The sequence below is a fragment of the Mirounga leonina genome, unplaced genomic scaffold (assembly GCF_011800145.1).
Source record: "Mirounga leonina isolate KUSES-001 unplaced genomic scaffold, KU_Mleo_1.0 Mir_165, whole genome shotgun sequence".
NCBI classification, from domain to species: Eukaryota; Metazoa; Chordata; class Mammalia; order Carnivora; family Phocidae; genus Mirounga; species Mirounga leonina.
This window is the reverse complement of record NW_023270415.1, coordinates 38,654,046-38,786,552: the sequence shown is the minus strand read 5'-3', so window position 1 is coordinate 38,786,552 and position 132,507 is coordinate 38,654,046. Positions and strand designations below refer to the sequence as shown.

The window sequence follows — 132,507 nt, the reverse complement described above, 5'->3', positions numbered from 1 at the left end:
AAACTTACAAAACTGAAAAATAACCAAACTACTCTCATAAATATATATGTATTAAAATATCAAAAATTAAAACTCAAGTTCCTACTCATTCAATTGCTTTTAATTTCCATAATTAACCTCATGTCTTTGTATATGTTGTGTGAAAGATGAATAGAGCAAAATGCAGAACGCTTATACTTTAACAAGAATTCAGAAATCATTTATTTTTTGAAATATTTTTCTTCATTTTCTAGTTATTAGATAATCAAATTACTATTATAAAATAGAAAATTTTGTAAAGTATAGAAAGGTGTTAAAAAATAGAAAAAGAAAAATATGCTCCAGAATCATACTGATGATTGAAACTTTGGTACATTTGTCCTAGTTTTTTTTTTCCATGAAAAGTTTTCCTTTAAATAGTTGAGACATTACTGTAAATATAATTTTTCATTTCACTGAGTAGTATATCATCAGCCTTTATCATTTCATAGAAAACTCTTAGGGAACACCATTTTTTAAATGACTGCACAATATTCCTTCATAAAGATGGTTTGGTTTACATACCCACTCCCCTAGGAGTATTTTAGTTCTTCTAGTTTGGGGGCTTTTTTTAAAAATTACAGATAACACTGGGATACACATCTTTGGACATAAATCTTAAACCAGATCTTGGACTATTTCCTTAGAAGTAGAATTATTAGGGTCTAACTGGCAAAGAATCATTACTAATGATGTCATTTTTATTGGTGGATATTTTTCCCATGCTCCAAGGCACTTTTTTGGGTTAACATCTTACACCAGCCCTGATTTATAATAAATTCATCTTTTGAGTGGTCTCACTGGGACATTCTTCGACCTATCCCATGCTGATTTCTAAAACACTTAATGATGTCTAGTTTTCTGGATCAATTGATTCTCCAATAAAAATTTAAAGCACCATGCTTAGAATTTCTTGGGCCCTTAAGCCACAGAACATATTTTTCTTTTGAGATAGTTTTTACTTGCTGGTTTACATTCCATATCTGACAACATAATTCTAATGTGGGCTACCACTAATGTCTTGTTACCAAAAAGCACATAATAATATTCAGACAGAATAGGGAATATAGTCAATTAAATTATAATACACTTACTGTGGTGAACATTTCATAACATATATAATTGTTAAATTACTATGTTGTACACCTGAAACTAATTTAATATATGTCAACTATACTTCAATTAAAAATAAAAAATTTTAAAAACAATAATATTCAGAAATTCTCAGTGCTCAACTTTATTTGTCCATAGGAAGTCAAATTCGGTGACAACATACATATAACTGGCAGTGGAGCCAAATAGAAAAAGAAAGAGTTAATAATTACAAATTTATCATTTATTGGAATATGTGAACAAATACCCAAGCCATTTTAATTTATTGAAAATTCAAATTTTTAAGGGACTTTTTAGACCTTCCTTAAAGCATTTCTCTTGCTTCAGGAAGTAGCATATAGGGAATAGTACCAGAGTTCTCATTCTCCCAATTAATTATTGGCATTACTGAAATTTACACTAGAAATTGCACGGTTTACATTGCACATAGATTGCAATGATATTTTGCACCATATCCACTATATTATTGACAGTAAAAACTATATATACTAGAGCAGATAAACCAAACCCTAGAGAACATTACTTTTTATTCATGTCAAAAGGAGAACAACAGGGCGCCTGGGTGGCTCAGTCGTTAAGCGTCTGCCTTCGGCTCAGATCATGATCCCAGGGTCCTGGGATCAAGTCCCACATCGGGCTCCCTGCTCGGCAAGAAGCCTGCTTCTCCCTCTCCCACTCCCCCTGCTTGTGTTCCTGCTCTCGCTATCTCTCTCTCTGTCAAATAAATAAATAAAATCTTCAAAAAAAAAAAAGGAGAACAACAAAAAAGAAATATTTGAAGTGTTATACTCTGGAGCCAGACAACCAACCAGCACATTGGCAAGCAAAGCTGAAATGCTACGCTAACTTTTCAAGGTCTTCGAGGGGAGGATTTAGATAAGTAGAGTACCAAGGACAATGCCTGGCACATGGGAGAGGCACTGATAAATGTTAGTTGTTAACTCTTATAAATTTCTTTCATTGGTTGCTAAGATGATTTGAACAATGTGTGTATTTCAACAGTTTTGAATTGAGCTTTTAATATGCCTTAATGCATTAAAAGCATAGAAGAACACCATATATGTCTTATTTCCCATCATTATTCAATTAGAATGGAATGTTTTCTTCTTCTGTAATGGATACTCTTACCCAGTTTATAATTTTTTTCAAACCAGTCTACTTAGCCTCCAAGTTGAGTAACAACCCAAATCTATTTCCATCTGCCTTGCTTGAATCTGAAATTCTGACTTGGACTACAGCTTTATTTATCCTCAGAACATGGTCCTGTAGTCCTGTCTCTCTAGTCTGAAGATCTGCACTCTCTCTGCTCAAACCCTAAACATTGTCATGTCCTCAAAGTGGTCCCGAAATTCCTAAACTCTTGACATTATCTTCTGGTATTTATCCTCTACATTCTGAGTATAATTAACAAAAGGGCCATCCATATCCTATGTCAATAGAGATGAATCTGTTCTTCAGTTGAATTACTGAAATTTGAAGTTGAGAAAAATTCTAAAGCAGTGCATCATGCTCAGCAAGGAAGTTTGCATAGATCTATTAGTGATGTCTGCCATGGGCATTGGCAGGAGTGACCACCCATACAGTGTAAACTTACCATTATTGCTCTAAGAATTTTTAATCTAAGGCAATCCCTTAAGAGAGCTAGCAGAAACATTTTCTCATATTTTTATCTATAAATCGCCTTTAACAAATTGAGTCTCAATGCAATCTATAAAAAAACAAGGTTTTGTTATACTTAGAAATTTAAAATTAGTGCAAAGTAAAAAGTGATGAATATGCTTAGTAGCACATAGTACTTATGCCTATCAATTCTTTTAGAGAAGAAATTCTTTAGAGAAGAAATTATTTTTAATGGACAGTATACTAACCTGTACTTAAAAGAAAATCTCCACCTAATTAAATATATATTCCCAAAGTCTCCAATCCAATGAACATTCTTATTATTTGAAACCATTGTTTTAATGGGTTGCTTAAACAATTATGCAGAATGGTCAGCATGTTTTCTGACATATCTCCATGGATTACCCATCCCCCAGGAAGTCTCAAGATGAGGAAGCATTATACTTTAGGAGACCTAACATAATTAGGGTTGTAAAACTAAGGGCAAAAGATTTAAGAGTTCAAAGTATAAACTGCCCTTCTGAAATTGGTTCTTGAGATTAGAAATAAGGCAAACTGTATGTATGATCTTTCCCATATTCTAGACCACATTTTGAGTAGATAATGCTCAAAACAGTGAATGTAATGGAAATACCTATATCATATTTATCAATAGAGCAATTTCTGAACCTGTTGACCCACTTCAGGTACAAGATAAGAAAAGTAGTTCATCTCCCACCTCGATTTTCATGGGTCAGGGGATCACTGCCCAAAAGCAACCAGCTGAAAGCAGAGAGCTCAGCAACTTATCCATAAGTCCAGAAAAATAAAGAACCCCATCACAAGAATACACCTTTTATTCCTGTCACCCCAGAATAATCATCAGCTAAGGAGACTAAGGTGGGAAATAATGGAAGACAATTCCTTTCCAATCTTAAATTTTGAAAAATCTCTTTCCTTTGTTTGATTAATGTAATCAAATTAAAAATCAAAAGGAATGGATGGATGCAAAAATGTAGAGGCAGAAGCTGCATAATAAAGCAAAAAAAAAAAAAAATGGGGGCCAAAGAATGTCAAAGACAAATCTTTCTAGTATTTGGGTCTATGGTGATACCATTATTACAATAGGGATAAAGACACTGAGAATCTCAGAATGCACTACAAGAAGGTGATGATGCAGCCATGGGAAATAGTATGGAGAACTGAAATAAGGGATTAGAGATGGAACACCATCAAATAGAAGGAAAAAAGAAAGATGAGGGCTTAGAAAAGCATGGAATTTAGCAATCAGAAAGTTGGTGAATGCCTTTCAGGAGAGAAGTTTTATTACAGTAATAGGTACAGACACCAAATTGCAGCTATCTGAAGAATGAATGGATGGTAAGAAAATACGAGCTACTTTTTCAAGAAGTATAAGCAAATAGGATGCAGAGGAAGTTTGAGGTTCTTTGAGGTAGAAATCTCTAATCACTTTTATAAATGGAAAAAAGACAAAGTAGAGAGGGGGAGAAAAGTGAAAATGAGACATGCATGATGATACCAGATGGAGCAAGTCTGGAAAAAGTCAGGAAGCAAAACGATGAGGGGCACAGATCACAGGATCATCCTCTAAAAGGACAAATGTATATTCCTCAGACAGGAATGGGCAGAGAGATATAGAGAAAAGGGAGAAAGTCCAAGACAGAGAAAAAGGAAACTTAGTGAGTTTTTGTGAAACTGCCTCAAATTAACTGGAATAATAGGTAAGGTGATATTGCCAGATCTAGCAAATTAAAATACAGGATACCTAGTTAAATGTGAATTTCAGATAAACAAGGAATGATTTTTATTTTTTTTAAATATAGATATGCTCCATGCAATATTTGGAACAGACTTATACAAGAAATAAATGTATCTGTTGTTTGTCAGAAATTGCGATTTGTGCATGGGACATACTTACACTAAAATGTCATTTATCTGAAACACAAATTTAAATGGGGATCCAGTGTTTTATCCAGCAATTCTAAATTCAGGTTATCTGCTGTGAGTAAAAATATTAATCGGTATATCAAATAGACACAGAAGTTTTTTGGTTTTTGTTTTTTTCACAAATATGAGTTCCCAAAAATACCTTTTAAAAGTAATGTAAAGGAAACCATATTATGTTTATGTTAAAACCTGCTCTACTATTTTTTCCCTAGACCCTGTTATTTTGGGTATTTTTTAATATTTTATTTATTTGTCAGAGAGAGAGTGTGAGCATGAGTGTAGGGAGAGGCAGAGGGAGAAGCTGGCTTCCTGCGAGCAGGGAGCCCGATGTGGGGCTCCATCCCAGGACTCTTGGATCATGACCTGAGCTAAAGGCAAGATGCTTAACCGACTGAGCTACCCAGGTGCCCCTAGACCCTGTTATTTTGACCTAGAGAACTGGGTTGGAAATGCCAGGACAGGGCTCAGATCATGTCCTGCCACCAGCCTTTCAGGTGACTGGCCACCACATTATCAATGAAGAGGCTGGAGTAGCAGGGAGATGGGATCTGAATTCCCGTTCTGCCGCTTCTTGGCTGTGTCATCGTTAGCAAGCTTGACTGACAGAAGGACCCAATAAAATAATTTACCTAAAAGGCTAAGCACAAAGGTCGTCACAGACCAAGCAGCTGATAAACACTAGACATCGGTGTAGCTGCAGAAGTAGTAGTGGTTCGCTTTATTCTCAGCATGTGTCAATTGTATATAGTAAATAGTATTGTTAAAACTATTTTCAATAATATTGACAATCAATATTAGGTCAATTTCAGGCCAGTAAATCAAATATGCTTATTTAAACATTAAAAATATGTTTATAACAAACATAAACAATAGAGCTTCTCCTATAGCTTACATGGTTAATGGAATGTCCTGCGCTAACTCTGAAGCAACAGCGTCACCTAGTGGTTGTCAAGTCAAAAATAAACACTTGGGGCGCCTGGATGGCTCAGTCGTTAAGCGTCTGCCTTCGGCTCAGGTCATGATCCCAGGGTCCTGGGATCGAGCCCCGCATCGGGCTCTCTGTTCAGCGGGAAGCCTGCTTCTCCTTCTCCCACTCCCCCTGCTTGTGTTCCCTCTCTCGCTGTGTCTCTCTCTGTCAAATGAATAAATAAAATCTTAAAAAAAAAAAAAGAACACCTAGGTAAAGACTGTTAAGGGCTTGTATCTGCAAAGAACTTCCCAAATTTATCTCAGTGATGACTACTGATGCTAGTTAATATTTTCTGTAACATGATACATCATTTCTTCTCATTTTGTCTAATTAAAATGATGTGTGCGCTACCATCAAGAGAGTTTTGGGGGCGCCTGGTGGCTCAGTCGTTAAGCGTATGCCTTCCGCTCAGGTCATGATCCCAGGGTCCTGCTCTGCGGGAGGCCTGCTTCTCCCTCTCCCACTCCCCCTGCTTGTGTTCCCTCTCTCTCTCTGTGTCTCTCTCTGTCAAATAAATTAATAAAATTTAAAAAAAAGAGCGAGTTTTGGCTATTTGCTGCTTTTACCTACTTCATCTGACAGTCTAATATACTTTGTTAAAGAATTTAACTGCCCAGGATACTTGAATTATGAAATGATTCAAATGGATTTTGGACTTCTCATAGCTTCTTCTAACTCTTACTACCTGAAACCTTCGCAGAAGGGGAAGGAGAAGTGCAGAGAGCTGGAAATTTGAAGTTTGAGGCTTACTTAATTACCAGCTTCAATTTTTCCCCCTTCTATTTAGGTTAGAGGTTTCTCTTTTCTTTCTCATGCAGTCAAGAGGATCTATGCTTTTCTTTGGGAAAAGAAAAGATACGATTTTCCCAAAAGTCAAACTCAGATATAAATAGACTACTGCAAATTTTGTTTCTGTATTAATTGGGACTAATGTCTACTCCAGATACATTCTACCGCTTCTGTCCTGAGGGCCTCTCAAAGAGATGAGAGATTTATAGCTCACAAGGTTATACATGTGAGTAAAATGTTTAAAAATAATGAATAGTGTAGGGTTTTTTTTTTTTCACTTCCAGAAATGTCAAGAGACATTAAGTTAAGAATTCTAAGTAATTGGGGGGGGGGGTGGATTTTACTCTATTTATTCTATTCCTTCTATGAGAATATTACAGAAGTTCCAAACCAAAATCTTAGTGGTTAGGAGATGATGAAGTAAACTTAGCATTTAAATTGGTAATATATCAATTCAAATATGACTTGAGAGTTATTAGTCAATGGCTGTTAGAAATTCTTCCTGTGTTTGTGAGAAATATATATAGTTTGAACATCCATTAGGAACCAGTCCTTTTAAAGAACCAATCTTTTTTTAGCTGTATTTTTTTAAATCCCCAGACAATGATTCTCAATCATCAAAATATTTGTGTCTCTCAGACCTTTCTCAGTCCTTTCTTCCCCCATATTCTGCTTCATCCAGAATCTTTCATAAATATTTCATGGCTGACATTGTTTCACAATGTTCCTAGACTGGTAGGAATTTTGATTTTCTCTTTTTCTCCTGAAAGGAATGAGTAAGGATAGGCACATGGATAATTTATTAGAAAGCGCATGCCAGTGTCTCAAAAGTCCCCCTAAACATGAGGAAGAATATATCTCTTGCAATATTTCCTTCCATCTCCTCTAGTTGCTCCTTCTTCTCTGGAGGCTTATTTTCAGAATGTAGGGACTAAGCCCTTCATGACCAGAGGTAGACAGCTAAGACGACACAATTGTACATTGTAGAAATCCCAGGTACAGAGCCAGACCACTGAATCCTCTTAGGACCTCCAACTCCTGCACACCTGGGAAACCTGTTCAATAATTTATGGTATGTCTGTTTGTGGGGCATGAATGACTGCTCTTAGAAAAGGTAAACTTGAAGTAACAGGTAATACTGCACAGTCCCTTTGAACTCATCCATGTGAGTCAGGTGAGGAAAGGAATGACATGTTGTTCCTTGAGCATAGTGCTTATCGGAATATGTCTGAGAAAATCAAGTAACAGTACAATGATAGCTGGGTCATAATATGTCTATTCGTAAAATGGGAAGACTGTTTTCAATCATGATCATTTGCTATCTGAAAAAATACAGAGTTCTCATTCAGGTTTGGCTGTCTTATTTAAGAGCATCATACACTTCAAATTTGGTTTCTCAATTCCCTCATTAGAAGTGAGAATGAGCCAGTATTTTATGCAAGTGAAAAATAGGCAAAGATACTTGCCCTTTGCTGCCAAGTCTTTCTGTACCATTTTTGTAAATAATAACAAAGGGGCCACCTAAATTCAATCCATGCAAGGACAATTATATATATGTATATAGATAGATAGATATAGACATAGACGTAGATATGTATCTGCTTTGCTTTAGTAATAACTTAATGTTAAGTAACTACTCTACTTCCTAATCTACTTCTTAAGAAACCTAGAAGAATTTCCTAATACACCAACCAACTATAAAGGCTTTGGGAAGCCACTCTGAAAAATAATGGGTTTAACTCTTTGAGCAAGAATTAAAAAGAAAAGTTTGTGCTATGACCAACAGACTTGATTAAAACCAATTAAGTTATAAAGCTAGTAATCTCCAAAATATATTCCTGACCAACATTCCACCCCTAGAGGTGGTCATACTTTGAAGAGCAAGAAAAAAAAACAGAAACTGAGACTTTCAGAGAATTGAGAATTATAGTCGTTGAAAAGAATTAAACTAAGTTAAATATGAAAATTAATTCCAGATTCATGGCAAACAAATTAAATCCATTCTTCTTATTGCCTTGGTCTTCTACATCTGCTATCTGATCTATTTGGAATAAGCAAATGTTTCTGAGAACTCAAAGTTGGAATATCATCTTTAAGGGTGTTAGAGAAGAGAAGAGATAAAAGAGGGAAGGACAGTGACAGGGGCTGGAAGGCAATAATTACATTTAAGGGTCTAAAGAATAGCACAAAGAATGGCCTTGTGTAGCAACAAGTAAGTTAAAATGATATGTTATAGGAAGTCTGGCTCTCTGGAAGACTCTATGGGCAAGGCATCGGTATATTTAAAAAAACATTGAACTAAGCAGGAAGCTAAGAGTTTAGGCATTTCCACTGATATACTGAGTGATTTTGGACAAGTTGCTTTACATTTTTGGATTTCAGGAACATATTTATTTCAAAAGTGAGATGATATCAGGTTATGTGTCCCTCCCCCACATTATCTGAGGGCAAATCAGCCTACTGCCTTCCACACTGCCTCTGCAGAGACCAACTTTTTTGTTGCTTTTTCTCTTCACATTTCTTCTTCTCCCCTTTTGGGCTTATCCTGCTTTCTATTTTGCAAGAGTCAACCTGATGCATCTTAACTAGGCTGAAAGAAATGATCCGTAGGGTTTCAAAAGGATCCAAAAAACACACAATTTAAATACAATCAGGCAAGACCATGGAGGCATCTTACAAACCCAAGGCATTCTCCACCAACTTAGAAATATTCCCAATATACTTCAGTTCTAATGAACACTGAGCAGCATTCTTGGCTAGAATTGTCAAACCTTAATTTGTCAGTAATCACCAGCTTCAGAAATGCATAGCCTTTCCTAGAATCATGGGACTAGAAAGATCAACATTCTGTTTAGATTGAGGCTTCATAGGAATATATCATCAGCCTGCTAAACATAGGCAGTGACTGATTCCTTTATACAATACTTCCCATCCCGTGGATGTTCTGTCAACAAACACAAAATAGGCCCATTTACCATGCCTGGCAACATCTTTACTGGTTCTGCCCTCCTACCACCTACACAAGCACTCTGACACTCTGGTTTCTCCACGTCAAGCCACTGTGCTTTGCTTAGATGTTTCTGAAATTCAGCAAGACATGTTCAACCAGAACTGATTCTGGGATATACGCCCTGGAAAATTTATGAGTACTAAGCTAATGGGAATACCCTTAGCACTATAACAATCATAGTAGAGTGGAAAAGTACTTTTCTAACAGTAAGTAATTCCTTTCGTGAAATGAGAAGTTCGGAATCAGCAGTAAGATACCTGGTGTCTATGACATGAAAGATTCTCTCAGTTTCTCTAAATAACGCTTTTAAAACATAATGTATCATATGATCTCACTGATATGAGGAATTCTTAATCTCAGGAAACAAACTGAGGGTTGCTGGAGTGGGGGTGGGTGGGAGGGATGGGGTGGCTGGGTGATAGACATTGGGGAGGGTATGTGCTATAGTGAGCGCTGTGAATTGTGTAATAAGACTGTTGAATCACAGACCTGTACCTCTGAAACAAATAATACATTATATGTTAAAAAAAAAAAAGAAAGAAAGAAGAAGATAGCAGGAAGGGAAAAATGAAGGGGGGCGGGATCAGAGGGGGAGACGAACCATGAGAGACTATGGACTCTGAGAAACAAACTGAGGGTTCTAGAGGGGAGGGGGTCGGAGGGAGGGGTAAGCCTGGTGATGGGTATTAAAGAGGGCACGTACTGAATGGAGCACTGGGTGTGACACGCAAACAATGAACCATGGAACACTACATCAAAAACTAATGATGTAATGAATGGTGACTAACATAACATCATAAAAAAAAAACATAATGTATCAGAATTCTGGTTCACAATACAAAGCCTTGTATGAACATAAATACACATATCATATTGTGAGTAGATCCACTTGGTTAGATAAATAACCCCTGGAAATGCTTAGATTGAAACAATTTGATTCCATGACTATTTCTATCAGGAAGGCAATACTTTTTTATTGCTGTGTATTTCTAAAATACATCCAGAGGAAAAAAAAATAACTAAGATCAGTTTCTTTTTTCTTAATAAGTAATTCTGTCCTAAAAGGACTTTTCAGTTCAGAAATTTTTATTACAATACACTCTAACAAAATTATATAGAGTAATAGATAAAAATTGCATACACCTAATTCTCTAAAAAAGTGACACAAAGCTCCAGCATGATGACGAGGAAGTTTTTATTAGATCAAAGGAAGACCATAGTAGCAATGCCAGATCCTTCTCTGATCTTGGGTTCCTACCCAGCGGTGGAAAAGAATCAAAACAAGGAAGACAGACAACACACACACACACACACACACACACACACACTCTTCCCTGTGTCATGTATTACTGGCCTCTTGACTTGAAATCAGGAATCTAACGGCTACCTACTGACTCCATCTTTTTCTTCTCAGTTTTGGGATTTAAAATAATCCACACTAAGCTGCAAATTGGAACACAGTGATTCAAAGTGCCAAAGTCTTAATCCTTGAGAAGAAAATTAAAAAAAAGAAGAAAGAAGAAAAGAATCACAGCCAGAGCCAGACCTTATTAAGTGGTTCCCTTCAAATACTGCTTCTTCTGACTTTTAAACAGGCTCCTCAGGTGAGCCCTTGGCCCTCTCCTACTAAAAGAGCCTTCTCCACCTGTCCTTGTATCTCTGCTACCTGAGACTGTGATGTGGAAAGAACAGAGCTGTCTACTTATTGGAATCCTATCCAGGGTTAGTCTAAATGAGGAATGAGATTTATAGAACAGCAATAAAAGCATCACCATTTTATTTCCTTGAAAACAAAATCCTCAGATGATACAAAGATATAATTGTTTCATGATCAAAATCCGTGCTTTTGATTGTATTTTTCCTCTCCACCATTCTGGTGTACGGTTCCACCAGTGTCCAGTAAGCATCCTGAATTGATCATGTCTAAAATCAAACTTATTTTTCACCAAATCCAATCCCTCTACCTGAATCCCTTATCTCGTTACTTGGCACCAACCTTGTCACAGATAACCAAGACAGAAAGCTCAGAGGTATCAGTCTCCACCATCTACTTCATTCTCTGACTTTCAGTCAGTCAGTTCTGTCTCCAAAATAAAGATCTTCTGAATCTCTCACATTTTCCATTTCTACTGCCATTACCTCAATTCCCACTGAGTGTACTCACACAGACTATTACTATAAACTCCCATCTGGTCTTTACCCCACCCCCGTGTTGGCTTTTGCCCCTAATTTCTCTTCCATTCTGCTGTCAACCCCTTCCATCACTCCCCATCCATTCGTATGCAGTACACGTAAAGCATAAGCTTCTCAAAATTCAAGTTTTCCACAACATGGAGTACTAACATTGAACACTTACTGGGTTGCCTGGCTGAGTACTTTCCATTTGTTAATTCAGTTGATCCTCATAACAACCCCTTGAGAAAGGAACTCTTATTATTCTAGGACTCTGAACAAGGGGTTCAGAAACACACAGAGGTTAAGAAACTTGCCTACAGTTCCACTGTAGTAGGAGGAGCCTGAGCAAAATGTGCCAGGCAGCTGGCAGGAAGCCATATTCCAATTGGAGGGAACTGCTCATAAAAGGCCCAACGTCGAAGCAGCATAGACGTTCCACTTCAGGGCACTGAAAGGAAGATGACTGGAGAGGAGTAAACTTGAGAACAGAATAGTGAGAGGTAAGACCAGGGAAGAGGTAGGGAAGGCTAAAGCAGAAAGTGCCTACGAGGCATAGTAAGGAGTTGCTACTTCATCTAGAACTTAGCTGGCAGCCACTGGATGTTTCCAAGCATGGTTTGGTTCTTAGCAGATCATTCATAATAGACAGAAACTGGAAAAAAGCCCAAGGTGAGGAATGAGTGAACAAACAGTACTAAACTTATATTATGGGATACTATTCAGCAATAAAAAGGGACAAACTCATGAACTATATACACAACATGGATGGATCTCAAAACAATCACGCTGAGTGAAAAAAGTCTCACGGAAATTGTACGACTCCTTTTATATACGCTAAATCTATGGTGGAAAAAAATCAGAACAATGGTTCCTCTGGGGGTTGAGGCACGAATTTACTAAAAAATAGGGTTGCTAGATAAAATACAGGATTCTCAGTTAAATTTGAATTTCAAATAAACAACAAAGTCTTTTTTAGTATAAGTATGTCCTATGCACTATTTGAGACATTATTAAAATAAAAATGTGCTCGTTGTAATTAAGAAAACAATCCCATTTACAGTTGTACCAAAAATAATAAAATACCTGGAAATAAACTTAGCCAAGGAAGTGAAAGACCTGTACTACAAAAACTATAAAACATTGATGAAATACACTGAAGATGACACAAATGGAAAGAAGAGTCCATGTTCATGGATTGGGAGAACAAATATTGTTAAAATGGCCTTACTACCTAAAGCAACCTACAGATTTAATGCAATCCCTATCAAAATACCAACAATGTCTTTCAAAACAGAACTAGAACAAATAATCCTAAAATTTGTACGGCATCACAAAAGACCCCAAATAGCCAAAGCAATCTTAAAAAAGAAGAACAAAACTGGAGGACTCTCAATCCCAGATCTCAAGATATCCTACAAAGCTGTAGCAAGTAAAACAGTATGGTACCTGCACAAAAATAGATGCATAGATCAATGGAACATAATAGAGAGCCCATAAAAAAAGCCACGATATGGTCAATTAATCTATGACAAGGGAGGCAAGAATGTATAATGAGAAAAAGATAATCTCTTTAACAAATGGTGTTGGGAAAACTAGACAGCTAATTGTTTTAAAAAATTAAACTGGACCACTTTCTTACACTATACACAAAAATAAACTCAAAAATGGATTGAAGACCTATATGTGAGACCTGAAACTACAAAATTCCTAGAAGAAAACATAGGCAATAATCTCTTTGACATCAGTCATAGAAACACTTTTCCAGATATGTCTCCTTTGGTAAGGGAAACAAAAATAAAATTGAACTATTGACAGTACACCAAAATCAAAAGATTTTGCAGTGAAGGAAACCATCAACAAAACAAAAAGACAACACAGCAAATGAGAGAAGATATTTTTAGATGATATATCCAATAAGGGGTAATATCCAAAATCTATAAAGAATTTATACAACTCAAGACCAAAAAAACACAAATAATCCAATTAAAAATGAGCAAAAGACATAAACAGTTATTTTTCCACAGAAGACATACAGATGGTCAAGAGACACATGAAAAGATGCTCAACATCACTAATCATCGGGAAAATGTAAATCAAAACCATAATGAGATATCACCTCACTCCTGTCACAATGGCTAAAATTAAAAACACAACAAACAACAAACATGCGTTGGCGAGGATGTGGAGAAAAGGAACCTTCACGCACTGTTGGTAGGAATGCAAACTGGTGCAGCCTCTGTGGAAGACAGTATGGGGGTTCCTCAAGAAGTTAAAAATAGAACTACCTTATGATCCAGTAATTCTATTACCTGGGTATTTACTCAAAGAAAACAAAGACACAATTCAAAAAGGTATATGTACCCCTACGTTTATAGCAGCATTATTTACAATAGCCAAAATAGAGAAGCAACCCAAGTGTCCATCGATAGATGAATGGATAAAGAAGAAGTGGTGTGTATACACACACACACACACACACACACAGTGGAATATTAGCCATAAAAAAGAATGAAATCTTCCCATTTGCAACAACATGGATGCATCTACAGGGCATAATGTTAAGTGAAATAAGTCAATCAGAGAAAGACAAATACTATATTATTTCAATCATGGGTGGAATTTACGAAACAAAATAAACAAAGAAAAAAAGAGACAAACAAAAAAACAGACTCTTAAATATAGAGAACAAACTAGTGGTTGCCAGAGGAGAGGTGGGTAGGGGCATGGGTGATGGGGATTAAGAGTACAGTTACCATGATAAGCACTGCATAATATATAATTGTTGAGTCACTATATTGTATACCTGAAACTAATATAACACTGCATGTTAATTAGACTGGAATTAAGGAAATCAATAAAAATTTAAAATAAATAAAAATGTATTCTGATATGTCATTTGCAAATATCTTCTCCCATTCTGTCGGTTGTCTTTTGGTTTTGTTGACTGTTTCCTTTGCTGTGCAAAAGCTTTTTATCTTGATGAAGTCCCAATAGTTCATTTTTGCCCTTGTTTCCCTTGCCTTTAGCGATGTTAAATTAAAAAAAAAAATGTAAAAAAAAAAGTATTCATTGTTTCGCTGAAATTCAGATTTAACTGGGTGTCTTGTATTTTTATTTGTGGAATCTGGCGACCCTACAGGAGAGAATTTTCTGGGGTGGTGGTAATGCTGAATATCTCAATAAAGGTATATAAATGCATTCGCCAAAGTCATGTAACTTTGTGCATGAAAACACATGCATGTAAATTTTACCTCAGGGGAAAAAAAGAAACAAGTATTGAACTCTAATTAGTTACATGCACACTGAAATATTAGAAGAAAAATACGCTGATGTCTCCAACTTCAAATTACATGAGAAAAAAAATGGTAAAATGGATTTATGCCTGAATAGAGGGATGAATAGATATGTAATAAAAGGAAATATAGTAAAATGTGAATTGTAGAATCTAGGTGACGGGCATATGAATGTTCACTGTAAAATTCTCCCAACTTTTCTGTATGTTTGAGAATTTTTATAATAAAATGTTAAGGGGAAAAGCCCTGCCCAGCTCTCATGGATTTACATTAGAGTGGAATAAGACAGACAATAAAGAAAATTGGTAAGTCAATTATGGAGTGAAATAGAAAGTGACGATGCACAGGGGAAGCTGAAGGTAAGGGGTTTAGTTATGCTGGGGTCAAACTCACAATTAAATACGCGGCCAGGAAGTACTCCCTGCAGGATGGGAGGGGATGTTGTTGTGTTCAGAACAGACTGAACCTCTGTAAGACCTTATCTATTCCTAGCTTTAAAGAGTGTCTTCCCATTGAAGGTATCAAGAAACATGTGTTGGATAAGCAATTATAAACATAAAATGGAAGACTTCCGATGGAACATGGATATTTTAGTCTCCTAAGTACTTTTTTTTTTAAGCCAATATTACTTACTTGATGAGACATTTGAAGTGGTAAGCTTTAAAACCTTTTAAATGCCCTTCTTTTCTTCTATTTGGAAAGATAAAATTAAATGCAACCCCTGATTTACATGAGAAAGAAATTAAAGTTTAATTCAATTGATTGGAAGCTTTTTCTAATTTTACCAGGAGAGTGGTGGCTATTTATGATCCATTTCCCCTGCATCCAGCTCCCCCATCCTCCAAAACACTCCTTTTTCCTCTCTCCAAATTGTTATCAACTATTTAAGGGAATAAAACGCAGATTTCCCATAAAATGGCCCTTGTGAACATCCTGCCCCACACAGCCCCGGCCCCATGCTGTCTGCCTGCAAGCTGCAATTCAGGCTCGTCCTCACCTTGAGGCTGCAGGGATGCTGATGAGCCCCACCTCTCTTTGTGAGGCCCAGACAACAGCCCTTGATATGTCTGATCTTTCACTCCCCTTGGGCGGCCTGACTTGACAACATTATAAATCCTTTGTTTTCTCTGCCTACCTTCTAAAGCATCCTCCCTCTTTCAGCTCTTGTAGCTCACTCATCCACCACCAGCCCAGGTGTTTACTAATGTTGTTGCCCTATTAGCCATCCTCACTCACTCCAACCCTGTATGCAGAAACAGGGCATGCATCCTGCCTTCTACCTCAGGTGAATGTTCTGCCCCTTAGGATACCCACTCTAGCAGGATGAGGGTTATTTAAAAGTCCCCTCATCAATCCTGGGGTGTCACAGCTGGTCTAAGTGTCTCAAAGTCCCTTCTCAACTGCAGGTCAGGAGACTCCACGTGATTCAGAGTCCTGTGGCCTGCAGAAAGCTCCCCAAGTTCCAGGACTGGGTTTGCAGATTTAACTGCCTGGGAACTTTCTTGGCACCAAGAAGTAAACCATTCTTTTTAACAAGTGCAACTGACTTCCAGCTATTTATTTTCTCACAGCTACAGTGTGGGAAACCTAGACAATAAGGAACATGCAAAGAGGTATTTTATGGAGAAATACCAATGAGAGTTCCAATGGTTATTTTAGAGTTTTTAGAAGCTTTATCAGGCAAAAAAACCCTAAATCTCCCTTCATCTAAAACTTTCTCAGTGGGGCACCTGGATGGCTCAGTCGCCTAAGCCTCTGCCTTCAGCTCAGGTCATGGTCCTGGGGTCCGGGAATTGAGGCTTGCATCGGGCTCTCTGCTCAGCGGGGTGTCTGCTTGTTCCTCTCCCTCTGCCCCTCACTCCTGCTCATGCGCTCTCTCTCTCTCTGCTCTCTCTCAAATAAATAAAATCTTTAAAAAAAAAAGAATATCCTTTAAAAAATAATAAAAATAAAACTTTATCAGTAATCACCACTAATAAACATTAACATAAAGAAACAATTTTTTTTAACCAAGAAGGTTAAAAAAAAGGCAAATATCACAAATATCATTAATGGCTTATTGCTTTGATTATACAAAAATAGTATCAGTACTTAACTAGATTTATTGATTCTTTGCCCACAGGAACAGGATTCAACAAGCACCATTCTGAACAGTTGTTGGAAATATTGAGTAATTAATACTGTGAGAAAAATCCACATTGGATTGTGTAGACAAAGGGGATCCACAAATACAAATAACCAGAGATTATGCTTGAATTATTCATAGTAACTAGACACATAAAGAAATTCACTAATAGAATAGGAATAGAATAGAATAGGAATAGAATAGAATGGGAAGAAATTAGTAACTAGGGACAAATAGAATTCATTAATAACCCTAAAATAATATATATATTCTTCTGTTTGAAACTACTTCCCAATAACTGATGATATGAGTTTATGAAAAACAGTAAAAGAGACTTAATTTCTCTTTCCTTACGCTCCTATATCCTTCTGAGGCAAATGTGAGTAAGCCAAAAAAAATTACAGAGAGCACCCACAAAAGAGGCAAAAAAGGGAAAAAAATGAATCCAAATAATCCATAAAAAGTCAATGTTTCAGCTGCTTCAACTTCACCTGAATAAATAGAGGGTGGTTGTAATTGTTAGGAGTAAAAATATTTTGCAGTGTTTCAGAATCTAATAGTGTCTCAGATGGATTACAGATTGGCAAGAAGAGACCACAAACTTGCATGCACATACACACTCACATATGTGGGGAATAAGATTAACTGAATTTCTGATTTAATTAACCAATGATTCAGAACATGGGGTGGCCCCACAGGGTAGAAGCAGGTGCATCCTTCCCCAGGCTGGTTGCCATGGTGACACTTGATACATGACCATGCATCCAATCACACTAAATTTTCTGACATCAGAGTCATGATTTTTCTTTAGCACACCATTAGTTATTTGGTACTTTTAGCATCATCCTGAACTTTCTGCCTTCCAAACACTCAACTGATTCTGATTCATTATATTCTATCTGTAGAGCTCATGTCCTCACTTGCTTCAGATCTCTGATCAAGTATTACCTTATCAGACCCAGACCACCCTCTATAAAAAGTATTCCCATCATTCTCTATCTCCCGAATCTTATTTTACTTCTCTTCAAAGTTTATATATCACCATATTGTCTATTTTTCCTCGTTTGCCTCCCCTGCCTCGTTAGAATATAAGCTTCCTGAGAGCAGGGGCCCTGCCAGTTTGTTCTGCTATATTCCTAGGACAAAAACACAGTGCCTGGTAGATAGTAGGGCCACAATAAATATGTGTTTACTACACGGGAAGAAAACAATTTGTGAAAAAGAACAATTTGGGGGTCCTGGGAGGCTCAGTCGGTTAAGCATCTGCCTTCAGCTCAGGTCATGATCCCGGGGTCCTGAGATCGAGCCCCATGTCGGGCTCCCTGTTCAGCCGAGAGTCTGCTTCTCCCTCTGCCCCTCCCCCTGCACGTGTGCTCTCTCTTGTGTTCTCTCTCAAATAAACTTTAAAAAAAAGAAGAAGAAGAAGAGAGTCAGTCCTATTTTAGAAATGTTGAAGTGGGGGAGCTTGGAAACATGAGCTACAGCTTAAGAGACTGGGGAGCTACCCACCCAGGTGTGATAAATGAAACTGGTGGGAGTAGATGAGTTCCTTCAGGTAAAGAAAAAGTGTTAAGAGAAGAAAATGGTACTGAACAGAGAGTCTCATAGAACCCTTGGTTTTGAAAGAAGCTATAGAAGAGAATTCAGTTAGGGCGCCTGGGTGGCTCAGGTCATGATCCCAGGGTCCTGGGATCGAGTCCCACATCGGACTCCCTGCTCAGCAGGAAGCCTGCTTCTCCCTCTCCCACTCCCCCTGCTTGTGTTCCTGCTCTCACTGTCTCTCTCTCTCTCTGTCAAATAAATAAATAAAATCTTTTAAAAAAATAAAAAATTAAAAAGAAGAGAATTCAGTTTAAAGTATGGGGAAGAGGCACCAAAGAAATAAAGAGTGAACCTAAGGCATATGGTTCCAAGAGGCAGAAAACAGTCAACTGAGCTCTGAGCTCAAACTTGCAGGGAAGACCAGCCAGATGAGGAGCAGGTGGATTGGTAGGAAGTCACTGATGACCTCCAAAATATCAGTTTTGGAAAAGGGGGCAGAAACCAGGTCTCAGGACCATGAGATAGAAGTAGATGAGGTGAAAAAGTATAGAGTTAACATTCTTTTTTCATGTCACCTGAGGTTCAAGGGTACTTAAAATATTTGTTGAACAAATGAGTACATAGATGAATAAACGGATACAATGTTCTCCCCAGAACTAGAATGGCACATAAACTGTGGCTGAGGTCAAGAGATTAAAATGGTAAACAAAACACTCTTGAACAGCACATGTTGCATAAAAATATTTCCCTAATCAAAATCAATTTTCCGAGTGGTTTTCCCTCAATAAGCATACATGGTTTATTGCTGTGACTCATTTTTAATGAGCTCCTATGACTTTCATTTGTACTTTGTTTTTTATTTTTGTTTAAAATGCATTCTTGATTAATGGAGCCTTTAGAAATTTTCTTGAGGCCCCATCTCTGTCTCAGTGGGGTCTGACTCCTGTATTCTTTGGGACTTACGGCCTTTCAGCTGTGCTCCATTGATTTAGCTTTCCAGGTATGCTAGAGGCAAGTCTGATACATAAAGGAGTATATCCTGAAGTGAACTAACAAAAGGTAACATAAATAATAAAATAAACGGAAAATGAGAATCCACTCAGCTTTCCACCAGAAGTACTCACAAATATTTATGTGAAGAAACATATTTCTAGTGGGGTTTAAACATAAAATTATGATTAAATTTCTTGCTTTTCTGAACCTAGAGCAAATTTCTCCTCGTCAGTACCTCTGGTTCTCAAATGAGAGCATGGCTCGAAATCACCTGGAAAATCTGTTAAAACACAGACTGCTGAGCCATACTCCCCCAGTTTCTGATGTAGTAGGTTTGGGGTAAGGCCAGATAATCTGTACTTTGAACAAGTTCGCAAGTGATGTGGCTGCTGGACAGAACCACACATACAAAGACCACTGGTCTATGCGACCTATATCATAAATTTTCATAACTTCTTTCTCTACTTTTCTGTTGTCCTTCAGAGAAAATGAGTCAAATTCTCATTTCAGCGCTACTGCCCTGGCTTCCGTAAGTTTCTCTTGTGAAAAACAAAAATAAAGAAAGAACAAAACTTTAAAAGTAGAAACAAAGTGATGTTAGGAGTAAACAAGCCTGAGTTTCCAGGCTTCTACTCAGCTTTAAGTGGAATAAAGGTTTTATCTTAGTCAGTAAGACATTAGTGCCTCTTAAAAAATAAGAGCTCAGCTGAAATCATACAAATGTGATACAACTGTCTCGCACTAAAAGGTAATTCTCTTTCACTTGCAAAACATGCATAAAATAAATACTTGTCCCCATCAAAGTCTCTTAATACTTATCCAGAAAAGGAGGGTGGTGGTCATAAAATGACAGGAAAAAATAACACTCACTTGCCACACAGATCTTTATTTTTCCATTCTTTATTTTGTTTTTAAGTCAAAGAACAGCATACCTAGAGTCTAAACAAGCTAAAGGTAGGTTATAGTGCTTAAATTGGGATCTTTACAAGTAAATTATTTTTCTTCCTTTGCTTAATGTACCGGGAAAGGGAAGAGACACAGCACGGTATCATAAGTAGGGCATAATCTGACTCTGTGTGCAGAGCTGATGGGGCAAGTCATGTGAGGCTCTAAGTGAGCTGCTCACCAGCTCTACGCTTGAGCAATTCCAAAGAGGTTAGGGCCACGCTGATTAAAACATTTGTAAGAACAAATTAATATTCGAAGAGGTACCAGCTGTAGATTTCTGCTTATCTTCCAGTTCTAAAAGGTAAAGATTAAAAATAAAATTAAAGCAGTACTCAATAAATATTTTTGAATAAAATAAACATTAACTTTCTCCGAGATTTCACAACATTAATTTCTAAAGGGCACACTACTCTATTTATGCTTGATTTGCTCTTTTCCCACACACAAATTAACTAGCTAAGAAAGGCATATTCAAAACTATTAACTAGCTAAGAGAACAAATTAACTAGCTAAGAAAGGCATATTCAAAACTAAACAAATGGGTACCTGAGTGGTTCAATCAGTTGAGTATCCGACTGTTGGTTTCAGTTCAGGTCATGATCTCAGGGTCCTGAGATCCAGCTCCACGTCGTTGGGCTCAGTGCAGAGTCTGCTTGAGAGTCTCTCTCTCCCTTTCCCTCTCTGTCCCTCCTCCCGTTCTCTCTCTCCCTAAAATAAATAAATCTTTTTTTTAAAGATTTGTATTTATTTATTTGTCAGAGAGAGAGAAAGAGAGAGAGCACAAGCAGGGGGAGCAGCAGAGGGAGAGGGAGAAGCAGGCTCCTCACTGAGCTAGGAGCCGGATGCGGGACTCAATCCCAGGACCCTGGGATCATGACCTGAGCCGAAGGCAGATGCTTAACAACTGAGCCACCCAGGCACCCCAAAAATAAATAAATCTTTAAAAAAATAAACAAAATTCAAACGATAAAGGATTATCTATGCTTTTATCCAAATATATTATACTGTCTAGCCATAATGTGTTTAGGATGAAGATAAAAAACAATACAGAATCCACACAAACCTGATTTCTGTCCTACAGGGATGTTAAATTGATCAATCAGCAGACATTTATTGAATTCCCCAATGAATATCTTGGTTTGGCCCATCCAGCATCCATTTCCCATGGAAATTAATATTCTCTGCTCAGTATGCATAATGTTCATTAAGACTGGCTGGATTTCAGACAATTTGCCCAATACATGACTTAAGTTTTTGTACTTCAAATCTCTGTTTTTCATTCTCAATACACAAAATAGGCAGTCAAAAACCCTGTTAGCCAACTTAGTATACATGTCTTCACCACTAATGCTGGAAATAATGGCAACTTCAAAAGCTTACCATCTGTATGCTTTATAAACAACTTCTGAAGTCAACATAGCTCTCAAAGAATCCAAAACAGTCACACAACTAGTAGTTTAACTCATTGACAATGCTACTTACTTTTATCATGGACTCACTGGGCTGTCATCATCACAAACCACAGTGAGAGATTTCATTACTGTTTGGTCCACTCTTCCACAAATGAACTGTGAGGGCCCATTTAAACGTTCAAACACCAAGGCACAGTTATTAATCCATCCTTGAGAGAGTAATAGCCTTTCAACCTTGGTGGGGAAGTCAAAGTCATATGTCACATCACCTTCTCATCTACCTCCAACCATGACTATGAAGTACTCAGAGGATACATGGCACTATCTGATGATAAAATATTTGGGATTAAGGTGGAAAATGGTACAGAATCTCTACAAATCTGACTTTATTCCTAAAAGGAAGTTCAGTTGATCAATCAGCAAACATTTACTGAAATCTCCAATCAGCATCTTGTTTTTGCCTGTCCAGCATCTATTTCCCATTCTGCTGGCACAAAAGCCCATCTTTTCCCTTTTGGGAAACATCCCTTCACTGATTTCAGTGTTTATGTTATGGAAGAGAGAGGATAACTGATTCCACTCCCTGGCTTAAGACTTAGCCATATAACTCAAATCCGGCACATAACCCAAGACAGTCCAATAATGAACATCAGCCCTAGGGCTTTCCCTGGATCTACTAAGAGAAGGAAGCTCTACCTCTATTGACAGAGAGCGTAGTGTAGGGTGCAATGAGTGCAAAACCAAACAAAGGAAAGCAGAGACAATACACATAGAAGGACAGATTCCTGATGATAAATTTGGGTTACCTGACTGAGCATGACTAAGTATTCAGCCAGACCCATTCCTATTATTACTTGTCATTAGTTAGTTAGTTAGTGCATAAGTTGGGTTTCTTTAACTTGCAACCAAAAGTTCTAAAAAATTATAAGCAACCTAAACTTGAACCACATTAAGCAAAGTACCAAGGATACAAAGATATATAACAATCTCTGCCTCACAGAATCTTTTCAGTATCTAGTTGGAAAGCTAATACATAAACACAAAAAATAACTAGAAACATAAGGCTCAACACCATGATAGGTTCTATATTATTCAGAGAAGGGAGACACCACCATAGGCTGCACATTAAGCAAAATTTCATGGTATAAGAAAATGGTGAGCTGGGTTTTGAAGGATGACTAGGTTGTGACTGCCTGGAAAGGACACAAAAGGACATCCAAAAACAGTGAGCTGTGAGAGCAGAAGTTCAGGAATGTGCATACTGTATTGGGGAAACTATACAATATAAGCAATAAACAGACCATAAAATGTTGAATCATGGACTATCAACAATAAGTGAATACATTAGTCCAGGGGTAACAATTCATAAAGTTCTCCAATGATATACAAATTATGTACAGTATTTTAAATCTATATGAGATCATAGTGATCAACTGGATTATAGTGGCTAAGTGTTGAAATTGTGCTCAAAAGCTAAATGTGTTTTTTCCCCTTTGCATATGGGTCCAACCAGCTACCCCTGCTTACTACCGTAGCACATTTCATCCACAACTAAGGGCTATCAAAATAAACCATGCTAATACACTTCACTTAGTGTTATTTAAGAAACTAGAACAAAGAATAGAGCCATCAACTAGGATGAGGTTATAGAAAGACAAACATAAACCAAGGAGACAAGTGGGGCCATACAGTTAATTTGATTTGCTTTGTCCAGTTTCTCCATGAGGTAAAAAGTTTACAGTAGAAACTATTAAAAGACATTTTCTATTTCCACTGTGGTTTTAGCCATTTCCCTTGTGTCAGTAAGAAACTATATGGGCAAGGTTCGCATTGGCTCTTGTTGCAGGCAGGAATGCAAAGGGTCTGTATCCCTCTTTCCCCTTCTTGGGGGTATCAAAGTCTAGTTAATTAAAATAAAATGTTTTGTTTCAGTTTTGTACTGAATATGAATCTTTGCTTATAATTATTCTATAATTTAATAATTACTATTTCTGATATCTCTCAGTACTCTGAATTGTTTGCTGGAAATTTTACTAAGAAAAATGAACTTGGGGCACCTGGGTGGCTCAGTTGGTTAAGCGACTGCCTTCGGTTCAGGTCATGATCCTGGAGTCCCGGGATCAAGTCCCGCATCGGGTTCCCTGCTCGGCAGGGAGTCTGCTTCTCCCTCTGACCCTCCTCCCTCTCATGCTCTCTGTCTCTCATTCTCTCTGTCTCAAATAAATAAGTAAAATCTTTAAAAAAAAAAATGAACTCAACATAATTCCTTGGGAACATACTTTTCCATCTAGAGTCACTGGATGCAGCAATGTGTTTTCATAAAGAAAAAAAAAAGTCTCAAATACCTGACCTGTTGATATCCATTTAAATTTCTATGCCCATTTGTGGCATCATCACAATGGTTTCTACCAGTACACTTGTCCATTTGACATGAGCATGTTACAAAAGAATAACGACACACCCTCTTATAGAGGACCTCTCTTCATAAGCCTCAATTAACATAACTTCAAGATTCTGTGGAAGATAATTACTGGTTTGCTTGTTGTTTACAGATAGAAATTGAAACATCTGAAAGTTCCTTTTTGTCAAGCTGAAGATAGAAAAGGAAAAGGAATTGGTCTATAATTAGGCATGCTTTTATTCTGAAGTATCTTTGTAGCAAAAGGCTTTAATATGTGAAAATATACTACAGTCTAATTTTTCACCCTTTACTATTTATAGTGAAATGCATTATTTCCTAAAGCAAATGGAATATATGATTACATCCTCTCCGTATTTTAGGAAAAAGTAGTTTTGCCCTTTCCCTTTAAGTTTAAAAACATGTATTTACTAAGTTTTATATTTTTTGAATGGTGGAATTGAGAGTTTTTTTTAAAAATTCAACACATGCCTTATCAGTGACAATGACTGTCATCTTTTAAACTGAGAAATAAAAAGTTATCAAAATATATATTAATATCACAGTAAAAGTAAAGCTTTGAATAAGGTTTCAGTATTACATGAAGCATAAAGCATAAGAAAAAAGAATAAGATCGTTTCCTGTTTTCTTTGGAAAAGTATCATAGTAGGCAGAGCAAAGATGTTCATGTCCTAATCCCTGGAACCTGTGAATATGTATGTTACCTTACATAGCAGAAGGGACTTTACAGGTGTGATTAATATAAGGACCTTCAGAGGTCCATAATTATTCTGTATTATCTAGGTGGACCCAATTTCATTACAGGGATTGTTAAAAGTGGAAGAAGGAGGCAGAAGAGTAGATCCAAGTGATGTGATGTGAGAAGGACCAGATCTGCCAATGTTAGCTTTGAGGACGGAGGAAGGGGCCATGAGCCAAGGAATGTCAGTGGCCTCTAAAAGCTGGAAAGAACAAGAAAATGGATCCTCCCCTGGAGCCCCCAGAAAGCAATGGAGCCCTGCTGACACCTTGATTTTAGCTCAGTGAGACTCATGTTGGACTTCTGACCTACCAAACTGGAACATAATAAATTTTCATTAAGATACCAAGTTTATGGCAATTTGTTACATCAGCAATGGGACACTAATACCGGTATCATGTTCCAAATTAGCAGGACCATGAAAAGCATGACTATGACAGCCCCTCGGACACTCTGAAGCTAGAAGAGGCTTTGCTCTAATCCCTTCATTGCCCAGATGAGGAAATTAGTCCAGATACAGTGAGAATGAAGGTGGTTTACCTTAAGTCTCAGGGTTCAAGCTAGAGACAGAACTAGACTCTAAGTTCACTAAACTCTTACTCAGTGTTAGTCAGAGTATTCCTCCCACCTTCTTTCACCAAAGTAGGATTTTTACTGTGGTTTAATAACAATGTACAGAGCTCTCTGAAAGAATGAACAGTTGTTGGAAAGTGCACACATTTTCAGATAATGTACAGAAGTACACTGCTTTGCTGTTCTGATCTATCTCCAACTGGCCAAATATATTCACTTGAATTATCCGCACAGCACTTGAAACTCAGTATGTCTGAGATAAAAGTTGGGGTCTTGCCTCCCAGATCAGCTCCCTCTGGAGTTTTCTGGTTTTTCTCCTTCACACCCTTCTGCAGTTTCCCTTATCCAATCAGGTTCCATCAACCTTCCTCCTCCCATGAAGGTTCCTTTCCTTGCATTTTCTAATGCTACACCTTACACCCACACTAGACAACCACTAATAGGTCTCTTTTCTTCAGCTTCTCTTCTCTTCAACCTCCAGTTAATCCTGCACAGTACTGCTAAATGATTCCTTCTAAAATACATCTTTCTTTATATCAGTGGCTTGTCCCCACACATTCAGTAGGATTCCATTTCCAAATGGGATCAAGTTCAAACTCCTTATTCTGTCCTTTGACAGGTTCATAGAATTTGACCTCATTTTTTTTTATAATGTCTCCTCCTCTCATTCCATGAACCAACTTAATTCACTGCCCTATGAACAAGATCCATTCTCCTCCATATCATTCTCTTCTAAAATATCCGCTCTGCTTCCTTCTCCATGTATCTGAATTCTACCTACATCAAGGCCTTGTAAAGTCACAGCATCTTTCTGGCAAGTACCTGGTAATATATATCCCAATCTATCCAATTTTTAAATATCCTTAAATTTATTTGGCATAATTTATAATTCTACCTACATCAAGGCCTTGTAAAGTCACAGCATCTTTCTGGGTACCTTCCAGGCCCGACAACTTACAATGATCTTGTCTTCCTATCTGAAGCACAAAAGTTCTTACCACTCATTTAACATTTAGTTTGTATTGCTAGTGTCTTTTTCATCTTTAAAGTTCTTAGATTTTAAACCATTTGGGACCAACTAGGTCCCCTACTTATTTGCCCTATACTTAACTCCCAGAGTTTCCTGTTTAAAGCAGGATCTCAAATATTTACAGAGTGACCGAAAATAATTTTTAAAATCTCAGATGAACATTTAGAATGACAACTCCTCCACACCAGCAGTGATAAAAGCCAGCAATGAGCACTACTCTAAAGTTAACTGCTCCACTTAAGCAGGGGAGACACACATTCAGATTTGCCCAGGATAGTCCTGGTTTCCTGCTGGTTTTCCAGCTTAGTAATAATGTTCACTTTCACTCTCAAAAGCATCTTGACTTAAGTAATACATTATATGGTCATTATGCCTGTAGGGCACTTTGGACTGTGATAAGAGCAGAAACCAAAGCAAGCAGCATTCTTTCCTCTACAGAGTGATCCTGCTCTACAACACCATGTCTTCATCATCAATGTCCTTTGAATTTCACGTGGGAGGTTCAAACATTTTGGTGATGCACAGCTTCAGATAAAGGTACTGAAGTTGAATGCAATTTGAGATTCTTTAGAAGAAAAAACAATCATAGATATTGAATACAATTGTGACTCTACCCAGCAGTTTAAGAACAAAAGGGAGAGTTTTCTAAAGAGAAAAGAAAATTCAATGAGTTCCCACAGGAGTAGAAGTAATCAAGATATAGTGTGTGAGTTCGTTTATACTATAATTGTTTTGCTATTTTCTGAATAAAATAATAAAGAACATTCATACCATTTCAATTTTTCTGAATAAATACATATTACTTTCACGACTGTTTAGAATTAGAAATGTGATGCCTTCTGATCCTCTTAGTGCCTAATGTACATTAAATTGACTAACCACTGCATAAATGTTTTAAAACCTACATTCATTTTCACAGTTGGCTGGCTGAAATGATCAGTTTCATAAGTGAATGTCAGTGGTATCTAAACAGTAATAACCTTTTACTGCAAAGTAAGATTTTGCTCTATAAGTAATGAGTAAAATTATTAAATGTAATCTTATATTATGTTTCATTACTGGCAGCTTGTCATAAAAAAGGAATTAAGGTAGCAAATTTTCATTTATTTTCATAGAGTAGATCAGCATTTTCACTCATTTGTAGTGAAACCTACTCAATCTAATCTCTTCTGAGGGTAGTTTTAATTACATTACATCATTCAATACAGGGTTGAGAGTTCATATTCCAAACTGTTCCCTCCCTAAACTCTTCAATTTTAAAGGTATCTGGGGAAATGTTAAGTTCAACTAACGTAACTATACAAAATGAAAACTATCAAATGCATATCTTGGGCCCAGGATCACTCTCAAGTGTTTGGAAATGATTTTATGAGACTATTTAGGTTACCTCTAAGTTACTAGTTCAAATATGGCCCGAGTTGGTAGTAACTAAAAAGGATTAGCTTTGTTGCTATTTCAGAGATTTATATCATTAGCAGTTAATACTGAAATATCAATTACGCTGAAATTATTGATAATTCTATCATTGCTAAGGACTTGCTGAACTCAGATGGCAAGAGCTGTAACATTTGGAAAAACACAAAAGCATCTGGATGAATTATGGTAAAGGTTAATATCTGATATTGAGCGGAACTTTTCATCAACTACTTTTCAGTCCTCAATCTCACTATTCCATAAGTACCACATAATTTCACATTCACCTGAATAAAAGCAATTACAATTTGATATTTGGTTGTTTCTAGTTGTTTTATGTAAGGAATAAAGACCCATTTGTCATCAAGGGTCTCCCCCCTTCAACTGTGCCTTCAGATGGCAAACTCCGGCAGAGACCGAACATTCTGTAAAGCACAACAAAGCAACCAGACGTTGGCATTATCAAATGGGCTCTCCCTTCATGATCAAGTATTTACTCTAAAGGTCAGCATTCTCTAAGTTTCGTTCCTGAAAAGATAATTAAGATATAAATTTTTTTAAATAGAAAGGAAGGCTTCTAGGCAAACTAGTTTTTGTATAATCTCCTTCTACTTAAGTGGAAAGGCAACACACAATCCTAAAGATATATAAAAGCAACTGTTTACCAATGTGGTTAATCTGATTATCATCCCCACATATTCTGTGTACATTTTCATTCTAGAAACAGGGAACTAAACAACCCCACTAAAATAAGATGTTTCAATTGGCAAGTACCTGGTAATATATATCCCAATCTATCCAATTTTTAAATATCCTTAAATTTATTTGGCATAATTTATAATTTCATACTATACACTTATTCTAATTCCATTGTTACATACTTTTTTCACTGTCACAAACTTACTAAAGTTACTTGTTTAATTTTTTCAATTATTTTAATAAAGTTAGGATCAGTGGTTGTTTCAAAGCAAAACAATTTTCCTTTTCAAATTTTTTCTTCTCACAATTTCCTGATACTCCAATGTCTTTTGCCTATCGACTTATCTAGGCATAGAATTCTAGATTTTGAGTTATTTTCTCTTAGTGCTTGAAAATATTATACCATTTTTTTCCTGGCATCTGCTCTCAGTCCACTGTCATTTCTTTGTAGATGATCTATTTTATTAAAAATTTATCTTTAAAAAAATTTACCTTTAGCTCTTAATGGCTCCTCTTTGGCATAATGCAATTTTACCAAAATGTGTCTAGAGATGGATTTGTTCTTTTTTATTCTGCTTGGCACCCAATGTGCTTTTTCAACGTGAGGGATCATGTCTTTCTCCAATAACTGAATATTTTCTGCCATTTGCTAGGTCTCTGGTTTATTTTTTTAACCATTATGTTTTTAACCCATGCTATATTCTTATGCCATTCTGTTGCTGTTTTTATAATGCACTCAGACATACTTAGTTGATAAAAAGGTATTCTTATCACCCTTTCAATTTTTTTAAAGATTTTATTTATTTATTTGTGCGAGAGAGAACATGAGTTGGGGGGAGCAGCAGAGGGAGAAGCAGGCTCCCCACTGAGCAGGGTGCCCGATGCAGGGCTTAATCCCAGGACCCTGAGATCATGACCTGAGCCGAAGGCAGAAGGCAGACGCTTAACCAGCTGAGCCACCCAGGTGCCCCTCCCTTTTAATTTTTAAAATGAAAGTATGTAGATACCAAATCTCTTTATTCTCCTATTCTTTCTTCCATCCTTATTGTTTCTTCAGTAATGACCAATGTTAACATGCATGAGTGCATGTGTGTATGCATCTGTGTAAAATCCCGTAGGAAAATTCTTCCCTTCATCTGGCCTGAATATCAGTGATTCTATGTTCCACTCCATGAGTCAATAGAGGAAAAGCCTCATCTCTCTTCCACCTTTCCTTCAAATAAGGAAGGCAGCTGTTGTGAATAATTATACAACCATCAATCAATGAATTTATTTGCACTTTCTTTTATGGTTCAAAATAAAAATGTATATGCTATAGAAGTACAACAAAAAGAGACCTAAAGGGGGTATCAGGAGGCATTAACTCAAGTCCTGTTACTTCAAAGATTTGAAACTTAAGATGAACAAGCTGCTTATCTTCTTTAGTTGCTTCACCTCTAAATGGAGGCAATGAAAAACAAGTCATAAAGTTAATATGAACACTGTGACTTCATGTTACTCAAATAACACTTCCTCAGCAAAGTTTCCCTTAAGCCTCCTGTGTCCTTCCAAAATTCATGCATTAGTCCTCATAACTAATGTCATGATTTTAGGAGATGAGGCCTTTGGGAGGTGATTAGATCAGGAGGACAGAGTCCTCATGATTGGGATCAGTGCCTTTAGAAGAGACACCTCTAGCATCTTCCAACACTTGAGAATACAACAAGAAATATGTGATCCAAAAGAGGGCCCTCAACCAACCATGCTGGCACCTTGACCTCTGACTTCTAGCCTCCAGAACTGTAAGATATAAATTTCTGTCATTTATAAGCCACTCAGTCTGTGGTATTTCATTATAGTAGCCTGAACAGGGACACCTAAGTAGTTGCTTGCTCTGTCTGTGATGTCATAGTGTGAGTATATAACACCTTATTACAATGCTTATAACAATGTATTTTAATAAACAGTATGTGATTTCCTCAACGGCATGGACTGTCTTATTCATCTTTGGATCCTAAGAGACAAGCACAGTACCTTGCACATAGTAAGCACCCACTAAAGGTAACTGAAGGAAACAAACACATACAAATCATACTTAAGTGGGAAACTACCACCACTATCCATTTTCTAGTTGGTTTTTTTTTAAGATTTTATTTATTTGACCGAGAGAGACACAGCAAGAGAGGGAACACAAGCAGGGGGAGTGAGAGGGAGAAGCAGGCTCCCCACTGAGCAGGGAGCCTGATGTGGGGCTTGATCCCAGGACCCTGAGATCATGACCTGAGCTAAAGGCAGACACTTAACAACTGAGCCACCCAGGCATCGCCCCCATTTTCTAGTTGTTTAAAAACTTTCATATCTGCTCTTTTTAGCTTACTCAATCCCTTAAGGTGATGGAAAAGATGAGGCTCATCATGTGGTAACCAAATTCTAGCACTATGAATTCCTTAAAGTAGGCAGTATATAATCAAAACACTAAGCCCTTCCTAATTAGCACACAACACAGACTAATTTTAAGTTCCACCTTTTACTAGCCCTTTCCACAGCCTACAATCATGCACATATTTCCCCATCCTCAAAATCTTTCCTCAAGCCTTCCTCACCCTCTAGGGAACATCTTATTGCTCTTCTACCTTTACCCTATACATTTCATGGAGATTAGTTAAGACTTGTAGACTTCACTTCTGTGTTCCCATTTGGTTTCTGATCGAGGCCATCTGCTTCCCATTTAATGACACAAAGGATACAATCTTCCTCTCCCAATTTTCCAGCCCAGTTTTTTCTCCTCAGCTCTGAATCTCTCAACTTGGAACCTTTAACCAACTCATGCTTGAGCCCATAGTAGAGTAAGGGAACAGCCAAATTATCTCACCCAGAGAATACTGTGGTAGGAAAGGACCAGCAGGACAGAGACTCCAAGGTCAGAACTAGAAGGGACAGGGCACAGAAGAAATAAGCAGAAGTCAATGATAGTGGGCAACTCAGCAGACATCGTCATGAAGATACAATCACATCTGAGGTCTTGACAGGATGACCATACCCTTCAGAGGATGACCACATGGGACAGTACTCAAGAGCTCCAAAAGTTGGATAATACAGGAAGAAAGGGAGGAGAAGGAAATCCTGAATGATCAAAATTATATCTTAAATGACCAAAAACTTCCTAAAATTACCACATAAACTTGGAATTAACTAAAATAAGTTTTCCAGTAGAATGAGGGCCCAAATGGAAGATAAGTTCAGCAGAAGAAAGAGTAAGAAAATCCTCTTTCTCACACATCTGTGTTTTATAGCTAGAAAATCTGTGCTTGCACTACCTGATTTTGGCCCTCACTGCCTCCCTGATATTTTCTCATTCCCCTTTGCTGACTCCTGCTATTGTTCACCCCTTTGATAGTATGGTATTATCATCCTCAAGGGTTCTGTCCTTCTGACCTTCTCACCTCACCATATAAGTCTCCTTGAGCAATCTTCATTCCCCTGGCTTCGAGTATCTTGCAAAAAATAAATAAATAAATAATCTCATCTGGCTACTCCACTGCTTCAACAACTCTAAGTAGGTGTTATGGGCTGAAACATGTCCCCCACAAATTCGTATGTTGAAATCTTAACCCCCAGTACTTCCAAATGTGACTCTATTTGGAAATAGGGTCTTTAAGGCGTAATTATGTTAAAATGAGGTCATTATGGTGGGCCCTAATTCAAGATGACCATGCGCTTATGAGAAGAGGAAATTTGGACACAGACATGTACAAAGAGAAGACTATGTGAACACACAGAGAAGATGATCATCTATGAGCCAAGGCGGGAAGCCACAAAAGAAACGAAGGCTTCTGATGCCTTGGTCTCGTACTTCTAACCTCCAGGAATGTGAGAAAATAAATTTCTGTTGTTGAAGCCACTCAGTCTGTGGCACTTTGTGATGGCAGCTGTAACAAACTGTAACAAACCAAGAGAGTAGCTTTCAAAATTCAGTTCAAACTTCACACCCAAGAGCCATCCTGATCTCACACCTGCTTCTCTCTCTAACCTCATCTCCCATCTCTGCGAGTTTCTGGCACTCATTGCATAATTTACTTGCACAATGTTACTTTGCACAGGCAGTTCCCTTACCAAAAATGCCTGCCCACTGGTACTTTATTCTAATACCTTCCTATCACTCAAAGCACATTTACAAGCAATGCTTATTAAAATAATGTTAACATGTATTATGTATTCAAGCACCAAGAATGATCACTGTGCTAGGCCCCAGGGATAGAGAGAGAATGTTCCCATTTAAATGAAATGACTTCTTTATTTTATTTTATTATGTTATGTTAGTCACCATACATCATTAGTTTTTGATGTAGTGATCCACGATTCATTGTTTTTGTTATAGCACCACCCTGTGCACTCCTCCATCACTGTACTTACATAAGAATGTAATAATTCTTTCTTGTCTGAAGGCCTTAATTTTTTTTAAATCTATCCTATTAAGTATCTATTATGCACTACCTTTATGAAGCACCTACTATGCTAAGCACCATCTATAAAGTACTTCATCTCAGCCCTGTGAGATATGTACTATTATTATTATTGCAATTTTACAAATGGGAGTTTAGCCCCAAAGGTAAATTAAGATGACACAGGTGGTTAAGTGGCAGGGCTGGTCATCAAGCCTAATTTGTTAGATTCCAGTCACCTTCTTATACCACTTCTCCTTGGAACGTCTAAGTTCCTGGGAGGCTGGAGCTCTATATTCCCAGCCCTTGGTAAAGTACTAGGAAAAAAATTCATGAGTTTGAGTAGATAAATAATGACAGAATAAGTCTCTTTAACATGAATGCCTTAAATTCAGTTGAAGCAAATGAGAAATAACTGGGTTGAAAAGCATAGGAAAGATGGTCCACCATGTCTGGTTAAGAGCAAGGAATCACATACATGGGTTCCCTCCGCATAGCCTCTATTCAGCAGCTTTGTGAACTGAGCCAAAGTATTTTGCTCCTCTGAACTTGGATTTATCACTGGTGTCATGAGGTTATTTTGCACATTAACGGAGGGATGCCAAGGCAACATGCTTAGCATGACATGAGACACAGTACCAAATAAGTGTTGGATGCAGTTACTATCATTAGGTTGTGACTTCTCTACTTGAAATGAGACTAGCAGCTCATCAGATGACTTTAAGAAAAAATCTATTAGAGCAAGAACATTCTCCTCAAGAAAGACTGAAAGATGTTCATTGGGAAAAAAATGAAAAATGGCAACTTCTCCAAGGTGTTCGTGTCATGACCAGTGAAAAGCAGAGTGTTTTGAAAACTTTTACCAAGTAATATCGCATGTGTTATACTCATTAAACATCTCTTGAATGTAACAATCAATTCCAGATGGTAGTGTGAACAATTCACAGATAGGTTACATAAGCAACCAAGATTACAGATTTACTCCCATCTTGAGAATCAACATACATTTCTATTTTCATTTTTCCACTGATGATCTTTCTCTTCTCTTGGTATTTCATGTCCAGCTCGTTTTGACTTTTAAATTTCACTTCAACCATTATTTTACCTTGATATTAGCCCTCATTGGCAGCAGTTCTGCCAGATTTTTCTCTAAGATACATTTGATATAATATATTAATAACCTAATAGAATGGAAGAGCTGGTTTCAAATCCAGATCTTGTGATTCATCAGCCTTTCTCAGAAATAAAATATGTACCAAGCACTGTGCTAAGCTCTCTATATTCTTACCACTCCTGTTCAACAGAGTACTGAAAATCCTAGCCAGAGCAGTCAGGCTAGAAAATGAAATAAAAGGTACCCTAATAGAAAACAGTAAAACTGTCTTTGTTTGCAGATGCTATGGTATTATGTAGAAGAAATCCTAAAGACTCCTCCAAAAACCTTCTAGCACTAATCAATAAATTCAGTAAAGTCAACATACAAAAAACAGTCATGTTCTGTACACCACCAACAAAACATCTGAAAAAGAAATAAAAGAAGCAATTTCATTCACCAGCACATCAAAAACAAAGTTCTTAGGACTAAATGTAACCGAGGTGAAAGTTCTCTACACTGAAAACAATAAGACTTTGATTAAAGAAACTGAAGGCACAAACAAATGGGAAGATATCCTATGTTCATTGATCAGAAGAATTAATGTTGTCAAAATATCCATATTACCCATCTATAAATTTAATGTAATCCCTATCAAAATTCCAATGACATTTTTCACAGAAATAGAAAAACAACAATCCTAAAATTTGTATGAAACCACAAAAGATGCCAAATGGCCAATGGAATCCCCCCAAAAAGAACAAAGCTGGATGCATCACACTTTCTGATTTCAAACTATATTACAAAGCTTATAGTAATCAAAACAGTACAGTACCAGCATAAAAACAGATACTTAGGCCAAGGGAACACAATCTAGATCCCAGAAATAAACCCTCACATATATGGCCAACTAATTGACAAGCAAGCAAGAATACTCAATGGAGAAGGGATAGTGTCTTCAACACTGTTGGAAAAACTGGACAATTACATGTAGAAGAATGAAATTGGACCCCTATCTTACACCACTCATAAAAGTAAACTCAAAATGGATGAAAGATTTAAATTTATGAATTCAAACTGTAGGGGTGCCTGGGTGGCTCAGTTGTTAAGCATCTGCCTTTGGCTCAGGTCATGATCCCAAGGGTCCTGGGATCGAGCCCCACATCGGGCTCCCTGCTCCGCGGGAAGCCTGCTTCTCCCTCTCCCACTCCCCCTGCTTGTGTTCCCTCTCTTGCTGTGTCTCTCTCTGTCAAATAAATAAATAAAATCTTAAAAAAAAAAAGAACTGAAACTGTAAAACTCCAAGGAAAAAACTAAGGGAAAAACCTTTTTACCTTGGTCTTGGCAGTGATTTCCCGGATATGACACCAAAAACACAACAAAAGGAAAAAAAAATAAGTGGGACTACACCAAACTAAAAAGCTTCTGAAGCTTTTTAGCAAAAGAAACTCAGTGAAATGAAAAGGCAACCTACAAAAGGAGAGGAGATATTTATAAGTTATATATCTAATAAAGGGTTAATATCCAAAATATATAAAGAACTCATATAACTCAACAGCACAAAAATTAATAACCTAATTACAAAATGGGCACAGGAACTGAATAGACATTTTTTTTAAAGAAGACATACAAATGGTCAACAGGTACATGAAAAGGTGCTCAACATCACTAATCATCAAGGAAATGCAAATCGAAACCACAATGAGATATCACTTCACCAATTACAATAGCTATCATTAAAACGACAAGAGATAAGTATTGGCAAGAATATGGGAAAAAAAAGAATTCTAGTGCACTATTGGTGGGAGTACAAATTAGTACAGCCACTATGAAAAACAGTATGCATGTTCTTCAAAACCTAAAAATAAAACTATCATATGATCCAGCAATCCCACTTCTGAGTATATATCTAAAGAAACTGAAATCAGTTATCTCATAGAGATATCAGTTCTCTTGTATTCATTGCATCACTACTCATAATAGTAGTAGTAAAGACATGGAAACAGCCTAAGTGTCTGTCAGTGGATGAATGGATAAAAAAGATGTGAGATACACACACACACACACACACAGGAATATTATTTAGCCATGAGAAAGGAAATCCTGCTATTTGTTACAACTTGGATGGATCTTGAGGGCATTATGCTAAGTGAATTAAGTCAGACAGAGAAAGACAAATACTTTATAATAACACTTAAAATATAATATCACTTATATATCACTTATAATATCTAAAAAAAGGACCAACTCAGAGATATAGTAAAGTAGTAAAGTGGTGGTTGGTTGGGGTGGGAAAAATGGGGAGATATTGGTCAAAGGGTACAAACTTCAAGTTATAAGATTAAACAAGTCTAGGGATCTAATGCACAGTATGGTAAGTACAGTTAATAATCTGTTTCATATACTCGAATGTTGCTAATTTAGTAGATTTTAGGTGTTCTCACCACAAAAAAAGAAATAACTATGGTGGTAATCATTTTGCAATTTATAAATGTACCAAATCAACATGTCTTATGTAAACCTTAATACCATAAAACCTTACACGATGTTATGTGTCAATTATATCTCAATAAAGCTCAATAAAAAACATTATACTATCATAGAAGTCAATTCTTAGACAAAAATCTAGTTAGTACTGGTTGATTTAGATAAGGACAAAGAATAAGAGAAGGTCTTAGGCTCTATTCACACAAAAAGCACCTTTTACCTTTGGTGGAGGAACAAATTCAACACATTCCAGCCATATGGTTAAAAAGCACTTTCCACATATTGCGCATTTTCTTCCCTGAGAGATTATGTTCCTGACCTGTGGGTGCTGTTCTATGACGTGCATTATGAAAGGATTCTTTCCTGCTAGCTCATTCATTATAAATCTTGATGTTATTTCCTAGATTAAAAAAAATGGTTCCTCAGATTATTTTTAAGATAACTATTTTATATTACAATTGACATTTCACTAATTGACATTTTTGGCCTATTTCTCACAGTTAATTATCCATTATATATATGTTATAAATTATATTGCTAGTGACTGACATTATAAATTCATTTTCAATAATATAAGAAAAACAAGTTACTTCCATTTCAATATCTCCATGTCTTTTATGTACAAGAATCCAAATTAATAAAAATTTACATCATTAAAGTTTAGGTTAAAATTCTGTACCTCTCATTAAAATAAGCAAGGTATAAATTATGGGTTCAAAAAATAAAATAAAATAAGCAAGGACTGTACAAATATTCAGACTGGACTCAAAAATTGAGTCTGTCATATTTACTAACGTCTACATCCTTACTACTTAAACTATGACTCATGGACCAATAGCATCTGCATCACCTCAAAACCTACTAGAAATGCAGACTTCCTGGGGTGCCTGGGTGGCTCGGTTGGTTAATCTTCCAACGCCTGATTTCAGCTCAGGTCCTGATCTCAGGGTCCTGAGACTGAGCCAAGCACCAGAGTCTGCGCCCAGCTGGGGGTCTGCTTCTCTCCTCCCTCTCCCTCTACCCTTCCCCCTGCTGCCTCTCTCCCTCTCTCTCTCAAATAAATAAACAAATATTAAAAAAAAAAAAAGAATAAGAAGAAAGAAATGCAGACTTCCACCTGCACCCCAGACCTACTAAACCAGAAGCTGCAATTTAAAAAGTTCCCCAGTATGCCTGTTGAACTTTGAGACACACTGGTCTAAGTTACCCACTGCAGCGAGTACTGGAATAGAGTCATATTGGTAAAGAGCACTGATTTCTATTACCCAAATCTCTGAATTCAATAGGTATTACACCTATCCACCCAGCTATATCCAGAAACTTCACTTTAGGTAATAATTAGAATATTAAATAACAAAAGGGGTGGTGAGAAAACATAAGCTGGCTTTTGCCATGACCACCAACAATATCATCATCTTGAAGTAAAATACTATATAATACATAAAATCAAATCTTCACTGATGAAGCAAACAAGATAAACACTTGATTTACTCCACTAAAGGAGCCTCATTGTTTGTGCCGGTAGCATGGAAGTCCTGTATAAATGTTACACAAACACTGCGTGAATTTTAACAGTTTGTGGGACTTTTTTTTTTTTTTTTTCTGGCCAAAGTGAAAGATTTCCCTCTGGTATTATAATAGCCCACATCAGGCTCTAATAGGAATCTTTGGGAATATATACATACATACATATGTACATACATAATCTTCACTCATTCACCCCAATTAAAATCTTAAAAAATAACAACAAAATTCTATAACTTGTTGCCTCCCTGTTCCTTATTACTTTATCCCTTCCATCTGAGAAAGCTGCCTTTCTACAGCGAACAGCCTTAAGCTTGGGTTCCTTAAGTGTCTGATCCTTCAACAGCACAACCTCCTACCTACTTCAGCTCTTTCTCCTGGATGGTTACATAATAAGGTCAACCTTTCTGAAAAAATACTCTTTCACACTAATATTACCAGGACTCCTAAATTAGATGTCCCTTATCAAATCCTTTTCTTTAACTACTTACACAGAGCAGAGTTTGTGATTCAGAATGAAACACTGATTTTAGAGGCAAGTTTTTAGCTACCAGATCTCAATGGCTAGGTCTCACAATAAAGCAGAAAACAAATAAGGATTCACTCCCAAAACAGCAGATGGTAGAAAAATTTGCTGAAATACATCGGACCTATTTATAAATAGGTCACAATTCATACAGTTCACTTTTTCCATTTATGGTTTCTGGAAACCAAACATGTTTGTTGCATTTGATATGTCTCTTGACAACTCTTACGTTACCCATTAATTATGTTCCTCTCCTACTTGCTGCCAATATATTACTTTGGAAGAATAACATATACCACTGAAACATAAAGTTATGACTTGGAACTGCTAGTATATATAAAGTAAGATACTATTAGCATGACCACTAGTATCTTTCAGGACACCTCTTAAAGATACAGGCAATGCAGTCTTCGATAACATAAGACTTAATGATGGCCGAATTCTAGTGTTTAAAAGTCAAGAAATCTTTTGTGAACAAATAAATTGTTCCTTTTGAATAGTTTATATGCTGTTTTGTTAGAACATTTGTTAGCTAACTGTATGTACATCAGAGATTATTCCTATGCTTAACCATCATATATTAAAATCAGTTTCAGCTGAATTCTTTTATTTTCCTTACATATGATTTAATTTTAATTTTAAAATTATCCATATACAAATTATATCTTTATAAATACTAAAAATTATAAAATGTACAACAAATATGAAGGTTTAGAAGGAATGATGAACTTTGAAACTGATGCATTATCAAACATTACTGTGTATATGACAGGCACTAAAACATCATCAAGAGGAAAGATTCTGAGGGGGGAAAGATGGCGGAGGAGTAGGGGACCCTATTTCAACTGGTCCCCGGAATTGAGCTGGATATCTACCAGACCACTCTGAGCACCCACGAAACCAGCCTGAGATGTAAGAAGATCTGGATCTCTACAAACAGAATATCGCAGGCGGTTGGTTTTGAGGTACGAAGTGGAGAGCCGTGATTCTGCGGGCAGATATCAGAGAATAAACAGCAGTGGGAGGGTGCCTGGCCATGGGGATCCTACACCGACGGTGAGTGACAGCCTTGCAGCTGCGGACGGGGCACAGACTCGCAGACCGGTAGCAGCGGGGAAAGGACTTTAGGGCAGCCCCCAGGTCAGAAACCCAGAGCAGTGGGGACACACACGGCCGCGAACTGGGAGCTGCTCGCGGTTTTAGAAGCACAAAGGGCAGAGATGTGCCCCCACCTGGAGGCAGGACTGGGAGCGCTGCAGAGGGGCGCACAACCTAGGCTGCTGCAGCCACACGGACAGAAACGGAGATGGTGTGGCCTGGAGAGCACACTGAAGAACAGACTGAGGTCTCTCTGCTCTGAGGCAGAGGATTGGAAAGGGTCTCTTCTGCTCTGACTCGCGGAAGAGACGCGGAAAGCCCCCAGGGAAAGCCGCCAGAGAACAAAAGCCCCAAAGACTGATTCCCGCTGAGCCCATCCCCCGCCACATGGGGGCAGGGCAACTCCGCCCAAACAGGGTTGCCTGAGTAACGGCGCGGCAGGCCCCTCCCACAGAAGACAGGCTGGGAAAACAAGAGGCCAGCAACCCTAAGGTCCCAAGAAAACAGGTGCATCTTGCTTGGGTTCTGGTCAATAATTTGGACTCTATACATTCCCTCAAACACCCATCAACAGAATGACTAGGAGGAGGAGCCCCCGAAATAGAAAAGACTCAGAGATTATGACTTACGCTGCAGATTTACAAATGGATGCAGATATAACCAAGATGTCGGAGATGGAATTCAGGCTAGCAATCGTGAAGACAATGGCTAGAATGGAGAAATCAATTAATGGCAACATAGAGTCTCTAAGGGCAGAAATGAAAGGTGAATTGGCAGAACTTAAAAATGCTATCAATGAGATCCAATCCAATCTAGATAATCTAACAGCTAGGGTAACTGAGGCAGAAGAGCGAATAAGCGACCTGGAAGACAATATAATAGATAAAAAGGGAAAAGAGGAGGCCAGGGAAAAACAACTCAGAATCCATGAAAATAGAATCAGAGAAATAAGTGACACCATGAAGTGTTCCAATGTCAGAATAATTGGAATCCCAGAGGGAGTGGAGAAAGAGAGAGGACTAGAAGATGTATTTGAGCAAATCGTAGCTGAGAACTTCCCTAATCTGGGGAATGAAACAAAATTTGAGTCCTAGAGGCAGAGAGGACCCCTCCTAAGATCAAGGAAAACAGGCCAACACCCCAGCATGTAATAGTAAAACTTGCAAATCTTAGAACCAAGGAAACCACCTTAAGGGCAGTTAGGGGGAAGAGATTCCTTACGTACAGAGGGAGGAACATCAGAATAATGTCAGACCTATCCAGAGACACCTGGCAAGCCAGAAAGGCCTGGCAAGACATATTCAGGGTACTAAATGAGAAGAATATGCAGCCAAGAATACTTTATCTGGCAAGGCTGTAATTTAGAATGGATGGAGAGATGCAGAGCTTCCACGACCGGCAGAAACTGAAAGAATATGTGACCACTAAGCCAGCCCTGCAAGAAATATTAAGGGGGGTTCTATAAAAGGAGAAAGACCCCAAGAGTGATATACAACAGAAATTTATAGGGACAATCTATAGAAACAACGTCTTCACAGGCAACGATGACAATTAATTCATATCTTTCAATAATCATTCCTATCGTGAATGGCCTAAACGCTCCCATAAAACGGCACAGGGTTGCAGACTGGATAAAAAGACAGGACCCATCCATATGCTGTCTACAAGAGACTCATTTTGAACCTAAAGATACATCCAGACTGAAAGTGAAGGGATGGAGATCCATCTTCCATGGCAACAGACCTCAAAAGAAAGCTGGGGTAGCAATTCTTATATCAAACAAATTAGATTTTAAACTAAAGTCTGTAATTAGAGACACAGAAGGACACTATATCATTTTTAAAGGGTTTATCCAACAAGAAGATCTAACAATTGTAAATATCTATGCCCCCAACATGGGAGCAGCCATCTACATAAGCCAACTGTTAACCAAAATAAAGTCATATTGATAACAATACGTTAATTGTAGGAGACCTCAATACTCCACTCTCAGCAATAGACAGATCATCTAAGCAAAAAATCAACAAGGAAACAAGAGCTTTGAATGATACATTGGACCAGATGGACCTCATAGATATTTACAGAACGTTCCACCCTAAAACAACAGAATACTCATTCTTCTCGAGCGCACATGGAACTTTCTCCAGAATAGACCATATTACTGGGTCACAAATCAGGTCTCAACCAATACCAAAAGACTGAGATTATTCCCTGCATATTCTCAGACCACAATGCTCTAAAACTGGAACTCAATCACAAGAAAAAATTTGGCAGAAATTCAAACACTTGGAAGCTAAAGACCACTCTGCTCAAGAATGTTTGGTTCAACCAGGAAATCAAAGAAGAACTTAAACAATTCATGGAAATCAATGAGAATGAAAACACATCGGTCCAAAACCTATGGGATACTGCAAAGGCGGTCCTAAGGGGGAAATACATAGCCATCCAAGCCTCACTCAAAAAAATAGAAAAATCCCGAATTCACCAACTAACTCTACACCTTAAAGAACTAGAGAAAAAGCAACAAACGATGCCTAAGCCACACATTAGAAGAGAAATAATTAAAATTAGAGCAGAGATCAATGAATTAGAAACCAGAAACACAGTAGATCAGATCAACGAAACTAGAAGTTGGTTCTTTGAAAGAATTAATAAGATCGATAAACCACTGGCCAGACTTATCCAAAAGAAAAGAAAAAGGACCCAAATTAATAAAATTATGAATGAAAGGGGAGAGATCACGACTAACACCAAGGAAATAGAAACAATTATTAGAAATTATTATCAACAACTATAGGCCAATAAACTGAGCAATCTGGATGAAATGGAGGCCTTCCTGGAAACCTATAAGCTGCCAAGACTGAAACAGGAAGAAACGGACAACCTGAATAGGCCAATAACCAGTAACGAGATTGAAGCAGTGATCAAAAACCTCCCCAAAAACAAGAGTCTAGGGCCTGATGGATTCACTGGGGAATTCTACCAAACATTCAAAGAGGATACTGAAGCTGTTTCAAAAAATAGAAACAGAAAGAAAACTTCCAAACTCATTCTATGAAGCCAGCATTACCTTAATCCCCAAAACAGGCAAAGACCCCATCAAAAAGGAGAATTTCAGACCGATATCCCTGATGAATATGGATTCCAAAATCCTCAACAAAATCCTAGCTAATAGGATCCAACAATATCTTGAAAGGATCATCCACCACAACCAAGTGGGATTTATCCCTGGGATGCAAGGGTGGTTCAACATTCGCAAATCAATCAGTGTGATAGAACACATTAGTAAGAGGAGGGAGAAGAACCATATGATCCTCTCAATTGATGCAGAAAAAGCATTTGACAAAATACAATATCCTTTCCTGATTAAAGCTCTCCAGAGTATAGGGATAGAGGGAACATTCCTCAAGTTCATAAAATCCATCTATGAAAAACCCACAGCGAATATCATCCTCAATGGGGAAAAGCTGAGAGCCTTTCCCTTAAGATCAGGAACACATCAAGAATACACACTCTTGCCACTATTGTTCAACATAGTACTAGAAGTCCTAGCAACAGCAATCAGACAACAAAAAGAAATAAAAGGTATTCAAATTGGCAAAGAAGAAGTTGAACTCTCTCTTTTCGCAGACAACATGATACTTTATGTGGAAAACACAAAAGACTCCACCCCCAAATTACTAGAACTCATACAGCAATTCAGTAATGTGGCAGGATACAAAATCAATGCACAGAAATCAGTTGCTTTCTTATACACTAATAACGCAACTGTAGAAAGAGAAATTAGAAAAACGATTCCATTTACAATAGCACCAAAAACCATAAGATACCTCGGAATAAATCTAACGAAAGAGGTAAATGATCTATACTCTAGGAACTACAAAACACTCATGAAAGAAATTGAAGAAGACACAAAAAGATGGAAAAACAATTCCATGCTCATGGATTGGAAGAATAAACGTTGTTAAAATGTCTATGCTGCCCAGAGCAAACTATACCTTCAATGCCATCCCGATCAAAATTCCAATGACATTTTTTAAAGTGCTGGAACAAACAATCCTAAAATTTGTATGGAATCAGAAAAGACCCCGAATCGCCAACGAAATGTTGAAAAAGAAAAACAAAGCTGGGGGCATCACGTTGCCCGATTTCAAGCTATATCACAAAGCAGTGATCACCAAGACAGCATGGTACTGGCACAAAAACAGACATACAGACCAATGGAACAGAATAGAGAACCCAGGTATGGACCCTCAACTCTATGGTCAAATAATCTTTGACAAAGCAGGAAAAAAATGCAATGGAAAAAAGACAGTCTCTTCAATAAATGGTGCTGGGAAAACTGGACAGCCACATGCAGAAGAATGAAACTCGACCATTCTCTAACACCATTCACAAAGATAAACTCAAAGTGAATGAAAGACCTCAATGTGAGACAGGAATCCATCAAAATCCTAGAGGAGAACATAGGCAGTAACCTCTTTGACATCGCCCACAGCAACTTCTTTCAAGATACATCTCCAAAAGCTAGTGAAACAAAAGCAAAAATGAACTTTTGGGACTTCATCAAGATAAAAGGCTTCTGCACAGCAAAGGAAACAGTCAACACAACAAAGAGGCAACCCACAGAATGGGAGAAGATATTTGCAAATGACACTACAGATAAAGGGCTGGTATCCAAGATCTGTAAAGAACTTCTCAAACTCAACACTCAAAAAACAAATAATCAAGTCAAAAAGTGGGCAGAAGATATGAAAAGACACTCCTCTGAAGAAGACATACAAATGGTTAACAGACACATGAAAAATGTTCATCATCATTAGCCATCAAGGAAATCCAAATCAAAACCACATTGAGATACCACCTTACACCAGTTAGAATGGCCAAAATCGGGAAAGAAACAACAAATGTTGGAGAGGTTGTGGAGAAAGGGGAACCCTCTTACAAAACCCTCCCACTGTTGGTGGAAATGCAAGTTGGTACAGCCACTTTGGAAAACAGTGTGGAGGTGCCTCAAAAATTTAAAAATAGAGCTACCCTATGACCCAGCAATTGCACTACTGGGTATTTACCCCAAAGACACAGATGTAGTGAAAAGAAGGGCCATATGCACCCCAATGTTCATAGCAGCAATGTCCGCAATAGCCAAACTGTGGAAAGAGCCGAGATGCCATTCAACAGATGAATGGATAAAGAAGATGCGTCCATATATACAATGGAATATTACTCAGCCGTCAGAAAGGATGAATACCCAACTTTTACATCAACATGGATGGGACTGGAGGAGATTATGCTAAGTGAAATAAGTCAAGCAGAGAAAGTCAATTATCATATGGTTTCACTTATTTGTGGAACATAAGGAATAGCATGGAGGATATTAGGAGAAGGAAGGGAAAAATGGGGGGGGGAAATGGAGAGGGAGATGAACCATGAGAGACTATGGACTCTGAGAAACAATCTGAGTGTTTTAGAGGGGAGGGGGGAGGGGGGATGGGTTAGCCTGGTGATGGGTATTGAGGAGGGCACGTACTGCATGGAGCATGGAGCACTGGGTGTTATACGAAAACAATGGATCGCGGATCACCACATCAAAAACCAATGATGTATTGTATGGTGACTAACATAACATAATAAAATGTAAAAAAAAAAAAAAAAAAGAGGAAATATTCTTAGAGCTAGACAGATAAATAGGTATAAATCCTGGCTCTACAACTTATCAGCGGTGTGACCCTATCTGACCAAGTCCTTATTAACTTCTCTAATCTTGGATACCACACCTGTAAAACAGGGATTTTTTTCTAATACAATCACATAGAATTCAGAGAATTAAATTAACTAACATGGGTAAAAACTCTACTGGTGCAGCATCTACTGGTGCAGTATGCTTTGGTTAATATTTTGTTATAATCTAGTCATAAACATTAAATTTATTTCATAAATCTTTGAGGTGAAGAAAAGTTTTAAAAAATCTTAATCAAGGCATAGCCTAAATCAAAGCTCTACAATTCTTTGACAGATCAAGTAGTTTAAATCAGGGGTACCTGGCCAGCTTAGTTGGTGAAGCATGTGACTCTTGATCTCAGGGTTGTGAGTTAAGTAATCTCTATACTTAAAAAAATAAAAAATCATAAAAAATATTTTTAAAAAATAGTTTATATCAGTAACATTACCCAAATATCCACTAGAAATGACTTTTACTTTAAGTACAAATATGAAATATATAATAAATTTGGCACCTTCCTAAGAAAAAATCTTAGAGATACTTTCAAAAATACCCAAATCATTGGGGCACCTGGGTGGCTCAGTCATTAAGTGTCTGCTTTCGGCTCAGGTCATGATCCCAGGGTCCTGGGATCAAGCCCCACATCGGGCTCCCTGCTCTGCGGAAAGCCTGCTTCTCCCTCTTCCCATCCCCCCTGCTTGTGTTCCCTCTCTCACTGTCTCTGTCTCTCTGTCAAATAAATAAAACCTTTAAAAAAATACCCAAATCATTAATATAAGTAAAAATCATTATTTCTACTAAGTACAAATGACCCTTTGAACAACACGGGTTTGAACTGTGGACTCATCTATCAATGGACACTTGGGCTGCTTCCATAATCTGGCTTTTGTAAATAATGCTGCAATAAACAAAGGCGTGCATGTATTTCTTTGATATAGTTTTTTGCATTCTTTGGGTAAATACCCAGTAGTGGAATTACTAGATCATATGGTAATTCTATTTTTAACTTTTGAGGACCCTCCATATTGTTTTCCACAGTGGCTGCACCAGTTTGCACTCCCACCAACAGTGCACAGGGTTCCTTTTTTTCCATATCCTCACCAACACCTGTTGCTTCTTGTGTTTTTTATTTTAGACATTCTGACAGGAGTGAGGGAATATCTCATTGTGGTTTTGGTTTGCATTTCCCTGATGATGAGTGATGTTGAGCATCTTTTCATTTGCCCCTTGGACATCTGTATGTCTTTTGAAAAATCTCTGTTCATATCTTCTGCCCATTTTTAATTGGAGTATTTGTTCCTTCGGTGTTGAGTTGTATAAGTTCTTTATATTTTTTGGATATTAACCACTTATCGGATATATTGTTTGAAAATTTCTTCTCCCATTCACTGGTTGTCTTTTTGTTTCATCGATTGTTTCTTTTACTGCACAGAAGCTTTTTATTTTGATGTAGTCCCAATAGTTTGTTTTTGCTTTTGTTTCCCTTGCCTCAGGAGACTATCTAGAAAAAATGTCAGAGAAATTACTGCCTGTCCTCTCCTCCAGGATTTTTATGACACATGTCTCACATTTAGGTCTTTAATCCATTTTCAGCTTATTTTTATGTGTGGTATAAGAAAGTGGGCCAGTTTCAATCTTTTGCATGTAGCTGTCCACTTTTCCCAACACCATCTGTTAAAGAGACTGTCTTTTTCCCATTATATTCTTGTCTCTTCTGTTGTAGATTAATTGATCCTATAATCATGGGTTTATTTCTGGGCTTTCTATTCTGTTCCATTGATCTATGTGTCTGTTTTTGTGCCAGCACCATACTGTTTTGATTACTACAGCTTTGTAGTGTATCTTGAGGTCTGGAATTGAGGTTCCTCCAGTTTTGTTCTTTTTTAAAATTGCTTTGGCTATTTGGGGTCTTTTGTTGTTTCATACAAATTTTAGGATCATTTGTTCTAGTTCTGTGAAAGACACTGTTGGTATTTTGATGGGGATGCATTAAATCTGTAGATTGTTTTGGGTAGTAAGGCCATTTTAACAATATTTGTTCTCCCAATTCATGAGCATGGACTCTCTTTCCATTTGTTTGTGTCATCTTCAATTTATTTCATTGATGTTTTATAGTTTTCAGAGTACAGGTCTTCACCTTTTAGGTTAAGTTCATTCCTAGGTATTTTATTATTTTTGGTGCAATTATAAATAAAACTGTTTAATTTCCCTTTCTGCTGTTTTGTTATTAGTATACAGAAATGCAACAGATATCTGTATACTGCTTTTGTATCATGTGAGTTTACTAAATTCATTTATCAGTTACAGTAGTTTTTTTATAGTCTCCTGCTCTTACAGGTAGTGGCCTTATGAAGGAGAGGTCCTACAGTGTCCTTTAGTGTAATGTCCCCTGTCCATCAGAATTTGGGGTTTCAGGGATGTCTCCTGTGAGCTGTGTGGGCCCTACTGCTGTGGCTGAGCTGTATTTGTCTCAGTCCAGTTGTCAGCAGTGGCTTACTTTCCCTGTTGTTGGGTTTGGTCCCTCTGTTGTTCATGGGCCAATCTGGGGCTGCCCTGGGCTTGAGTTGGGTCAGACCAAGCATTTGTCAGAGATGCAGTAGCACCACACTGCAGGGCATTCTTCCTGTGTTGTCCCGGGGGCCGGGGGGGGTGGGGGCTGTCACTGATGGGTGGAGTCTGTAGTTAGACCAGATGTTTGCACTCAGCCCACTGCTGGGGCTGCAGTTTAACTGGTATGTGTGGTTATCTTCCAGTCTCCCCAGGACAGGAGTCACTTTGGAATGGTGCTGACCCCTACTGGGGCTGCTTGCACAATACCACACTTGTGGCCTAGCTTTGGACTCTTGTGGGGGGCAGGATGGAGGGGTCTGCTCAACAGGAGAATGCAAGGGCAGGGCACATAGTGTCAGGAAGTTCTGTGCAGGTCTACTGTGGGAGGGGACCTGTAGCCAATTTGGAAAACTCCTGCAGGGTTGGAGGGAGTGAGGCTGCAGAAGAGGGTGGGTGTGGGGTACACTGTTAGCAAGCTAGGTGGAGTGTTCACACTCTGCTGGTTCCTGCATGTGTTGTGTATCTAGGCTGGGGTGTGGGCCTTCCAGCTCTTTTGTTCTTAGAGAAGTCTCCCAAAGATCCCTGCGCCTCCTGCACAAGTTCTGAGATAATAAGCAAATCTCTCTCCCATACCCCAAGTGTTGTTCAAACTGCTGCTTCTATGCTGTATCACTGGGGCTGTTTGTTACGCTGTCTCTTTAAGGGTGGGAACTCGGTGTTTTATCACCCCCTGGCTCTCCCACAGCCAAGCTGCTGAGTTTTAAAGTTCCAGGTGGTAAGCTCCACTGATTATAAAATCTCACAATGTGCCAAAACAAAACAAAACAAAAGTTTTAAAAACTCATGATATGAAGCCCCTCTGGTTTCCAAAGACAATGAATTTTTTCAATATAGTATAGTACTGTATTTTCTTCTTTATGATTTTCTTAATATTTTCTTTTCTCTAGCTTACTTTATTGTAAGAATACAGTATATAAAACATATGTACATTAACACCTATTTGTTATGTGTTAATATGTTAATCCACTATTTATATTATTGGTAAGGCTTCCAGCAACAGTAGGCTATTAGTAGTTAAGTTTTGGTGGAGTCAAAAGTTATACATGGATTTTCAACTGCATGGGGCTGGCACTCCTAGTCCCTGTGTTGTTCAAGGGTCAACTGTATGTGTGTGTGTGTGTGTGTGTAAAATGTTTGTGCTCCTGGGTCTTTACAGTTTTAAAAAAGAGGAAAGAAATACTGCTCTCTCACTCTGCATCTTCATCCCAGCCACAGGGCAACACTCTTGAATACAAGGGCTCCCAATGAGACCACTGCCACATTGAGTTAACTGCTCATTCAGTCCCCTCCATAAATCAGAACCTCTTCCAGGAAGGGACCACCTCTGTTTCCTTTTCCCTCACCTTCCAGCAGCATCTTTCTGAGACAATGGAGCTTTCTGAAAATGGAATCTGAAGCCCAGCTGCTTAGGTTGGCATCATCATCCCAACACCTACTAGCTCTGTGAACTTGGACAAGTTATTTAACCTATCTGAGTCTCAGTTTATCTATAAAAGGAGGACAATAAGGGTACTACCTTTTTAAGATTATTAGAGGACTAAATTAGTTCATTCCTGTTAAGCACTTAGAACCTGAGAAGTCCAAATGCATGATGGAGATGCATACTCAAATGTGGAAAGATCTACAATCTTTAATTCACCTGTCACCAAAAAACACACAAAGAGAGTCCTCTAATATGCTTTTCTATTCCATCTTTTAATATCATCAATTTGTCTGACTAAAGTCAACATGATTTCTGGATCATATTCTTTCATCCACTAGAAATAGGGACAAGTGAAAATACAATGGAAGAGGCAAAGATCCTGGTAAGAACAAATCAAATACATCTTTATATAATACTGAAAAAATACTTGGAAGGTTAAAGTGAAAACAAATTCCTCTCTTTTCTTTTCATCCAACAAAATGTTTCCATTTCTCCAAATTTGGTCACTCTGGAAATCAGGATTACATTGGATTCTGTAAGCAAGTCAAAGAGATTATGTCTAGGATCCACACTGCCAATGGACTAGGATTGCAGTAATCATTTGCTGGCTTACAAGAATATTTACAGAAAACTCTTTAAAATGTAAATCACAGCTTTCGTTTGAGGACCTGTGTAAATGACATAAGGCTTCACCTGTAGACTCCAGGCGTCCTCCTGTTGTACAGCATTAACTGGCTGCTTCAGGAACAGTGGGTTTCCTTCACAGTAGAATTCCTTCAGCTTCAGATTCTGAAACTTTCAAAACAAAATAAAAACTTCATTGCACGATAAAATAACAAACTTCACTTTTGAGGCTACATCTTATTTAGGACTTACATTCCATGTTAGTATTTTAACAGCAGGACATACTCTAGTTGTTAGAAGCCTAAGAGTCTTCATGCTGGCGTGAATGGCAATGACCTTACAAGTCCCAGGTGGCATCCCCCATACTAGACAACTGCGAAAACTTGTTCAGGATAATGGGATTGATTAGTAATAGAAAAGGGGCCGTTAATTAACCAAATGCTAGGGACATTTTGCAAATAACGTATCTGTTAGAAAACCAAGTATGATGAAAAATAACATTCTAATATACACCAGAATCCATGTCTCAAAGACTGTGAACCATGATCCATTTATATTCAGTGAAAAAGGTAAGAGAAACAAAGGAAAATCAAAATGTTCTCACTATAACCTATTGTGCACAGTGAAAATAAAAAAAGGAGAACAGATTTCACAAGGATATTTAATCTTCTATGAAGGAACCCTAAATGCAATTGTCTGCCATTTAAGTCTACCATTTTAGTAGAAAAATAAGGGATTCGCTCATATTAATAGCATGCCTTGCTTCCCAGGAACCTGTGTGTTTTCAAAGTTAAATTCATTTAGAGAATTACTTTTCTGAGCCTCAGTTTCAGCTGTGAAATGGAAAAAATAAGACCCATCTTCAGTGGTGCACTGGTAAAACAGTTCTCTGGAAATAAAACATTTTTAAAAGCCCTGAACTGTGGCATGTTTTGATTCGTTGGTGTAAATACTGCTACCACGGCTGATTCCAGTCACCAAACACAGAGTTGGGAAGAGATGTGGAAAATTGGTTCCTGTGAGCCAGGATGAGCCGGCATCATCACACTTATGGAAGAATTAGATATTTCCCTGATTTCAGCTTAGGGTTTGAAACATAGCAAACATGCAACAAATTAAAATAATTGATTTAAAACACCTTTCCAGGTCATCATGTCACTAGACATTTTGAAATAAAATACAGGGCTCAAGGCCATGTTGGAATCACCTTGCCTCCTGGTCTCACAACAGACATTCTGACTTTCCTAAGGCAGTTTCCTATGTTGTCTACCATCAGGAAGCAAACTAGAGAGCTGAATCCAGTGGTAGCCCCAAGTCAGTGCTGGATGTGCTGAAATCAAGAAAGCACTCCCAGCATATCATTTTTTCCTTTCTGTCCTAAAGAATACTCCATAATTTATATCAAAACTCATAGCCCTTTTTCAAACAGATACAAACTTGAATACCTTGCTATATGTGAGTATCGTTAACATATATGAACCTCATTTCAAATTTGACCATGGTTCAAAGGGCACACATTTCTCTTTAGGGGTCATCCTTCTCTTCCTTTGAATCCTATCACTACCCTTCCATCATACGTAGTAATGAGTGACTCAGTTTGCTAACTGGCTACACAAAATATTTCAGAAAGAAGTTATCCTCATGAAAGGACATTAATTAATGAAATTCACTAGCATGTGTTTCGAGCAGGTAAGTTTCAATAACCTGAAGTCACACAATCTCTCAATGTCCACTCTGAATATTCCCCAGAACAACATTTTTTTCATACCCTCTCTCTATGTGCACTACTGGGTTTCCGGTCAGCCTTGCTTCTTACTAGGACAATATTTTTGGTCACTGTCGTCACCCCAGTAGCACAATTAGCTACGTTCTCTTCTGTTTAATAAAATGTTGTTACAGCCTTTCAGAGTCTTTGCACCTGCCTACTCAAACAAGAGTTTTGAGTTTTGTCTCAAGTGGAACAAATCTGCCCCACTCCCATAATAGATATTTTTGGTTGTCATAAATGGGGGCGGGGGAGTATTACTGATATCTAAATAGTAAAGAGCAGGAATGCTGCTAAACATCCTACGATACACAGGATAGCCCCCACAAAGAATTATCAGATGCAAAATAGTGTTCAAGTTGGAAAACTCTGATATAGAGGGGAAAAAATCATAAACATTCACTGATCTGTCGTATCTGGAGAGGGGATTCGCAGCTTCAGGGAAATGAAGGTTAAAATGAGGGGTTTTATTTTTTTAAGATGAAGATCACGTGAGCACAAAGAAGGTAAGTGCCAATACAGAGATTAATAGAAAGGAGATAAAAGGATAATTGAAATAGTAATGATCAGGTGAACACAAATGACCTTTGAATACTAACATCTTTGAATTACTTCCTCTTTCTGTGGCCAGAAGAAAGGAAGTGTAAATGCAGGCAGGGATATGTCTGAAGGTGTGAGCTTGGATCACTGAAGAAGTCAGACATGTTCCCTTCAATTCTGTCTCTAAAATAGAGAGTAAGACCATCTGTCAACTGAATTGTGAAGCAAGGCGTCACTGTGGAAGGAGGCAGGAAGAAGGAGGTGAAAGTTTGGAATGTACTACAGATTTTTGAAGAGAAACCTGGCCAGAGACAAGCAAAAATATCATACAGAGGTGCTGAGGGACCTACTGGAATCCACACATTTGTGGTGATCCATGTCTACACACTGTGTGCTTCCATTTAGCACCCAGCATCCCAGATCCAACACTGAGAGTCTGCAGAATGGATACATCAGATAGCAAGGGAATGGGTGCACTGCATTTACTAAAAAGTAAATGCTTTGGGCTTTATGGTCTAAGCTAGATAGAAAAAGAAATAATAGTACAAAGTTTTGACGGACCAGGTACTAAAAGGAGAAATAAAGGGATATGAATTGTCACTGACCTAAAAGATACGGCTGTAAAGCAATAGGGAACTGGAAAACAGGAGGAACCAGTGCTCAAACTGCCATACTAGATTTTCATTCTTCTAACTTAGAGCAGGTGAAAATGATGGTAAAATCCAGACATGAACGTGGAGGCGGTTTGCTGAAGTGCAGACTGGGAAAGCTCATTAAAATCAAGGATTTCAAGGAACTTTGTGCTGAAGTTGTTTGTATCAACCACTTTTACAAATGAACTTCCTGAGTAATGCTCTCAAATATCTGGCTATCTATGGAACATCTCCAGCTGGAATCCCACAGTCACCATAAATTCCAACATTTGAAACTAAACTCATGTTTCCTCTACATTTTCCTCCTTCCTTTGCCTCATCACCGACATCAAATCTCTTTCCATGTTCTGTCAATTCTACGTTCTTAAAATTTCTGGAATCTATCCTTTTTTTTTTTTAAGGTTTACTTATTTATTTGAGAGAGAATGAGAGAGAAAGCACGAGAGCAAGGGCAGAGGGAGAGAGAGAAACTTTAGCAGGCTCCATGTTTGGCACAGAGCCCAAAGCAGGGCTCGATCTCACCACCCTGAGATCATGACCTGAGCCAGAACCAAGAGTTGGACACTCAACCGACTGTACCACCCAGGCGCCCCTGGAATCTCTCCTTTATTTCCATCCTGCTCTCCCACCCACCTCCTCACTACCTCTGCAGAATCTCCTCCTACTCCCAACCCCAGCCACTAACCCTCTGCCTTGATTAAGGCCCTCACCTTATATGAATTATTACAACAGTACTCAAATTAGTCTCCATGCAAACTTCTGCTGCCAAAGTTGTCTTTTAAAATGAGAATCTGATCATAATACAATCCTGCTTAACACTTTTCAGTGTTCTCTTTTGTCCACAGAATAAACTCAAAAGCCCTAGTATATCATAATCGGGTTTTCTCGGCCAGTTTCTCCAACCCTATATCCTGGTAAGCCCAACCTTCACCCTTATACGCCAGTCATCCTAAGTTACTTAGGGGTCTCACAAGAGGCCTGTGTCTTATCTCACAGTTATTACTCATGCTGTGCCTTCTACTCACCCCATTCCTGGATCACCTCTTCTTCAAGATGAAATATTACCCACCTAAGCTTCTCCGGCTTCTACCAAATGTTTCCGTGTCTATTCCTTGGGCCTTATATATAATACTATGAAACAATCATTGAAAAGTCTATCTTCATCTCTCAGGCTTTGGTCTCTTTAAGAACCACATCTTAAGTGCCTATGTAATGCAACCTCTAAATTCAGTACTTAGAACACAGCTGATGCCCAGTAAATAACTGGTAAATTAACAAATGTCTTCTCAGAAACCCCAGGCACACACAGCTCTCCCTAAGAACTCAAAATTTTCAAAGGCCTTTTTCTCCAGAGGTGGTCAATTGTAACTGTTCCTCCAAAGCCCCAGGCCTCAGGAACAATGTATAAATTCAGCAAGTCCTTCTGTTGCTTCAGACTAAAGTAATAAGGGAGATCAGAAGGGTCTGGTTTAGCAAGAACATTGTTAAAGTAAACAAGAAAAAAGGAGGATGAGATTTCATATTGACTAAAATACAACTGATAAGTAGGCTAACAGCAAATTACCATGGACTCTTCGGACCATCCCAAAGCTCATGGGTTCCTGTTAGCAAGAATTAGAATTTCTAAATAAGCTAAAGCCCAACTTGTAAAGAGGATAAGATCTTAAGTGTGGGGCTATGGCATTCAAAAAATACATGAACAATTCTAAAAAGGACAGAAATAAGATATGTAACCAATGAGAAATTTAAGAAAATATACGATAAACTTCATATCTAATCAGAATTGTATAATGAGTAGGCTGATGATAACATCTGAACATAAGAAAGCCAAAAACTCTATTCTGGGAGTGGTAGTGGAAATAGGCATAAAGTGACCTAAAGTCAGGATCCTTCAGTATCAGTTGGATACTTGTCCCTAAAGAAGACCCTTAGAAGGAGTTGAAGAATGGAGGCCAAGAGAAAACTAGAGGAAAGGAGATTACTAAACTCTCCGGCTCTAAACACACACACACCCCTTCCTCAATTCTGGCCAGGGAGAAGTGGCCAAAGCCCCAAGCCCAGGCCCCTTCCTGCCTTCAATACACTGGGCCTTAACCTGATGGGACAATGATTCTAGCATCCTCTTCAGGCCTCTTGATTTAAACATCACTGTAGGGCGCCTGGGTGGCTCAGTAGTTAAGCGTCTGCCTTCGGCTCAGGTCATGATCCCAGGGTCCTGGGATCGAGTCCCACATCGGGCTCCCTGCTCCGCGGGGAGCCTGCTTCTCCCTCTCCTGCCCCCCCCCTGCTTGTGTTCCTGTTCTCGCTGTCTCTCTCTGTCATATAAATAAATAAAATCTTTAAAAAATAAAAAATAAAAAAAAATAAACATCACTGTAAAAAGAACAACTGGTCTACAAGGGCTTGTTTGTCTCTCCTCACGGTCCCCACCCCACCCCTAGTTTAGACCCCACTTCTGTCTTCGAACCACCTGAGAACCAGCAGAGGAAGAGGCTTCTCTTTCCACAGGCCCTGAGTGCTCCATCCTCAACAGTGTGATCGCCTTACAATGTAAATTATCCAGTGGTTCTCATCTCACTCCCCACACTGGCCGATAGGACTCTTATGATTGGACCCTGCACTATCTTTGATCCCATCTTTGACCCCTAGCCCTCACTCTCACTTTCTCTAACCCAATCTCCATTCTGGCAACATTGGCTTTCTTTCCACACAATCTTCACCTCAGATCATATGCACTTCCCACTTTTTAGCGCTCTGCTCTCAGATTTGTCCATACCATTAAAATTCAGAAAAAAATGTAATCTTACATTTAGCCATTTGAGAAGGAAAATCCTGATGACCCATGGATTCGAAATCCAGACAAGTTTTCATTAACATGCAAAAACAATGGAAAGACTTCTACATGTATGAGCTAATTACCTTAACCAAAGAAAATTTCTCAAGATACAAAGCAGCTGAGAGTAACAAAAACAAAGAATTTGGGGAATACATTTATTTTGCCAACCAAAATGCAAAAAATAAAAATTAGGAGGTGGGTGAGGAGATGGGAAAAATAGATAAAGGGGATTAAGAGTCCACTTACGATGATGAGCACTGAGTAATGTACAGAAATGCTGAATCATTATATTGTACACCTAAAACTAAGATAACACTGTATGTTAATTATACGTCAGTAAAAATAAATAAAGTACCTTCTTAGAAACATCTAAAGAAAAAAATTTTAAAAATAAAAATAAACATCAGAACATCCACTGCCCAATGTAAACAAGATTAGGGCAATCTGCTTATAAACAAATTTGCAATGTATCAAAAAGCCTGAAAGTCATTCTTTCTCTTTGTTAATTCTACTTGAAGGAATTCGCCCAAAATAAATATTTGAAATAGGAACAAATATTTATGCACAAAATGTGTTTCTCAGAATTACTTAAAATTTTAAAAGATTCTCCTATATTAAAAAAAATGTCTGGTAAATTATATGACATACCTGAACCCTCTGTCCTCTGTCTTTTCACTACCTGTGTTTAAGAAAACCTAACCCTGGGTCATCCCTGCCATCAGTTTTCCCTGTCTCTGCACTCAAGCAAATAAGTCCCATTTGCAGAATCACACTGCAGGGTAGACAGGAACCACAGTGACCACCTTCCAAAATGCCCTCAGGGGTTGCCAGAAATTCTTCTCTACTCAGCATGCTAGCCAACATTAACTCAGCTTTTTCTTTGCTGTCCTATCATTCTTTGCCCAACCATGAAATAGTTCTCCACAGAGCCCACCACATTCTCTTTTTACTTTATTTTCTTTTCCCTAGGCAATTTTACCCACTTCCACAATTTCAATTAAATCTCTAAGCCAATGACTCTGATTCCACATCCGATAGCCAATTGCTTACTCAAAATCTTCACTTTCGTGTCTTAAATACAAGTCAAACTCACTATGTCCAAGATTGAACTCATGATCTGCTCTCCTAAGGTTGGTCTTTTCCCAGCATTTTCTATCCTAGACCACAGAAAGCTTATAACTCATCACCATTTCCAAATTTACCTCTTAAATGTCTCTTGAATCTGTTCAAGTCTTTCCACTCCTACTGCTACCACCTTAGACCAAGTTACCATAATTTTTTACTTGGCTTCAGTAAGAGTCTACCTGAAGTGTACCCAACATTCCCTCTGGTCTCCTCCGATAGGTCTTCCACCATTCAGACAAAATGATCTTTTCAAAATGCAAATCTGATTATATCACCCCCTGCCTAAAATCCTTTGAAATTTGTGTTGCCTTTCAAATAAAGATAAAAATCCTTACACATACCCTATATTCTTTGGCCGTGGTCTCTTCCCATCCAATCTCTGAGCTCCAGCTACACTAAATTATTTCCAGTTCCCTGAACATCCATGTTTCTTCCCAAGCCCTTTCCACATGCTGTTTACTCTGTCTGAAATGTGTCTTTTCCTTTCACCTAAATGATTCCTACTTATTCTTCAGCTCTCAGTTTATGTTACTTCCTCCTGGAAGCCTTCCCTAACCTACCTGTTGACTACTGCTCTCTCTCTCATAGATCAGGGATTCTCCCTTTTAGTGGATGGATTTCAGTTTGTAATTATATATTCATAATGTTAATTAGATGATCAATATGTTTTCCCACTATACCACAGCTGTAAGAGAGCAGAGACCCCATCTGGTTCCTCACCAATATATCCCCAATTCCTAGTGCAAGACTCAGTATATAACATGCATGGGTCTAGGAAGACAGACTTGGTAATCAAATTGCCTTGTTTAAATTTCAGCTCCATTAAACATATACTAGGACCACCAAGCTTTTCCTACTCTGCTGATGCTGCTCCAACCCCCACTTTCCACCACTACCCAGGGACCCTGCCACCTATAGATTTTACATGGTATGATTCTACTACTTGGACACTTAAACAGGGGCTTGACTCCTGAGCCAAAGAAAGCTAATCATAGGCCTGATCCAATCATATGCGATCCAACAGACTTGCCTAATCATATACTCTTTTGGGAATTTAAACCGAGAAACATGGAAATAATTTGCAACTGAGTTCTGGAAGCTGGAATAAAACAGCTATTATGTCAAGTTTGTGCAAACTCCACAGTACGTTATATGTATGCTGATCTTATAGGAGACCAGAAACAAGGTATAAACAGAGCAACGTTTGGAATATGGCTACATTATAACAACATATCAACATTATATCAACAAGTGTGATGACCTAACAATTCATCCTCATGCTGCTGAAGATCCCAGCAGCAACCTGAACCGAGAACACTCTCTCCAATCCTCTGAGCTCTGCCCAACCTTACCGTAGCTCCTGCTTGAATCCCCGTGAGATTCTCCTTACTCTTCCCTATGTAACTTTAGTTAAATTCTATTTATGTTGCAACCAAAGAGCCAAAAGAAATCATGCACGCCAATTTCAACATGTCATAGAATTCTTTTGTCCCACCTTCAGCAGATAAACAATTCTCTCCACTGTTTCTAAATTACTCCAACTAACCTTCCTGGGTGCTTTTCTTCGAACCCTTCTTTACAAAACATAAAAATCTACTCCTCCCTTCTCTCAAACTATTTAAGACTTTCAAATACTCACTCTTTAGAAACAGTTTCAGGCTTCTGAAAGCAAATTATGTAATAATTAGTACCTCTCCACTGGATAGGGAAGCCATATACCTTATGATATTCTTTCATCCATATTTCTAAACCTCACAGATCTGGTTACAGATAAAAAGCAGTCATCAGCAGTAACCAAACTATAAAAGGCACTTTCCTTGGGGAATAACAAAGAAATCAAAGTCCCCAACCTCTGCCTTGGGATAGTCTACAATTTAAACTAAAGAATTACATATTAAAATTTATTCAGACCAGGCAACAATTCAGAGTAGTGAACCAGAAGAAAGATATTCAAAGATTTTATGAAAGCTGTTTATGGTTTAAAAACCAACTGTGAGATATTCGGTCTTCCATTTTTTTTATTCTGACAGGAAATTAAAATTTTAGTGGCCAGATTCATGATGAGAAATGCAGAAAGAATGCCAGTTTGTAGCTTCTGCCTTGGTTTTCATGCAAGTCCCAATGTGGTTTTAAATAAAGCATCTAAAGGTAAAACACCTTTAATTCCACTCCACATATCTTTGTTGTCCTTTACTCAAATTAGATATCAATGTTTCAAGAATTCTTGAATGCTTTTCTTTACCTTCCCTTAAGTCACTGTTATTTTAACTAAAACACCCTTTCTTTTAAGCTTTTCCTATAACTAAATCTATACTTAGTTGCAGAACAGAGAAAGCATGGTCTTAAAGGCTGGGGACTGGGATCAAATCCATTTCCTCCACACAATCTCTTTACACAAGTCATTTAAAGTATCTGAGCCTGTTCTTCATGTATAATTATAACAATAACTATCTTACTAATTGTGAAGGTCAAACGAGGAAGTATAAAGTATGTGGTAAACTTTGAAGCATTCTAGAAAAATTAGGTACTACACCAGCATGTAGTCCGTTGTCTACAATAGGCAAGTTACATTTATTGTTCTTCTGGCTTGTTAAGATCAGCCATTATTTTGTCTTCCTTTTCTTCCCCCAATACTTTGCTTCATTCAAGTGCTACCAGACAAGGGTAAAGGCATTTCCGCATGCTGCAAATGTATTAGCAAACTGATATAAGTACTTCTGGTTTCAAGATGGTAAAACTAAGCACAATCAGCAATATCCCTCTCCCATGACAAATCCTAGAAATGACACAAAGATACCTTTTAAAATAAAAAATAGCCACTTAAAAACAGGAATAGAAATTCTCACAGGAACAGAAACTATAAACAGTTATCATCTGAAGAAAGAAGTATCAACCCAGGATGCAATGGAAGCCCAGGGGGAAATTTCTACACACACAAAAAAATGGAATGGAGGGACAGTACACAGAGGCAGTAGAGGTCTCCAGAAAAGAACAGGTAGTGAAACAACAGACAGGAGGATTACCATACTAAGAAGCTGGCAGATACCATGGATTCATCCACCCATTCTTATCACACGGCCACACTCCACCTCCCACCTCCATACCTCCTTTCCCTGAATCCCACACACCTATAGCTTAATAGGAGCAGTGCTTTGAATAGAGAGAGGTGAGAGGGACCCTGAGTGGCTGGCAACACCGGGGAAGAATGAGCAGCTATCAGAATGCATTATACCTGCTGGAATATATTCTCAACCATTTCTCTACTGTCACTGACCAACACAAACTCCTGTAAGAACTTTATCTTCTCCCATAAAGTGAATGGCAAAGACAGCTGCCAGCTTTCAGGAAATCTCAAGGGTCTCAAATTCAAAAATAAGATGAAAGCTTAAAAATAAAATGACCTGAAAATCACTGAGTGTCAATACCATTAGAAATAATAGAGGCAAGAACTTATGTCAGAAGAAACAGAGCTAATAGGACAGGACTTTATAATTAGTATAATTAATATTTTTAAAGAGATATGTGAAATACTGCCTAGGTAAAGCAAGAATAAGAACCAGTTTTAAAACTTGAAAATGTCAAGCTTTCTGAAGCAAAATTTGACAACATTTATCAAAGCAGTAAAAGTATGCATAATTTGGATCTAGCAATTACATTTCAATGAATCTTTCCTGAGGGAGTAACTAACGGTATGTACAAAGATTAGTTACAATGACATTCACTGAAGCATTTTAATTGTGGCAAGAAGTTTGAAATCTCCTACCTGTCAAAAAACAGGAGACTGCTTAAATATAAACAATATCAATATGATGCACCCACCCACTAGAAATAGAGAGGTAGCATCGAATGACTGTCATACACCTGAAACTAATGTAACATTGTACACCTAAAGTTAATGTCAACTATAACTTTTTAAAAGTTAGCACAAATTGACCTAGATAAAAGAATATTCAATAATTAAGTCAAATTTCCACAATAACTCTAGATACCCAATGGGGGGGGGGAAGAAGAAAGAACTAGGAAAATACTTCAAGCAATGGGGAAATGTTCACAATAGAAGTTGAAAAGGCATATTATAAAACATGTATGTAAGAATAATACACTAATATGTACAAGTAATACTAATAATACTAACACATTAGCATGTATGAATATTCCTTTTTTTTTTTACAAAAATCTATATCTGCACATATACACATGCATTCATAGACCTTAAAAAAAAAAACCTGGAAGAATAGGAAAAAAATAAACCAACATGTTAAGGTATGAGCATTCCCCCCTTCCCCAGCCTAGCATGCTTAGATTGTGGGTAATTTTGCTTTTTTTCTTTTTGTTTATCTCTATTTTCCAAATAATTCACAGTGAAAACAAATTCCCAATTTTTTTTCCCAAAATGATCAAACTCACATCACCCTCTGATTTCTGATCTGCAAACTTTCAGAAGATGCATTTGGGAATGGCAACAGGATATAGACTCTTTCTGTACTGGGTTGAAAGACTGAAAATACAGCTTCCCAAAGTGGATAAAATTTTCCCAGGACTAAAAGTATTTCAAGGATTTCAAGCAAGCTATCTCAACATCTGTGCTGATTCTAAGATTCTCTCAGAAGTCTGAAAATTCTCCCACATATCTGGCCCATGAGGTATAAAAGGAAGACTGTAAGAAATATTTTTTCAAATTCTGTGCTGGTTCGGCTCATGCATTTCAATAGTGAGGGCTGATATGATCCTCAAGGAAATGAAAATTGGTTAATGGAGGAGGCAAAACAATCTTAGATATTATTACAATGGCTCGTGGCCCTCCAAAACTCAATCCTACCTGACAATATAAACATATGTACAGTTTCTCTCCAGTGCTAAAATGTAATGAGGTGGGGGACAAGTTATTAGGGGAAAAAATGTCTAAAAAGCTTCTGGTGTCTAAAAAGCTTCTGGTGGAAGGGGGACAATAATGAAAAAAAGTTGAGAAACACTGGTTCAGCTACAGGAACTTAAAACCCAAATTCTTTTTTTCATATATCCTCTCTTGGTTAGGCTGCTTAGAGCACTCACTACTGTTATTTATTTTTCATTACACATGTTCACACATACATGTTCACATGTTCCTTTGCTTTAGAAAACTCAATCAACTGACTCTTCAACAATTTGCTCGTATACTGAAGTTTGTAGGCAAAAAGAAGAATACTCATAAAAATGCTAGATTTTTTCTAAGCATTGTGTTGCTTTCTGTTTTCAAATATAAGTGTTGGAAGCTTTGAAGAAGTATCTCCTGACAACTATTAACATTAGTTAATAATGAAAGTTTTTCCAGAAACCCCACCCAAAAGATTTCCATTTATTTTTCTCTGGCCAGAACTGTGACACATGGTCACTCCCTGCAAAAGTAGTTCAAGAGAAGAGGGTTTGAGATGGAGCCTTCAACCAGCTTCCCAGCAGCACCTGCCACATGGATTCTTCTATATCATTCCAGTCTCTCTGATCACATGTCAGCTGCACTTAGAGTAGGAGACCCTCTTTTATGCTGATTTGTTCTTGCAGTGGTGTAAGCACTGAGAATAGAGCAGTGCACAAAAAAATAATCTGTAAAATCTCCCCTTCTGGGCTTATAATGCCCTGTGTGCTTTCTTCATGAACTACCTAAAATTATATTTTTTGTGTATTTGCTTATTATGTCTTCCCCTCTAGAATATAAGATTCAAGAGGGTACAGAGTTTATTTTATTCACCTCTGTATCCAGAATGCCTAGAAAAATAGTTCCTGGCATATAAAAGATATGTAAATATATATTTAATAAATGAATTAATAGTAAGGAAATGAGGCTAAAGGAATTAAAGGATCTCTACCCAAGAATAGACAGCTTGTAAATAACAAAGCTAATATATTAAGAATCTCTGGCACAAAAGAAAGACATATAATCTCTTTAAATTCTATACCAGTGGTGCCAAGATTTACTGCCATTGATTTGCTGACTGGTACCAGATCAGGAAAGCCAAATATGAGCATCAATGTTCAACCTGGCTTCCAGTGATATCATGTTGGGAACCTGATACAGGCTGTGGGAGCATTTACCCCACAGAACTTGGTGGATGCCACAAAGAGAGCTAGTTGTCAAACATTTAACACCACTGGTTATCTCCTTCCCATCTCACTTCCTTGTCTATTCATGCTGAAAACACTTACATGAGTTACCCAGACTTCTCTCCCTAGGGGCTGTCCTTATTTTGCTGTTTCTGTGGGACTCTGAGTCTTCAGCATGGTGCCCTCCTCTTGCTTTCTCCACTTTCCAAATCTCTAAATTTTTGAACAAGGATCATATGTAGCTCAACAAGGGTGGGGCAAACCAGTAACTAAAAATTGTGGCTATTCAGCAGGCAAGATCACCAGGGTGTAGGTGGAGAAAAGAGAACAGCAGAATTTATAACCAGCTCTGTGTCTATGAAAATGGGCAGGGGCAGAGCTTTTATTGAAAGACAGCGCCTGGTTGGCAGTCCTGGGCTTACTCCAAAGACGCATAAATCCTCTTGTTCTTTTTATATGAGGACAGTTAGTGCTGGACTGACTCTACTTATTCCCCAGGGGACATTCAGTGGAATGTACTCCAAAACACTGAATACCTGAATAAAAATTACATGGGAGCGCTGTAAAATAATTTCATAAAATGGCCTCTTCCATATTAAATGCAAGCTACATGCTTGTTTCACTTTATTTTGTTCTTGCTTTACACAGTGTATATTTGATCCATAAGCATACATTATAACTGCTCTTCCTGCCATAAAGTTGAAAAAATTGCTAGCATTAATTAGATTTCTAACAATACCCCCTCAGGTACGCATAGGTTATATATTTTTTCCATTTAGTATTCCCCCATCCCCCTCCCCACATTCATTCTCTCATTGTCTGGGTCAGATTGCCCAGGGGGCACGTAGATCTGTAAGGGATAACCTAGGACAAAAGTAGGGGAGGAAGCAGCAATGACATCTGGCATCACATCTCTAAAGCCTTCACATCATGGTGGCAATCCACCACCACTGTCATAGTGTGGGCAGGGGCACATGCTTGTGCTTTGCTGGTGAAAAGCAAAGACAGGAGTCAGGACTAATGTAATATATAAAGCACTAACTAGGTTTCTGACGTCTTACACTTGCCAGCTCAGTCAGTTATCACAGCAGCCAGCATTATTTGTATTATTAAAAGCAAAATGTTTATACTCTAAAACAAAGAACTGTAACATCAAGTGTCCCCACAGTGACACACTCAACCTTCCTCAATGTCACCTACTGTCTCCCCACCTGTGAGTGGGTTCCCTGGTAACCACTGCACCGCTTAGCTGCCTTAAGCCTTCTACAAATCCAGTGTCTTCGGTCTGGAATTATTGTCTTGATTTATAGCTCTGCTTTCTCTTTAGTCTACCCTCCTAGGAAGTCACATCTGCAGTTTCTTTGATAGTTCCCCCCCTTTAATCCAGGAATGCCAGCAACAGACTCGCCCACATGGTATCTAAAAATATATTCCAGGGCACCTGGGTGGCTCAGATGGTTAAGTGTCTGCCTTGGCTCAGGTCATGATCCCAGCGTCCTGGGATCAAGCCCCACATCGGGCTCCTGGCTCAGTGGGGAGCCTGCTTCTCCCTCTCCCTCTGCTCTCCCCCTGCTCATGCTCTCTCTCTGTATCTCTGTGTCTCAAATGAATAAATAAAATCTTAAAATATATATATAAATAAATAAATAAAAATATGCTCCAACCCCAGTATGTTTTCTTTCCCTCAATAGTAAGGTTAGAGGTTCCTTTTGTAGAGGGACTTCAGATGTTACCAATTGTTCCTCCTAATTACTAGACACAAAAAGCAAGAGCTTGCAGAGTTAATTGCTAATCTCCACTCCTCATCTCAGATGAAACTATGCTTTTACTTCTCCTAAAGAACACATTTCCAGGGGTCTTGACTTGAATTTTCTAAAGTTAGCCAGAGCCTATAGGAGTATAGCAGGCTACGCAGCATGGGTAGAGGGTTCAGAGGTCAATCCTTTCTCTGGCTAGTACAACTCAGCCACGCCTTCCACAAAAATCAAAAGAATATACAATCTTGACAAATAGAAGCCATCTATGATAATCAAGCATGGTATATTTATATAAATTACTACCAGTAATTAAGAATATTTGGACTTTGAAGTGGCCTAGGTTTGAATTTCAGCTCTGTTATAGGTGCATTAATCTCTTTCCACAGCCTCAGTTTTCTCATCTGTAAAATGGGAATTGCAACAGTACCCAACTCACAGACCTATAATGAGGATTAAATAAGATGATGTTTCTAAAGTGCTTAACACAAAACCAAACACACAGTTTTCAAAGAATATTATTCATCACATTTTGTTTTTACATAGTAACTTTTATATATCTTCCTTAGCATACATAATACTGTTTCCAGCAAGCATCTGTGACCCAGGTAGACAAAACCCTTACTAACAATATAACAATACATTCACAAATGGAAGAGCATCCCTCCTATGATGGCCTTTGCCAACCCCTGCTGGTTCTTCCCCTCAGACTCTATCTAGTCCAGGGAAGTTTCTTGCCAGAACTTCCTAAAGGGAAGCTGCCCTGGTACTAAGAAAAGAAAGAACCATTTCCTGGGCCGAGTTCCCTGACACCTCGGGGTAGTTGTCTTCTTGATACACAAGTGTATCAAGAAGTGTATCCCCCTCGGGGCGCCTGGGTGGCTCAGTCGTTAAGCGTCTGCCTTCGGCTCAGGTCATGATCCCAGGGTTCTGGGATCGAGCCCCACATCGGGCTCCCTGCCCAGCGGGGAGCCTGCTTCTCCCTCTCCCACTCCCCCTGCTTGTGTTCCCTCTCTCACTGTGTCTCTGTCAAAATAAATAAATAAAATCTTTAAAAAAAAAAAAAAAAGTGTATCCCCCTCATTATGTTCCAGAACCTTGAGTCTTTACTGTCACTAATCACTATACATACCTATCTCCCCATTGTATCTTCTCTGCACGCTATTGTGATTTTTTGCATATGGGCACTTAGAGGGAAAAAAAAGTGAGAGAGAAAACTAACATTTATACAGTGAGTAGTTTTCTATAAATTTATTTGATCCTTACCTCATAAAAGTCTTATAAATAATGAGAAAAGTGACCCCCTTCCCTCCTACCCTCACTGCTGATTATAAATAAAATGTTAAATGCCCTGTAACTTAATATAGGGAACTTTGGAAGTCTCCTGGGATACCTACTCAGCCAGGGCTTAGGTTTTTATTTTTGTTTTGGTTTGTATTTTAATATATTACCAATTATCTTCCAAGAACTTCAGGTGGCTTATGATAGAAGACTTATAAATTGTGGCAAATAAAATTAGAGTTCAAAAATATGAAAAAGATGAGGATTCTCAAACTAATTTCTCAGGGGTACCTGGCTGGCTCAGTCAGTAGAGCGCGCAACTCTTGATCTCGGGGTCATGGGATAAAAGCTTACATTACCATCTGCCAAGCACTCCTCTAGGCACTAAGAACATAGTAATGGGGTTATCTGCTGGCTCACCTCCTGGGTGTACAGCAACAGGCCTACCACACCTCCACCTTGCTGGGATCCTTCAGCTTCTCAGACTCCTAGGCCAGGTATGTGTGTTTGCTCCATGACAAAGGGTCCTTGCTTTTGCAGGACACCCACATCAACAAGAATGACACCTCAAAAAAGAGAACAAGAGGTAGTACTGACTGCCAGGGACTTTATCAGTAGGGATATTAGTAAAATGTCACAACTAGAGTTCAGAATAACGATTATAAAGACACTAGTTGGGCTTGAAAAAAACATAGAAGATTCTAGAGAATCCCTTTCTGGAGAAATGAAAGAACTAAAATCTAATCAAGTCAAAATCAAATAGGCTTTTAATGACATGCAATCAAAAATGGAGGCTCTAACTGCTAGGATAAATGAGGCAGAAGAGAGAATTAGTGATAGAGAAGACCAAATGATGGAAAATAAAGAAGCTGAGAAAAAGAGAGATAAACAACTACTGGATCACAAGGGGAGAATTTGAGAGATAGGTGATACCATAAAGTGAAACATTAGAATAATTGGGATATCAGAAGAAGAGGAAAGAGAGAGAGGAGCAGAAGGTATACTGGAACAAATTACAGCTGAGAACTTCCCTAATCTGGGGAAGGAAACAGGCATTCAAGTCCAGGAGGCACAGAGAACCTCCCTCAAAACCAATAAAAATAGGTCAACACTTTGACATATAACAGTGAAGCCTGCAAATCTCAGAGACAAAGAGAAAATCCTGAAAGCAGCTCAGGACAAGAGGTCTGTAACCTACAAGGGTAGAAATATTAGACTGGCAGCAGACCTATTCACAGAGCAGGCCAGAAAGGACTAGCATGATATATTCAGGGTGCTAAATAAGAACACAGTAATGAATAAACAGACAAGCATCCTGCTTTCATGGGAATTTATATTCACATAGAATATAAATGGGAAGTACTTTTGGGTTGATTTCTGTTGGACATAGAAGAATGGATTGTGGGTAGACATACAATAAGCAGGTGAACAAATAAACATACATTTATAACAGTCCCATAAAGAAAATTTTAAGAATTGAGAAAATAGAGTAATGAGATGGCTACTTTGGGTATCCAGGGAAAGCTTTCCTGAGAAGTTGATACCTGATCTGAGACCTATAACGATATAGAAGAACCAGGCATGTAGAGAGGAGGGAAGACTATTTCCTCAGGAAGGCAGGAAATAAGGAGACCATACATACCTCTTAACCAGAGAACCAGATCTAGTATCTATTTAACAGCAAGAGAATGGTCTGAGTGGGTCAAAGTTAGAGTACTTTGCTACTTCATATTCTGATACCTGCAGAAGAGTCCTAGAAACAAGCAGAAGTGATCATTAAAGAAAAGGAAATGCACTGGCTGTTGAAGAAGGTAACTGAGTTTTTTGGAATGAAGTCACGCAAGTTTTCTCACTCTCTTAATGAAATCTATCAAAAACTTCCAAATCCAGTAATGGAAAAAAAGGTAATTCAGACAAAATATCTCAATAAACATATCTCAGAAATCTTCAAGGCATCAAAGAACAGAAAAGACCAACAGAAAAACCAAGACAGGATCTAGGAGCACATGGATATCCAAAGATTTGAGTCTCACATTTTTTCTCCTGAGAAAGAAGTCTCACACCTTTTCCCCTAAGCCCAGAAAGAAATTTTCACCTAGGAATAAGGATAAATAAAAAAATATCCACCCCACACAGATAGCAGTCCAACTTTGACTATTCTGGGTGTCTCTTAAGCATTGAAACTAAAGTGAAACCATATTCTTATTTCCATTGTACTAAAGGGTGCCATTACATCACTGTCAAAGTGGCAGAAGAAAATGAAAATGTCTCTAGGAAGTTACATCATCTGAGGCCTCAAGTTATTCTCAAAAATAGTTTTTCAAATACAATGTCCTGAATATAATCAAATATAACCAAGAATTATAGCATTATACAGTTATAATATCACTATGTTGTACACCTGCAAATAATATTGTGTGTCAACTACACTTTAATAAATATATGTGTTCTATATATATATATATATATATATATATGTGTGTGTGTGCGCATTTATATACAGAGAGAGAGAGAATATTCATCTATATATATCACTAAGCACATAAAAAGAAAAGATGGTGCACTGGGTTGAATAGCATTTCTCTGGAGAACTCTGACTGATACAGGTAAATTAAACTGCACAAACAACAGACAACAGAAATCAACCCAAAAGTACTTCCCAATATGGAATTTATCAGACTCCAACATTAAAACAACTATATTTAACATGTTCCAGGAAATAAAAACCAAGCTTAAAATTTTCAGTTAGATTACTGAAAAATATAAAAAGTAACATGGGGGCGCCTGGGTGACTCAGTTAGTTGGGCGTCTGCCTTCGGCTCAGGTCATGATCTCAGGGTCCTGGGATTGAGGCCCACATCGGGCTCCCTCCTCAGTGGGGAGTCTGCTTCTCCCTCTCCCTCTGCCGCTCTCCCTGCTTGTGCTCTCTCGCTCTCTCTGTCAAATAAATAAATAAAACCTTTAAAAAAAAAAAAAAAGTAACATGGTAGCACCACCTAGGTGGCTCAGTCAGTTGAGCATCCAACTCTTGATCTCAGCTCAGGTCTTGACCTCAGGGTCATGAATTCAAGCCCCCCTTTAAAAAGAAAAAAAAGTAACATGGTAGATATGAAAAAGGACCAACCAAAAATTGTACCACTGAATAAAGCTGAAAGAAATAACCTAATGGATGGGTTTTAAAATACATCAGACACAGCCAAAGAATAAATTATTCCATTGTAAAATATATCAGGAGGAAATATCTAGAATGAAGCAGAGAGAGAGAAAAGGAGAGAAAATAGTGGGGGAGGGAAGGGTAAGACAAGAGATACAGTGAGAAGCTGTAACATATAGCAAATTAGAGTTGCAAAAGAAGGGGGAGGTAGAAGCAATACTGAAAAAGACAATGACGAAGAATTTTTCAAAAAACAATGAAAGACATTAATTTACATATCTAAGAAGCCCAATAAATTCCAGGTGGGATGAATAAAATGAAGTTTACATCTAGACACATCATATTTGAAATGCAGAATATAAAAGACAATGAGGAAATGTTTAAAGTTGCCAGGAAAAGAAAAACAGGTTACCTAAGGAGGAGCAACAAACTATACTTCTCCCAGACCTCTCAACAGCAACAATAGAAGCTAGAAGACGATGGAACAAAGTTTTGAAAGTAGTGACATATAATACTGTCAATTTAAAATTCTATACCCAGTAAAATTTATTCTTCAAAAATAAAGTTCAAAAGATAGTTTAACTCAAACAAAAACTGTGAAACTGAATCACAGGTAGGCTCATTCTCAAAGAGAACTAAAAAAAATGTGATTTGAGCTGGAAACAAATATAGAATCCCAAAAGGAAGACTGGAGATATGGGAAGAAATGAATAACAACAAGAATGTGAAAACTGCAGATAAATCTAAATGAATACTATCTGTGTAAAATAATAATAAAACCTTTTAAAATAAAAAATTATATTTAAAATATAACTGTATTTAAAATGCAAAATTATAGTACACACAAATTATTTAAGAATGGAGGTGGACAAATAGAGTTAAAATGTCATAGTTTTTACATTGTCTAAGAGGAGGGTGTAAGTATTAATTAATAATACACTTTCATAAAGCAAGTAGGATTTTTTAAATTTTAAGGTAGTAAGTTAAAAGAATAACAAAACTGTATAAAAATGCCTTACAAAGATTCTTAAAAATGGAATCACAAAAATTTCCAATCATACCAAAAGAAGAGATGAGAGAAAAAGGAACACAGAGTTAGTGGAACAGATTACAAATATACAGGAAGATACTGAGCTAGCCCAAAATAAATCAGCAGCTACATTAAATTTAGATGAACTAAATGCTGCAATTTAAAGACAAAGGTTATCACACTGAACTTCTTAAAATGAAGAGTCATATGCTATTTATAAGAAATATATCCAAAACCTAAGGATATAGAAAGGTTGAAAGCAAAGAATTAAAATAGATGTATCCTGCAAACATGAATCAAAATAAATGTAGCTGATAAAGCCACATTAATATAAGAAAATTCAACTTTAAAGCAAAAAGCATACATAATTCAGAATACATAAGCATGAAGCCAAGACATCAAAATTTTAACAAGCACCAATGCCGATTCTTACACACTCTCAAATCTGTTTGATAAGGATATATTTTATAAGGATTAAGATCTGGAAAACACAGAGGAATAAACAGTAAATCTTTAAAACCAGGGTTTCTAAACCAAGACATTGACATTTTAGACCAGATAATACTTTGTTACAGGGGACTGTCCTGCACATAATAGAACATTTAGCAGGATCTCTAGCCTCTACCCACTATATGCTAACAGTACCACCACAATTCCTCAGTTGTGGCAGCCAAAAATGTCTCCAGATACTGCCAAATGTCGCTGAAGGGCAAATCTTCTCTGGTTGGAAATTACTGCCTTAAACCAACTTCTTCGTTACTCATTCTCACCAATCAGTGTTTTGATTTTTCTAGCAGAACAAAGCCGTTACGTTTGTTTGTTAGGTAAAGTCCATATCCACCCAATCCACCCATCCACCCATCTGTTCATTTAGCAAGTATTTATTGGGTGCCTAGTTTGCAAGACACACTGTTCTAGGAGTTGGGAATACATCAGTGAAAAAAGACAAAATCCCTGCTTTCATAGAGCTTACATTTGGGGATACGGGTGTGCGGTAGAAAAAACTCACCATCTAAATCAAAATCAATGCTTAAATAGGCTGCCTAAGAACTACATTACTGAATTTCAGTCCAAGTCTCTCTTTAAAATTTTTCTTATTTTTTATTAGGTTTACCCCTTGAAAAACACTGGCCCTCATTTTGAAATCATTTAAACTCAGCTTTTATCACACAGCAGAAAAAAAACAATAGCCCTGACTCGACTCTATGAGCAAATACCCCTATGCTCCCTTTTCTCTCAACAAGTGTGTGTTACTTAAATTTTGGAGTCTACATTTTGAAAATAAAAGCATCCCCTTTGTCACCTCAATCACTCTTTAGCCACTTGGCTAGAACAATAAAACTTCCAAGAGTAACGAGCGACAGTTAAACACTGTTCACCACCCATCACACCATGTGGAATGGGGTACTCCGGAGCAGTTACAGTCAGTCATTCGGGACCAGCCCATCCCTAATTCTGAGAAGAGCACATAGAGAAGTAAAAAGGCAGAACTCAGATGATTTACTTTAGCTAAGCAAGGAATATCAGTTACACCTGTAACTTAACGGAGCCCTCAATTTTTGAGCTAGAGTTTTAACAAAACCCTCACTGCATCCAGGGTAATATTTTATGAATTTTCTCTATGCTTTTCATTTCAAAAAGTCTGTCTCGTGAAATTTTAGAATTCGAAGGGTGAAAGAAGCAATCACATATAATTCGACACTCTCCTCCCTGCCTCCCCCCATATAAGAAACAGCTGAAAACATGATCTCATTCTCGTAAAAGCAGTGACAGGCATGGCATTTAGTCAAGTTTTGGAACTCACTGATTCTCTATTAGCTAAGCTTACATCACTTACATAAAACCACAGAGGCCACAAGGGGTTTTCATTCGGCAAGCATTGGCTTGTATCCCATTTTTTTTTAAAGGTCACTGAATGTTGTTTTAAATGTATATCTCCTAATAAACTGAGCCACTGAAGGCAGCACCGACAACCAAAGAAAATATACTATTTTCAAATTAAGGTCAAATTTTAGAGAGGATTTAATGAGCTTCAAAGATAGGGTACAGTTTTCCTTGATATTCAACAGAGACAGAAAATAAACTATAGATACGGGAATAAGAACAATGTGGATCTCTAATTTTGCTGTTCAAGAGGCAGAAAAGCAAAGGGGATGAGGTAGACAAATGGAATTTCTCATGGGCTACGGAGCAAAGTGGATACTTCAAACCAAATCACTAGATGGTGGAGACATTTGGAGATGTCCTTGAACACAGCTTCATGGCCACTTCCCTGCACATCAGTTTTAAACTTTTAGGCTAATTCCTAAACATCTTGCAACAGAGTTTCTGGACAGAAGTTTTGATACAAGACAAACATCACAATTTCATTTTCCCAGGCAATTCCTTTCCCACGATTGCACCGCACTTTTGATCACTCAAGCACATTTTTGATCATGGACATTTTGAAATTTTATATAACCATTCTCCATGTGTTTGGTCAGTTTCACAGTACTATTTCTCTCCATCCAAAGCTAAATGGCCTCCCTATGTGTAGTGCACATATTTGTATGTACTTGCTCATATACAGAAATCATTCTATTGAAGGCAGGTGACCTCATTTGTAAATGATGAGAGTCATTCAAAAATAAAATGCCTTTCTTCACTTGGACTTTGAATTAAGCACAGAAAAGTAAAACAAAAGGCACTGGGAGCATCTGTGAAATATTCAGGCTTTATGAATTAGACAACTATGAGGCTGAAGTGACACTAAGCCAGAGTCTGTGCCATGCTAGATGCAGGACAACAAAGATATGCTTAGACTGGCATGGATCAAAATCAACCGGCATCAGCTACAAATAGAGAAACCATTTTAAACTAAAGGTATTCAAGGGAAGAAAGGACATCAGGATAAGTAGTAGGCAACAATTTCAGTAAAGGGAGTTCAGTAACAAGGGGTCCTATTTTCAGAGGAATCCAGTGTGACAATCAGAAAACAAGTGAGCAAGTGAGCCACAGGGCGAAAGGATGAGACAGAAATAAACAGAATCACTGGTGAAGATCCAGGGAAAGAAGGACCCCCTTCAGGGAAATTGTTTGTTGGTTCTGTTTTATTGCTTAACCAAGGTAGGCCAGAAGACTGTAAATGGGTCTGCAGAGGAAAATAACTTGGAACCTGTTCAGGCAAAAAACACATGGAGAACAGAAAGCGTAGTAAAGTACTATAAGACTGTACCCTCCCCCCCACCCCGCCGTACACCTGCACCTACAGATCAGTGTTTATCCTGCTTTGGGCAAGTTAAAATCATCCAGGTGCTCTCATGTGTTTAAAAGCATGTGAAAGTGTCCTGCATTTGGGATGGATTCAGTGGCAGGTAGCTCAGACCAAACTTTAAAATAAAAAGAAAATAACATTTAGTATCTACCATGGGCCAAGCACTAGTAAAAGCTTTACACATATAATCTCATTTAATCATTTATTCATTCTATATTTGCTGAACACCAACTGTTGTGTCAGACCCTTTCCCAACAATGTTATGATATAAGTGTTATTAATATCCCCAATTTCCACAGGGAAAAAAATGAAACATAAAGTGATTGAGTTATGTGTTCAAGGTCACACAACTGGTAAATTGCTAACTTAGGCATATTTAATTTTTGTTTGGGAACAGTGGATTCAAATAGTCTCTTTGCCATTCAAATGATTTGTGTTTCTGGGAAAGTTACTTACATTTTTTTCTCCTGTGTTTCTCATACTGTGAAAGGGGAAAGTGTTTGCACTGTTCTCAATTTGATTTATGATGACTCTGAAGAATTCTTGAAGGAAAAAAAGGGGGGGCACTGATAAAATGGAATAGGTGCTATAACTATTATCCTTCCCATAAATAGTCCAAACATATTTTTCTCATGACAACACCACTGCATGGGGCTTTTTCCCCTTGCATTTTTTCTTATGAAAACACTATATGCCTGCAGATCTTAGGCATATACAAATACTCAAGATTCTTAACTCTGACACAGAACCTCTTTATGGAGGCCACGGCTTCAAATGAATATTAATATCATGAATTTGAAACTGAAAGCAAACAGCAATTGTGGAAAACAAAGGGTTGGCTATGGTTTACATCTTTTAAAGCATATTTCCTCTATGTCTACCCTCAGCAAAGCACTTTCCCATAAGTTATCATATTTATATGTGTCCTTGTAAATAGTTTACCTAGACCTGAGCCCCACTTCCAAATACAACCACCTAATGCAAATGGGAAACTTTTCAAAGACAAAACTTAGAGACTATTACAAGTTCCATGATGACGGATTTGACCAAACTTTCCCCAAAATAAAGTTTAGTGTTTAAAGTCATATGTTAAAAATCTCTTCAGTGTTTAGATTGGCTGATAAATAAATGTTTAAGAAGTTGTGTCAGTGGTATACATTCACCAAGTGCATCCACAGGGTGGCTGAAGAGGAGCAACATTTAAAACTTAGCTTCCAACTTTACAGGCATTCCTTGTGTTCACATACCAAAATCCTGGTTTCTGTGTAAAGTATTTTCCAGAGCATACAGGTATTGTATTTGTTCAAGGAATGTTCCTTGAGTATCGTTTTAGTGAAGACACAGGGAAGTTCTCAGAACCCAAACTCCCTGTGAGATGAAAGAAAGGTCTCATTTATTTGTATAGCATAACAGAGACTGCCCCTGCCTGTCATTCCTAAGACAAAGAATTTGTTGCTCAGTATTTTTTTTTTTTTTATCAGAGGCAGAGTTCTAATATGAGAAGAGCCCTGGCCTTGCAGCCAAAAATCTTGAGTGCAAATCCAAACTCTATCACTGCTCTACATTTCCAGCCCAGGGTGCTCCAGGTGTGGTCCCCAGACTTGCAGCATCAGTATCACCTGAGAACTTAACAGGAATTCAAATTCTCGAGCTCCCCAACCTACTGAATCAGAAATTCTACAGGTATGGGCCAGCCCTCTGCCAATTCACAAGTCATCCAGGAACTCTGATGCCCTCTCAAGTCTAAGGGCAGCTGCTGTTAAGTAAATTACTTCTCTGGAGCCTCAGTGCTAAACAGGAATAATAATACCAGATTGGTCTTCTTCAATGGGCTATTCAAAATCAAACTGTTATAAATATTTAATAACATGCAAAATTGCTTTGCAAATCTGCTAATTACTAAATAATTGCAAAGTACTGCTTTAGAAATATAACCTTTAGTGCCATTTCTCAATCGGAAAAGTACAGTCATGATAGTTCAGGCAGTTAGACTAATGGAGGATTCTGATCACAAGTGTTACAGAAATGTGAAGTCTTCTGTTAAGTCTGCGAATGTTTTATAGATATTTTGTTATAACCTTCACATCAAAGGCAAATGTCATGATGCCCCCTGGTGATCACCATTAAAACTTTTTCTCACTTTTGTCAGGTCAAATTTTTCTTCAAATGACTGCAATTTGAAAAATAACTGGGCTCTTGAGGGAAAGAGGAGCTGGAGAAAGATCGCTGTTAAAAGATTTTTTTAAAAATTTAAAAATAATTGTTTCAAGGGAACTAAAAAACTCAGTAGTTTACTTAGCTTACCGTCTACCTGCAAGACAGACTTGAAAAGAATTACTCTCCTACGTGGTATAAACTCTAACGGTCCCACAGAAATGGTGGCACCGGAAGACTGCTTTGGAAAACCTGGAAGGCATCACAGGGCAGAGAGAGGTGAGCTAAGACTTGCAGGATGATAAGACCTGATCGCCTTTACCAGGTCAATATTAACAACATCCAATCATTAAACATTCAAAACTGTGTATTTTTGGAGGATAATCTGGCAATTCCTACACAGTGCATTTGTTGTGAGGAGCACTTGTATGGAGATGCTGAATCACTATACTGCACACCTGAAATGAATGTTACGCTGTATGTTAACGAACTGGAATTTAAATAAAAACTTTTCAAAAGAAGTAAACATTACCATACGACTCAGCAATTCCACTTCTAGGTATATACCCCAAAGAAATGAAAACAGAAACTCAAAGATACAGTTGTACAACCCATGTTCATAGTAGCATGATTCTCTATAGCCAAAAGGTGGAAGCAACCCAAGTGTCCACTGACAGATGAATGGATAAACAAAGTGTAACAGATACGTACAACGGGGTATTATTCAGCCTTTAGGAAGGAGGGAAATTCTGACACAGGCTATAACATAGATGATCTTTGAAGACATTATGTTAAATGAAATGTGGTCACAAAAGGACAAAGTATTGTATGTTTCTATGAGGTATATTGTACCTAAATGAGGTGCCCAGAGTTGTCAGATTTGTAGAGACAGAAAGTACAACGGCGGCTGCAAGGGGTCGGGGGGGGGGGAGGGAATGGGAAGACAGTGTTTAAGGGGAACAAAGTTTTAGTTGGAGAAGACAAAACACTTCTGGAGACAGTTGGCGATGGCTGTGCAGCACCGTGAATATCTACCTAGTGCTGTAGAGCTGCACACTTACAAATAGTGAAAATGGTAAATTTTATGTTACATATATTTTAACACAATTAAACTACATTTTTTTCTAAAACAGACTTTACACTCATTTTTCATATTTGAGTCGCCTTGAGTGCAAAAAATTTTTCTAAGGGTAAAAAGGACTGAAATTTCAGTTTGAAGTCGATCTATCAGCAAAAGTATTTAACAGATCAGAAACTATTTGTTGAATACCTTCTGGATTGATGAGCTTCTAATTATTACCCTGAATGTGGAACTACGCTTGCTCAGGCATAAAAATGCAGTATGAAAAACTGCCGTTTCTTTCTCAAAAGTCAAACATTGCCAAGACCAACTGTTCCTCAGTTTTTTGAAATACAGTAAAGTCAAAATTCATTCCCAAATGGAAAAAAGTGTGTTTTTCATTGTTCATGGCTCAAAAACAACTAACAAAAGTGTCACCTTGGATTAATTACAAGGGATAAAAATGTATGCTCTGGAAAGCCTTTTCAAAAAGTCTGAGGTGACCAAAACAGTATAAAATAAAAAAACATTTAAAATATTTATGATAGCAATCAGAGTTCACTTAGTTCAAACAATCTAAGCAGGCAGAGAACACATGGGAAGGAATGGGAGAGAACAGGTTTTGAAATTCTAGAACAAAGAAAATCTTTGAGTCATTTGTATAATACAAGGTTCCAATTACTACAAGGTTTTACAACTGCTCACATTTTTCGAATCTCAATAGCATAAACAAAGTTATATTTCATTTATAATAGAGGTAGACTCTACTTACTCCTGATGGAAATGTCTGAATAAAATTTCCAGCTATGTCTAGGATTCTTAGTTTTATAAGATCACAAAGTCCCTGTGTCAGAAAACAAAAGAGAAAGATTTTTAAAAATCTAATATGTAGAATCATAAATATTTCTTCCAACTTCAAACTTGATGGGATTGACCATCTTTCCTAATTACCTGATCAATGCTTCAGGGCCTCCTAAGATCCCTATGTCCTCGGGTGCCAGATTCTCTGTGGTCTCCATTTCTTCTGACTACTCCAGGGCAACATAACATGGTGGCCAAAAGTTAGGCTATTTGTAGGTTCAGATCTGACATCTGACACTATGTAACTATGGACAAATTTCTTAATCTCTTTGCACTTCAGTTTCCCCATTTGTAAAACGAAAATGGTAATGGAAGCCCTTACTTTGATATGGCTGATGAATGGATTAAATAAGTTACTAATCAGAAAGTGCTTACTGAAGGGCCTTATAGTGAGAACTTAATAGACATTACTAAAATTAAAATACAAAGAACTTTTGAGAGGGGCGCCTGGGTGGCTCAGTCGTTAAGCGTCTGCCTTCGCCTCAGGTCATGGTCCCAGGGTCTTGGGATCGAGCCCCGCTTCGGGCTCCCTGCTCGGCAGGAAGCCTGCTTCTCCCTCTCACACTCCCCTTGCTTGTGTTCCCTCTCTCACTGTGTCTCTCTGTCAAATAAATAAAATCTAAAAAAAAAAGAACTTTTGAGAAACAGAAAACAGATGTAAAAGGTCTATCAACAATTCCAAAGGCATTTATTTCACATCTACCTTTTGCTTAGCACTGTGCTAACGCAATCCTTTCCTTATAAAAATAAAGTAAAATCTGTTAATGTCTCTATCTACATGCCCAGTGTGACTGAATGGGCATATACATTCACACCCATGTGCAGGCCTACACATAATTTATAATGTACCAGGGACTCCTGGGTGGCTTAGTCTGGTTAAGTATCCAACTCTTGATTTTGGCTCCGATCATGATCTCAGGATCCTGGGATCAAGATGCACGTGGAGCCCGGCGTCAAGTTCCACGCTCAGCGTGGGGTCTGCCTGAGATTCTCTCTCCCTCTCTCTCTCCCTCTGCCCCCCCACCTCATGCTCTCTCTTCTAAGTAATAAACAAAATCTTCTAAAAAATTAAAAATATAGAAATAAATTTAAAAATTATTTAAAATATAATGTACCAGAAAATGATTCATAATTTGTTCATTATCAAGACAAATGAGTATTTCCTATAATGCCTTACCATTTATAATGCAGACCAAAAAGAACAATGGTAGACTGAATCATATTAAATGTACAAGGACATATGATCATAGGCATTCTTTACATAATAATTCAGGACTGTACTTAGTAGCATTTAAATTTTTTAAAGTCCAAACTCTTCATGATTTAAAAAAAAAAAATGTAGGAAGAGTACTGTTCGAAGTACAGACTTTTAAGTCAGACAGACATGGATTTAAGCCCCTTTTCTGACCTTTGCAAACTGTGTTCAAGTCATATAACCTCTCATTTCCTTATTTTAAATGGGTAGGGGCACTGGGTGGCTCAGTTGGTTAAATGTCTGCCTTTGGCTCAGGTCATGATCCCAGGGTCCTGGGACTGAGCCCTGCATCAGGCTCCCTGCTCAGCGGGGAGTCTGTTTTTCTCCCTCTCCCTCTGCCCCTCCCCCATGCTTGTGCTCTCACTTGCTCTCCCTCTCTCTCAAACAAAATCTTTAAAAAATAAAATAAAATAAAATGGGTAAATAAGGGTGCCTGGGTGGCTCAGTTGGTTAAGCGACTGCCTTCGGCTCAGGTCATGATCCTGGAGTCCCGGGATCGAGTCCCGCATCAGGCCCCCTGCTCAGCAGGGAGTCTGCTTCTCCCTCTGACCTTCCCCCCTCTCATGTGCTCTTTCTCTCTCTCATTCAGTCTCTCAAATAAATAAATAAAATCTTTAAAAAAAAAAAATTTAAAAAAAAAAAAAATGGGTAAATAAGAAGAGCAACATCACAGAGTTGTTATGAACACTAAATAATATAATGCTTCATGACAATGATCGTGGTACTACTGTTACTGTTTTTCCCTCAAATAAATGTATTACACTTTTAATAGATTTAGTTTGTAATTTTGAGAACTGTTCTTACTCATTTACAGAAATTAGGATTTTTTAAGGAATTGAAGAATAAAATTTTTGAAATATTTTTACAGCCTACAACTTGCTATATTTTCACATATCACATTACAGTGTGCACAGAATTTTTATTTATTTTTATTTTATAAGATTTTCTTTATTTATTCATGAGAGGCAGAGAGAGCGAGAGGGAGGGGCAGAGGCAGAGGGAGAAGCAGACTCCCCGCTGAGCAGGGGGCCGGATGTGGGGCTCGATCCCAGCTCCCTGGGATCATGACCTGAGCTGAAGGCAGACCCTTAACCAACTGAGCCACCCAGGCTCCCAGAATTTTTAAAGGGAATATCCTCTTGAGAGAAAAATGAAACAGCAGGAATTGATCTACTTTTTGTATTCCTCAATTTACTGCATGACATGCATTCCCTCCTATCAAATTAACTTTAATTTGCATAGGGAAGGAAGGTAAACCCAATGACAAGTTCCTAGCAGGAAACAGTACTCTCAAACTGGGAAATCTGAGGAGAGTTTAATAAAGCCACCATTTATAAAAGTTTGGCAAGGTTCCCACAACATTCCCAAAAGCTGGCAACAGCAGGGAGTTCTTTACTGCCATGGGCCTTAAGAACCAAGGGGAGGTAGTAATGGTCCATATGAGGATCACCTAATATTCCTTATGGTCTGCCATGCACGCAACTTACAACATCCTATCAGGAATGGTACCAGGGGAATACCATCTGGTACTCACTCTCCTCCTGCCCTTTCATGTCCTATTAGCCAGAGGACAAAGGAGTTTACTGATGCCCATGCAGGTCAGTTTTCCAGGCACAGAACATGTTGTAAAAAGATGGAGAGTAGATATGTAGGAAAAATGGAAGACATATAGCACATATTCGAAAACCAAAATGTACTTACAATTTATGCCATACATAGGTTGTCAGATAAAATACAAGAGGTTCCCTTAAATTTACATTTCAAACAACAATTTTTTTTTTTTAGTATAAGTATGTCCCATGCAATATTTGGAACACACATATACTAAAAAATTATTCCTTACTTATCTGAAATTCAAGTTTAAGTGAGCATCGTGTATCCTTATTTACTAAATCTGGCATCCCTAGCTATGTGGAATAATCCAAGTTATAACCCTCTTTTGTGATAGGGCTTTGGGAACTGACTATGCCTAATCAGAGGGAAAGCAAATGATGGCTTGTACTCAGATGTCCAAACCTATTCCATAACCACTCCCCATTGTGTCATAATGAGTTCTTCCCCAAGAAAATTTGGTTCCATGTTTTCCTTACCTCTGGCAAAACTTCAATGTTGTTCCTGACCAGAAGAAGCTTCCGGAGCGTCTTCAAAAACTTAATCTCCTCAGGTATGCAAATGAGCTGATTGTAGTTAAGTTGAAGTTCAGAAAGATTCTTAAGAAAACAAAGTTCTTTAGGAATGCTGGCTAGCTGGTTATGATTTATACTCAAATATACAAGACTTTTTAATCTAAAAAATAAAGCATATGAATGAAATTCATAAGAATAAGAAAGCCCATTGTACTTTTCAGAAGCCATGTGTCAATTCATTTTTTTGTAGCTCATCTGAGCCTTACTTTAGTCATGGGTTCACAACTAATACAAATACTTTGAGCATAAAAAAATCTTTACTATAATTTAACTTTTAAAGATATTTTATAATCAGATAGCTTATGTCAAAGGAATTTTAGGTAGGGGCGCCTGGGTGGCTCAGTCGTTAAGCATCTGCCTTCGGCTCAGGTCGTGATCCTGGGGTCCTGGGATGGAGCCCCGCATCAGGCTCCCTGCTCCTCGCGAAGCCTGCTTCTCCCTCTCCCACTCCCCCTGCTTGTGTTCCCTCTCTCGCTGTGTCTCTCTCTGTCAAATAAATAAATAAAATTTAAAAAAAAAGAATTTTAGGTAATCAAAACCTCAATTTAAGAGAGAGAAAACTCTATTTTCACTTTTTGTACGTATACATTGGCTATAATAAAAAAGAAGCCAGAAGACAAAGGAGGACATAGACATGCACAAATATACATATACATATATACATGGATATAAATGGATAGAGGTATAGATATAGGTTAAATATCCTGCACCAAACAGATGTGAGAACTACTTAGTTGCTACGGAAGATACAAAGATGAATCAGCCACAAATTCTGCCCTTATGGATATCATGGTCTAGAAGGAGATATTAGAGCCATAAAATGAAGATAGGAAATGCCATCAGACAGGGAGAAAGGGATTAAGGAAATTTGAGTTTCTAGTTGCAGGTATAGTAGTAAGGTATATCATAAGCATTTTGGAAGAATAAACATTTGAACTTGGCTTTGAATAACGAAACTTGTAAAACCAGGGCAACAGAGGCAACATAGTAAGCTGAGAAAAATATTAATATTTTGAATAAAGAAGCGAAAGAAATTAGTAATGTTCAGCATCAACTATGTACCTGTGCATTAAACTATATCATCAGCACAACCCTAAGGCTGGAATTATTACCCTTAATTTAGAAATGAGGAAACTAAAGGACGAGAGGCAGTAAACAACCAGCCCACCCATCTAGTAGATAACACTGTCAAGATTCAAATGCAGATGTGTCTGTTTGCAAAGCAAAGAATGAAAATATATAATAATCTCAAGGTCCAATGTTTTGAGATTAAAGTAATAACAGAATGAGGTGATGTTTCTTAGACCATTAAAAAGGGGGGCCTGGAGGAAGGAAAGTGGTCAGAGCAGGTGAAGGGGACTGGGGGAAGACTACAAACCTGACAAGAAAAGCCACATGAACAGATGAGATTGACAGGAAGAACAACAAAAAGGGCAGGAGAAGAGAGAGAAGCAGCAAGTGGGAAAGATTCTTGAGGAATGTGAACATCTGACAAAAAAAAACAAAAACAAAAAAGGCACCTAGAAAAGGCATTAATAGAGAAACAGGAGATGAACCAGGTTAACAAAGAATCTTTAAAGGTATGGGAGGAGAGAATTTCAAAATTAAAGAGATGGTCAACACTTTAAATGTTAAAGAGAGGTAATACAAACAACCCTACTAGAACCAAAAACAGAGTCATAGACTACAAAGTCGCTATTTAAAAAATCTATTGCACTTCTAAACTATAGCCATAAAAATTGGAAAAGAAAAGCTCTAAAAACTCCATTTACAATAACATAAAAAAAAACCCACCATAAAATAGTTAGGAAAACATTTAACAAAGGATAGGAGAGAACTCTATACTGAAAACTGTCAATTATGACTGAGAAAATTTAAAGGAGCTCTAAATAAAAGTAGGGTTATGTCTTGTCCACATATAAAAAGAAACAACATTGCTAAGATGCCACTTCTCCACAAATTGATCTACAGTTCAACTTAGCGCAAATAAAAATCTTTTTTAAAGATTTATTTATTTATTTATTTGAGAGAGAGAGAGAGAGCACACAGTGGGGAGAGGGAGAGGGAGTCTGAAGCAGACTCTGCGCTAAGCACAGAGCCCCATACTGGACTCAATCTCACGACCCTGGGATTACAACCTGAGCTGAAACGAAGAGTTGGACCCTCAACTGACAGCACCACCTAGGCGCTCTCCCAAATAAAAATCTTAAAGTTTCTTTGTGTAAAAATTGACAAATCAATTTTAAAATTTACATGGATATTCAAAGTACCTAGTGTGACCAAAACTATAATAAAAAATACAAAGGACTAGTATTAACTGATTTCAAAGCTTACAGTACAGCTACAGTAATTAAGATAGTATTTAGGGAAATTATAGAAAAATAGATCAATGCAATAGAAGGGAGAGTCCAAATAGACCTATAAATGGCCATTTGATTTTAGGAGTGTCAAGGTAACTCAATTAAGAAAAGACAGTCTTTCAACAAATGGTGCTAGAACAACTGGATAAACATATGTGGAAAAATAAACTTTGACCATTACCCGACATCACACACAGACATTAATTTGTGATGACTCATAGACCTAAATATAAAAACTAAAACTATAAAGTTTGTAGAAGAAAATATAGGATAATGTGGGAAAAAAGTGAACTTTGACTATAACCCCACACTATGCACAAGCATTAATTTGAGATGAATCATAGACCTAAATATAAAAACTAAAACTATAAACATTGTAGAAGAAAATATAGGATAATATCTTGATAACTTTGGGGTAAGGAAATATTTCCTTAAAAGGCCACAGAAAGCACTAATCTTAAAATAAAAATATTTATAAATTGGCCTTAATCAAAGTTAAAAACTTCAGTTCATCTAAAGGTACTGTTAAGAAAATAAAAGGCAAGCCACATACTAGAAGAGATATTTGCAATACATACACTTATCAAAACACCTGTATCCAGAAAGGATAAGGAACTCTTACAACTCAATGCTAAGAAAGAAAAAAAAACACAAATTTTTTTCAAGGAAAAAGTACTTGATACAAACACTTCACAAAAGAAGACATAAAAATAGGGAATGAGAACATGAAAAGGTGCTCAACTGTCATTAGACATTAGGGAAATGCAAACTAAAACTACCAAGAGATATGACTTCATATCTACTGCAGTGGTTAACATTTTAAAAACTGCTGGAATGTAAAATGGTACAACCACTTTGCAAAACTATTGGCAGTTCTTTTTTTTTTTAATTTTATTTTATTTATTTATTTGACAGAGAGGGACACAGCGAGAGAGGGAACACAAGCAGGGGGAGCGAGAGAGAGAGAAGAGGCTTCCCGTGGAGCAGGAAGCCTGACGTGGGACTGGATCCCAGGACCCTGGGATCATGACCTGAGCCGAAGGCAGACGCTTAACGACTGAGCCACCCAGGTGCCCCCCACTATTGGCAGTTCTTAATAAATTAACATACGCCTATAATCCTACTCAATGACTCTACAACTCTACTCCTAGGAATTGAAATGAAAAATAGGGGAGCCTGGGTGGCTCAGTAGTTAAGCGACTGCCTTCAGCTCAGGTCATGATCCCAGGGTCCTGGGATCAAGCCCCCGCATCGGGCTTCCTGCTCCGTGGGAAGCCTGCTTCTCCCTCTCCCACTCCCCCTGCTTGTGTTCCCTCTCTCGCTGTGTCTCTCTCTGTAAAATAAATAAATAAAAGCTTAAAAAAAAAAATGAGAAATAAATTAAACATATGTCCACAAAAAGATTTCTACAAGAATATTTATAATAGCTTAATTCATAATAGCCCCAAATGGGAAATAATCCAAACATCCATGAACAGGCAAAAATAACTTGTGGCATAATTCATGCAATGAAATGCTACTGGGGATAAACAAAAGACAACGAATTGCTGACAAATGCAACAATAAGGTGAATCTCAAAAAAAAATTTATGCTCAGCAGTAGACACAAAAGAAAACAGACTGTATGATTCCATTTACTTAGTTCTAGGACAAGTAAAACTAATTTGTAGAGGTAGAAATAGAATAATAGTTGCTTACGAGAGGTAAGAATTCAGGAAGTGTACATGAGGAAATTTGTGGATTGAAGGAAACGTTCAATACCTTATTGCTGTGTGTACATTGGTCAAAACTCAATGAATGGAACACTCATGACTTTTGTGTAATTTGTATTCAGCAGAGAGAAAAGGCCATTAGATTTGATTGCCCAAAGGATACTAATGGTCTTTAAAAATAATATAAAGTAGAATGAAGCGGGGAAAAAAGATAATTTTAAGGGGTTAAGTAGAAAACAAAAGCAATAGACAGATGACAGTTTAGAGAAATTTGACTATAAAAGAGAATGAGGGAGCAAGAGAGAAAAGGCAAGAAGTAGACTTTGTCTTAAGGTCTACTTAAGGCAAGATAAAGAGGCTGAAAAGAAGGGAATGAGGGAGCCAAATTTCTTGGTAAAATAAGGAGCAAAGTCATTTGCAGAGAGGATATAGGGTCAAAACTGGACAACCCAGCATTAAAAGAGAGTGAAAGTGTGTGGAGTAGGTCCTGTGAAAAAAAGGACAAGAAATTTTCTTCACTAACCACTGTTACAATCACGACTCTAATTGATTCTACTCTGAATTACTACTATGGCAGTTGGTTTTTCATTTTGTCCTTATTCCAAGGCATAAAGCTGAGCTCAGAGGCTACTGTAAATAGCCATCATTCGTTGGTTGACTAAAGAGCAGAAGGGAAAACAAGTATGTGTCATTGTTTCCATTTCCAGGAGCAGGGAGAACTTTTCACTCTTCCAAGAGAAAACTACAGGAAGCACACTTGCAGCTTCTCCCTGCCCCCCTTCCTCTCCAGTAGGCTGAAGAATAACTTCACTGAGTGGCGAATTTGGAGAAAGAACTGAGCCCACTGGCTTAGTCCCTTCCTTTCTCCCTTTCTTTCAGAGAGATTCTGTCCCTAGGATGCCCACATTCTCCTTTTCCTTCTGTGGCTGTGCAGCCCTGCCCAAGACAGAGTTGTTTAGGGGCAAAACTCTCTCCTGTCCAGGTTTGACTCCAAATCCATGAACCAATACTCTGTAGTTTAAGTAAGCCAACAAACAGAACTCTCCCCCTCCCAGATGCTAAACAAATGGAGAAATAAGATATGGAATTCGGAAAGAAGGGAATCACACATCAGTATAGAGCTGACACGAACATTCTCAGGCTCCCTACCAATCCTCCCCTGAATCAAACATACCCACCCAGTCACAGCCTTTCCTGCTAAGGAAGCTGCTTACTCAAAGGCAGAGTAAAAAGAAGACACTGAGCCACGTACACTCAATGCTTTTCCCAAATTCACCAGTAAGTCAATCTTTCATCTCTAAAAAGGGAGGAACAAAAAGAAGAATAAAAATAACAACCCATAATAAGAATAGCTAACATCCACTGAGCACTTAATATGTCCCAGGCTCAATCCTAAATATTTTTGATGAATTTGCCTATTTAACTGTCAAAACAACACTATGAATAGCACTATTATTGTCCTCATGCTGCAGCTGAAGACACTAAGGTATGGGAAGGTGAAGAAATTTTACCAACATCAGAAAATGGAATCCAGCTTGAGGAAGTGACCAATCAGCCTACATATAGGACAAAGCCAGAATACAGACAATTCAGAATTATCTATAGAATAGTGTAGACTTATATATTTTGCAATCCTACATTTTTCAGTGAAAGATTTCATTTCATATCATCTTCTAACATGTCACTATAGATTTATACAGTTCTGTGACTATTATACTTAATACTCAAATCAGATCTAAGCTTAATAAACTGTGAAATCATAATATATTACAGCTGAAAAGGTTCTGAAGTACATCTACTCAAAAATTTTCCTTTAGAGACAAGAAAGCTAAGGTGCAGTTAAATTACTTGACCAAAGTCGTAAGGCTAGCTGCACAAAGATATGACCTAGTTTGCCAGATCTTCCCCTTCTTCATTATATCATTGATACACAAATCCATTGATAAGCCAAATAAATGAAAGAGCAAGCAAACAACTTTGGCATTTTCATTGTTATAAATAGTCTTCAAAAATTAGATCACTTAAAATTTTTTCTAGTCACTCTGACTTAAAACATTACTTTCTCTGTGAAAATCTCTCTGGGAAGCATAATATATTGACTAGAAGTATAGACAAGTGAATTGGAATAGATTTTAGGTGCTGCACAAATCCCTTTGTTAAGAACTGTTCATAGTTCTGTATCCTTTAAAAATCTGGATGCTCTTATGTTGTAATACATCTGTTTCTATTCAACAGGCAATAAAGAGAGTCTCCAAAGTCAAGTAAACCCAAGTAGGTTTCTCTCCATCTGTCAGAGGAAAAACCCAAGAGAGTGTTTTGCCTGCAGAAGGACGAGGCCCTCAGCTGGCTCAAGAAAGCCACTGTAACGGCAGCCCATCTGTGCAGATGTGCAGGATAAGATGTGCAGCATTTTGTTGTTGTTGTTGTTGTTAATGATAATAAAATGTGGGGGTTTTTAATGAAAATGCTATCTTGATTTTCAACACTTTGTTTTTACATTACCTTTTCCATCAAGCTGAAAATGGTTTCCAGTACTTTATGAAATAAAATTTAATGTCCCCAATTCTGTATCAGAGCAAACTCCAAGAACTCCAGAGTTAGGAAATCAATAATGCAATCAACTTTAGAACTTTAGGTTTCAAACCCCCACTTTTACACTTAGACCACCAAGTCATGCTATTTCTCATTTCCCTGAAGTGTTTCAAGAATCGTCTGCTTAAAATTAGTGGCTTGTCTCAGTCCTTCAGATGCCTCTTTGCCATGTACAAACCCCACAGGGACTTGAGGCCAGGCAATGAGGTTGAGGTTCAGATGGCCAGGGTGGAGCTGGTGAAGGGATGTTTAACCAAGTCTCACTATAAACCAAATTACCTGCTGACTTCTTGAGGAATCCATGTGAGCTGATTGTTGTTCAGATTAAGCAGAATCAAATTTTGTAAGCCATCTGTTGGAAAATAATTTTGGTTATGCTAGCTATCTCTTAGAGAATAACTTGTAGCCACTTTTCTATATACCGTTGTTTTCCTTCTGGTTTCTTGCCTTGGTCAAGGCTCTTGGGGTTGCTGGTGACAGATACCCTCTTAAACTAGCTTAAGCAAAACAGGGGGACTTCATCACCAAATTAAAAAGCTAAATCACAGCGCCCAAGAGCAGAGAGCCCAGCCAGGCTCACCACGAACTGGAACCAGAAACTACGTGGCATCTGAACCCAGGGTTATTTTGTTTTAGTTTTAACTCACAAGGGCTGTCCCATAAATGTTTGTTGAGCGAATAAATGAAGTCCAAAGAGTCCTCCTTACTGGCGGCATTCACCCATCCATCAGGAAAACCACGCGGGCCGAGCGGTCTAAGGCGCCGGCCACCAGCACCCTGCCCTCGCGCACGACTGGGAAACGTGAGTGGGCAGACCCCCCGTGAGCGAGCCCGGCACGTGCGCGCACACTCACGCACGCACGCGTACCACCGTCTCTCCGCACGCGTGCACACCTGTCAGGCTCTGCGCCCCTGTGCATGCGCCGCAGCCCCACCGCTGCGCAGCACCTCGGGCAGGTGACCCACGACGGCGCTCTCTTTGCAGCTGCGCAGGAGGAACTCCCTGGAGAGGAGGACGAAGGGGACGTTAAGTGTGCACAAGTGTCCACGCAGCTCCAGGGCCAGCGTGACCTTGGAGGGACGAGTAGACGCGCTAGCACGTGGCGCGAGGACTTGGGCATCTTCTTCACCAGAGGTGCGAAGGAGCTGAGGCACTCTGCCGCTTTTGTGGGGAATAGGCCCTCCTCGGCCACTAACCTCTGCGCAGAGCCCAAGGCAAAGTGGACGGACTGGGGGCCTGTGCACTTGTCCTTCTTCCCGGCTCGTCGGACTGGCAGCACTGTGTCGCACACGGCGTGGTCCGGCACGCCTCTCCCGCGCGGAATTCGCAGATGGTGCTATACTGCAGGCCGGCCGGGGGGAGAAGGTCGTGGCGTGGCTCGCCAGCAGCTCACTGAGGTCCATCTCCCGAGGCAGCACCCCCAGCCCCTTGAACTCGAAGTCGGTGACTCAAGGCAGCTCCAGGTACATCTCCACGGCAGGCTTCTCTCTGTCAGGCTTGGCTATGGCTGTGCCGGCCGCCCAACACACTTTGCCCTTAGCCCGTGGGGGTGGGGGGAATCATATTAATATAAATGCATGTGTAATGCAACATGATTATAGGCTCATATATGTGTATTGGCTGTGTATGCATATACATAGGCCTTTCGTTGCTCTTGGTAGTCACAGAAATGCTCATGCCTGGGTCTGCTGGGCTTCTCATGCTTTTTCTGAACCACTGAACCAAGTTGTGATATCCAAGGACACATACACCATGCTCCAGGCTAATACTCATATCTCCCCCAGGAGTTTCTCAAAGTCCAGTGGATATATTCTCAGGGCATCTCTGCAGAACACAGAGTTTTATTTCTCATTACAGCTTCTCTCAGCTTCATATTTATATTCTCTCTCTCTCTCTTTCTCTCTCCACCCTACTCCCATCTTTCCCCCACTCCCCAGGCTTTCTCTTTTGAGCAGATTTTCTCTAATTTTCCATATATTCTTAGCCATCCTACAATTCCTGTGTTTGAATGTTCACAGACAGGGTAGACAGTTCTCAAACTGGGATGCCTACAGGAACTAAGAAGATAACTCAGAACATTGTAGTGGCCCTGGAGGGAGTGTACCTGGCAGGAGTGTGTAGAATTGGTGAGGACCTGCCTTATCTAACAGGGCAATTACCATTCAGCCAGATCCTGGCCATTGCTATCTTGGGACACAAGTCTAGCCCCGACCCAGTCTGGTTCTGGTCAGGGGCACTGGGTCATGTAATACATGCTGGATAGTGCTCAACTCCCTGATACCAAACTACTTCTGGCTCTTGGATAATAAGGACACAACATAAAACATATTCCATGTCACTCACATGGGCTTTTCAAAGTTCAACAGCCCAAAACCAAGAAATACAGAAACTACAGACATCCAAGGGCACTGTACACAGGTTACATATATTTTATAAACTCAAATTTAAGGGCACATGAGAAAAAAATTTTCTTTATGGAAACCTAAATTAGCATTAATTAGGTTGCTTAATATTATTTATATAAGTTGGGTTTTACCTAAGTTTGTCCCCTCAATATGGTTTATAAAATAGTTTATAAAATTGTGTTTGTTTTCATGCCCTTAATTTTTTTCTTGTGTAAACTATTTTCCTCCTAAGTAAACTGTAATTGAACCCTTAATCTATGGCTTTGCATATATAATGTGCATAACCATCAATAAGTGTTTGTTACAGTTCCTATTTTGAAAAAATATTTCTCCAAGATACATGACTTAAGATTTTTAAATAAAGAGATCATACCAAGTCTATTTGTGCTATTTGCCAAATATTCCCCTAACTTAGCACCCCATGCAGTGATATCCTTAATAAATGCTGCTTGATGGTGACAGTGATTATATCTAGCACCCATGTCTCAAAAATTCACATATCTTTAGTTTTACTAATAGAGGCAGAGACATAGAATGATGAGGTGCTGTACGTGAGTCAATGAAGCTATAAAAATCACCTAGATCTTTGTCATGTGTTTTGTCCTTAAGCCCACTCTACCTATATTAAATAGGAAGAATGTTGAACGGAGAAGTTACAAGTTGAAAAGAAACACCAAAAAAAATGCCAATTATTGGATCTCATATTTTTTCTTTCAAATTCTCCTGATTTTAAACTTAGCATCTTGATCAGATATTGTAGCTTAATATTGAGACAATAAAAAGTGTAAAGAATAATAAGAGCTTTTCTTGATTCGATTTTCAACCAGTTTCCTCTCAGGCACAGGGAAAGGGCCTCCAGATTCAAGAGTCAAAATGTACACTGATTCTGAAAAGGGAAAATTTGCTAATACTAACTTGTTTTCTTAGGTCCACATTAGAGAAATATATAATACAATGGTTGAAAAAAAAAGTCCCCCAAATTTCTTAATTTCAAGAATAGTGTATAAATATCTGCAACAAAAAAAGATTAAAAGGTAAAATTTCTTTTTTTACTTTTTTACTTGTTCAATATAAGGAGATTAAGTTTGATCCCATAATGTTGCTCTTCTTTGACTAACTTACCACATGCTTCAGATGCAAATTTACAAATCTTATTTCCAAATAAATGAAGCTTCTTCAGGGATGTAAGGTATTTCATCTCTTCTGGAATTTCTTCCAAAAGGTTGTTTCCCAGATTTAGTACTATCAACTGTAAACATATAGAAATTTAATGAACTCATGCATTATTCACCTTCAAATGAGATGAAGAAATCATTAAGAACTTTTGTTGATAACTTTACACCTAGAGGAGTTAAAAAAAGAACACATGAATCCTAAACCAGTAGCAGAAGAGAAATAATAAATATTAGAGCAGAAATCAATGATACAGAAACAACATCAACAACCCAGTAGAACAGATCATGAAACCAGAGCTGGTTCTTTGAAAAAGATTAATAAAATTGATAAACCCCTAACCAGTATTTATCAAAAAGAAAAGAGAAAGGACCCAAATAAATTAAATCACGAACGAGAAAGGAGAGATCACAACCAACGCCACAGAAAAATTCTATGCCAACAAACTGGGCAATCTGGAAGAAATGGACAAATTCCTACAAACATATAAACCACCAAAACTGAAAGAGGGAGAAATAGAAAACTTGAACAGACTGATAACCAGCAATGAAATTGAATCAGTAATCAAAAATCTCCCAACAAAAGTCCAGGGCAGGATGGCTTCCCAGGGGAATTCTACCAAACATTTAAAGAAGAGTTAAAATTCTTCTGAAACTGTTCCAAAAAATAGAAATGGAAGGAAAACTTCCAAACTTATTCTATGAGGCCAGCATTACCTTGATCTTAAAACCAGACAAAGACTCCACTAAAAAAGAGAACTACAGGCCAATATGCCTGATTAACATAGATGCAAAAATCCTCAACAAAATACTCGCAAATTGAATCCAACAGTACATTAAAAGAATCATTCACCACGATTAAGTGGGATTTACTCCTGGGTTTCAAGGGTGGCTCAATATTCACAAATCAATCAGCATGATACACCACATTAATAAAAGAATGAATAAAGGCGCCTGGGTGACTCAGTCGTTAAGCGTCTGCCTTCGGCTCATGTCATGATCCTAGGGTCCTGGGATTGAGTCCCACCCACATCGGTCTCCCTGCTCGGCGGGAAGCCTGCTCCCTCTCCCACTCCCCCTGCTTGTGTTCCTGCTCTCACTATCTCTGTCTCTGTCAATTAAATAAATAAAATCTTTTTTAAAAAAATAAAAGAGGGGTGCCTGGGTGGCTTAGTCGTCAAGCATCTGCCTTCGGCTCAGGTCGTGATCCCAAGGTCCTGGGATTGAGCCCTGCATCGGGCTCCTGGCTCCACACATGGCCTGCTTCTTCTTCCACTCCCCCTGCTTGTATTCCTGCTCTCGCTATCTCTCTCTGTCAAATAAATAAATAAAATCTTTAAAAATAAAAAAATAAAAGAATGGATAAGAACCATATGATCCTCTCAATAGATGCAGAAAAAGCATCTGATAAGTACAGCATCCACTCTTGATAAAAACCTTCCACAAAGTAGGGATAGAAGGAACATACCTCAACATCATAAGAGCTGTATATAAAAGACCCACAGTTAATACCATCCTCAACAGGGAAAAACTGAGAGCTTTTCTCCTAAGGTTAGGAACACGACAGTGATGTCCATTCTTATCACTATTAAAATAGTATTAACATCAGCAATCAAATAACAAAAAGAAATAAAAGGCATCCAAATCGGCAAAGAAGAAGTCACTATTTGCAGAAGACATGATACTCTATATAGAAAACCAGAAAGACTCCACCAAAAAATTGCTGGAACTGATACATGAATTCAGTAAAGTCACAGGATACAAAATCAACATACAAAAATCTGTTGCATTTCTCTACACCAATAATGAAACAACAGCAAGAGAAATCAAGGAATCAATCCCATTTACAATAGCATCAAAAACCTTAAGATACCTACAAATAAGCCTAACCAAAGAAGTAAAAGATATGTACTCCAAAAACTATGAAACACTTCTGAAAGAAATTGAAGATGAGACAAAGAAATGGGAAAACATTCCATGCTCATGGATTGGAAGAACAAATATTGTAAAAATGTCTATACTACCCAAAGCAATCTACACGTTTAATGCAATACCTATCAAAATACCACCAGCATTTTAAAATTTGTATGGAACCACAGAAGACCCGAATAGCCAAAGGAATCTTAAAAAAGAAAAGCAAGGCTGGAGGCATAGCAATTCTAGACATGAAGCTGTATTACAAAGCTGTGGTGATCAAGACAGTATGGTACTGGCACAAAAACACATAAGTGAATGGAACAGAACAGAAAATGCCGAAGTGGACCCACAAATATGTGGTCAACTAATCTTTGACAAAGCAGGAAAGAATATCCAGTGAAAAAAAAGACAGTCTCTTCAACAAGTGGTGTTGGGAAAACTGGACAGCCACATGCAAAAGAACATGGACTACTTTCTTACACCATACACAAAAACAAATTCAGAATGGGTGAAAGACCTAAATGTGAGACAGGAAACCATCAAAATCATAAAGGAGAACACATAGAGGTAACCTCTTTGATGTCAGCCGTAGCAACTGCCTACTAGATACATCACATGAGGCAAGGGAAACAAAAGCAAAAATAAACTATTGGGGGTGCCTAGGTGGTGCAGTTGGTTGAGCATCTGATTTTTGGTTTGGGCTCAGGTCGTGATCTCAGGATTGTGGGATCGAGCCCTGTGTCAGGCTCCACACTCAGTGCAGTCTGCTTGAGATTCTCTCTTCCTCTCCCTCTCATGCTCTCTCTCTCAAATAAATAAATAAATCTTTTAAAAAAAAAAATAAACTATTGGTGGGCACCTGGGTGGCTCAGTTGGTTAAGCGACTGCCTTCGGCTCAAGTCATGATCCTGGAGTCCCGGGATCTAGTCTTGCATCAGGCTCCCTGCTCAGCAGGAAGTCTGCTTCTCCCTCTGACCCTCCCCCCTGCATGCTCTCTCTTTCTCTTTCATTCTCTCTCTCAAATAAATAAAATCTTTTAAATAAATAAACAAACTATTGGGACTTCATCTCAAGACAAAAGCTTCTGCACGGTGAAGGAAATAATCAACAAAAATAAAAGGCAGCTATGGAATGGGAGAAGATATTTGCAAATGACATAACTTGTAAAGGGTTGGTATCCAAAATATATAAAGAACTTATGAAACTCAACACCCAAAAAAACAAAAAATCCAGGTAAAAAATGGGGAGAAGACATTAATAGACATTTTTTCAAAGAAGACATACAAATGGCTAATAGACACATGAAAAGATGCTCAACATCACTCATCATCAAGGAAATATGAGATACCACCTCACACTAGTCAGAATGGCTAAAATTAAAATTAACAAGTCAGGAAACAGCAGATGTTGGTGAGGATGCGAAGAAAGGGGAACCCTCTTAAACTGTTGGTGGGAATGCAAACTGGTGCAGCCACACTGGAAAACAGTATGGAGGTTCCTCAAAAAGTTAAAAATAGTATTACCCTATGACCCAGCAATTGCACTACTAGGTATTTACTCAAAGGGTACACAAATATTGATTCAAAGAGATACATGCACCCTGATGTTTATGACAGCATTATCAACAATAACCAAATTATGGAAAGAGCCCAAATGTCCACTGACTGATAAAAGGATAAAGATGTGGCTAAATATACAACATAATATAGTCAGCCATAAAAAAGAATGAAATATTGCCATTTGCAATGACATGGATGGAGCTAGAGAGAGTACTATGCTAAGCAAAATAAGTCAGTCAAAAAAGACAAATACCATATGATTTCACTCATATGTGGAATTTAAGAAACAAAACAGATGAACATAGAGGGGAAAAAGAAAGAGGCAAACCATAGAGCAGACTATTAACTATAGAAAATAAACAGAGTTGCTGGAGGGAAGCTGGGTGGGGGGATGAGTTAAATGCATGATGGGTATTAAGGAGGACACCTGTTGTGATGAACACTGGGTATGTATGTAAGTGATGAATCACTAAATCCTAAACATGAAACTCATATTACAAGGTATGTTAGCTAACTGGAATTTAAATAAAAACTTGGTAGAAAAAAATAAAGTAGTCTTATAAGGTATGCTGCATAAAAAATTAAAATGGTAAGATACAAGAAAAGTGCACGTCAGAATAAAAATATTGGAATGGAAATGACCCATGTTGGGTGGAATGTGGTGAAAATAATGTAGTAATTCAAGCCAGGGAAAGGCCAACAAAAGTGACTGCTGTTAAAAATAGCATCATTATTTTTAGTTATTCTATATAAAATTCTTTCTATTCAAAATTTATGTCTTTGACAATTTCTCATACACATGTGATATTACCTGACAATTTCAACATTAAAATGATTTTTGTAACATGGATTTTAAAAAGAACTTTGTTGAGATCCATGTAACCTAAGAAAATGTCAGCATAATCTTAAACAATTCTTTCACATATATCTAAAATGAACTTTATAAATAAAGTTCATTTGAGCTTCAGGTTCAAACATCTTATGTTAATTAAAGCACAATCTAATTTTTAATAAAGCACTGAACTTCATTAAAATTGTAATGTAAACCATTGAAAGGGCATTTAAAACCACAATTAATGATTCACTCATAATTCACTTGAGCATCCTGAAGAGTATCCTAACATTGTGACCCATACAATCAAAACCTTTAAGAAGTCGGCAAAGGGCTCATCAACATAAGTGTACTCTTAATCCCCTTTATCTATTTCACGCATCCTCCCACTTGTACACTTATCTTGATGAACACTGAGAAATATATAGAGCGGTTGAATCATACTGTACACCTGAAATTAATGTAACATTGTATGATAATTACACTTGAATTTTAGGGGGGGCGCCTGGGTGGTTCAGTCAGTTAAGCATCTGCCTTGGGCTCAGGTCATGATCTGAGCCACCCAGGTGCCCCGACCTTATTCTTTTGTAAAGGTGAAGTTAAAATATATTCGTGTAGCCATTCTAATGGAAAGACTTAATCCAGAGTCTGTGACTATATTAGTTTCCTATTGGACTATAACAAATTACCACAAATTTAGTAGCTTAAAACAAGGCAAATTTATTATCTTATAGTTCTGGAGGTCAGATGAAATTAAATTGGATTCACTGACAAAAGTGTTGACAGGACTGTGTTTTTCTGGAGACTCTAGGGGTGAATCTGTTCTCTTACCTTTTCTAGCTTCCAGAAACCGTTCACATTCATTGATTTCTGGCCCTCACTTTCATTTTCAAAACCAGCAAGGACTGGTGAAGTCTCAAATCACAACATCATTCCGATGCTGTCTTCCATATTTAAAGAACCTCATACTCTGATTTCTCTTCAGACTGTATAAATCTTTCATCCTTTGCTAAAGAACCTCACAATTACACAGGGCCTACACATATTATCCAGGATAATCTCTTCATCTCAAGGTTAGCTGACTATCAACCTTGATTCTATCTGTACCCTTGATTCTTCATTGACATGTAACCTAACATTCACAGATTATTGGGATTAGGATGTAGGCATCTTTGGGGGACCATTATATGTCTATAGCAGTGACTATTTGAAATCTCTTTTCCAAAAATCAAGTCAATTTCTTTCTTTTGCCTAAATTTAGTGAGAAATTCATAGCAGTAAACTAGTGCTCGACAAAATCTTTGTGAGTACTAGTGAGAAATACAACAGTTGGGAACTGTGAAAGGTCTGAGATTTTACTCAATTTGCAAGCTAATAGTTAACCTGCCACTATTTCATAGATGCTGGCAGAAAGCATGAGACCTCTGGGCAGGAGACAAAGGTCATTTTATTACCTACAGCAACAGTGTCCAGAATATTGTTATTTTTGCACCAGCAATGCAAAAAAAACAGATGATACCTGGACATGCAATGGATTGTGTTACAGAAGAGAAACCATGAATTTAGGGAACCTGAATCTTTTAGAATAAGCAATAACTGTGCTTGCCCTTTGCTCCAGAGGAGACACGATTTCTAATTTCCAAGGCTATCTGCTATATAAATGTTCCTGAAAAGTTAGTTCAGAACAAAGCTAGTCAGTGCCTCTGCATACAGAGATGTGCAAAAACATGAGAGACTCATGGAGAATTGTCTTCATTGAAAATATGGCAACATATATTTTTAAAGTAAATAACAGAACTAAACTTGTGATTTCTCACACTATCAGGGCTTTCCAGGTATTTCTGAGGGCACAACCTCTATAGTGCTTATTTTGCATGCTATGTCATAAGTTTTCATCTATGAGTTACATATATTGTCATTGTGTTTTACAGAATCTAAGGGCATGGCCCAGATATTTGAAGATAACACAGTAATTTGATTTCATGGTATATCAATGGGAAATCACAGGATATAATCAAGCTTGACTATAAAGTAGATTGGGTTTTTTTGATGCTTTGAGATATATCCACAAACAAATTATGAAAAAATGCAATCTAAACTGCCCACATAATCATCTATAAGGAAGCAAGTGGGTCAGTATTCATCTGAAAATATGCACTGTATGCCTATTTTGAGCCACCAGTTCTAGATACTAGATACACAGAGGTGAATAAGACTTGTAAGGTCTTGGGACGCCCGAGTGGCTCAGTCGGTTAAGTGGCTGCCTTCAGCTCAGGTCATGATCCTGGGGTCCTGGGATCAAGTCCCACGTGGGGCTCCTTGCTCAGTGGGGAGCCTGCTTCTTCCTCTACCTCTGCTACTCCCCTGCTTATGCTCTCGCTCTGACAAATAAATAAAATCTTAAAAAAAAAAAAAAAAGACTTGTAAGGTCTTTACCCTCAAGACACTTACACAGTAACAGTGAGAGAAAAGCAATCCAATGAATGAAAAATAAGTGAATGATGATGGGGGAGGAGTAGGGGGACCCTAAGTTTGTTTCATCCCTTAAATACAACTAGATAGTTATCAAATCATTTTAAACACCCAAGAAATCAATTGGAAGTCTGAGAAAACAAATACTGCAAGTCTACAAGTAGAAAAGCAACCACCTTTTGGAAGATAGGAGGTGCAGAAACTTGAATCCGGTGTGATAAAGCTGAGTATATGGCAGCAGGGAGGAAGCCTGCTTAAGGAGGCTACCACAAAGCATTATAAACAATGGAGTGAAAAATTAGAACTTTTAGAGGTCTTCTACACTGGGAGACATGCCTGGCTTAAAGGTGCTCAGGTGGTGAAGTGGAGTGGAATCCCAGGTGTGACACCATGATCTGAGGATCCTCTGGGTCACAAAAACAAGTGGTGCCTAAGTGCACCACTGTTTCCAAGCATAGTAATGTGGAAGCCAGCTGACAACAGCAAGTCTAGGTGCTGGCTTTCTGCTCTGTGTTGCCATAAACTGTGAACCACTGTGCGGTCGTGCGACCACTTTCCTGGGATGGGTCCAGCAAAAGGCAGAAGTGTGGGTTGACCCTCCCCAGGAGGAACAGTAAGAGGTCCCTAAAATTTGGAGTTTTGAAACTTGGTCACATGCCTGAGATAAAAAAGCTCAGACATAGGCAGGGTGAATACAGAGTTCTGACATAAACTGGGGAGATGAGTGATTGATTGCTCTTCTGTGAAGACTCACCAAAGAGTGGGGGGCATGAATTTTCAGCTCCCAGGCTAGAGAGCTGGGCACCCCCCATATTCATCCTGCCCATCAGTGCTGAAAGCCTTCAGGGAGCAAAACAGCACCACCTAGTGGAGTCCAGAGCCGCTTACATCAAGCCCTGCCTCCCTATGCACCGGAGGTGCATTTCCACTAGGACAAGTCCACCTGAGAATCGGGGCAACAGGGCCCACCCCAAGAAGACCAGCACAAACAACTTGCTCGCACCAAATTTACTGATTATATAGAGGGCTGCAAATCTTCAGCTCTAGGGGAAAATAGTATCTAGTATCCGTTGTATTTTTATTAAGTTATTTCTTTTTTTTCAATTCTCCTTTTTATTCTTTTTTAAGTTTATATATATATATATTCTATTTTTTTGTTATCTTTCATCACATTTTATTTATATATCCTCTTTCTTTCTTTCTTTCTCTTTCTTTCTTTCTTTCTTATTTTGGTATCTAGTTTCTTTAATAAGCAGACTAAAACACACCCAGGATGGATGATTTGTTGTTTTTGTTGTTGTTGTTTCTTTTTTTTTTTTAAAGATTTTATTTTCTTTATTTATTTGAGAGAGAGAGAGAGAGTGAGAGACAGAGAGCACGAGAGGGAAGAGGGTCAGAGGGAGAAGCAGACTCCCCACTGAGCAGGGAGCCTGATGCGGGACTCCATCCCAGGACTCCGGGATCATGACCTGAGCCGAAGGCAGTCGCCCAACCAACTGAGCCACCCAGGCGCCCTGTTTCTTTTTCTTTCTTGTTTTCTTTTCTGGACAAAATGATGAGATGGAGAAATTCACCCAAAATGAAAGAACAGGAGGTAGTACTCATAGCCATGGATTTAATCAATACAGATATAAGTAAGATGTCTGAACTGGGGGGGCGGAGCAAGATGGCGGAGGAGTAGGAGACCTGGATTTCGTCTCCTCTCAGGAATTCAGCTGGATAGGGATCAAACCATTCTGAACACCTACAAACTCAACAGGAGATTGAAGAAAAGAAGAGCAACAACTCTCTCACCAGAAAAGTGACCACTTTCTGGAAGGTAGGACGTGCGGAGAAGTGAATCCGAGGCGATATTCGGGAGGATAGATGGCGGGGGAGGGGCCTCCGTCAGCCGCTTCTGGCAAGTGATAGAGCCGCAGAGCACAAAATCGGAACTTTTCAAAGTCTGCTCCGCCGAGGGACATTACTCTGGTGGCTAAGCGGGGGGTGGAACCCTCCAGGACAGTGTGGTCTCAGGACCCTCGGGGTCACAGAAAGACCGGGGGTGCCTGAGTGTGGCAGAGCTCCCAGGGATCAGAGCGGGGAAGCCGGCTGCAGAGGCGGAGCCCAGGCGCGGGCTCTCAGCTCGGGGTTGCCATAAACCGGGATCCGCGGCACAGTCGGGCCCCTGCTCCTCCAGCAGGGACCCAACAAGCGGCAGATCCAGGGAGACTCCCCTTCCTCCCCCGGGAGGAGCCGCACGGGAGTGCAACGCAGGGATCTGCTGGGTTTGGAGACTCCACCTGGGGTCGGGTGCCAGAGATAGAAACGCGCGGTCACAGGCCTGGTGAGTGCGGAGTGCGGCCGGAGACCGGGGAGACGGGAGTGACTGACGGCTTTTCTCTGGGGGCTCATTGAGGAGCGGGGCCCCGAGTTCTTGGCTCCTCCGGGGCGGAGATTGGGAGGCCGCCATTTTCACTCTGCAGCTCCAAAGCTGTACGGAAAGCTCGCAGGGAACAAAAGCCCCGGAGAGCAAACCCGAGCAGATTACTAAGCCAGGAGGGGGCAAGGGCGGGGCAATTCCGCCTCCGGCAGAGACATTTGGAAACCACGGCAACAGGCCCCTCCCCAGAAGATCAGCGAGAACACCCAGCCAAGACCAAGTTTACCGATCAATGAGAACGGCAGAACTCCAGCGCTAGGGGACTACTGCACATAGAATTCACGGCTTTTTTACCATGATTCTTTAGTCTTTTAAAGTTAATTTTTTTAACTGTCTTTTTGTCTTTTTATTTCTTTTTGAATTTTTCTTTTTCCCCTTTTCAACCAACATCTTATCAATCCCTTTAAAAAAAAATTTTTTTTATTTTTCATTTTTAGAGTCATATTCTATCCCTTCATAGTAGTTACCCATATTTTTGGCTTATATATATAAGTTGTTCTCTCTTTAAAAGTTTGAGATAGTTTCTTCTAACAGATTAAAATATACCCTAAATCTCTAGTATATAGTGTTTTCTATTCCCCTGCCTGATCACATCCTCTCCCTTTTTTTTTTCTGTTTTTCATTTTTTCTTTTTTTAAATCCTCTTCTCTCTTTTTTCAAACAACTTCTTATTAATTCCTTTTATAACATTTTTTATAATTTCCATTTTTACAGTCATGTTCCATCCCTTCATCATATCAACCCTTATTTTTGTACATATATAAGTTTTTCTTTCTTTAAAATTTTGGGAGGCACTTTCTTCTAAAAGACCAAAATACACCCCAAATCTAGTGTGTGGCACTGATCTATATACCATATAGATCATATTTGATCACATTCTGGTTTTTCTTTTGTTGTTGTTGTTTTGTTTGTTTTTGTTTTTATCTTTTTCTTTTTTTTCTTTTTCTTTTTTCTCTCTTTCCTTTTCTTATCCCACTGCTTCAGGTCTTTTCTGGTTTGTTTAGAGTATATTTTCTGGGGACGTGGTTACTCTGCCAGCATTTTGTTCTCTCATTAATCTATTCTCCTCTGCACAAAATGACAAGACGGAAAAAATCACCTCAACAAAAAGAACATGAGGTAGTACCGACTGCCAGGGAACTACTCAATACGGACATTAGTACGATGTCAGATCTAGAGTTCAGAATCATCACTTTAAAGATACTAGCTGGGCTTGAAAAAAATATGGAAGTTATTAGAGAAACCCTTTCTGGAGAAGTAAAAGAGCTAAAATCCAACCAAGTAGAAATCAAAAAGGCTATTAATGAGGTGCAAGAAAAATGGGGGTGCTAACTGCTAGAATAAATGAGGCAGAAGAGAGAATCAGTAATATAGAAGATGAAATGATGGAAAATAAAGAAGCTGAGAAAAAGAGAGATAAACAACTACTGGATCATGAGGGCAGAATTCAAGAGATAAGCAATACCGTAAGACGAAACAACATTAGAATAATTGGGATCCCAGAAGAAGAAAGAGAGAGAGGGCAAGAAGGTATAATGGAGCAAATTATAGCAGAGAACTTCCCTAATTTGGGGAAAGAAACAGGCATGAAAATCCAGGAAGCACAGAGAACCCCTCTCAAAATCAATAAAAATAGGTCAACTCCCCGACATCTAATAGTAAAACTTACGAGTCTCATAGACAAAGAGAAAATCCTGAAAGCAGCTCGGGAGAAGAGATATGTAACCTACAAGGGTAGAAACATTAGATTGGCAACAGACCTATCCACAGAGACCTGGCAGGCCAGAAAGGACTGGCAGGATATATTCAGAGCACTAAATGAGAAAAATATGCAGCCAAGAATACTCTATCCAGCTAGGCTGTCATTGAAAATTGAAGGAGAGATAAAAAGCTTCCAGGACAAACAAAAACTAAAGGAATTTGCAAACACAAAACCAGGAAATCTTGAAAGGGGTCCTCTAAGCAAAGAGAGACCCTAAAAGCAACATAGACCAGAAAGGAACACAGACAATATATGGTAACAGTCACCTTACAGGCAATACAATGGCACTAAATTCCTATCTTTCAATAGTTACCCTGAATGTAAATGGGCTAAATGCCCCAATCAAAAGACACAGGCTAACAGACTAGATTAAAAAACAAGATCCATCGAAATGCTGTCTGCAAGAGACTCATTTTAGAACCAAAGACACACCCAGATTGAAAGTGAGGGGGTGGAAAACCATTTACCATGCTAATGGACACCAAAAGAAAGCTGGGGTGGCAATCCTTATATCAGACAAATTAGATTTTAAACCAAAGACTGTAATAAGAGATGAGGAAGGACACTATATCATACTTAAAGGATCTATCCAACAAGAAGATCTAACAATTGTAAATATCTATGCCCCTAACATGGGAGCAGCCAATTATATAAGGCAATTAATAACAAAAGCAAAGAAACACATTGACAACAATACAATAATAGTGGGGGACTTTAACATCCCCCTCACTGAAATGGACAGATCGTCTAAGCAAAAGATCAACAAGGAAATAAAGACTTTAAATGACACACTGGACTAAATGGACTTCACAGACATATTCAGAACATTCCACCCCAAAGCAACGGAATACACATTCTTCTCTAGTGCCCATGGAACATTCTCCAGAATCGATCACATCCTAGGTCATAAATCAGGTCTCAACCGGTACCAAAAGATTGGGATCATTCCCTGCCTATTTTCAGACCACAATGCTTTGAAACTAGAACTCAATCACAAGAGGAAAGTCGGAAAGAACTCAAATACATGGAGGCTAAAGAGCATCCTACTGAAGAATGAATGGGTCAACCAGGAAATTAAAGAAGAATTAAAAAAATACATGGAAACCAATGAAAATGAAAACACAACTGTTCAAAATCTTTGGGATGCAGCAAAGGCAGTCCTAAGAGGAAAGTATATAGCAATACAAGCCTTTCTCAAGAAACAAGAAAGGTCTCAAGTACACAACCTAACCCTACACCTAAAGGAGCTGGAGAAAGAACAGCAAATAAAGCCTAAACCCAGCAGGAGAAGAGAAATCATAAAGATCAGAGCAGAAATCAATGAAATAGAAACTAAAAGAACAGTAGAACAGATCAACGAAACTAGGAGCTGGTTCTTTGAAAGAATTAACAAGATTGATAAACCCTTGGCCAGACTTATCAAAAAGAGAAGAGAAATGACCCAAATCAACAAAATCATGAATGAAAGAGGAGAGATCACAACCAACACCAAAGAAATACAAACAATTATAAGAACATATTATGAGCAACTCTATGCCAGCAAATTAGATAACCTGGAAGAGATGGATGCATTCCTAGAGATGTATAAACTACCAAAACTGAACCAGGATGAAATAGAAAACCTGAACAGACCTATAACCACTAAGGAAATTGAAGCAGTCATCAAAAATCTCCCAAAAAACAAAAGCCCAGGGCCAGATGGCTTCCCAGGGGAATTCTACCAAGCATTTCAAGAAGAATTAATACCTATTCTTCTGAAACTGTTCCAAAAAATAGAAACGGAAGGAAAACTTCCAAACTCATTCTATGAGGCCAGCATTACCTTGATCCCCAAACCAGACAAAGACCCCATCAAAAAGGAGAATTACAGACCAATATCCCTGATGAACATGGATGCAAAAATTCTCACCAAAATACTAGCCAATAGGATCCAACAGTACATTAAAAGGATTATTCACCATGACCAAGTGGGATTTATTCCTAGGCTGCAAGGTTGGTTCAACATCCGCAAATCAATCAATGTGATACAATACATTAACAAAAGAAAGAACAAGAATCATATGATCCTCTCAATAGATGCAGAAAAAGCTTTTGACAAAGTACAGCATCCTTTCTTGATCAAAACTCTTCAGAGTATAGGCATAGAGGGTACATACCTCAATATCATAAAAGCCATCTATGAAAAACCTACAGCAAATATTATTCTCAATGGGGAAAAACTGAGAGCTTTCCCCCTAAGTTCAGGAACGCGGCAGGGATGTCCACTATCACCACTGCTATTCAACATAGTATTGGAAGTCCTAGCCACAGCCATCAGACAACAAAAAGAAATCAAAGGCATCCAAATCAGCAAAGAAGAAGTCAAACTCTCACTCTTTGCAGATGATATGATACTTTATGTGGAAAACCCAAAAGACTCCACCCCAAAACTGCTAGAACTCATACAGGAATTCAGTCAAGTGGCAGGACATAAAATCAATGCACAGAAGTCAGTGGCATTCCTATACACCAACAACAAGATAGAAGAAAGAGAAATTAAGGAGTCGATCCCATTTACAATTGCACCCAAAAGCATAAGATACCTAGGAATAAATCTAACCAAAGAGACAAAGGATCTGTACTCAGAAAACTATAAAATACTCATGAAAGAAATTGAGGAAGACACAAAGAAATGGAAAAACGTTCCATGCTCATGGATTGGAAGAACAAATATTGTGAAAATGTCAATGCTACCTAGAGCAATCTACACATTCAATGCAATCCCCATCAAAATACCATCCACTTTTTTCAAAGAAATGGAACAAATCATCCTAAAATTTGTATGGAACCAGAAAAGACCCCGCATAGCTAGAGGAATATTGAAAAAGAAAAGCAAAGCTGGTGGCATCACAATTCCGGACTTCAAGCTCTATTACAAAGCTGTCATCATCAAGACAGCATGGTACTGGCACAAAAACAGACACATAGATCAATGGAACAGAATAGAGAGCCCAGAAATGGACCCTCAACTCTATGGTCAACTAATCTTCGACAAAGCAGGAAAGAATGTCCAATGGAACAAAGACAGTCTCTTCAACAAATCGTGTTGGGAAAATTGGATAGCCACATGCAGAAGATTGAAACTGGACCATTTCCTTACACCACACACAAAAATAGACTCCAAATGATTGAAGGACCTCAATGTGAGACAGGAGTCCATCAAAATCCTAAAGGAGAACACAGGCAGCAACCTCTTTGACCTCAGCCGAAGCAACCTCTTCCTAGAAACATCGCCAAAGGCAAGGGAAGCAAGGGCAAAAATGAACTATTGGGACTTCATCAAGATAAAAAGCTTTTGCAAAGCAAAGGAAACAGTCAACAAAACCAAAAGACAACCAACAGAATGGGAGAAGATATTTGCAAATGACATATCAGATAAAGGGCTAGTATCCAAAATCTATAAAGAACTCATCAAACTCAACACCCAAAGAACAAAGAATCCAATCAAGAAATGGGCAGAAGACATGAACAGACATTTTTCCAAAGAAGACATCCACATGGCTAACAGACACATGAAAAAGTACTCAATATTGCTCAGCATCAGGGAAATCCAAATCAAAACCTCAATGAGATACCACCTCACACCAGTCAGAATGGCTAAAATTAACAAGTCAGGAAACGACAGATGTTGGTGGGAATGCGGAGAAAGGGGAACCCTCCTACACTGTTGGTGGGAATGCAAGCTGGTGCAGCCACTCTGGAAAACTGTATGGAGGTTCCTCAAAAAGTTGAAAATAGAGCTACCATATGATCCAGCAATTGCACTACTGGATATTTACCCCAAAGATACAAAAGTAGGGATCCGAAGGGGTACATGCACCCCGATGTTTATAGCAGCAATGTCCACAATAGCCAAACTGTGGAAAGAGCCAAGATGTCCATCGACAGATGAATGGATAAAGAAGGTGGTATATATATACAATGGAATATTATGCAGCCATCAAAAGGAATGAGATCTTGCCATTTGCAACGATGTGGATGGAACTGGAGGGTATTATGTTGAGTGAAATAAGTCAAAAAGAGAAAGACATGTATCATATGATCTCACTGATATGAGGAATTCTTAATCGCAGGAATCAAACTGAGTGTTGTTGGAGTGGGGGGTGGGGTGGGAGGGATGGGGTGACTGGGTGATAGACACTGGGGAGGGTATGTGCTCTGGTAAGCGCTGTGAATTGTGCAAGACTGTCGAATCTCAGATCTGTACCTCTGAAACAAATAATGCAATATATGTTAAGAAAAAAAAAAAAAGAAGAAGAAGAGGGTAGCGCTAGGGGAAGAGTGAAGCGGGGGAAATCGGAGGGGTAGACGAACCATGAGAGATGGTGGACTCTGAAAAACAAACGGGGTTCTAGAGGGGAGAGGGGTGGGAGGATGGGTTAGCCTGGTGGTGGGTATTGAGGAGGGCACGTTCTGCATGGAGCACTGGGTGTTGTGCACAAACAATGAATCATGGAACACTTCATCTAAAACTAATGATGTAATGTATGGGGATTAACATAAGAATTAAAAAAAAAAGATGTCTGAACTGGAATTTAAAACAACAATTATAGAATACTAGCTGGTCTTGAAAAAGCATAAAAGACTCTAGAGAATCCCTTACTGCAGAGATAAAAGAACTAAAATGTAGTCAGGCCAAAATTCAAAATGCTATTACCAAGATGCAGTCCCAAGTGGAGGCCATAAAAACAAGAATGAATGAATTAGAAGAGTGAATCAGTGATATAAAATATAAAATTATGGAAAATAGTGAAGCTGAAAAGAAGAGTGAAAGAACACTATTATATCATGAAGGTAGACTTAAAGAACTCAGCAATTCCATAAAGTGAAATAATATTCATGTTATAGGAGTCCCAGAAGAAAGATAGTGGGGAAAAAGGGGCAGAAGGTTTATTTGAACAAATTATGCTAAGAACTTCCCTAATCTGGGGAAGGAAACTGGCTTTCAAGTCCAGGAGGCACAGAGAACTCCCCTCAAAATCAACAAAAATTGGTCAACACCATGACATATTATAGTGAAATTTGCAAATTACAAAGATAAAGTCCTGAAAGTAGCTCGGGACAAGAGGTCCTTAACCTACAAGGGTAGACAGCTGGCAGCATAGCTGTCCACAGAGACCTGGCAGGCCTGAATGATATATTCAATGTGCTAAATGGGAAAAATATGCAGTCAAGGATACTTCATCCATCAAGGTTGTCATTCAAAATAGAAGGAAAGATAAAGAGTTGCCAAGACAAAGAAAAACTAAAGGAATTTGTAAACACTAAACCAGCCCTGCAAGAAATATTAAAGGGGACCCTTTGAGAGTCCAAAAGTAACAAAGACTAGAAAGGAACAGGGATAATCTACAGGAATAGCGACTTTATAGGTAATACAATGGCACTAAATTTGTAATTTCAATAATTACTCTGAATGTAAATGGACTAAATGCTCCTCCAATCAAAAGACATAGGGTAGCAGAATGGATAAAAAAAACAAGACCCAATGATATGCTGCTTACAAGAGACTCCTTTTAGACCCAAAGTCACCTCCAGCTTGAAACTGAGGGGATGGAGAACCATTTATCATGCTAATGGACATCAAAAGAAAGCTGGCATAGCCATCCTTGTATCAGAAAAACTAGATTTTAAACCTAAGACTATAATAAGAGATGAAGAAGGACACTATAGCATAATAAAGGGGTCCATCCAACAAGAAGATCTAACAATTGCAAATATTTATGCCCCTAACTTGGGAGCAGCCAAATATATAAATCAATTAATAACAAACTTAAAGAAACTCATTGATAATATTATAATAATAGTAAGGGCTTTAACACCCCACTCACAGTAATGGACAGATCATCTAAGCAGAAGACCAACAAGGAAACAAGAGCTTTGAATGACACACTGGACCAGATGGACTTCACAGATATACTCAGAGCATTTCATCCTAAAACTGCAGAATACACATTCTTTTTGAGTGCACATGGAACATTCTCCAGAATAGATTACATACTGGGTCATAAATCAGGTTTCAGCTGTTACAAAAGAATTGGGATCATACCATGCATATTTTCAGACCACAATGCTATGAAACTTGAAGTCAACCACAAGAAAAAATTTGGAATGACCACAAATATATGGAGGTTAAAGAACATCCTACTAAAGAATGAATGGGTCAATCATGAAATTAAAGAAGAATTTAAAAAATACATGGAAGCAAATGAAAATGAAAACACAACAGTCCAAAACCTTTGGGAGGCAGAAAAGGTGGTCCTAAGAGGGAAGTATATAGCAATACAGGCCTTCCTCAAGAAGCAAGAAAAGTCTCAAATACACAACCTAACCTTATAGTTAAAGGAGCTGAAAAAAGAACAGCAAATAAAGCCTAAATCTAACAGGAGAAGAGAAATAATAAAGATTAAGGCAAAAATAAATGATACAGGAAAAAAAAAAACAGTAGAACAGATCAACAAAACTAGGAGCTTGTTCTTTGAAAGAATTAACAAGATTGATAAACTCCTAGCCAACTTATCAAAAAGAGAAAGGACCCAAATATATAAAATCATGAATGAGAGAGGAGAGATCACAACCAACACCACAAAAATACAAACAATTATAAGAGAATATTATGAAAAATTCTATGCCAACAAATTGGAAGAAATGGATAAATTCCTAGAAACACATAAACTACCAAAACTGAAACAGGAAGAAATAGAAAATCTGAACAGATGCATAACCAACAAAGAAATTGAATTAGTAATCAAAAATCTCCCAACAACCAAGAGTCTAGGACCAGATGGCTTCCCAGGGGAATTCTACCAAACATTTAAAGAATTAATACCTTTTCTTCTGAAACTGTCCCCAAAAATGGATGGAAAACTTCCAAACTCATTCTATGCGGCCAGAATTACCCTGATCTTAAAACCAGACAAAGACGCCACTAAAAAGAATTACAGACCAGTATCCCTGATGAACATGGATGCAAAAATTCTCAACAGGATACTAGCTAATCAGATCCAACAGTACATCAAAAGGATTACTCACCGCAACAAAGTGGGATTTATTCCTGGGCTGCAGGGTGGTTCAACATCCACAAATCAATCAATGTGATACACCACATTAATAAAAGAAAAGATAAGAACCATATGATCCTCTTAATAGAGCAGAATAAGCATTTGACAAAATACAGCATCCTTTCTTGATAAAAACCCTGCCTCAACATCAGAAAGGCCATATATGAAAGACCCACAGCTAATATCATCCTCAACAGGGAAAAACTGAGAGTTTTTCCCCTAAGGTCAGGAACATGACAGGGATGTCCATTCTCACCACTGTTGTTCAACATAGTACTGGAAGTCCTAGCCTCAACAATCAGACAACAAGTAGAAATAGAAGGCATCCAAATTGGAAAAGAAGAAGTCAAACTTTCACTCTTTACAGATGACATGATGCTCTATGTAGAAAACCCAAAAGACTCCCATCAAAAAATTGCTAGAACTGATACACGAATTCAGCAAAGTTGCAGAATATAAAATCAATGCACAGAAATCTGTTGCATTTCTATATACTAACAATGAAGCAGCAGAAAGAGAAATCAAGGAATTGATCCCATTTACAATTGCACCAAAAACCCTAAGATACCTAGGAATAAGCCTAACCAAAGAGGTAAAAGATCTGTACTCTAAAAACTATAGAACACTTATGAAAGAAATTGAGGAAGACACAAAGAAATGGAAAAAACATTCCATGCTCATGGGTTGGAAGAACAAATATTGTTAAAATATCTATGCTACCCAGAGCAATCTACACATTCAAGGCAATCACTATCAAAATACCACCAGCATTTTTACAGAGATGGAACAAATAATCCAGAAATTTGTATGGAACCAGAAAAGACCCTAAATAGCCAAAGTAATGTTGAAAAAGAAAACCAAAGCTGGAGGAATCACAATTCCAGACTTGAAGCTGTATTACAAAGCTATAATCATCAAGACAGTATGGTACTGGCACAAAAACAGACACATAGATCAATGGAACAGAATAGAGAACCCAGAAATGGACCTTCAACTCTATGGTCAACTAATCTTCGACAAAGCATGAAAGAATATCTAACAGAAAAAAGACAGTCTCTTCAACAAATGGTGTTGGGAAAATTGGACAGCCACATGCAAAAGAATAAAACTGAGCCACTTTCTTACACCATACACAAAAATAAGTTCAGAATGGATGAAAGACCTAAATGTGAGACAGGAAACCATCAAAATCCTTGAGGAGAACACAGGCAGCAACCTCTTTGACTCCGCCATAGCAACTTCTTGCTAGACACATCTCCAAAGGCAAGGGAAACAAAGGCAAAAATGAACTGGTGGGACTTCATCAAGATAAAAAGCTTTTGCACAGCAAAGGAAACAGTCAACAAAACTAAAAAGCAATCTACAGAATGGGAGGAGATATTTGTAAATGACATATCGGATAAAGGGCTAGTATCCCAAATCTATAAAGAACTTATCAAACTCAACACCCAAAAAACAAAAAAATCTAGTCAAGAAATGGACAGAAGATATGAATAGACATTTTTCCAAAGAAGACATATAAATGGGTAATGGACACATGAAAAAATGCTCAACATCACTCATCATCAGGTAAATACAAATCAAAACCACAATGAGATACCACCTCACACTAGTCAGAATGGCTAAAATTAACAACTCAGGAAACGACAGATGTTGGCAAGGTTGCAAAGAAAGGGGAATCCTCCTACACTGTCGGTGGGAATGCAAACTGGTGCAGCCACTCTGGAAAACAGTATGAGGTTCCTCAGAAAGTTAAAAATAAAATTACCCTATGACCCAGTAATTGCACTACTGGGCATTCATCCAAAAGACACAAAATAATGATTCAAAGGGACACATGCATCCCAATGTTTATAGCAGCAATATCCACAACAGCCAAAATACGGAAAGAGCCCAGATATCCACTGACAGATGAATGGATAAAGAAGATGTGTTGTATATATATACAATGGAATATTACTCAGTCATCAAAAAGGAATGAAATCTTGCTATTTGCAATGACATGGATGGAACTAGAGGGTATTATGCTAAGCGAAGTAAGTCAGAGAAAAATAAACACCATATGATTTCACTCATATGTGGAATTTATTTTTTTAAGATTTTATTTATTTATTTGAGAGCAAGAGAGCACACAAGTGGGAGGAGGGGCAGAGGGCGAAGCAGACCCTGCTGATGGGGGAGCTCAACTCAGGTCTCGATCCAGGGACTCTGGGATCATGACCTGAGCAGAAGGTAGATGCTTAACAGTCTGAGCCACCCAGGCACCCCCATATGTGGAATTTAAGAAACAAAACAGATGAACATAGAGGAAGGGAAGGAAAAACAAGGTAAAACCAGAGAGGATACAAACCATAAGAAACTCTTAACTGTAGGGAACAAACTGAGGGTTGCTGGGGGTGGGGGGAATGTGGAGGGGGGATGGGATAATTGGGTGGCGGGCATTATGGAGGGCATTTGATATAATGAACACTAAGTGCTATATGCAACTGATGAATCACTAAATTCTACCCCTGAAACTAATAATACTCTGTATGTTAACTAAACTTAAATTTAAAAAAAAGAAAAAGAAGTGAATGAAAGTCTAAAAATTAAGAAAATAAAAATATTAGGTAGCATTAAGTGCTCTGTATATAATTAAAATAAGAGATAGTGATTCGCTGATCAGGGAAGCTTGTCTTAGAAGTTGATATTTAAATTGAGATCTGAACGATGATAATAAAAAAGAAATGGCCAAAATAGAGACCTCAAAACTGGAACATTCTTGACATAGTTGAGGAACCAGGAGATGTGGCTGATGCGGCTAAGCATAATGGGTAAACTCAGCAAAACATGGGGTTGCAAAGGTATACTTGGGCCAGATTGTCCATGGTTTTGTAAACCAGGGTGAAGGGTTGGGATTTTACTCTAAGTGAAGTGAGAAATGAGTGTAGGGTTTTGAGCAAATGTAGTATTAAGTGGTGTATGTCTTATCAGGAGCACTCTGACAGCTGTATACAGAATAGTCTTCAGGGGAGCAAGGGACAGCACACTCTTCAGAGGCATGACTGCAGTGGTCAGGCCAAGAAATCAGGATGGTTTGGGCTAGAATAGTGGTGATGGAGGTGGAAAGAAGTGGATGAATGTGAGATATGCTCTGGAAGTAGGTCCAGAAGCTTGTGAGATGTAAGAGAAAGAGAGGAGTCATGTGTAGAATCAAGCTTCGGAGCTTGAACACCTGAGATGAGGACAATGAGGACAAGGGCAGGCTGGGGGGAAGGACAAGGTATCAAGAGTTCTGTTTTATCCCTATTAAAATTAAGATGCCTTTTAGAACTTGAAGTGGAAATATCAAGTAAGCAGATGTAAATGCAACTCCAGAACTCTCTAACGTGCTCAAGACCAGAGGGTTAAATTTGAGCCTTCCCCAAGAAAAGGTATCCTGTGCAATTGTAAGAGATCACCAAGAGTGAGATTATGAGGAGAGGATTGAGCCTAGCAGAGAGAAGGAATGGCCAGTGAGGTAGACAGCGAGGGTGGGACACCTGCAGTATCTGGTGTAGCAGATCTCCTTTATTGAGACAGTGCTCAATTCTCAGGAACTGGACATTTCCGGCTGAGGACTTTCTACTGCATCCTTCTCTGAAGAATTTCCCTTGGCTTCTAGGAGATGCTTTACCTGGAGGTGCCTGGAAAGTTATGCCTCTACTCCATCCTCTCAGGGTGGCCTATATCCCATAATGAATGCAGGGATGTAACAGCCAGCCCCTTTGCCTCTGTGGGTCAAGGCATGTTCCAGAACTCTGATGGGATAAGGCTAAGGGTAAATTTCTCCTGAAATTAGATTTAACCTTGATTCTTTCCCTGCTCTGTTCTGCTTCCTCACACTTTTATAGGTTTCTCCTGAGAGCACAGCCTCAATAAATTACAAAAATCTATGACTTAGATTCTCCAAGATACATAGTGTAACAGAAGCCAAGGGGAAAGAAAAGGAAAAGAAAGCTATTTTTTAAAAGATGCAGGCCATAGCCCAGGGAAAGTTAAGTAAAATAAAAGCATAGATATAACCACTGGATTTAACAACATGAAAACCATTTGTGACCTTGGCAATAGGGGTGAAGTGTTGGGGAAGAAACTGATTGAAGTGGGTTGGGGAGAAAATGTGGAAAAGTGAAGATAATGGGTAATAGACAATTCTTTTAGGAACTTTGGCTATGAAGAGATCTTAGAAAATTAGCAGGCAGCTGGAGGGTTTTTCTTTGAAAATAAAAGATAGTACAGCTTATATTTACATGCTAATGGAAATAATTCTGCAGAGAATGAGAAACTAATGATATAAGGAGAGGGATCATTTCAGAATCAAAATCCTTTAGAAAATGAGAGAGGATATAATCCAAAGTGTAAGTGGGTGCTGGCTCTGCATAAGAGTAGGGACTCTTCACTGAGGTTGTAGGAAGGAAGTTGAAGAAAGCACATGCAGATCAGGGCCGTGGATGGATTTGGTGATAGATAGCTGAGGAAGTTCCTGACTGATAGTATCTGTTTGTTTTTTTTCAATGAAATATGAAACAAAACCATCTGCTTGGAGGGGGAGATGTATGAAGTTTGAAGAAATGTAATTTTGAAGAGCAATCTGGGCAAATGTGGTAGGGTGGCATCTGATAGCCATAGCTGGTTTTCTGATCAAAAGGCTCCAAAGAAGATGTTATAAAATGGATAGATGACCCAGGAAAAGGCACCAGCTTTGGATGACACATTAAATACATGGCCCTTTGGCTAGAAAAGGCTACCATGTGAAATTCTGAGCTCAACACCAAGACCATATAGAATATGAAGAGGGCTCAACTGAAAATCTCAAGATTTATACGATTCTAAAGTTAAAACTAAGATGAAGTGAATGGAACCAGAATTATTCTTGATAGAGTAAGGTAACTAAAAGAAGATTCAGGAAGGAAGGAAAGGAAGAAAGGAAGAAAGAAGGAAGGAAAGAAAGAAGGAAGGAAGGAAAGGAAGGAAGGGACTCAAGGCCAGATTGGGTCACTAGAGAACACCTCTCTGGGAAGGTGATGTTTGAGGTGAGCTAACTGGGATGCCTTAACAAGTTGTTTGAGGTGAACTATTTGAGATGCCTTGCCAAGGTTGTTCCAAATGTTATTCCATTCACAAAGGGTCTCAAAAATACCAGGCATCCAGAAAGAGCACATACAGTGTTTCACTAGTAACACTCTATGGTTATGGATAGTTCCTGAGGGGAGGCCTTTAGTCATATAAGAGACAGCTACTGGATAAGTTTGAAACTTCTGTTACTTCAATAATTATCTATAATGAAGTTTCTGTTGGCATATTCAGAATATAACTCTTCTGTCCTTTGGAAACTAGCATTTTGCCATTGATTGAAAGACACCATCTCTACAAAATGGTTTTTCATGGTCCCATAACCAGGAAATTATCGCATCTTAAAATCAGGAAGAACTTGTATAAGTCACCTAGTGCAGCAGATAAAATGCAAATGGGCAGCCCTCATGTACACACTTGGTAATTGGTAGCTCTTTTATTTCTTAGGAAGTGTTATTTACTTATTTATTCATATTTTTGTTTGTTTGTCAGCCTCTCTATAACTTCTATCTAATTCTTCCCATGGCAATCATAAAAAAAACAGCTTTATTCCCCCTCCTCTCTGCCACATAATAATCTTTCAAATATTTGAAGATTGCTATCATAGTCCCTCTGAATTTGTTCCATTCTTCCTTAACCATTTCCCTCAGGACATAATTTCCAGACCTCTCACTGTCCTGGTCACTCTCTCATTTTTATAAGCACCCCTCTCTGGAAACATGGCGCCTAGGGTGAGACAGGAAATGTGATCTCATAGCATAGATGCTGGTGAGACCACAGAATCTCCCTCGGGCAGATGACTGCACCTCTATTAATGCAGCCCAACATAGCATGCACTCTTTCAGCAGCAGGGCATATTATTGTTGCATAATTGATTTTGTGTGTGGCCATAAAAAACCCACTGCCAAAGAGGTAACTGTGAAGGAGATAACCCACATCCTGGACTTGTGCAGTTGAATTATTTTCTTAAATGTAGGAATTTACAGTTATCCCTGCAAAAATTGAATCTTGTTGGTTTTGGCTCAAAAGATCTCTCAAGTTAACGTGATGTTGTCACTCTTGTCACTCTAAATTCAAAGCCTAAAACTGGACAATGTCACTGGGCATACAAGATCTGTTTTTTCCATCCCCACTTTGGTTAATGCACCCACCATTCTTCTAATCCTATCACCTCTCATGACCAAACTTTGGAATCACCTAGAACTTCTTTCTCTCTCTACACCCAAATTCAATCAGTCACCACTCTTAGTCTCAAAATTCCTTTTAGATGCATCTTTTTCAGCTGTATCTCATTGCAGTCACCCTAAAACTGGTGATCATTACTGCCTGCCTATAGCATTACATAGCCAAAGAATGTAAAGAATCGGATGTGTATAAAGAGTATTTAAATTCCCTTTATCCAGGCCTACTATATTATATATAAACGGCTGCCTAAATAACCAGTCCACAAGGAATCGCCCTACCCAATAATGTCCTACTAAATGTTTTCAGTATCCCTATTACATTTTCTGCATCTTGGTATACTTGTCCCAAACAGTGTCTATCCGGCCCAACTTTTCCTAAATTTGATTTGATTTATTCGATAGGCTTATTCATACCTCTAAGTTACAGCCTGTCTGTGGCCCACCTCAAAATAGATGGATGTTTCCTCTTACAGCTTGGATGTGAGGTAGGCATCTCAGTGTCACCAATGCCTCTGGATTATGGAATCCAGGTTTAATGTGTAGCAATCTTTGTATAAATAGGAGAGAAGAGGCCAAGAAATTTGAGAAGAAAAAGTACCGATTGACTTATTAATGATAATACTAATGACTAACACCTAAACAGGATTTTATTTGTGCCAAACACTGTGCCAGGTAGCCTTGTACATTCCTTGTACACTCTTTAGTCAGTATTGCACAGTGGGCAAAGCACAGGATTTGGAGACCATCTGCTCTGCAATGTACTAGCTTCTTGGGCAAGTCCAATTCCTAAGTGTCAGGGTTTTTTTGGGTTTTTTGTTTGTTTGTTTTTAATGGGGATAGGGTGCCTGGATGGCTCAGTCAGTAGAGCATGCAACTCTTGATCTTAGGGTTGTGAGTTCAAGCCCATGTTGGGGGGAGATATTACTTTAAAAATATGGGGATACTAGTGTCTACTTTTCAGGGCTGTCTTATGGATTACAGACAATACAATAAAGTGCCTGGAAAATAGCAGATACTGTGAAATGTTAACTATAATCTTTTAGATCCAGAAGAAGACCATAGTACAAAATGTTGGACATGCATGGTGCTAGAACTTCAGTAGGTGCTTCATATATATAAGTTGACACTTCCATTCGGTTTTCAAATTTTCCACCTGTTTTAATTTTTTTTAATTTCTTCAAATTTTTATTTAAATTCTAGTTAGTTAACATATAGTGTAATATTGGTTTCAGGAGTAGAATTTAGTGATTCATCACTTACATACAACACCCAGTGCTCATCGTAACAAGTGCTGTCCTTAATGCCCATCACCCCTTTGGCCCATCCCCACAGCCACCTCCCTCCATCAACCCTCAGCTTCTTCTCTCTCATTAAGAGTCTCACGGTTAAAACTGTTTTCTTCATGATTTCTAACTCATTTTTTCAAACATTTCTAAGTTCAAAGCCACTTTTTAAAGTTGAAATATAATTGGCCTATAATATTTTGTAAGTTCAAGGCATACAGTGTGTTGATTTGATACATATATATACTGCAGAACGATTACCACCATAACCTTATCTGCCACCTCTATCACATAATTGTCATCTCTTTTCTTTTGTGCTAGGAACAATTAAGATCTAGTCTCTTAGCAACTTTGTAGTTTTTAATACAGTTATTATTGACTATAATCACTATGCTGTGCAGGACTTACTTATCTACTAGTTCCTAGTTTGTACCTTTAAACAAGGTAACCCCAATTCCCCCACCCCCCAGCCTCTGGTATGCACCATTCTGTTCTCTCACAGCCACTTTTCAATGACGTTTTCAGAGAAGAGAAAAATTTTGGCCACAGAATAATGACTTCTGTTAACTTGTTAATTTTGCTGGGAAAATTTTTTATTGTGTCTAGTGATAATGTGTTCCAGGATTCTGTTTCCATTAAACTATCACTTTACCTTAGTTCTCCAGTTATTAGGATAGGTTTCTGTATTTACTGCTCCTCCTTGGCATATACCTCCTTCTTCAGGAAGCCACCTTCCTTTTGTAGTTGCATGGCCCTGTGTACTTTCTATGACCAATTATTATCTTCTGCTTTATATTGTAGTGATTCATGCATATATATTACCTCTACTATTAAGTGAGGTCTCTATGCGATTCACCTAGCATTCAAAGAACAGTGTCTGGAACATAATTGTTGCTCAGTAAACATTAGTTGAATGCTGCCTGCTTAGATCATTTCTGCAACCTAATGGTTCACCCTGTGAAATACTCATTATGGCTCCACATCATTTTTTTTAATCAAGTATCTATGGAGTGCAGTCAGCTCCAATCTTCCCAACTTGATATACTTCCTTCTAAGGGCTGCATGTTTTCTTTATTCTAACCATCTGCTCATTCTCACTAACCCCTATACTCAATTTGGCGTAGAGCCCGCCTATCAGATGTATGCCTGGAACTTGCACCAGGCAACTTCTAACATTTAATTAAGCTGTGCTTGTCACTATTAATTGCCACTGTAAACTCTGTGCTATTTATTGTGTCTTTCAATTGCTTATTTGATTTTTAAAATGATATCTATGACTAACTTGGATAAAAACATTTTTAAAAGTGTAAAAAAATGAGTTCGGGGGCACCTGGGTGGCACAGTCAGTTAAGCCTCCGACTCTTGGTTTCTGCTTGGTCATGATCTCAGGGTGGAGATCTCAGGGTCGTGAGATTGAGCCCTGGTCACCCATGCTCAACACAGAGTCTGCTCAAGACTCTCTCTCCCTCTTCCTCTGCCCCTCCCCCTCTAAAAATAAATAAATAAATCATTTAAAAAAGTTCAAATGTCCATTTTATCTGGACATCTTTTTGAACTAAATCATGCTTGATGATACCATTTTGGAATAAGCTGTTAGATCATTTGCCTATAACATATATATGTATATGTTTTAGCTAGTATGTGACTATTAATCCTGAAATTCTTTAAGGACAGTGAATATTCCCATTCACTATACCTAAATAATACATAATATAATGTTAGGTTCTGTAAACTATTTAATAAAAATAATTGAATCAAATTAATGAGAGAAGACTAACGGGATTTTTACATTTTTTAATTAGCATGTGTATGACCAAGGTGTATCGGGGAGGGTAGCATTATGGCTCAATCTGCTAATTCTTATAAATGCCTTTTTAAAATTTTTTTAAGGAATCTGTGGCATATTTAAAATCACACTTTAGGGGTGCCTGGGTGGCTCAGTCGTTATGCGTCTCCTTCAGCTCAGGTCATGATCCCGGGGTCCTGGGATCGAGCCCCGCATCGGGCTCCCTGCTCAGCGGGAAACCTGCTTCTCCCTCTCCCAATCCCCCTGCTGTGTTCCCTTTCTCACTGTCTCTCTCTCTCTCTGTCAAATAAATAAATTAAAATCTTTAAAAAATAAATAAATAAAATAAAACCACAGTTTAATACAATTGTAAAATGCTTTTTTCTAAGTCCAGCTATTCCTGACTTTGCTTATTTGAATAATTTTGCAGATTTCAAAACTATTATTTAAATTTGCATATCTTCTTAATATATAAAGTCGGATTTCTCAAAACAATTGTAATTTCATTGGAAAGAGAGGCAAAGGTTCCAAAGTCCAGCATACCATCTAATCTCTATAGAGATACCTGCAACCTTTAAGCACTGTCCCCTTAGACCCCCAACATGAAACCCAGTGTCATGGAATTGGCAAGTCCTACTCACTCATTATAAGAAAGACTCTCTGACTGGCATTCACAGTAAAATCATGAACAAAGTATTACCTGTTAGCATCCTGTCAGAAGCTTCTTAAGAATACGGAAGAAACAAGAGTTTCGAATTGTCAGAAAAGAGGAATTACAAGACAAAACTGACATTCAGTTAAAATGTAAAACCCAAAGTGTTTGGAAGAATGAAGCATTTGGATGTTTGAATGAGGGTAGGGGCTACAATTTTCCGAGTAACCAGGATGTCAAGGCATTCTATACAAGGTATTGTTGACAGCAACATTAGGTGCTAAGAATAATGAAGCATGTTTTAGAGATAAGGCAAGCAGGGCATAGAGAGATAATGTGAGCTGTTTCCCATCACCTAGCCAGCAAGTGAGAGAAGAGGGTTGAGCTTCTTCTGGACACCTGACTGCCAGCTAGTGGAGAAAGCTCAAGTTCCAGAAAGGGTGCAAGAGGCTTAACACAGGCTTGAGCAGAGAGGCGGAGGCAAAGGAAGAATAAAGGAGCTTGGAGAGAAGGAACTCCCTAGGGGCCTGTGTACCTGGACGGGATAGAGTAAAGCAGGATAATAAATCCCTGTTTGATAGGAAAGCCAGGCTTAGAAAACAGAGGCACTACTTGATGGAGGAAGAAGAGATTTCCAGTGATAAGGACAGAAGAAAGGACAGTACGGCTGACGAACAGTACAGATGACATCAGTTTCCTACTGTTTCTTGAGGCTTCTAGAGTGAGACCTGGAACCCCAAAGGAGGGAGAAAGGGAAGTGTTTGCATGTGCTGTCCCTCTTGTGTTCCTCTGCATAACTCATCGTCCAGATCTTCACTCCGTTGCACTTCTCAGGACCACCTTCTCTTACCTCTCTGACTAGAAATGCTCATAGCACAGTATAATTCTCCTTCATGGTACTTTTCACAATTGTAATTTTACCTCTATTTGATTCCCTTTCCCCACCAAGCCTGAGAATAGGGACACATGGATATTTTTGTTCTTTTTTATATTGCCAAAATCTATCAGAGTGCCTCATCCACTGCAGGCACACTTAACTATTTGCTGAACATGGGAAGAAAGGACGAATGGAAGGAAGGAAGCAAACAAGCAAGCAAGGGAGGGAGAGAGAGAGAGGAAGAAAGGAAGTTGATTGTGTTAGGGGTCAATGAGAAGGACAGTAAATATAAGAAAAGGAGAGACTAAAAACACAATAACAAATTTACAAACTACCCAACTCTGCTTAAGATCGGCCTTATTTACTGTCAATTGTTTATGGTCGAATAAAAAGCTTTGGTAGACCGTATCTTATTTCCGGGCAGTCACACATGTGAGCCTCATAAGGGGAACATTATTGTACTACCATTGGACCGTATGAGGCGTGTTAACAATGCTACACACGAATAGAGATGATAGTTATTTGTTTTTCTGGGGATTTTAAAACTATGGCTGATTTGCCTATGAAAGGACTTTGCTCCTAGATGATGCCATAATTATGATAACATTGTGTTTGGCTAAGTTGGACTCTGAAAATGGCTTCCATCCCATTCCACTCAAGTCCACATTATATGGTTTACTAGGTGCCAGGCACTGGGGACAAAACAAGATCTCCACCCTCAAGAGTTACAAAGTGCTTCTTTGAAAATTGTTGCTATCCCAGCCCTTCATCAGTCACAGACCAAATGCATTCACCCTAAATTACAGGGCATTAACTCATTTTTTTCATGTCATTAGAAGGGATTAAAATTTCCCCAAATTTCACTAGTCAAATAAACAAAGAAAGAAGAAGTAGGATCTGTATTTTCTAAAGAACCTCCTCCCATTTTATGCTTGTTGCCAGTTACACTACAATGGTAATAGTAATCATAATAGCAATTATAACTTTGAAAATTTCTTATGTACCAGGCATTGAGCTTTACATATGTTAACAGTTAACTTAATCCTCAAACAAAAAGATAGGGTCCATGTGTTTTTCACATTTGTATCCTTGGGACCAGCACAGACACAGGAAGATGAATTGTAAATGTTTGTTAAAAGAATGCATATGTAAAGAAATGGTAAGTGGGGACAACCCATGTAGCATTCAAACCTGCTCTCTTTAGGCAACCCAGTTTTTGTTTTTAGGAACTACAAGTTGAAATACCATACCCTGGTAAAGTTCACATTAAGTATATAACTAATGAAACAGAGCTGAAAGCAACCTTGAAAGAGACTTCATTTTATAGATGTATTCACTGGTTGAGTGACCTTGACAAGTGATTTAACCTCTTACTGAACCATACATACATTTTATTAACAATAGGAGGGTAATAACTTCCTTGAAAATGAACAGAATTCCTAGCATTGTGCCTGGCTCTCAAGAAATGATTGATGTTGTTATTCTATTTGATACCGTTTTATGAGTGCTGAAATTTAAAAGTATTATTTTTGCTTTAGGAACTTAAAAAATATCAAGACCATTTTAATATTTTTTAGAAAATATGACCAAAAATCAGAATATTGGGGCAAACTGGACTTCCTACAATGATTTAGAAAAAGGCTAGTCCAAAAGGCAAGCACAGTATAGACCCCCCAAAAATGTGGTAGGGGGATACTTTTAATAATTACTCATAAAATGTAGGATTTGAGGCAATACAAGAAAGAGTCCAAACTAACTCTTGAAAAATACATTCAGGGATTTTATAGAAAATGATGAGAATAAGAATGATGATCTTAGAACTATGATATACATATCACCAGGTTATAAAGATCACAAAGACACTTTGTGGCTTAGATCATTCCTCGACTTTTCAGCTCAAATGCCACAACATGTCCTGCCTGCCTTCTCTACTGTCTTCTTAGCACTGATCACTGCCTCACATCCTGTTTGTTTTGCTTGTTGGTTTGAAGCTCCATGAAGGCAGGGATTTTCATCTGTTACTCAATCACCAGTTCCTAGTGCCTAAGACACAGATGGTGCTCAATACTTACGTGTGGATGGAGTAAATGAAGGCAGAAATTGAGACCCGGGGGGATTAAGCCCTTTTATTTAGCTGGTACGTGGCTGAACCAGTTCAGATATCCAGGTCTCCCAAACATTCCTCCAGGGCGAGCAGCCCCTCTTAGCTCTCTCTTTTCTGAAACTATCATCTGTCCTTTCTGTTAGAAACTATGGGAATGACTGTGCAGCATTTCTGAACCATATGAACAATCTATATCTTTTGAAGGCTTCTAGCACATTTTATTTGAGCTACGTCTACAACTCCCATTATAAAGGGGAGATTGACTTTTTTCAAAATTCCGCAACTAGGGAGACTCTATATGAGAAAAATTGCTAGTTCATGAACAGCTAAACAGCTATGCCATTAGCCTGAATCTGACTTGTAAAGCACTTTAAAGGTAGACCACAACAAGTCTACTTTCTAAATCAGATGAATTTGTCTTTAAAACTAAGGGCTGAGCTTAGCCACCTCCCTATTTAAGGAAGTTGTGAGCAAACAGAAGTCAAAATTTAAGGGCTCTCCTAAATAGAAGGATAGGGAGGAAAGTACTGGGGGAACCATGAGAAGAAGACAAAGTAAGGATAATCAGACTCAGGCTTTTTTTCCCTGAGGAAATATATTTTACAGTCTTTAATTTTTTTTTACTAAATAGCTATTGACAAAACATGAAGGAAGAATACACATTTTTAGACATGCAAGAGTTGAAAAAAATTGAACTACCACATACCCAGACGAGGATGGCATCTGGAGACTTACTCTTACAAAATAAGAAAGGAAACCAAGAAAGAGGAAAATATGGGCCAGAGGAAACAATGGGTCCAATTCAGGAGAGCCACCCTAGCCTGACATTATCCAGCAAACCTACACAATAATCAGCTTCAACTGGAGCAGGAGGATGGAGGCCCCTGGGGGGATGTCACTCAAGGAAAAAGCACATTTGATAGAATATGTAACATAATCCAGTTTGAAATAAAATGAGGCCATGCCAAAGGTAAAAGACACAAGAATAAAAGAAAGGCAACTGGAAACTCCAAGGGAACAGAAATGGGATATAAGGAAGAAAATATAATCATAATACATTAATTAACTCTGCATAAATGATATTTAATGAATGATATACATCTTAGAATTCCCCAAGAGACAAAATATTTAACCACAGTTATAACTGAATACAGTGTAAATGGTATACATCTTATAAAAGTAACAAGTTTAAAATTTTTGGTGAGGAGGAGGGAAGGAGAGCTGAAGGTGGATTAGAGATGCTGACACAGTCATCTTACAAAGTGGGGACTAAAAAGAGACTGCAGTTGGGAAGAGAAGAAATGAAGGTGTAGTAATATTAAGTTTAAAAGACAACTATGGAGAAACTAAGTATATTAATAGTATTTGGAAGAATGAAGAAGAGTGATATCTAAAACAAAAATCAAGGAAAAAAAGATGAGTGAAAAATGTTTATACATGGAGATCAGTTTTGGGGGTGAGGGAGGGTGGGACAGAAGATAGTATCTTTTTATTATAAGCCTTTGGTAATATTTGATTATCTTAAAACAATGCATTGTGTTACTTTAATGGAAAAAAAAATCAAGTGGGGGGAGAAAATCAGGTCATGACTCAGTCAAATCCTAAATCCTTTTGCATAGAAACTCCTCTATTCTATTAGAAAAGTCCAAATCTTTTTTCTGTAACTATATATGCACTATTGGAAGTTACCATTAAAAGGAGGAGTTTGTGAGTATTGCCCTATTTTTTTAAAAGACTTAGCCACAGATTACAAGTTCAAAAAATTTTGTGAATCTAAAAGGAAATGAGGTAGGTGAAGGTAAGAAAATAGTTTTGTTTTGGTTTTTTTTTTTGGTAACTCTGAACTCAAAACCAATGAACTGCAATGACTTTACTGTTTATAGGTTCTTCTAGTGTTTGGTGACAGTTTAGAAGCAAATAAAAAGAAAACTGCAAAATTAATATCCCTTGCTTTCTCCTAACGTCAAGATCTTTAGCCGCTGAGGTTTCACATTGTTGGGCAGAAATGTTTAACACAAGCATCTGGGATTCATTCATGTCAACTGTTGCTCTTTCAGAAGGGTATTCTTTATTTAAAATACTAACCTTCTTTTAAAGCCTGCTTCAGAAGAAATGAATGTTTCTTCCTTCCCATTCCCTGCCAACACTCCCATTTCAAAATTCAGCCTGCTCTAGGAAATTGAAAAGGAACCCCCTTGCTACATCCAAAAACTATCTTCATTCCATATGCAAAGCTTCAGGATAGTCTCCAGGGTGAACCGCATCTCGGGGATCCTCAATCCCACTTCCAGATGGAGCCCCCAAGGTAGGCAAGCAGTTCCAGGCTCTCATCCCTTTTCCAGATGACAGCCTCCAGAAAGATGAGTGTGGCAGAGACCTAATCCTCTGATTCCAGATGTGCACACAAATAAGTTGAAACGTCTTCTCCCCTACCATATGTAATCCCCTAAGGGAGAGAGCTTTTTGATGCCTCTCCAAAAACACTCCACAGTAAGTCTCCCAGGAGCTGTCTCCAGAGATCAAAGGCTTATTTTTCTCTCACCTCTTTTCTCTCTTCCTATTTTCCAACCTCAATCCAAAATGATATGCTATTCCTTACCTGGGTCAAGGTGCTTATCTCAGGGCACACCTTGGGTATTTGGTTATTCTGAAGATCCAGAGTCTTCAGGCCAGGCAGTTTATCTAATGTTGAGGGCATCTTTGTTATCTTCTTCCCATTCAAGGTAACGATCTTAGTGTTTTCACCACCCTTCAATGCTCTTACTAACAACCTTTCAGTCATGGGCTTATAAGAGAAATAGAAGAGAGAGAAGGTAATTGCGAGGGATTAAGTTACTTATTGTGCCTCTTTAGAACCTCTAATTACAGAATTGGTGTGTCATGGAAACAAAAACATTCTGAGATCTACCATGTCGAGGACAGGAGGCATCAGAGTGTTTCCTGTGAAAAACGTAGGGAGAGGAAATAGCTGATTCTAGATTTGGAGCAGGAAATGTACAAGAGGAGCCTAGGATATCTTATGCCAGAGACATAGAAGTTATCAGACTAATGAGATCACACATCAAAAGGACACAAAAACCAACTTCCAGAGGTTCCCATTGGTCTAAACCGGGAAATTTGAGGATCAGAAAGAATAATCTAGAATCAAACATGTGAAAATACATTAAAACCGGGGCGCCTGGGTGGCTCAGATGGTTAAGCCTCTGCCTTCGGCTCAGGTCATGATCCTGGGGTCCTGGGATCGAGCCCCGCATCGGGCTCCCTGCTCCGCGGGAAGCCTGCTTCTCCTCCTCCTTCCTGCTCGAGCTCTCTCTCACTATCTCTGTCTCTCTCAAATAAATAAATAAAATATTTTTTAAAAAATAGAAAATACATTAAAACCTAAGAGTTCATAATGGTATTTTAAAAATAAAAGAAACTCATTGATTACAAAGGGATTGCTAAGGAACTCATAAGTCTGAAAATTGATAAAGGAAAAAAAATGAAGTGTTTATTCTGCTTTTCCACTACAAGTGCATTTTAGTGTAACTTAAGGGTTAATAAAGTTCCTACTCAAAGAAAAAATAAAAGCTAATAAATGAGGAAGGAAAAATAGATTTAGAAAAATCACTATTTTTGCAAATCCAAATAAAAGAATGGATCTCACAAAAATCATAATTGGATGCTAAGAGAATTAGGTAAAAGATTGATGAGAAATTTATAAGTAAGAAATCAGGCTAATAACTTAAAAATCAGTTTTAGCATCATTAAAATTGAGACCACCACATGTTTTAAGTCTCATGATGTGATGCTATAAAAAAAGCACACAGCACCACTTATGAAATATTCTTGCCTAAAAATTAAATCTGAACGTAATCATGTGTCCAGATCTAGCTGCCATTTACAGAAAATATGAGGACTAGAAAACAAGCTAACTTCATGTCAGGCAAGCAGTGAGCCAAATCCAGAACATGAGAAATTCTGCAGAATAGATAAAAGGTTCAACCAACAAATCAATGGCATTAATAAAAAGGAGAAACAGGAAATAAATGAGACAAGAAAAATTACAGCCAAATGCAATATGTGGACCTTGTTTGGATCCTGATTTGAATAAAAATATTATGGAGTCAACTGGGGAAATGTGATCATGGACAGGATATTAGATGATAGGAATTGCTAATTCCGTTATGTGTGATAATGGTGTGCTGGTAGTGTTTTTTAAAATGTACTTAACATCAGGAAATGCATCTGAAATTTGCAGGTGAAATGACATAATGTCTTGAATTTTCTTTAAAATACTGGGGGGGGGCAAGTGAGTGGAGAAACATCAAACTTATTGATGCTCAGTGATGGCTATATATGGGTTCATTATATTATTCTCATTATTCAAATAAAAGGTTAGGACAAGGAATGAGGTGGAGCTGAAACCTATTTGATTTGATTACTATTAGAACTTATGAGTCAGTTTGAGGCTTGGAGGCATTTGGGATTGTGTGTGTGTTATATGTTATATGTTTTATATATATATGTTATATGTTACATAAATATATATATTCCTATATATATGTATATATATAGTCCTAAAGAATCATCATTAAATTTATGAAGAGTAGTATGTACATCAGTACCATCATAATAGTAAAACAAGAGGTGCTGATTAATAGTGACTTACAGTTGCTAGAATAAAATCATTTTTCAGCTACTCAGTCACTGTGCTTTGTCTCATCTCTTCCAAACCTATCTTCCAGCTTCTTTACTCTGATACTGTTTTAGTTTCTTAAGAACAATCATGCTGTAACTATCTAAACAAACTGATCACAGGCTTTAAAAAAGAAACCTCATGGACACTCATCTCCTCTGAAGTAACTGTGTGCAGCCAGTACCCCAGCTGACACTATCCAAATACTGGTAATTTGTTACTGCCAGGTAACAGGTAAACAGACCACTGCAAGCTAATACTGCTTCATATTAATTTTCTTAACCTAGAAAATCTGGTAAACATTCTTGACTGCTCCTTTTCTCTTACTTCCAATATCAGTCAGTCCTACTAATACTACCTGTTTCAGTTATCTATTGCTGGGTAACAAACCAATGTAAAACATGGCTTAAGACATTTATTTTATTCACAAATCTGCAATATGGGCAGGGCTCAGTGGAGAAAGCTTGTCAGTGTTGCTCTTGGCAACTGCTGGGATGGCTCAAAGGCCGAGGTGGAAATCATCTAAAGGCTCATTCACTTATATCTGGTGGTAGGTGCTGCGACCTTTGGGCAGTCAGCCAGAACACCTCCATGCAGCCCATCCAAGGTGGCTTGAGCTTCCTCCCAACATGGTAGCTTAGTTCTATGGGTGAGCATCCCAAGAGAGAAAGTGAAATGGAAGCCATATCACTTCATGACCTAGCTTCACTATCATGTAGCATCACTTCTGCCACATTCTATTCATTAGAAGCAAGTTACTCAGAACAGCCCATATTCAAAAGAAGATGAATCACCTCTCAATGGTAAGTGGACATGTCTTAAAACTCACCACAGTCCAGCCCCTGGCCATGAGTTATTTATATTCCTTTAACACACAAAATAGACTTTCTTCCAAGATCCCCATTCTCCAAAAGTTTCATCTGTTTAGAGCATCAGATCCCAGAATCTTGTCATCTTCCTTGAGTCCATTTCAAGGACAGTTCATCTTGATCTGAAGACCTATGAACTAAAGAGACAAATTATCTTATCCTCACATACCCAGAATTTAACAATGGGTGAGGTGAAATGTAGGACAGGCAATAGACAATGCCACTCAAAAAAGGGGAAAATGAGAGGCACAAGGAAGCCTTGGTTTGTAGCCATTCTGGAACTTAACTAGGTATGTGTTGTCAGATCCTTGATTAATGTTCAGTCCAACTGCCTGGGGCTGGCTTTTGGTCTCCTATCTCGGCTCCTGAATTATCTTTACTTTTTCATAAAACATTGCCCTTGTTTGCTAAATTTTCTCAGAGTGCTTGTCCATAGAAGCTCAAGACACCAAAGACCTCTTTTCATTTTTCTCCTTTTTTGGTAACAACTTTGATTTGCAATTCATGTTCCACACAATTCATCCATTTAAAGTGTGCAATGCAGTGGTTTAAATATATTCATCAAGTTGTGCAATCATCACCACAATCAATTTTAGAACTCTCATTGCTGAAAAAGAAACCCTGTGTCCTTTAGCTATCACCCTCCCATTCTTCCCATCCACTCCAGCCCTAGGCAGCCACTAATCTCCTTTCTATCTCTATAAATTGGCCTATTTTGGACATTTTATATAGATGGGATCATACAACATGTGGTCTTTAGTGACTGTCTTTCACTCAGTGTTTCCAAGGTTCATCCATGTTATAGCATGTACCACTACTTCATTCCTTTTTATCGCCTAAAGATGTTCATCATATGGCTCTAATACTTTTTTTGAATCAATTTATCATTTGATGGAAATTTAGGTTGTTTCTACTTTTTGGCTATTACAAACGATGCTATGGACATTTATGTAAATTTTCTTGAGTATCTACCTAGGAGAGGAATTGCTACATCATAGGGTACTTTTAAGGAACTGCCAGACTGTTTCCCAAAGTGGCTGCATCAGTTTACATTCCTATCAGCAGTGTATGAGGGTTCATCCTTTCCTCTTATTTTTTAAAAGATTTTATTTATTTGAGAGAGACAGCAAGAGCAAGAGAGAGCATGAGCGCATGTGAGGGTGGTGCAGAGAGACAAGCAGACTCCACACTGAGCTGGGAGCCTGACGTGGGGCTCAATCCTAGAACCCTGGGACCGTGACCTGAGGCAGACACTTAACCAACTAAGCCACTGGTGCCCCCATCCTCTCATTTTATACTGTCACATTTGGGGGCTCCCGGGTGGCTCAGTCAGGTAAGTGTCCAACTCTTGATTTGGCTCAGGTTGTGATCTCAGGGTCCTGGAATCAAGTCCCACATTGGGCTCTACACTCAGCAGGGGGGAGTCTGCTTGAGGATTCTCTCTCTCCTTCTCCCTCTGCACTTCCCCATTCTTGTGTTCTCTCTCTCTCTCTCAAATAAATAAATTTAAAAAAAAAAAGTTCTACTGGGGGGAGGAGCAAGATGGCAGATGAGTAGGAGACCTAAATTTTGTCTAGTCCCAGGAATTCAGCTAGATAGTTATCAAACCATTCAGAACACCTACAAACTCACAGGAGATCAAAGAAAAGAATAGCAGCAATTCTATGAACAGAAAAGCGACCACTTTCTGGAAGTGTATATTTTTCTGGGGTCATGGTTACCCTTTTAGCATTTTGTTCTCTCATTCATCTATTTTCCTCTGGATAAAATGACAAGATGGAAAAACTCACCTCAGGAAAAAAAAAAAAAAAAAGAACAAAAGGCAGTACAGACTATCAGGGACCTAATCAATATGGACATCGGTAAGATGTCGGAACTAGAGCTAGAGTTCAGAATGACAATTATAAAGATACTAGCTGTGCTTGAAAAAAGCATAGAAGATACTAGAGTATCCCTTTCTGGAGAAATGAAAGAACAAAAATCTAACCAAGTTGAAATCAAAAAGGCTATTAATAAGGTGCAATAAGAAATGGAGGCTTTAACTGGAGGATAAATGAGGCGGAAGAAAGAATTAGTGACATAGAAGACCAAATGATGGAGAATAAAGAAGCTGAGAAAAAGAGAGAGAAATAACTACTGGATCACAAGGGGAGATTTCGAGAGATAAGTGATACCATAGAGCAAAACAACATTAGAATAATTGGGATCCCAGAAGAAGAAGGGGTGGGGGGACAGAAGGCATAATGGAGCAAATTATAGCTGAGAACTTCCCTAATTTGGGGAAAGAAACAGGCATCAAAATCCAGGAGGCACAGAGAACCCCCCTCAAAATCAATAAAAATAGGTCAACACCCTGACATCTAATAGTAAAACTCACAAGTCTCAGAGACAAAGAGAAAATCCTGAAAGCAGCTCAGGAAAAGAGGTCTGTAAGCTACAATGGTAGAAACATTAGATTGGCAGCAGACCTATCCACAGAGACCTGGCAGGCCTGAAAGGACTGGCATGATATATTCAGAGCACTAAATGAGAAAACTATGCAGCCAAGATTACTATATCCAGCTAGGCTGTCATTGAAATAGAAGGAGAGATAAAAAGCTTCCAGGACAAACAAAAACTAAAAGAATTTGCAAACACGAAACCAGCCTTACAAGAAATATTGAAAGGGGTCCTCTAAGCAAAGAAAGAGCCTAAAAGTAACATAGACCAGAAAGGAACAGAGACAATATACAGTAACAGTCACCTTACAGGCAATACTATGGCACTAAATTCATATCTTTCAGTAGTTACCCTGAATGTAAATGGGCTAAATTCCCCAATCAAAAGACACAGGCTATCAGATTGGATAAAAAATCAAGACCCATCGATATACTGTCTGCAAGAGACTCATTTTAGACCCAAAGACACCTTCAGATTGAAAGTGAGGGGGTAGAAAACCATTTACCATACTAATGGACATCAAAAGAAAGCTGGGGTGACAATCCTTATATCAGATAAATTAGATTTTAAACCAAAGACTATAATAAGAGATGAGGAAGGACACTACATCCTACTTAAAGGGTCTATCCAACAAGATCTAACAATTTTAAATATCTATGCTCCTAACATGGGAGCAGCCAATTATATAAGCCAATTAATAACAAAATCTAAGAAACGCATTGATAATAATACAATAATAGTAGGGGACATTAACACCCCCCTCACTGAAATGGACAGATCATCTAAGCAAAAGATCAAGAAGGAAATAAAGGCCTTTTTTTTTAAATATTATTTAATTATGTTATGTTAGTCACCATACATTACATCATTAGTTTTGGAAATAAAGGCTTTAAATGACACACTGGACCAGATGGACTTCACAGATATATTCAGAACATACCATCCCAAAGGAACAGAATACACATTCTTCTCTAGTGCCCATGGAACATTCTCCAGAGTAGATCACATCTTGGGTCACATATCAGGTCTTAACCGGTACCAAATTTGTAATCATTCCCTGCATATTTTCAGACCACAGTGCTTTGAAACTAGAACTCAATCACAAGAGGAAAGTTGGAAAGAACTCAAATACATAGAGGCTAAAGAGCATCCTACTAAAGAATGAATGGGTCAACCAGGAAATTAAAGAAGAATTTTAAAAATTCATGGAAACCAATGAAAATGAAAACACAACTGTTCAAAATCTTTGGGATGCAGCAAAGGCAGTCCTAAGAGGAAAGTATATAGCAATACAAGCCTTTCTCAAGAAACAAGAAAGGTCTCAAATACACAACCTAACCCCACACCTAAAGGAGCTGGAGAAAGAACAGCAAATAAAACCTAAACCCAGCAGGAGAAGAGAAATAATAAAGATCAGAGCAGAAATCAATGAAATAGAAACCAAAAGAACAGTAGAACAGATCAACGAAACTAGGAACTTGTTCTTTGAAAGAATTAATAAGATTGATAAACCCCTGGCCAGACTTATCAAAAAGAAAAGAGAAAGGACCCAAATAAATAAAATCATGAATGAAAGAGGAGAGACCACAACCAACACCAAAGAAATACAAACAATTATAAGAACATATTATGAGCAGCTCTATGCCAGCGAATTGGACAATCTGGGAGAAATGGATAGTTTCCTAGAGATGTATAACTACCAAAACTGAACCAGGAAGAAATAGAAAACCTGAACAGACCCATAACCAGTAAGGAAATTGAAGCAATAATCAAAAATCTCCCAACAAACAAGAGCCCAGGGCCAGATGGCTTCCCAGGGGAATTCTACCAAACATTTAAAGAAGAATTAATATCTATTCTTCTGAAACTGTTCCAAAAAATAGAAATGGAAGGAAAACTTC

The 132,507-nt window shown here is 38.2% G+C and overlaps 1 protein-coding gene across 1 annotated transcript; it reads right to left on the bottom strand.

The window, feature by feature from the left end:
* Positions 1–20,726: 20,726 nt before the first annotated feature.
* LRRC69 (leucine rich repeat containing 69) lies at positions 20,727–125,511 on the bottom strand. The gene is made up of 8 exons (XM_035012262.1): positions 125,220–125,511; positions 91,533–91,659; positions 88,284–88,356; positions 81,246–81,441; positions 77,812–77,883; positions 50,426–50,527; positions 37,050–37,229; positions 20,727–20,837 (listed from the first exon to the last, which is right to left on the bottom strand). Exons 1-8 carry the CDS (start codon positions 125,400–125,402, stop codon positions 20,727–20,729), a joined length of 1,044 nt encoding a protein of 347 aa, XP_034868153.1. The 5' UTR covers positions 125,403–125,511.
* Positions 125,512–132,507: the final 6,996 nt, after the last annotated feature.

Bases quoted from the DNA above. Each gene is read 5' to 3' on its own strand.
- LRRC69 (XM_035012262.1), bottom strand. From the start codon at position 125,402: ATGACTGAAAGGTTGTTAGTAAGAGCATTGAAGGGTGGTGAAAACACT. The intron at 91,660-125,219 runs GTAAGGAATAGC...ATATGTTTACAG, and splicing joins AGATAAGCACCTTGACCCAG to TTGATAGTACTAAATCTGGG. The intron at 50,528-77,811 runs GTAAGTAGAGTC...TTGTTTTGAAAG, and splicing joins TTCAGACATTTCCATCAGGA to TTTCAGAATCTGAAGCTGAA.